The 144,179-nt window shown below is 40.1% G+C and overlaps 3 protein-coding genes across 6 annotated transcripts in view; 1 reads left to right on the top strand and 2 right to left on the bottom strand.

Annotated features, from left to right (window-relative positions):
• Positions 1–15,344, bottom strand: part of LOC113988082 (p53 apoptosis effector related to PMP-22-like) — a 16,215-nt gene extending 871 nt beyond the window's left edge. Inside the window, exons 1-3 of the mRNA XM_027721341.2 lie at positions 14,969–15,344; positions 1,316–1,459; positions 1–1,088 (exon numbers count right to left, since the gene is read on the bottom strand). The exon at positions 1–1,088 is cut by the window's left edge and continues 871 nt beyond it. Coding sequence (XP_027577142.1) covers positions 874–1,088; positions 1,316–1,459; positions 14,969–15,173 — 564 coding nt within the window. The 5' untranslated portion in view covers positions 15,174–15,344 and the 3' untranslated portion in view covers positions 1–873. The remainder of the gene's footprint in view (positions 1,089–1,315; positions 1,460–14,968) is intronic.
• A 7,401-nt stretch (positions 15,345–22,745) lies between these two features.
• LOC113988074 (p53 apoptosis effector related to PMP22) lies at positions 22,746–33,707 on the bottom strand. Its single transcript, XM_027721327.2, has 3 exons — positions 33,437–33,707; positions 25,872–26,015; positions 22,746–25,254 (listed from the first exon to the last, which is right to left on the bottom strand). The coding sequence occupies exons 1-3, from the start codon at positions 33,645–33,647 to the stop codon at positions 25,019–25,021; spliced, it is 591 nt and encodes a 196-aa protein (XP_027577128.1). The 5' UTR covers positions 33,648–33,707; the 3' UTR covers positions 22,746–25,018.
• Positions 33,708–53,463: 19,756 nt separating this feature from the next.
• On the top strand, positions 53,464–143,967 carry ARFGEF3 (ARFGEF family member 3). Of its 4 annotated transcripts, XM_027720994.2 has the most exons (36): positions 53,464–53,937; positions 55,050–55,101; positions 68,973–69,054; positions 72,362–72,493; positions 86,936–87,004; positions 90,818–90,940; positions 92,530–92,572; positions 93,585–93,663; positions 94,994–95,098; positions 97,728–98,052; positions 99,398–99,510; positions 100,268–101,178; positions 104,285–104,368; positions 105,530–105,696; positions 107,221–107,386; positions 108,762–108,869; positions 109,139–109,354; positions 109,613–109,723; positions 111,101–111,251; positions 111,840–112,154; positions 113,728–113,861; positions 115,421–115,566; positions 117,115–117,294; positions 117,676–117,820; positions 119,639–119,761; positions 122,613–122,716; positions 124,239–124,383; positions 126,654–126,782; positions 127,316–127,492; positions 128,051–128,165; positions 128,927–129,029; positions 129,665–129,796; positions 131,942–132,072; positions 133,343–133,351; positions 135,167–136,397; positions 137,151–143,967. In XM_027720994.2, exons 1-36 carry the CDS (start codon positions 53,853–53,855, stop codon positions 137,340–137,342), a joined length of 6,633 nt encoding a protein of 2,210 aa, XP_027576795.1. In that variant the 5' UTR covers positions 53,464–53,852; the 3' UTR covers positions 137,343–143,967. The 4 variants fall into 4 exon arrangements, with proteins under 4 accessions (XP_027576795.1, XP_027576804.1, XP_027576819.1 ...); XM_027721003.2 differs by lacking the exon at positions 133,343–133,351; XM_027721012.2 differs by lacking the exon at positions 104,285–104,368 and having other exon boundaries at positions 53,465–53,937.
• Positions 143,968–144,179: the final 212 nt, after the last annotated feature.

Raw genomic sequence — 144,179 nt, 5'->3', positions numbered from 1 at the left:
TGTAGGGGAATCATACCCAACCTTTCTACACTGGATAAAAAAGCTGGACCATATTACAAAGCATTTTAAAGCCATAGGTTTTTTGATACAGCAGAAAAAAGTGTCAGATGCCCAAGAAGAAAACCACACCAGGAGCTTTATCAAACCAGGTCTGTAGTTTGCAGGGGTGGCTCGAAATCCCCTCTGCCTCTACCCACTCTGTAGTGGCACCAGCAATGGCATGCCAGGATTTTTAAGGGATTACTGATGGTCCTTGCTTACTCTTGCTAATATTTAGAAATAAATACATTCCATATGGATGGGTAAAAGTGAAGATCCTGGCTTTAGTAGGTGCCTTTAATCCTCTTTTAACCTGTCCTTATAGCTTAAGTGAATGAATGAAAAATGGAAGCAAAGTTATGAAGTGCTGGCTGATTAATTTACCACTTAGTCAGTGGATTAAGGTATTTTACTTCTTGAAAAATGTGCAAAATCTTTAGATTAAAGATGATACATATAAAATGGGATTTTTTGTGAGTTGCTTTCCTTCAGGAAGGTGAAACACATTGTTCTGTTAATTGCCAGTTTAAAAAGCTTTTCTAAATTTAATTAAAAATATGACTGTATTGAAGATGCAATGGAATCCACATGCACCCCACTCATGGGAATGAATGAGGAAAACCTACATCTTTTAACATTTACAGTTTATCTAAGCAACCCACATCAGATATAAAGGTCCAAAATAGAGTAAATAACTTTATTGCAGATGCCAGTGCCATTTTTTTACATTTGAAAAGTTTCCAGCCTTTTCTACTAACATCTGATGACAATATTCTGAAAAACATAGCTAGTCTGTCAGATATCTCTGGAATATGAAAACAGTTTTCCAGGTGCTTATGGGGAAGAGTAAAAATATGTGGGCTTGACGTTACCCAAGATCTGATCTTCATAGTTAGGAAGGCAGCAGAAGAAGAATCCCAAGCATATTTCCATAATGGCGGTGGTCCAGCCAAAGCCATAAGCCCAGCTGAACATATTAATTCCTGTCATTTCCATTTCAGATGAGAACTTTACTGGATAAATGACCAGGCCCATGATGGAGAACACAGCTGAAGAAACAGGAGAGAACAAAAGATGTTTAACATCCAGCCCATTCCATAATACCTGTAGCTAAAATCACCCACATTTTGGAGGATCTAAAAATTGATCCACTGCTGTGACAGACTTCCCAGAGAGCTCAGGTGCACACAGGCAGAGACTTGAGTATAGAACTGACTGAGGGAAATAATCAGTTCTAGTATGGATATATCTGCATACTTTAAGCCTGACTCCTTACCAGCCACAAAAAGTAAGCCTCCAATCCCACGAATGAAGTTGAACCGAAGTGTGTCAATGGCAAATGCTATGATGGCCAGAGCAAAACAGATGACTAGAAGTAGAAAGCCAACCAGGTATGTCGCAGCAGCAGCTCTTCCCCAAGCTGAAATCAGAAGGAAGATACATTAGAAAGGAACAAAAACAATAAAAAAAATCCTTTGGATTGTTTTTCTGTGGTTCATAATGAAAGGTTCATTTTAAAAACTGTGAAAAGAAGGTTAGCTCCCAAAAAAAAAAGCATGGGATCTTTCTCTCCTCTTAAAGGTGAACATTTTAGTTCCACAAAAAAATCATGCATTAAGTGCAGAATGCATAAAAATGCCAGCTTTGTCCTCTCACACGGATTCCAATGGGGCTTGCATGCAAGCTTATTCTTTAGCTTTAACAACGAAGAATCTAGACAAAAATGGCTTTAAAATGTAAGAATGGACACCCTCCTTTAATAACAAATGTTACCTCAGCAGATGCCATAAAATCAGCTTCATTTTGCATGGATAAGGGGAATTAGACTGCCCTGAAATGAATTTAATTCTTCCTTTAAAATGAAAAGTTCATACAAGCACATGCAAACTTACAGGTGTGGCAGTAGCCCACAAATGTCAAAATTCAGAGATTTCTGCCTTTGTTTAGCTCTGTGTCTTAAATGGAGTTAAGGATTTGGAATCTGTTTTGTAAAGAAATTTGACCTCTAATTTTGGTACAAATTTAGAACCACTTCATTTTGACAAGTTTGTTCAGGATATTAATTCTTTAATTTTCAAATTATATAACTTTATGTTATAACATGTCAAAGCAAAGCATATTATGTTGGCATAATAACTGGAAAAATAATATTTATTTAATATTTTAAGACTTGAGGAGCAACTACCACTCAAAGAGATCAAAGTGTCTCCTCTTTTAAATGTAAAAACCCCGTTTTAACACTTTTTAAATTATGTTTTAAATTGAATAAGCAGTTGAAGTCTGCTAGGCATCTACAGACTTCATCCCCTCACCTATACACTATGCATTTGTAAAGTTTTGGCTTGTAACCAAATATATACAGCAGCAATGCCAAAAAATTACCATATCTCAAACAACTCTGATGATAATTACAATTCAACTTAAATGCAGTGCACACTGTTCAGTAAAAGTTGCATCTGAAATTGTGCAAGTTAAGATTTTTGATATCCAGTGACCTGCCAATTTGTTTGCTTTAAGCACGCAAGTAATTAAATGCAAATTGTCCTGCGTTTCCCATGACTAGAGTCAGGTATGCATGAAAGCCACTGGCCTGTTTCTAGTGAGTGACAAATCGCTCTTCCCCCAGGCCCTATACCACCACTATATTAGATGAGAAAAATGGATCAGGATTTTCCAGATATCCTTTTCTTCCCATAAGTCCATCAAAACAAATTTCCCTTTCATCTCCCCTGATTTATGATCCCTGCTTCATTCTAGCTATTGCAGTGTATTTTCAGTTTTATGTCATGTCCATTTCCTTTCTTATGCCAAAAAACTTTCTGTCTGCTTATAGGGCTTTTCAGCTGTATTTTTTTCCTGTAAACAGGCAGCTGCCTGAGAAGACTGATAGGGACAGCTAGCATATTCTTACATCTCATTTTCTAGTCCATTATCTTAGCCCAAACTCTTCTCTCTGGGAGTTTATAGTAGGCTTGAATGTGGAGGCACAGGTGGGAGGACAGCACCTCAGGCAGAGTACTAGAAGAAACACTCAGGAAGAGGAATTTATTATACTGCTCAGTATACCCTGTTGAAGACGCTCCTGCTCCCAGCCACTCTGTTACCCCTCTAAAAGGCAAAACAGTGACACCTGGCCAAAAGAGAAGTCTCTCAGCAGTTGTGACCTCACTGCCATCCAGCATACAAGAACTATAACTTTTGCCAGAAGGGTGAAGTGACAAGGACATGTAGAGGTGATGGTTTTTCTTAGGTGCACAACTGGTTCTGGTTAGGTACAAAACTCCCAGGCAAAGGAGTGTCCTTTCCTAGAGCAGACTCAACAGCTGCCTGCCCAGCAAGTTCTGAGGCACCAGGAGTCCTAGGCATTCCGTCTCGCCCACTGCCAGTCTGCCAAAGGTCAGCCTTGCTTCCCAAGAGCTGATGGAAGAGCACCAAATTCTGGGGTGGGAGCATCACCTGGGCTGGGGGCTCAGGGAGGCATGGTTGGTGTCTGCAGCCATGTGTGCTGGCACCTTGCCTATGCCAGCATCTCCCTCCTCCACCAGGCTCACCCAGGTGTTTTTCCTGAAGAAGTGTTACAAATGCTGTGACTGTATGAAAGCAGACTGGGCGCACGCCCAGCCTGCTGGGCAATGGCTCTATGACAAGAAGAGACATGTTTGTTGCAGGATACTTACATCACTTGGAGGCATTGCTTAATCACTTAACAGCCAATTTTGTGACTGTCACTTCTACAGAAGAGAAAAAAATTAACTCAACGTTGGAAGAAAAACAATATGCAGCTCCAAGTAAGGCAGTAGGATTGCATGGAAGAGTCTTTATGGGGTATTTTTGAGGAACTGACTTCATTTGTCTTTTACAAAAAGCAGCAGCTATCAGTAGTCTAAGACTACTAAGTCTGAGTGTGTAAACACCTTACCTTTCTAGGGTAAAAGGTAGCAAAAGCTTTGTGCAAGAATAATATTGTTTCTATATCCAAGATGTTTATTTTTCCTTGTGCCAGCCAGGAGCACTGAAGTAGCTTACTGCCTTTACCAATAGAACTAGAACTTAAAATTCCTTAAAAATATCAGAATTAGTACAATTAAATTGATCAAAAACCACTGACAAACAAGTGGCTAATTTGGACCAAACATTTTCTTATCTTTTAATGTTGCGGGGTTTTTTTTGTTTTAACATTGAGCAAAAGCATAAATAAATTGTTCTAACTGCAAAGCTTTTTCTTAAAAATGTGTACTCCAGGCCAAAGAATCCTCACTGGTGCGACACCAACTGAAAGTATGCTTGGCTCTGGAGAGAGGGCAGCTGAAAGCTGAAAGGATCCAGTCCAACTGTCATCAAATCAAGAAGAGAAACAGAGGGAGCAGCAGTTACAGGTTACCAAGCTGAGTCTTTGAAAATATTCAGCAATTTCTGAGATCTGTTTTCTCAGCCCCAAAAATGGTGGTGATGTTTTGGCTGTTTAAGAGTTAAAATGTGCTTGTTAGAAAAGGAATATGTGTTTATGCAAAAGTGTCCTTGAATACCAGCAGGATACTGTAACACTTTGGTACCAGTCCTATTTCTCCCTTTTTTAGTTCCTCTGTCAGCTGAAAGAACACCAATGAACACTTTGTAGGGTTTGTAGGCAGCTACATACCATCCACTCTTCAAAACTCCTTCTAACTGGTAATTTTCTGAGCAATTTTGTCTTAAAACAAGACCTTGCTAACCCAAACAGACAGAAGGAACCCATGTTTTTATGCCTATCTCAAGCAGAGCAAGGACAGTGCTTCTGATAATAGTGTTTTGTATGTCAATCACCAATGATTTGTGAAAGTCTGGGCTATCCACAGTGAATACAGTAATATGTGACTACTGGAAAATGAAAATAAATGCCTGCCTTCTAAAACTCCCTACAGTGTGAGAAGACCCCTGAGCTAATTTAGAGACCAGAAAGAGCCCGCCCAAGCCAGGACAGAACTCATGGTTTCTTATGAGCAAGATAATGAACTGAGACAGAATTCAATAATAACGCAGCTTTATTACTCTGCTATTAAAGCTAAATCAGTTTGGAGGTAGCATGACTACCTCTTGGATTGCACCATATAAACACATTCAGAATATCCTGCAGCTGGCTGCAGCCATGGGGAACCTGATGGACTTAATTAGAGATCCAGGACTGAGTGCCTGCAGTTTCCCGCCTTCCTGATTTTGCTCACTTGCTTTTACAGTTTGCAAAAGCGTAAACACTGTTTGTGCTTCACACATAAGGAAACAACCTTCCTTGGTCAGTAGCAAGTTTAGCCAAAACTTCAAACAACCAGACCTAGTATTTCCTTAGCCTGCCATCTTTCATGCTCCAAATGGTGCCCTCAAAAAAGAGCTGTGGTACCTTGAAAATAGCATGGGAAGCCGACTTCCCTCATGACAAATGCAAATGCCTGTTTTTCTGTCGTATGTGTTTCAAAACATGGGAAAATATTCACAATAAAATTCCCTTGTTTTCCTTGATCTGGCACGCCCAAACCACATAAACTATCGAGTCTCTCTTTTGGTCACATTTTCTGAAAGTCACCCCAGAGAATTCAGGAGTACTGTTCCTTGTATAATCAATAAGAATATATTTCTCCAAATTTTCTTCCTGGCTGGAAGCTAAATACACAGCTATCACTGGGAAGAAAAACAAAGGTTTGTTGCCACCTTGAAGACACCAACAATTACCTACAGGTTCTTGCTGACTGATCATTTTAACACTGCAGTGAATTGTGCGGCAATTTGAGAAAGGATATCTTTAATTCAAAAGGAACAGGGATCGAGAGGAGAAAATGTAACAGACTAATATTTTTCTCTATTATCCTTCATACTACCAAGGGAAAGAAACACAAATGCTGCAGTTCTATCTACAATCTTGCAAAACAATTCTTACAAGAACTAAAATCTGCAATGGTGGCAATTCATTTCTCTGTTGTATGTAATGAGAATGTTTCTGGGCTGAGTTTGCAAAGCTCAACCTGTTTTACATCTCTTTGATTAAAGGGAAAGAGTATTATTTTGGAAACAGAGCTGAACTCACTTGGGTTTCTCAACCTGACATTCTTCTTCAGGGTGTGGTGAACACTACAGAGCACACACTTCACTTTGAAAAGGGACTGCTTTGGCCAGGTTTTACCCATTTCCCTTTGGTTTGTACTCCTCAAGAAAGTTTCTATGTGAAAGTGCCCATGTTTACAGCAGAACATGTGATTTCTGAATCTTAAGATGGTCCATCAAACTCATTAACACACCTCTGTCAGCTGAAGGGTTACAAGCTGCTAGTGTATGTGCAAGCCACTGTCATCAGGACTCTGGATTGCCCATGTTACCTGTGCAACACTAAACAGTGCAATATCCTGTCTCCTGGAAATCCCAACTCCACAACGTGCCAACTATGGGAAATTTCTGCGCTCTTTCTGAAAATAAATGTACATTGAAATCTCTGCAAGTGTTTGCTGATCACATGAGCTGGCATTGAAATACCCATAAATCCAAAACTATTAAAAGCAGCTTATGGATAAATTGCACGTGCAGACTGAAAGCTATTGACCGAAAATAGTTTCAAAGGAAATCTGTACAAATGAGGAAAAATCATATGTTAGTCATGCATAACTTAGGAACAGAATAAAATGAGAAAAAAAATCAAAGGCATGATTGGATGTGCACTATTTTCTGAGTTTCTGTCTTCATTATATCTTGATCATTTTTGAAGCAACTTCACTTTCTGTGCATCTTTCCAACAGTAGTCAATACTGGATGATTTCCTTTGAATTTTTTTTGTGTGAGTTTATAACCTTTGGAGTGGAATACATAATTTTTAGTCCTTCTGTGTGGCTCCCTTTTTGGTAACTCCATTCTTAATTCCCCTAGCATTACTTCTTTAGAGTTCCCCCTAGCATTACTTCTTTAGAGTTCATTGGGAGTTATTATGGATTTCTCATTTAATAGCAGAGTATTATCTCATAACATGAAAGCCATTTTTATGGGACCTGGAACCAGCTTTTAGCTTGCCACTATTTAAGAGACAACCATGGAAACAGAGAATGACCTATTTAGGTTCACACTAAGATAATGTCATTGCAAAAGTTTCTTGGTGATCAGTAACAGGTCCCATACAAACAAGAAAGGATTAGGACTTTATGACAATTACCCCATAATAATGATTTTAAATGACAACATTAAGGACAAGAACCTCTATGCATATGTCATCTCTCAATAAAACACAGTACATATTAGCAGAAGGCAGTCTTGACCACAGCTGAGTGCTAAAGTGATAGTTCAGTGTGACTTGTAGGGCTTTAATTCCTTTAAAGCAAAAACCTATTAATTCCTCACTACTGACTTCACTCACAAACAAACACAGGCAAAGCCTCTATGTAATCGGCAACCCTCCCCTCTTACTGAGGTAAGCAATTAAACTGAGAAGCTATTCCAACTTGAATTTGAGGGGAGGAGTAGTTACATCTTCAGGGAGTGGCTCAAATTCATCTCATAATAAGCTCAGACATGTACAGACTTGACTTAGAAGCTGGCTTCTGCAAGTGTTCTATTAATGAGAGCTGCTTCCTGATGCTTAGCGCTAGGAAGGCAGAAGTGGCAGAGGGTGTAGAGCCATCATCAAAGTGAGCACCAAGGGAGTAAGTTAGCTATTAAAAATAATGCACACATAGTGGCTCAAAATTAAAGGTTTGCTCATGAGAGTCAGGGAGTACCCCTATCTCACATTATCTTGAGAAGCAGTTGCATACACTGAGAATATCTCAGGATTAAAACTCAGTCTCATACACTTTAATGCTATAACATTTTTTCCTTCTGTTTTTTCCTATTTATTTTAAATTAAAGCAGGATTACTTACACTTGGATGTGTATATGGGAGTTGGGAGGATCAGGTAAATGAAACAGATAAGGCATTGATTAATCAGTTCATTTACATAAGCTCAGTTAATGAGAATAGCAAGATGTACCTGCTCCCTAACTACCCCTGAGTTAAAGATGGGCTGAAATATCAAATGTGAATTAAATAGAACCAATTTTCATAATAACACAGGCTATGAACTAGGACATCTAATCAAAACAGCAGAGTGGAACTTTTCCAAAAAAGTTCTTTTAAAGTTTTATATTCCCAGAGACATTTGAGACTAAAGAACACTGAATTTACATCTTATTTCCATATGCACCAAGTATTGTTCTCACTCTTAATCTGAAGTTTTTATGCTGTGAGCAAACTTTGTTCTGGAACCTTGCTGAAAGTTGCCTTTTGCACTAGGGAATTTCCCTCTAACAGACAGCAGCTGTGAATCTGGACCTGATTTTCTCTTAGAAGCAAAATTTCACCATTTGCAAAATAAAACCCCAACATGTAGGCAGAAATGGTGCTTTGTGCCCTTAAAAATACATTAATTCTATTTACTGTTCTTACAAATTAAACAGTTTTACAATGCCTCCTGAAAATTTTCATCACTTGCTCCTTAGTGCTAATGGCATTGCTTAATGAACTGCATAGAGACTTCCTGTATTTGGGGCCTGATTTGGGCACAGTGTGCATAATAGGTGACATTACGTTGACATATGTCAACATAATAGGTGACATTAGATGTATTAAATTGCAGATTTGATGCACCTGAAGTGATCTGAAGTGTGATTTAGTACTAGTAGAAGAAAGCTAGATACCTCTGGGACACGGGCTACTGCCATCATGCCACAAACTACCTTGAGTTCCTGGGAATTTTTGACCAATGAGATATTTTGTAATGGTACTTAACCAAGAAGAAACATAGCATTACAACACTGACTGAGTCAATGTGTTTAAAATTGCTCAGAACAACACAAGCTGCCAGTGAGAAGTGATATAGAAATGTGAAAAAATGTTTTGAGAGTTTCATTTATTTTCTTACGTAACACTTTTCCACTTAAGCAATCTGACTGTTTAAACCTACAGTGAAATTGTGAGTGCATCTTGGCACCCGTATCACTGTTCAGACTATGGAGAGGTTATTACAGCTCTGCTGTATCAGATTACCTCAATAAGCCAGAGGAAGAGATGAGGTGAAGAGAATTGAGAGCTTGGCCACAAGTTTCCACATGCTTTCAGCAGAGATGACTCCTGTGTGTGTGAGTGAATGGAATCCTCTCTCAAGCATTTCAGGTCCTGAACACAGAGTGTTGAGGATCTTCACAAAGTCCTCAACACCAGCAGTTCATATTTCCTGATGGGGAGATGAGAACCCTCTACATAACTGCTATTTTTCCACCCAATCTAACTGTAATTATTAAAGGGAGGTTTGTAGAATTAATTGCTCAAGAACATAACTATTATTTAGAAAATACTCTGATTAAATGAATCTGCCACTAAAATTATAAAAGGGCAAGCTCTTAAATTACAAGGGAAAGCATGTTAGCAATTGCAGATGAGAAATGAAAAATGCCATGGTAATTAAATTCTCTAGGCTTGATTCCCTTCTCTTATAACTTTTTAGAAACAATGAAGTGTCTCCTACAAGATGGGGAAAAATAGAATTTTTTCTTTCGTTCTTGCAGCAGAGTTCCTTAAATACACTGTTGTGATATTTTCATTACTCTATATGTTTGAGACTGTATTTTCTATCATTCTGTGTTTTGAATAATTATTGAATATTCTACATTATTAAGTAACTAATCTTGTAATGTCATTTCTCACTGGTTAGTCCCAGGTAACGCTAGACTTTTAGGAGACTGATGACAGGAAATTGTGTGCTTCTCCACACATTGTCATTAAACTACAGGCAATCACTCTAGATAAATATAACCATTTCATGCTACAATACAGTAGGAACGGCAAGAGGCTTTCATTTTCAGTTCACCCTGCGTCAAAGGAGTCAAGGCTTGCCCCGTAATCTGCGCCACTTACAGGGCATAGAGCTGGGGTTCATCCTGAGCTCTCCCACAGGCTTCCTTGGACTGGTCAGAAACATCCTGAGCCTTTGTTTTCCAGCTGCAAGGACACTTTCACAAATCTACTTGGATATTACCAGATTCTGAAAGCTGTTAAATGCAGAACCTTGACTTTGGGGAAAAACTGCAATAAAGGCACTGTGACTTCAGCTGGTCCCTGCTTCAAAAGCACAGTTATTTGCTTGCTTCATTTCTGTTCCAATGTACAGACACTCTCAGATGCCAAAGAGCCACTGGGACTGCTTGCTTCTCCTCCCAAGCCCTGCTGTATTCCATTCTGTCCCTCTGGGTTTCCCCATGCCTGGAATTAGGTGCTGGCTGTCAGATGCTATGGGAACACGGGGAAAGGCAAAACAGTTTTATGTAGGTAGCGTGGCAATGGTGATACTTGGTGCCTGGTCTGTCCTGAGCCCCAGGTGTGATGAGTCACTGGTCTGACAGAGAAGGTAGTTTTCCAGAGGGAGAGAGCTGTGTGGCCAGCAGTGCAAGTCCAGTGGCAGATGTAGCACCAAGAGAGGGCCTTTGCTGCTTGGAAACTGATCCCAACCACACCATGAACCTTGCTGTTGTATCATTCCCTGATGATTGTACCTGCTGTTGCATCATTACCCTTTTATTCAGTGATTACCATTTTGTTCCTCCTCCAGAATAATAAAGAATGCTTCATCATAGCAAAAGATTCTCCAGAAATAAGAGCCTGATACAGGCAAAACAGGGGAAGCAAATCTACTCATCAAAGGGGATGCAGAATATTTCTTTCCTCAAGAGGATTATTACCTTTGCAACATTCCCTTCTTTCACTTATCTTGCAGCCATACTCATCCACTGTCATATTTGAAGTAATTTTTTCATTATAATCATACTATACTAGCCTTCATATCTTGTAGTATTGCACTAATATTCAAAGATCAAAATAAAACTGGAATTACCTAGAATACAGTTGCCAGTGATTTGCCTGGAAGACAAGCTGCAGGAAGGTGTCCTTTCCACATGACAAAATCATTCATCCCTCCACTAATCTCCATAGCCACTAAAACCTCCACACATCCTAGAAAAAGGCTATAATTGAATACTGTGATGTGAAAATAACTGAGGAACTGGATTCCACTTGCGATGTGGAAAAGCCTTTTCCTGATTTTTTTCCCCAAGATCTCTGTTTGCACTATGCAAATGAGCTGATAACTTCAATTTAAACTTCAAGCTTTAAACTTTCAGTTGTTTTGATGGCAGCATCTGCACATGGAAGAGCTGCAGGGCTGGGTGGAACATAAGATGGGACAAGTGTAATCACAAGGTTTTCACCCCATTGTGCATCACATTGAGACTAATAAAATCAGTTATTTTCCCCCAGACAAACCTACACATGTTTAAACATCTTCAAAGCCTACAGTGGAATAAAATTACATACTGAAAAAGTGTCTCAGGTCTGCAAGACACACCTTGTTCAAGAGAAGCAATATAGCAAAGATCAAGAAAAGCAAAGGAATGCTATACCAGCTTCATGGTGGGGTTTAACCTCTGCATTTTCTTTGTGAACTTAGCCATGTCCCAGACAGATATATTCCATATCATGCTCATTCTCTATCCAAATGTCTTCATCTCTCTTCATAAAGACAGAACAATGAAGAGCTACTGTTTGTATCTCTCAGCTCTTCATCCTAAACTCAATGCATTCTGTGTCCCAATGCACTAGACATTTTTACCTAGAAAGTTCTATTTATTTGAACTAAATACGCTTGAAAAGCAAAAGACTTCTGATAAAGTCTACATGAGTGTCATATGGTTAAAGCAGATGATCTGAACTCTTGGAGAAGATAACTGTATAAACTCTTCCTATCCTCACTTTTCACAGAGCTCATAAACTTTGCAAAAGATCACGGGTGAACAGATGCTTTCACAACAGACAACTGCACAAGTGGAGCTACTCTACTGGCTTTCAAAAAAAAAGTCTTCCCTGTGACCCTGTGAGGTTTTAATTCTGCCAGTTTAAGCAGCTATTTGGAGACTCCAAACTCCACTGGTGCAGCCAATGAAACATTCAACCTGCTTCCCTTCCAATCTGACCAACCTCAATGATGTTGGGTTTCTGTCTTCTGACTGTGTATAAACATATCTTAAGCCAAACAGCAGAAATTCAAGGGGAATTATAAACATTGCACGTGCAGCATTTGATTTGAATTTGCACATTATAATTAAAAACTTGCAAGAATGTTACAATTATATCTAATTATGATATGATGAAGATGTCTGAAGTGGATTAAGATAACTACACTGTCCAAGTCATGTTGACAATATTTGCTGGCAGCTGCTGGAGTACACATGCATATCACATATATCAGTGAAACCATCCCCGCAGGAATTTCAGAACCTACCCAGCTAGTGGCAGATTAGACAGGGAAGCTGAAAGTAAAGATCAGAAGAAACAAGATGGAAACTGTGGCATAGAGGGGGGAAAGAGATCTCATCTCAGGAAGGATGTAAAACACTTCTGTCATTTATGTTTACACCATGTCTTTTGTCTCTGCACTCAGGAAGGTGGATAATTACACTCTGTTTAACCAGCACTGTATTTAGCTTGGCACAAAGTTAAACATCCCACATGATGCTGACTGCTTGTTTTCCAAGGCCTTTCTGGAGTACAGTGGATAAACACAATCCCAGAATTGTTAAAACCCTATGTTTAAACACTGAGGCAGGCAGAATCAGGCTCAATACAAGACCTGGATGTCACAAGTGAGATGCTGTCTCATGGCCTTGTCTTTTGGTCAGAATCCAAGATCAGCATCAGCCACCTGTACCCTGCATAAGAAAAAGCAGGAGTCACAGAAGAAAAATCCCAATCCCACACCACTGAGCAAAGAAAAACAGAGACCAGGACTGGATCTGAGCACAACCCACCTCTGGAGAAAAGATGTCTGAGGGAAAGGTCTGGAAAGATCAGGACAGTGTCAAGAGATCGCATCTTTAAGAGTCAATCTACAGACCTCTCATGGGCTAGGAATAACTCACCCCTGTGAAGGACAAGATCTGCATTTTAACGGCATAATCTTGCAGAGGCAGAAGCCTGGCAGTGTAATCCACTGTCACCTGGCCTATGCACCCATTGTTTACATACAGGCTTTACATATTCTCCCACAGGCTAAGTGACTCCACTGTCCCAGACATATTCTTCTCTTCTACCTAGAAATTTTGTCCAGGAGCATTTTGAGGATTTGCTTATGTTTCCTGGGTATTTAGTCACTGTGAAGAGGTCAAATGATGGATGCATGCCCATTGAGAGCAGAAGGCAGTCATGCAGCTTGTGAACAGCATTTCTAATGCTTTCAGAAACATCATTAGAGTGTCCAACGTAGCTGCCATATAATATTCTGCATATGTGTACCAAGTCCAACATATCTGTGTTAAAAGTGCTGGACTTACTGTGGATATGATTCATGGCAACCCCAGACACTGTAGGATAGTCCACATAGAGGGACTGGTTTGTCTGTAGATGCTGTCCAGTGGGAAACTGCATACAGATGCAGAATTCAAGGCTATCAGAGTGAGGCGGAATAAGGAAGGAAGTGAAATGCCAAACAATTATATAGGACCTGGAAGTAAGGTGAAAATTCTCTTATATTATCAAGAGAAGCAAGGTGAAATGTCTTGGTATTTTCTCTCCAGTTAAAGCAGGCATTTGTGGCATTTTCTAGGGCCTAACCTGGAGATCAAGAGGACAGCTGACTCTTGACCGCCTAGGAGGAGAAGCTTAGGGAGAAGCCCTTTGCTAAGCATCATGTTCTCTCTCCTGCACTCTAGTGCCATGTACCAGAGGCCAATTTGCTGGCTTGACTTATACCCAGCCACACAGCTGGTGGTGGAGCCCTGAGAGCAGGACTGGGTGTGATGCTCAATAGCACTGCTCTTGCCCTGGAGCCCAGCACTCACAGAGGCCTGCTACAATTAACTCATTACAGCCAAATTTTGTGCATAGAAGGTAGAGTTTGATGATGTACAATAAACTTTCCGGAACAATTTTGAAAAGCTGTAATAAATGATCCCTGAGACTGCTTCTGCAAGTGTTTTTACACTCATTTTCAACAATAAAAGCTGAGATTCTTAGCCTTGGAGAAAATGTTCTTCCTTTTCATTTGCATTATAATAAATTTTAAGAACACTTGAACTTTCCTCCTGGCTCAGGCTAACAGCCCTTCATTCACAATTACTTATTTCAGACCATGGCCAATAGCAGATATACAGAAAGAAAAAAAAAGGAAAAAAAAAGAAACAGGGCACAGGTAGAGTGACCCTTCTCTTGGGCTCTTCTTCCAGGCTCAGTGGTTTACATCTTCTCAAGCTGAAGATTGCACCTGGGTCAACAACATGTTTAATAGCATACTTAACCAAAACTTATTACAAACAAGAAATCCTTTCATCTTTTAAAGCTTTCTTTCATAATCACAAGGAGACTTTTTCACACGACCCACCTACCGGAGCAGTTTCAGGGCAGCGTTCTGCAGCCTGACACTCCCTGGGAATATTTTCCTACCATCTTACATTTTTACCTCCTCATTTCTTGCTGGCACTCAGACTTGCTTGTCACACTAATGCCAGGCTTACCCACACAACCTGCTGTTTGGATATTTGATCAGCAGTAGCCGTTAAGTTTTGAAAAGTAGTGATTAGTGAGAAGAGGTTACCAGCTTCTTCTAAGAGAGGAAGAAAATGCTGTAATATTTTCTGCACTGATACATTACCATGTGTGGGGTTTTTTTGTATTATGTAACCCATCAGTTTTTTATTTCACAGGGGTGAGGGCATTTTATTTCTTCACCCGTTTAGCCAAAAGCCTTGATGTATTTCAGTGACAATTCCTATTGCCCATAACCTCATATATAAATGCCAGATATTAGGCGATACAGTTAGGAGAGCAGAGGGAAGATGAGTTTGGAGATGTGACCCGCTGCTTCAGAGACTGCTCCCCGCCACCCTTGCAGGCGCTTACCGTAACCCATGAGGGACTCGCAGCTCCATTCCCCACCCAGCCTCCTGCAGTTCTGCCATAACGACGCTTGCTGCACGTAGGGCAAGGTCTGCGACTCCAGCCAGCCCCTGCCCGCCAGCGCAATGATACCGAAGATGACTCCTATGCCTAGGAGCAGGGGTAGGATCCATCTGCACCGCGTGTAGTCGAGGCCGTACTTCACCATTGTTCAGGGCAGGGGTGGCTGGCGGGACGGGAACAGCTGTCTCTGCCGCAGACTCAGCAACGCAAAGCAGTGGGTACTTCTGCAAAGCTCCCGGAAAGTGAGTTCCGGTACCTACGGCCGCATGTACGGATGTTTGAGAAAAGTCAGGAGAGACACAGCAGAGAGGGAGGGAGGAATGGAGGGAAGAAAGGAGCTCCACCTAGATTCAGATGAGTAAGAGCTGCCGCTGAGCAATAACCAGTTGAGCTGGGGAGAAGCTTCGAGGCTGGGTTTATCTGTGGGATCTTCTCTGCCCTGCTGACTAGGTAACAAATTGGGTGCCGTTTACCCTCAGCATTTAACACTTTCCTTCCCGACATTCCCACCAGCAGAAGAATCTCACAGCTGTGAATACACCTTTCTATCTCCTAAGGGATTTGCTCTATGGCAGGTGAAAACAGAGACAAAACAGGGAACTATTTGCATGAGAGGGTGATTGCTTCTGCAACTTGCCACCTGCAGGTGAAAGCTGCCTTTCTTGGACTCCATTTAAAAATAAAACATGTATTACTTTTTACAATTAAAAAAATTCCCGTAGCTGCTATAAAGCTGAGACAAAAAAGAACATGGGACTGTCCTCCCTTCCCCTCTTTGGCGCATAGCTACAGTATGATCTGGATATAGCCTTAGTGGGAGAAAAAAAAATGAGTTTTGATTTGACTGAGCCTTACGAACACTCCCTGTGCATGGCTCTGGCTGTACATGCACTGCCTGGGGCCTGTCAGAGCCTGTCTGCAACATGCTGAGAGTGATGCAGAGATGAGCCCTCACCTCTCTGTGTCCCAGGAAGCCACCCAGCCTACTGCAGGGTTCTGTCTGTCAGCTCAGAATCAATATAGCTGTGCTCCCTGCACTCTCCCTTTGAACTAACAGCTGCTACAAACTGGCATTTTGGTAGGACCCAGATGCGTTTACATCTGAAAGCAGCTGCAGCCCTTACAGATCAAAGCTGGTTTGTGTGAAACACAGTTAAGCCCAGAGGATGCAAACTATCCCTTGCTCCCATGTTGAATTTTGTCAGATGAGGCTACATCCAAGTGCTGACTCCATTTAGTCACAGAAATTTGCTATTGTATTGCAGATCATGGTGCAATGTGACAGCCATACTGAACTGCAAATTCACAGCATTTTTCCAAATTGATATTCATAAATCAATAATGGCCTAAATAAAAGAAATTAGTAATTTACATTGCATTGATACACTGTACATAAAGAGGCATGGAGCTTGCACAGAACCAAACTGGAACATTCACAGTAATGAGCTACAGCATAGTGAAGGAGTAGTAACTCCATCATGAACACAATTTGAACAGATTAATATGACACTGTGCGATATCTCTCATCAGAGATATCTTACTAGCCTGGTGGTAGATTAGCAGTGGTGTGGCTGCTTTATCTCTTATTCTGTCTAGCTGAAGCATCCTGTCAGCAGCTGCCCTGTGGCTCAGACACAGTCCAATATTCCTGTGGCTGTGAGAGGTCCATCAAGGGCATCCATCAGGTCTCTGTGACAGCAGGAGACACTTTTACAGTTTTGGCTACTGAATTTTAATGTCACTAAAAGCTAAAGACAACCATGAAGACATGTCAGCTGCTATTCTGAACTGAAGTTAAGGGGCAGTCTCACATATTTTTTTGTAAAGTAAACTTTAGGGAACAGAATAAGCATTTCCTTAGAATAGAATGTAACTTTCATTGTAGTCCACATTTGTGCTATCCACAAATTCAGTTATCATTAACCTAATGTTTAAAATGCCATTTACCAGTTCTACAGCACTGCAATGTATCATTTTTATGCATGATTTAAAAAACATATTTGCATTAAAACTCATATCATTTGACGCTCACCCTTAGTGCAATATGCTGGTAGATGCAAGCTGTCCAAGTGTGTTTACACATATTCTTTCTGTTGCCACAGCTGAGGTAGAAATAGGCGCAATAGAATCCAAAAGATTGAGAGACACAGATTTGGATATGAAATGGTTTTTTAAAGATGACTTCAGAAACACTCATGAATGTGGCAGTAGAGTGTAGACAAGCCCTCACTCAGCTGTCTATATCCAATCTCATGCCAAGTTTCAATCTTCCGCAAAATTACAGCTTTCTAAGGAAATAGCCAAATCAAGTTAAAGCAATTTTGTACTGGAAATCTAGTATGAAGTCAGCACTTGTCATCACAAGACAAAACTGATGTCTTGTTTGTCATCAACAAACAAGAGCAAATATTTGTTGAGGACTAAAACGGTCTTCCCTGCATTTAGAATGCTCAGCCATGTTTCAGGTAGGCACTTATGACTGAAAGATTTGTCATCAGTTTCTGCTGTAGCTCACCTGTGGATGAATGCATACTGTCACAAATGTTAGCATTTGCGAGGTGATACCATAGAGCACATTGTCAAGCTGTGAAAGAAGGTGAGTAGTGTTCAATCATCACGGGTGTTTCTGTGTCTTGCCCATTTTTGTCATCCCTAAGTAATTTAGAACTACAAGCAATCTTGACGTTCAGTAGAAGGGTATTTTGTGATATCTGGAAGAGCAGAGAGGGTTCATCACTCAAAGGTGATGAAACGATGCATCTGTCTCTTGTAATTCTGATAGTTCTATGACAAACAGGGCAAAATGGTTGGAAACTTTAAGTGATTTGAAGTGATGACGTACCCTCACCGTGCTTTGTCTTTTGCAATGTACGAGCTGGGTGTTTACATGAAAGCAAATGCTTTTTCTCCTTCTCAGGTATCTGTGGATAGTCCCTCCCGGCATCATCTGTTGAAAATTATATATTATCAGTGTTAAAACTGCTTGTTAGATTGTAGTGCACTTTCTGCAACTAAAAATATTGCTAATGACTCTTCATTCTTATTACTTGAAATAATCATTAGAGCTAAGAGGCATTAGCACTAAAAATAAAAATATGCCTTTTTCAGCCAAGACAAATGATTTTCTTAGCAGAAGAAGAAGCTTAGAAATGATTGGCAGCACATTTTCACTCACCTTTAGTCTCTGACCTGGTCAGCTAAACTATATAAATTACTGGATTATCATAAGATGAGCAGCTGTGGTGCACGTTCATGACTTTTGCAGCAAGCATATTTTCGTTCTCTAATGCTCACACTGCTTATAAAAAACAAATTCCCAGAGTTTGTATTTTAAAAGCTTTGCTAGGTTTATTTTATTATCTGTTCTCTTGTGTGTTATCTTACATCTAACAAGTCACTCTGGGCAACTGAGAAACATATTTGTCATGAGCTATCGTAAATCTCCTAATTATTACTGTTATCTTTATTAATCCATTTACAACTATCAGCCCTTCTTTCTAATAACACCAATCTGCCATTTTCCTTCAGAAAGGGCTGCACTGCAGTTATTGTTACAACAGTGATGCAACTCAGTCAGCCAAATTATACCTTGTGGTCACTGCCCTGCATCCCCTGGGCAGTAAGGCAATAGCATTCTCAATGTGACTAATATTTCATCCAAAGTAAGCACATGTAGAAAATACCTTTAGACATCAAAAGTGTTCACAGGGTAATCCAAACTGCAATTCCTTTATGTTAATTAGAAGGATACTGAAAATGCATTTTGAATAGGACTTGATTTTACTTCTTTGCAAAATAAGAACATCCTCCTAAAAAAATGAACTCAACTGAGATCTTGTAGTTTCCCCCACACCAGCCCTTTCTGAGGCACTCTCCCGTGGTAGCCAGACATTGTGACTCCTCCATGACTCTTATGATGATGACCTGGGAGTGGTCGGTGCTCAGTCCTGCTGCTATATGTTTGGGAAGGCCTTCCTCTATCTGCCCCACGCAGCACAGGAAAGTTCTGCAGATGTTTGATATTTCCTCTATTCACTGACTGCTGAGCTTGGAGGCAAATTCCCACACGGTTTTGTTAAGATTTTTATCAAGAGTCATCCAGGACAAACTTGCTGTGGAACCTCCGAAGCCTGACCCATGTGCAGCACTGGCTGGCTCTTGTCCGTAAAGGAGGCTTGCCTCGACAGCACAAACTCTTAGGCTTGAAAGGACTTTCTTCCTTTCCTTACCAAGGCTACATGTGCAAACCAGTAAATTTAACACATGAGATGCAAAGAGGGCAGCATCCAGGATTGTCATTTATGTGAGCAATTCAAGACTGTATTAGGAAAACACAAATAAGGAAAACACAAGATTAGGAAAATACAAAGACTCTGTGTGTCTGAGCATGGATTTAATTGTCAGCTAGTTTTTGCTAAAGGACATGATAAGCTCTATACTGGAACAAGGTTTAAACACCAGGTATTTCCTACAGATGCTCTGTAGAAGTTTGATGAATTCCATCAACTTCTCCAGACAAATGGCTGAAATAAACGGGGCCCTGTAAATCCACTACACAGTTAACAGCTGAGAGGGCCTCTGGACATTTGTAACCATTGTGAGTGTCTGAATTTTCCTTGTGTGGTTGTCAGGATCACAAGCTCTCTGGTGAGCACAAAGAATCATAGAATCAAAGAATCATAGCATATTACATACAGGGATTTTATGAAGTCCTGTGTAAGCAGTTACAGCGATACAACATAGTCCTCTTCTACATATGAGATAATTTTACTTAACCTTCTTTCTTTGAGCTCCAAAACTTCTCTGTGGCATAGGTAGGCTGACTAATACTTGTCCTATTGTAATGGATCATAACAGTAATTCCTTGCAAAGCATATACCTCAGTTGCCTTAGAAGAGGAATAAAATTAGCTTTACTTAGGTAATTCCCAGGTGCCACAGCCTTGCTACTTACAATTTTCTGTCAAAGGAATGGCTTTTATTTGCTGTGCCTTATAGGTCAGTTGGGAGCAGCTACTTCTTTAAGCACTCTGAGACCTACAGTTATGACATGAACGCCAAGTATATCTTTTAAGATTTTCGGTCAGGATTTTTCACTTTGAAATTCTCCAGCCAAAAGTAGGATTTTGCTTAAGCCAATATGTTATATGGAAATGACCTCTTCAGTTTTAAATGTTTGATATGAAACTGATTTGACAAACAGGCTGAAATGAAACTGGTGGTCTCTTGGCAACATTTTCAACTTCTCCTATTGTCTTGATTCAAAATGGCAATTATGAGTTTCCAAGTTTTGTTTTGAGAGTTGTTTTTAATCAGAGAAAAAAGTTATTTTCAAATTGCTTACAAAATATTCTGTATTAACAAAAACCTCTGTTAAAAATAGTATGTGTTGTCCACATTCCCATAAATAAATGAAAAGCAGCAGTCATACCAATTCTTCTAGTGTTATCCAATCCTGCAAAGATGAACCCATGAGAAATATAATTAATTTCTATTTATTAGATATTTATTTATTTCTATTAATTATATTACACAATGAATAGTTCTTATCATACATTATTATTTATCTTGCTTATAGCTGTAACGTTAGAAAGCTCTAGGTAGGTCCACATGTTTTCTTCTAAAGTCTTTATTATAAATACAGTCTTATTAAATTTATGCATTCAAAAATCATAATAAAAAACCCCTTTGGATTATTTTGACAACTCCCAAAGTAACTTAAATATAAGTTTCTAGAGGCAAAATTTGAGGCCATTGGATTTTTGCCTGGGATTTCTAGATGTCAAATTTTGTAACTGGAGCAGCTTTGCCCACACCTTTGGACACCAGGAAATCCCAGACTAAAGGCTGCTTAGTGTGCCAGTGCAGACCTGCACCATGGATTCATTGGACCTATTTTGTAAATACACTGCTTACACACAGGAAAATCGACACATTCTTGTTCAATGGGATCTACACATAAAACTGCTGCACCTGTGCAGTAACATTAGCATATACCAGGTTCTGTGAACTATTGCACATGGATTTCACTACTCCTGTATAGACAACTGTTACAGTAATCACATTCAGAAACTTAGCATCCCTATCTTTGACAAATACATCCTCCAGATTTGATTAAACTTTATTCTGGTTGTGAGTATCATCTCCCAAGTTAATTTAAAAATCTGTGCAACTTCACCTACTGGCACAGAATAACCTGGTTTTTCAGGGGCCTGTTCCACATTGGCAGTAACCTCCACTGCTCTGAGTTGTGAGACCAGCCCTCTCAGCTGTCGTGCATCTCCTAAAGCATCTCAGTTTCCATAGATATATATGCTTAGTTCATCATTAATTCGTAAGCGTTCAATGATCTCAACAACTCTTTGTGTGTGTGTGTGTGTGTGCACAATATTTTCTTTTAGCATATGAGTGTTTTTGTTTCTAGAGTACTTATCACCATAACAACCCATCTCCTCCTAATGATCTGTTACTACACTCTTGATTTATGTATGTACTCTAGGTCCAAAAGCCCTTGTATGCAGGATGTAAAGGTCAGGTGAATACTCTTTTAGGATTCTTCCTTGACAATGAATTGTCTAAAAAATTAGTCACTTGTTGCGTCAACTAAAAATACAAAATCCCAGTGGGGTGTGGCAGCTGTTTCCCATATTCATGAGATTTAAGCATTAATCATCCCATTCAGGTCAATTAGCCTTCCCTAGCACTCAGTTATGAGTGATACAAGGGTAAAGTGTGCTCATATTCTCCCGAACTACTCTCTTTTCTCCAGGGTTGGATAAGAAGGAGTGACACTGCAACCCGAAGCTCACTGGAGCTGTTCAGGGGATTTTAGCGAGCACAGATTTAGGCTGCAGCTTAATACAGAATTTTAGATAAACAAGAGTACAAATTTTCTTCCTGTCAAAAGACAGGCACTATAGAAGCCCTCCAATTATCTTCAGAGCATTTAGTAAAATCTAAAAGGAAACAAAATATTTTCCCCATTTGTGTATTTAAAATTAAGACTAGTTAAGAGGGGGGAGGCATGGAACCAAAACCCAAAAAGAAATCCATGCAGGGCACCAGAATCCAGGGTAGTAACTGTACTTAAAAATTAAGACATTTAAGGAAGAGGACAGATTAAAAAAAACTAAACAGGGAAATAATGAGCCTGTCTTTCTAGAAATCAGAAGCCATAAGCTGGTTAAGACAGCAGTGACTGACAGATTCACTCTCTGTAAAAATGCAGAGGAAAAAAGACTTGTTCAGGATACAGAATGACACTAGCACAGGGCTATAATGTGGACCTCACATAATCTGAGGTTAGAAATGGGAAGGTTTCTAATCACAAGAGAAGTGCAGCCTTCTGCTGGAAATAGCAGCCCAGTACACCATCTTTTTCTCACTATTTAAAGTTCTTGATCAGTATAGGAAAGGCACTTGGAACAGTTTTGATAAAGAATAGACTTCCCACATCTGTTCCTCCTGTAGACTGTTGTGTACTTAAAATGTTTAGAGTTCCCCCTTAAGCTGTGATGCACTTAAGAGGTTTTGGCTTAGCAAAGAATATTCTATGCCTGGCACTTCCAAAGAAAGTGCACAGACATGTTTTGCGTTGTATACCTAAGCTTATTTGACTGGAAAATGAAGCTGCCACCTCCTGGACACAAGGTCATTAACTTCATTTTATTAACCCAACACTTTATGGATACTGATATTCACATTAAGAGACGGTAAGAATGACTACTTGTTTGAGTTTATGAAATTAACCCATGAACCACAAACACCACCAGGTTTCTACAACTGTAAGTTAAAACATTTTTAATTAAGCCACCACATTTGAAAGGAGTGTCATATACATTAGTATCACTTCAAAGTAATTAATGACTATTTGCAATAGCTTTCTCTGGAACATCTTAATTGTGTAACACGCTGGTTGTGCTTCTACCGCTCCCAGTACATTCAGAGCCAAGTTTATTTTACATCTGTGCTTTTTTGACAAGTTACGACGATGCTTATAAGAAAGCATACAAAAGACTGAAATTATGCTAAACCTGATTACCATACCATCCTCCCTCTCATTAGGAAAAGTGTCCATTTTCTTACTTTTTTTTATACCTCCTTCTCAGCTTTAGCTGTACAAGAATTTTCCAGACTTGGGATTCTCTGCTGTGTTTTGAATTTGATATAATTCCTATCATTACTTATGATACAGGTAAGTCTACACAATATTCCCCAACAGCCAGTACTGTATACAGAAAACGAAAAGAAAATAAAGGGACACATTTGTCACAGAATTCTCTTGTTCAGAAAGAATCACAAATACACTTGATTGTATACGCCACAACTGAGCTCATAACACAATTCTTAAGTCTGCAGACATTTATGCTCTGTAAAATTATAAAATACAGGCCTTGGAGGGACCTTCAGGAGTCACATGACTTTTCCAAAACAGGATCACATTCAATATATAGTATTATAAAGTTAAAAAAGGTGTTACAAAATGGAAAGCTATAAAACATATAGTACAAGAAATACTGGGCATTGTAAAATATTAGTTGTAAATTAGTTTAGCTTTACAGTATGTTGGTTAATGCTTTTTAAGTTCTATTTTGTACATGTCCATGAATACACATACCCATACACTTACCCTCCCCTAAGTACTGGGTTCATGAGAGCAAGAAGTAACAACGTAATACACAACCTTTGCTTTCCACCCTACCTGTACCCCCCTCAGTCTGTCTTTGCTAGAGCTGCTTCTCCCAAAGCTGGAGGAAAAGCTCACAAAATAAGCTTCTTCCTTCTTCCCCAGATGAAGAAAGCCCTGACAAAGATTATAGACCATAATTAAATCTGCTGTAAGATGCTGCAGGTCCATGACCAACACAGACACACCTCTGCTTTGCCAGAATACTTATTTGGAATTGCTGACTGCAGAAACACAAACTAGGAGCCAGCCAGATTACTCCGACACAGATGTCTGTATGAAGTTTGCATACATAAATTGCTCACAGAACTGCTTATCTATTTTTGCCTGTTACCCCTAGTGACTCATGCAATAGCCCCAAGTCTACTAAACTGAGGTACCTACAGTGTTAGAAACGTTTGGAGGTTTTCAGATACCTTATGCTAAGATTTCCCTCCAAAGTACACTGATAATTAAAACACTGCAGTTTTAAAAAGGTAGACAAGTAGAACAGTTTATGTTTCTACTCAAAGATATTTTCTAGACCAGCATCCCTAAAATACCATGTAAAAATATACGTAGTTTTAACATCTGAAATCTTATTGATTGTCTCTATGACAGTATATATTAAACACATATCTGTGACTCCATCACAAGTCCTGCTGTGGCCACAAACCCACCAATGTTACATTAGGCACTGTTACCCACCAGCTCCATGCTTTAGAGGAGATCTCTGTCTAACAGCATCAATTGGTGGAAAATAAATTTTAATTTAATTTTCCCCTTAATTCAAATAGCTTTTAATCAGTAACAGTACAGTAACAGAAACAAGAAAAGATTCTTAGGTGACAGGTGACCGTGACAGTCTCAGGGAAGTTCCTTCCTTGGGACTGACTTTGATGGAAGAAAAACATTCTTTGGAAGGCTGCTTTTTTTCTAGGTCCATTTAATGCAATTTTGTCAGAGATGGAAAAAAAAATATCTTGCAGGACCCACTAATAGGTTGTTTAAAATCTATCCTCTTCCTTTCTACACTTGAAACACAACCCTCTTTATTCATAAGCAAATGTTTGAATAATTAGTTGGGAGGGGAAGGAGCAAGTAAACCACCCAAACAGAATTGACATGAGAATACATAACTGAATACTTTAGGTAAAAGTTATTTGCTTAAAGATGCCAGTGTTTTTCCTAATTTATTGCCAGGGATAGTAAAAAATAGTCTGGTGAAATAAGGTGGTTTTTTTCAGTCTCCTGCAATCACATTGGATGTACATCATAGGTACTCCTCTGTTGTTTTGACAGTTGACTGTACTTGGACTTAATCTTTCAATTTAAGTATGGTGCTCTCTCTGGGGAGGAGTAGTAATAGGTAGGCTTGATGTTTCCCAGGACTTCATCTTCCCAGTTGGGGAGGCAGCAGAAGAAGAAAGCACAACCTATAACAACGACAGTGCTGGCCCAACCAAAGCCATAGGCCCAGCTGAACATATTATCTCCTGTCAGTGGAATATCTTCCGTGAATTTCACTGGGTAAATGACCAAGCCAATGATCTGGAATGCAGCTAGAGTGAGAGAAAAAGAACAGCAGGAGTAAATTACAATGAATGTATTACAGTTCCCACTAAGAAAAGGTACCTGGAGATAACTGAATATTTAAGATATGTAAGGACTAGCTTCAGTCCTGCAATCAAATCTGCATTCTTACAGAGGTATGTGACTTCTGGCCAAGGCAGATCCCCACGCCTATCTGATTGCAGCAGCTACAGCTGACATTGCCAGGTTGCTAAGGCACATATCTGCATGCCATGACCAGCCCTGTCCTACAGCAAGGCAGAGTGAACCCTGCGGAGCCAGTTACCTCCCATAGTCCCGTTGTTCCTCCTCCCATCAGAAATGTGGGAAGCACACAGGGCTCTCAGCTCCTAAGTCTTAGCATGTGGCATGTCGGGTCAAAGGTGTTGGCTGTCCCTGTACAGTGCTTTTGGGAAAGTGCAAATTGACAAAACCCACTGGATAATTTCCCTAACCATTATTCTCTGAAATCAACCTTTCCTTGTTTCCCATGAAAATGAGTCATAAATGAGACAAAGACAGCTAATTTCATAAGAGAGGCTCCATCTAGCATGTTTTTCTGCTGATGCCTGTTCTCAAATAACCTTGTCTTTGTGCCCAGCCTTACCTACAACAAAGAGCAAGCCTCCAATTCCTCGCACAAAGTTGAAGCGGAGTATCTCGATCGAGAACGCGATGACTGCAAGAGCGAAACAGATGACCAGAATCACAAAGCCAACGAGGTATGTGGCAGCTGCTGCTCTCCCCCAACCTTGAAGAGAAAACAAGAAAGATGTTATACACAGTAGTACACTGCTGTAGGTCATTTCTTTGGTTTTCTTTAATCATTTTTTATTGAAATCTTTTACTGTAAGAAGCATGTCCTTATTTCAAAGCAATACTGAATGCCTCCAAATCACACAGCTGCAGAGCAGAGAGGCATCATCATTGCTGGAGCAGCACAGAACTCCCTGTCCACTAACTTGTCTTGCTGAAAAGAGGGATATAGTGCAGCACATAATAGAGATAGCACCATCAAACTCTGTAAGACTCACAGACACCAGAGCAGATAGGGCACACAGCTGCTGACAATGCACTTTATTGTTACAGCTCCTGTTCGATATGCAAGTTTACAAAACCACTTGCATGCACAGGGAAGTGTGAAAGCAGACAAGAGGGTACCACCACAGTCAATAACTTCTGGGAAATAACAGTGCTGTGAGCATACAATTTCTTCCTGGTTTTTTATGACAAGAATAGTGCACTTGTAGGAAAATTAGCAAGACCAAAAAGAAATAAATTTGGAATAGCTGAAAAGATGACAAAAAGAAAGGTCTTGAAGATAAATATCTATTCACAGCTAAAACATAGCAGATGGAAGAGAAACAGCCAAATCTGAGTTAAAAGTTGAAGAGTCTTCTTTGAATCATTACTTGATGAAACATTACTGATGGAACAGGTTGGTGGAGATTCTTAGGATCAAGCTACTGCATGCTGGAGAGGCTCAGGCATGAAGCAAGTGGCCATATTCCAGAAGAGCAGCACTACCACCCAGAACTCACACACCATAGGCCAGGGCCAAGGCAACAATGGTAAGAAAACCTAGAAAAACAGCCAGCAGTTCCACTTTTGAAGTAACACGGACTTGCAAAGAGGACCTCACAGACCCTGTCCACTTCAGAAACCAAGTAATTGAGGTGAGCCCAATGCAAACAACTATAAGCAAAGGTGTTCCTGCCCTGGAGGCAGGATACCTGCCCACAAAGGCTAAACTATACTGGCTAGTGCTTTGTTTTCCAGTCAGCTGTCATCACAATTCAATTCCCACATCTACATAATGTGGGTTTCTACTTTCACGCAGACAGAGGTAGGGCCAGATCCTGAGCTCCCTCTAATGTAGGAATAAAGATGGCAGTGAGATCTAGGTCAGAACATTTTAAAAAAATCTCTTTCTTTAGAGCTGTCCATTCCAACACAGTTGAAGTGACTTTGGAGATATCTTGCTTTCATCGTGGCTTCCATTCTTTCTGTGCAAAAAGTAAGCAGAAGAAGGAGGTAAAATAAATTTTTCCTAAAGAATTATAATCCCCCACCTTAACTCATGTACTGTATTAGTTGCACAAATAGGGAGAAATAGTAATTTGCGACAGAGAATGCAGTAAAACTATCTCAGACACCTCCACTACATACATCAATTTGCCATCTGAAAGCAAAGCATTGTTTTACAGCTATTTTAATTAGATCAGTTTGAACTGGTTTCCTTCCCCTCTATTCCAGCAGCAAAAGTGAAATACAGCAGGTATCTGTCAGCCAAATCTCTGCCCAAAACTCCCAACCACCACCACTACCACCTGAACACAATAAAGCTGACAAGGAAAGATAAGGAAAAGGGTTTTCTCTTCCCTCTCCCTTCTTGGAGCTACTCAAGACAGCAAAAACTTTTCAAATTGGTTCTCCTTCAGCTAGCTGTGCATGTTTCATACCCTTTGCCTAAGGGAATGCTGAGGGGGAAGGAAGGAGGGAGAGGGAGGGAGGACACCTGATGAGTGTCTGGAGATTAAAACTATGTCAGCAGTCTGATAAAATCTTTTCATACAAAATATTCTCATACATACCTAACAGAGGCATTGAATATTGTCTCCACAATAGGATTTCTTCAGTGATAACTCATGTAAAGAGATATGTAACCATTACACACGGCCAGCCCAGGAAAACCGATTCAGACTAAATGATCTTGGAAAGCTACTTATCAATATTTACCATATTAAGAAAAAAAGCACAAGTAGAACACTTAGTTACCATAGCACATTCCCTTTCAGATGCATTATATATGCTGACAAGATATAGGAAGACAACTCTGGCATCTGTTTGATAAAACTTAGGCTGCAAACTCAAATACACCCACAGGTTAGACACCTTGAGGTTTGGTGCAACAAAAACACAACTAGAGAAGTACAAGCCAGAATGCCCCCAGTGCTCTCTCTGCCATTTTTGTGTCATCTGTGCTTACTTTACAAGCATAACAAGCTTTTGGATACAGGTCAGCCCCAGCTCTGCTCAAAATGATTTATTTTTTTCTCTCTGGCAATCTGAAAATGACAACACATATGGCTGCGGGAGATACCTTGTCAGGAAGATTAATATCAAGCTCAGCTTTGTTTCAGGTCTTCAGAAACAGGGCAACAGTAGGCACCATCATTATGAAATTCAGCAAGTTTTGTGCTCATGTGTGACAGAGCTCGGTGCTGGTGATCCCATAAGTTCCTCTCTTTCTCCTGCTGGATTATCTTTTCCAACAGCAGTTAACAGCAAGTTGATACTGACAAGACCTGGTAAGACTGAGACATATGTGCTGGCCACAGCACTCGATGCGTGTGCTCTGGGCTGGACTAGTGTAGTAGTCAGCCAGTGAACAACCAGGCTGCCGCTTGATCCCCTGTGAGAATCAGAAAAAGAGCAGAAAAAGGCTCTAGACTTATATATACACACACAATGTAAGAAAAATCTCAAAAATTAACTGTAAGTCTTCTAATAAGTGACTGACAAGAGAGATTGGGATGGGAGCCTGCATCTTTCCTGAGCACAGGGTGCAGCCCTGGCATGTTTCTTATCCGCAAGAACTGTTGCTACCCCCACCAACATGGAGAGCCTTCAGCAGAGGGGCTGCCGCAGGGCTCGGACTGAAATTGCTGTTTCTGCATGCAGAATTCCCCTCATCCCCATACCTATCAAGTCAGGTTTTCCCAGCAACTTGTCCCTCTAAAGACTTCGGAGAGCTGGTTGAGTCCCCACAGGCACCCAGTTCTCCTGTCTGTCTGAAAGATCTTCCCCCTACAGCTCCCAGGAGGAAAGAGTGCAAGTTTACCCTCTCACCATTTTCTACCTTAAGAACTGGAGAGATCTGCTCACGCTCAGAGAAGGACAGATCAGCCCCAGTTTCTAGCTGGTTTGTGCTCAGAAGTACTTTGTAATCAGAAGATATTTAGCCAGGATTTAAGTTTTCCATAAAAATATAAAATTTTCAGTTCCATTCATTTGGCAGAGAGAGTATTGTAGACATAAATATGATGTCTGTTTATGAAATCCACCAATAACATCACACTAATTAGGAGCTGCATAAGATGAAAGGCAGAAGAATAGGAGAGCAGAAAAGCAGAAAAATAGTTGGAGATACTAGTGTTCCCAGGTTGGCTTGGCCTCAAAGAATAATCAAGTTCTTTGCATCTAATCAGCAGAAAACTATTTATCAATTAGGTGGTGTTGAAAGAACATTAAAAAAACAACTGTTCAGGAGCTGAAGGTCTATAATTATTAGGAAAGATTAAGAGTTTTATTACATAGCACTACATTACACTAATGATTACTATGGAAAGGAACTAAGCTGCAAATGTTATCATGCAAATAACTAGGAGTGGTCAGGATTACTTAACGTAAATGATGAGCACCAGTAATATGATGAAATTAAAAGCAAGCAAGCAACAGGGCCTTAGCATTAGGTATATTTCCTGATTTCATTTGGTCATGCCTCAGCCTCACCAGGAAGAAGATGGAATCTCTACAGGCTAAAGGATTTAAATCTAGATTTCCTTTTAGAAAATAAAAGGGCTAGGAAAGTAGTCTAGCAGGGAGATGAACTTCTACAGGATTTGAATTAACAAGATTTTCTCATCTTCATTTACTTATTTCCAAAAGCAGAAGTTAGTTTATTAGCTTATGAAAAACTGGAATCTTAGGGTAGAAGTTTTTATCATGACGTGCATAGAGCTACACTGTAGCTTTAATATTTTTTTGTATATAAATGGCAGTAGCAATTCTTGTTTGGCCTTGAGAGCCCATTACATAGAATGTCAAAAAATATCTGTGTTTGTTAATGTAATAAAGGATTAGTGGACTCCAAGCAAAAGAGCACTGTCAGTCCATCTTCTTGCTCAGATAATGCGCAAACTTCCATGATAGCATGACTGGTGAAGGGAAACTATGTGCATAACCACCACAAGACAGAAGAGCCCAGGATCAGAGGTTTGCTAGGAGAGCTGATTGGAAATTAATACTGGGAATCACAACTCTGTTTTGGCTTTCAGAGTGCAGGAAAAGCAAATGCTATAACATCAAATTATTAAAAACAAGCCCTCTGGTACAAACTTGGCGTAAGTCAGTTGGCTCTGCCAGGAGCTGAGGAGAGGCACAATCCTATATGTTTCCAACTTTTAAAGTCTCCGGGTTGTTAGCAGTGGAAGTGCGTCTGCCCAGGAGCCAGCAAAGCGCACTGGCAGAGTCACAAGCCTCACCTGTTCACTGGGTTCTTTTACCAGGGAGTTGCACTAAATGTTTTCTCGGTGTAGGTAGGGACACCAACTGCTACACCTTTCCCATTAGCATTTTCCAGGTGCCTGCACTTGGATGACACTATAAATGTTGTTAGTTTGTCTTGAATACATCCTGGCATCGTAAATCAGGCAAAAGCATGCCTGAAAAGAGGTGTACTGAAAAGATAAGTGTACATCTAACATTCCTCCTTTATTTACCTGGCCCCTCAGTGAAGTCGACACATGCACTCAGCTTCACCAATAATCTGCGGTATCAAAGTCCATGCCTCTAGGGACACAGGTACAGTGGCACAGCTGCAGTGAAATATGATTCATAAAGGCTGGGCTCCCAATTCTAGGTTCCACCTTTTTTTTCCTTGCCTTTGTTGTTTTGGGTTTTTTTGTTGTGTTTGTTTTTTTTTTTGGCACCTAGTATGAGTGTTTCCCTTTTTCTTCCTTGGCTGTTGTGTACTTAATGAACACCAACTGGCTGTTAGGAATATAACAAAGAGTTAACCTAATGGGGTTACCTTTACTGCACACATACACACCCACTTTTATAGCATTAATTCAAAGCAAAGTCGCTGGGATCAGCCATTCAGAACCAGGAGGATACAGCCACCCACAAATACTGCTCCTAAACGTACAGCCTCATCACTATAGAGACAATCACCCTCTCCAAGGAACACATTGCAAATAATCCTTGTCACAGCTGATGGTTTACTGATATGTTTTAAACACCAAGCCAACAGTTTAATCCTGCAATGGTCTAGATTAAGTCATCTTGAGTCATATTCTAGTGCAGTACAACACCTCTACACTGCAACATTTTGATAATACACAGACGCTGCCAGCCAGAGTACTTCCCAGACGCAAACCAGTACAGAACTCTAAACAAAATCCCTTCCCTGCCTCCCTACCAAATGACATCCTACTCTTCTTTTTCCCTTTCACTTCTTCCCTCTCATGTGGCATTTACAAATGTGTATTAAGAAGCAATGCGTTTATGAGACACCCTTATTTGCAAATCTTTATTTGTCTGTTCTCACCCCTTTCCCCTCATTTAAAATAAGCGACTCAGCTGCTTTTTCTCTTCCTTTTCTTAGTACACATGCCACAGCTCAATTAAGAATTTGTCTAATAGAACTTTCTGTTAATGGAGATCCACTCTGAAGTCTCCATTTCATCAAGAGAGGTGGAGGATGTTTAGTGCTTAGCAGTTACTGTATGCAAAACACAAGTTATGCATCTCAATTAGTTAAGTTTAATTTTCCTTCAGCAGTGCTGTAAATGCCTGCTAGGCATTTTTTCCTTTGTAAATGCCCTCACCTACTTTGCGACTAATTACATTAGCATAGGAAAAAAGGAAACAAAATAAATCAAACCTGAACTCAGGTGTTACATCCTGTCTCTAGATGTAAATACTGTTTTAGTAGACAGTGGTACTGATGTTATGAAAATTTGAAAAGAGGCAAATTGGTATAAATGAGCCAAGGATTTAAGTAAGTTTTGGGTTAAATAAGCTAGAGCTTAAATAAGCCAAGTCCAGGATACTATTCTTCTCTGTCAGCTTGTTAACTAGAAAAAACAGCAGAACATTACTTTTGCCCCACAACACTGAGGGCTGACGCAAAGCACACACCCATCAGTACTCAGGGAAGTGAGAAGCAGTGTCACTACAGGAGAAAACAGATTTCAGCAGCTGTTCTGTGTTAGCACTTTTTCCTTTTGCAATGCAAATTTCAGCAACTCTATCACCTTTTCTTCTCTGTCTAATGGGGGAGATGGACATATTTTTCTCACTATCCAGATTTCTTCCACCTAGGTGAGGCCTGAAGTCATCACCTGGCCAAGAAACAAAGCCACTTCTCTTACAGTATATTCAGGATTTAGCTTTCAAGCACAAGTGTTGCAATTAAAAGCTTCTGGAAGTCAGTCTGCCTTGCTCAGGCAGCAAGGGATCTGCGCAGGGAAGTCCCAGCTCTCCCAGCTGAAACACACCCTTCCAGCTTCTCAGTCCCTAAAGAACCCTCATCCAGGATCTTAAGGCGGGTCTGCTTATTTGTCCAGAAATATTTTGGTTTAGGGAAAAGCAGATGTAATCAGACCCATGTGTTCTAGCAATAAAACAAGAAGTCCCCCAAAAGACCCAGAAACTGAGAGTGTGCAATAAGAATATTACGTTGTTGATGCCAGATACAGAAGCAGCTCAGCAAGTTAAAACAGAGGCGCAATTATCCCTGATTTAGGCCCCAGTGCAACAGAGAGGTATACAAAGGAAAGAGCTTTTTTTTTTCCTGCCTGCAAACCCACATCAGGCCATTTTAAGCTGCAGGTCAGGAGGCATTTTAATAGCTGCACTGTCTTGGCCAGGCAGGGTTAAATTCAGGTGCTCTCTCCCTCGAAAGACTCGAGGAAAGACCATTTTACTACTGTCCAGGTGTGGTTCTGCATAGGACACCTCCCGCGAAGGTTTGTCAGGGAGCGGTGCCGGTGGCCTCCCGTCTGACCAGGGAGGCCACCGGCACAGGGCGGGGGAGTTCACTGGTGCCAGGTAAGGCTGCTGGGACTGCAGCCTGCGGAGAGTTGAGGCTAAGCAAACTGACGAACTTGTAACCAGTTGGCTGTCTTACTTTGGCTGTAAAATAACTTTAGAAAAACCCAAAATATCAACACCCCGGTTTCTCAGTGTTGTACTGATAAAAAAGATCGCTCTGAAGCAGTCTAGACCCGTGTTTCTTTGCCGGTTTAAGCCTCAAAACAGCACGAGTACTGGTTCTGCGAAGGAAACTTCATCCCGGAAAGCAACTGCTGCACAACAGAGGTAGGAAGGGTCCATGGCCATGGCACCCACTGTCCCGGGTCCCTCGGAGGGCTTCTCACTCACCGTAGTCCATGAGGGATTCGCAGTTCCAGTTGAGGTCCTCCTCGCCCCGCGTGCAGCTCTCCCACAGCGACGCTTGCTGCACGTAGGGCTCCGACTCGGACTCCAGCCACCCCCGGCCCGCCAGGGCGATGATGCCCATGATGATGGCCAGGCCCAGCAGCAGTGGCAGAAGCCACCTGCACCTCCAGCAGGCGAGGCCGCACACCACCATCCTGCGCGGCCGGCGGGGCGCTCAGCGAGCGTCGCGGGTGGGGTGCGGCGGGGACGCTCCGCTGGGACGGGAGACTGCAGGCGCCCCGGTCCGAGCGGGGTTTTAAGGCGCCGGGGAGGAGGGAGTCCCACCCACATTCCTCTGACTAAGCCTGCCGCCGCTGGCGGGCCCCACCGGTGGGGCCGGCGGAGAGGAGCGGAGGGAAGGGGAGGGAACGCGGGGCGAGCCCGCTCCCGCTCGGCCCCGGCTCCACGCCAGCCCCGAGAATCCCTGGCCCTTGGCTCGCCCCGCGTGGGCTCACCCTTACACTTATCCTCTTGCTGTCTGCCACCCTCCCGCATCCGCATCCGCTCCTCCGTCGTGGCCCCGCCACCGCAAAGCGCAACCACAGCGAAAAAACTTTCCGTTCTCGGGGTTCCACGAACCCTGCCGTCCTCCCAGGGACTGGAGCTCATCCTCCTCCTCTCTGTTCACTGGATGGACCGACCAGCATTACCCAACATTGATAATACCGATGGTGGTAACCACTTCAGGCACAAAAAGCTTGTAGTAAGATCCTGTGCAGATGTCATATGAGGATGGGAATGTGACTACTAACAAGGAAACTATCACTTGCCTCACATCAGGCTCAGCATTAAACAAATGCACATTTCCTAATGATCATCCAGTCAATGTTCGATTGCAATTGTGCTCCAGCTTTCATGGGCACAGCCCAGCAGTGGTACTCAGGACCCATGCACCCTGACCTTTTCTCATTCCAGGTCTGGAAATGCACCCCCAGATGTAAGATGACCAAAATGAAGGCTTCCCCATCACATGGCATGAATGAACACCCAAAATTTTGGTTATGAGAGAAGTGTTTCTTTACAATAAGATCTGTGGGTTTCATGGAGGATGAGTCTTTATTGGACTGCATCAACTGGGATTTTGTCACAGCTATGTCACGTATGATCAAACTGTCAATCAAATTTGTCAGTTCCTCAAAAGGTATTGAGGGGAGGTGTCCTGCAAGGAAGGATGGTCAACCTCATTTGAGTACTAATTACTGGCAAATATCAGGGAATAGATTGTGATGCTAAAAATCAGAACAATGGTATGATATCACTATAGACAAGTTGCAAAAATCTCAGACGGGTTACCTTAAACTATGTGGTGTTTGACCAGCCCTCCCAACATCCTTATGCTCATTCCCATTCTTCAGATTTCATTCCAAATTCGTAATAAAGTAGAGCTCTATATAAATTTTGCCAGAACTACTTGCAAGTCTCAGTCATCAGCACACAGTTTTTTCATGGAGAAGTAATGGCAGAACTGGGCACCATAATCATCTCTTTGTCACTACAGCAGAACTTCATTTGCACAGTGCTAAGCAGTGATTTTCCAGCAGTCTCACTATCAGCACTCAAGTCATCTCAGCAGGAGATGCAGAAAGTACTTTCTTTAGCACAAAAAGTGTGAGCTGTTGGAAGAAGTGAGGTTAAATTTCATCCATTTTGCGAGAAGTAGAGAAGGAATGCACCACTCTGGAAAGTGCTCTCTTCATTACAAAGTCAAAAGTTAGGGAGTTCCCCCAGTTCAGACAGGAGCATAGAGCAGGGTCCCATTTTTGTAATTGCATGACTTGGTTTCCCAAGGCTGTGCCTGCACCCGGAGTGCCTCAATGCCCAGATGTTTCAGTAGCATAATGTCAAACTCTGAGATGAGTGTCCAAGCCCACTTCTGGCATTAGTGGCTTGCATGGCCTATTCTGCTTCTCCCAGTGACTCCATGAAGAGAGAAATGCCATCTTCTCCTTTCTTTTTAAATACTTGGCTTTTAAACAACTAGGAAATCCAGCTGAAGTTAAAAGATAATATACCAAACATTTCATTATGTATGACTGGGGGTCTACAACACAGTCAATGAAGTTATCTGCCTTCAGTCCCAGTGATACTTGGATTTAGTAATGAGGAAATCTAGCAAACTAATAACCCAGTGCCTCATGCAGCAAAATAGGCAGCTCCAGTAACATATGTAGTTTTTCTCACCTCTGGGCTGTATAACCCACATCTTCACAGAGACCAGATGGTAGGAGTCAGCTCTGTGGGGCTGCAATGATACACACATGAAAAACATGTAGTGCTATGATCATGAGGAAAAGATGCCCTAATATATAACAAAACAAACAGGAGGTTTGCTATAGTAAACACCAAACCCACCTGAACCTATCTGGGCATTCTGGATCAAGATGCTTTGCCAAACGTACAATATCTTCAGCCATGAACACAGCTATGTGTTCTGTAGCTATGAAAATCTAGACACTTTCCCCAATTTTTTTAACCACGGGAAAAAAGAATCATAAGCTTCTTTCACCATCACTACCCTTACCTTCATTTATTTTATTATGTGAATAATAAAATAATTTAATAATCTTTGTGGCTCTATAGAAATATTTTTCTCTCTAGTGTAATGAGGGATACGCCTCTCTGGTAGATGGTGCTTTATGTGGAGTAAATAATTTACCACTGCTGGCAATCATTCACCCAGCTATCGGAGAAAACCAAGTAGCCCTGAGTGAAGGTCAGAGATCAGCTCCAGCCCAGACGGGTATGGATGGGCTCTCACAGGCTTTGAAATGTGCCAGTGGGAATTTGCAGGCTGGTTGCCAAGAGTTCATTTTGGGGAGGAGGGGCAGAAGGGGGACACATGGTGGGTAGCACAAAGCCAAAGGCATCTCTGTGCCTTGCAGCAGGGAGTCACCTCAGGGCTGGGGTTTTGTCCCACTATATTTTCTGGCCTTTTTACCTCTCAGCTAAACCATTAGGAAAAAAACCAATGTCCAGAGACTGAATACCTGTTGTAAATCCAATTATTTTGTAATTCATGGGTGTTGTCCTTCAGCAGCGTCTTATGCTCACTTTCCTCAATGTCCAAGTGCCCCAATTCTACTTAATCTTTCTTCAGACATCACAGCCATAATACTTAATTAGCATCACCTAAACAGGGTAGTCATTCCATCCATAAAACAGGATAGGGATGAGATGTACTTAGTGTAACCTGCAACAACCACTCCATCGGTATTTCCAGATCAAACTTCAATTTCCTCGTGCGTGCTCAAAAGCTGCCATTATCTGAATTTATAAGAAAGAATTTTTTCTGACAAGGTTTTGTCAGTAGCCCTTGGTTGAACTCAGTTTACATTAGAGACTCATCTGGAGCTGGCATATATGAAATAAGCTGACTCTCTGCAATTGATGTGCTGTTGAGCCTGCTTCGAGAGCCTTGTGAAAATACTAGGGCAACAGTTTGGCCTGCAGAGGTGTGACTAACCCTTTCTCATTCCAGCAAGAGACACCTTGTGTGACTCCATCAGCCTAAGATGACCTAAAGTCTTAGAAATAAAAGGATAGTAAAGAGTCCTCATTCTGTGTACACAGTGCCTATGGTTGCCATACAGACAGTCGTAAGGCTGCACGTGGGCTAACTGACTTCAGTTTTCTACACTTAGGTTTTGCAATGGACTCTCTACTGTCCTGGAGTTGCACTGGGTGAAATTCTGTTTCTATTGAAGGAAATGGCAGAATCCCAGGTAGCAGGGATTTTACCCCAGAGCTCTCTCTAGCAGGGATTTTACCCCAGAGCAGGGATTTTACCCCAGTGGCCTCAGGCTCACTTAGATCACGCCCACACAATATCTAGGGTCTTCAGACAACTAAGGTCTATGGACTGGTTGCTGTAACTTTTCCTCCTTTACCTCATCCTCTCATTTGCATTTCCAAAATATAAAAAAGGAAAACATTAAATAAAGAACTGTGTCATCCTTGATATCCAGAGTGATTTGGGGTTTGTCCATAAGTCTTTTTCCAATGTTGACCATCTTCATGTGTGATGTTGAAAAGTGCTAGCAATTGCCTGGCTAACACTGGAACTATTCCTGCAGGAATGTGGGCTTGGTGCAGCTTACGAACATTATTTCCTAGAGTTGCTACTACTTCTTTTTGAACCTACAAGAAAACCCAAGGTACAGTGTATACTTGTTTACGAGGAGATGGAGGGTTTCACTGTTTTTTACTTTGTTTTCATTTAAGATGAACTTCTGTTTATTCAGAAGAATGGGAAAGACTTACTAATTCTTGCAGAGAGCATGCTTGTATCTATTCGGACATGTATTCACATCTGATAAATCAAGAGATGTGACTTGTAAAAATATCATATTCGTGCAATATCAAATACAAAGCTGGAAATGGTTTTTCACACCTTTCTGAGTCCGGGTGTCAAGTCTGAAACTCTCCTTGAGACCTGAGATTTCTACTCCCATGACACTTTTTACAAGCGCCGCAGGTGTCCGGGGGCGGCGGGGTGGGGCCGGGGCTGGCGGTCCCTCCGCCGCCAGAGGGCAGGAGTCACCTCGGGAAAGCTTGGAAGTGGGGGGGTTGAGATCCGGGGAGGGCAGCGGCGGCCTCCCACCAGAATCCCTTCCTCGAAGAGGGGCTTATCGTGTCCCGGGACCCTCCGCCTGGCACCGCGGAGCCTCCCGAGTGGCTTGGCCAGGTTCGGCGGGGCCCTTTCAGCTGTCCTTGTTTCTCCTCCTGTCACAACGAGAAAATGGCTTTCCGGCTGCAGTCGGCAAAAGCGTGGCCAGCAGGACTAGGGAAATGATCGCTCCCCTATACTCAGCACTGGCGAGGCCACACCTCAAATCCTATGGTCAGTTCTGGGCCCCTCACTGCAAGAAGGATATTCAGGTGCTAGAGTGGAGCATGTCCAGAGAAGAGCAACTGAACTGGTGTTATATAACTGGGGTTATATATATTTTACTCAGTATTTTTTACTCAGTACTCAATATATTACTGTAGAAGATCATCACCATTTTTGGTGATGCACAGCACAGGCAGCTCTTGTAAAACGATGTCTTGGTTCCCAGCAGTGGCATCAGGAGCTTTTGGGAAAAATTTGATCTCCAACTGCACATCCTGAAGCAGACATTTCATTGCACAGCTGCACATTAAAGCACTTGTTTAGCTTTTATAAATGACTCACCCAATAGCTCAGTCCACTGAGGCCTGATTTCTAAGAGGTAGCCTGGTACTTAAGCACATGCTCGAATGAGGGATCACAGCTCTAAATTAGCAACACATTTGGACATGACACTGGATTAACACAGCATGCATGAACGTCAATACGTTGAGTCATTATTTTCAGGGGCAAATTCAGACGCAATCTCTCCCAAGCTTTGTTCCACCAGGAGCTGCCTCCGTTTTTCTCTTTATTTTTGCACAAAAAATGCACAAAAAGCATGTCATTCTTGAACACCTACCTTGCTGTGAGAGAGAGTTGAGTGCAGAAAGATGAAAGAGGACTTTGCAGAAGATCATATTGTAAATGCCTAGAAATATGGGAGAAGAAATAATTTTAAAACTGCAGACGGAGTTAACACGAACGTGCATGACCAAGATTAAGAGCAGTAGGAAAGGGCTGAGAGAAGGAGGAGGGAGAACAGGGAAACACTGCTTGGGTGTTGACAAGGGTACTGCAGGGAAGCATTTTAGCTCATGAAGTGTTACAGTATCTACCTGTTTCCCTCAAGAGCTTGTGTGCTTATTCTGTATATACTTTTGTGCTTTATAGTAGTAAACACTGAGACAGAAACACTGGATTGGATTCATGTAGAAAAGAGTGGAGATGAGGGATTTAATTTAAACACTGTCATCGATAAGAAGTAAGCACTGAAGATATGTGCTTACACAGAAAGAGAGAGATGGTAGGCAGGGGAAAAATATCCTCATCTCTTTGCTCCTCTCTTTGTAGTTTACACATCATACAGTAGATAGCAATTAAATTGAAATATAGTCTGTGGTATAGTATGATCAGTTGGAAAAGTGAGACCACAAGAGACTTTAATTGATCACACAATAACAGATGGGGTAATAAAACCTGGGACAATAAGGAATATTTGCGGAACAAATGAAAGATCAATTCCCCTTCTGTTGTAGAAGCAAGAAAACAGCCAAGTGTTAAAGAACAATCTAAAAGGCAAATTGATGAGGAAAAGAACATATGGCAGAGATAGAAACTGCTAAATACACACAGAGGAAAATGTATGTTTTTAAACTGTCTTTACAGCACACTTGTTTCTAGTTTTTGCATGTTTGGTTTTTTTTTTTTGCTACCATTTGTGAAGAAACAATTCCTTGGATCTCAGTAGTGGAAAGCATGAAGAAACTAGGTACAAAATATGGGTTTAAAGTTTAAAGAAAAGCACAATAGGCAGAGGAAAGAGAAAAGGAGGCTTTACCATAGGTAATCTGAACAAAAATTCTACCAAGATCTTTTTTTCCACACGTATTATTGTAAAAGAGATTATGACATGTTTAGAAAATGAATGCAATTAGAAATGGATAGGAATCAGCTCTGTCTAGCCACTGACACTCTACTTTTCAGTGCAGTATCTAAACAGCAACACCGAGCGTATCCTGTACTCCATTCTGCTGGGAGCAGAAGAAGCACATTAAACATGGAAAGTATTGATAAACTACTGAAAGACTGGAATCCTTTTCAACTACTCAGAGTCTGTTTGTACAGTCTGATGAAGGGCAGGTGATATGAAGGGCCAGTGCAGAGATTCAGCCTAAAAGGGCAGCTGCAGGCATAGCCGGAACTTACTCGTTCTCTGTGGGACATGCAGGGCCTCATATGGCTGGCATCTCAGCAGCCCCAGATGGTCTTCAGTTCCTGGATGAGGCAGATGTGAGAAGGAGTGGTACCCAGGTCAGTGCTTGCTGCCATCCCCAGCCTGGAGCACTGAGAGCAGCCTGGAAGCAGACAGTGGTCCTCATCCAGCAATGGCCACTCCAGCACTGTCTGTGAGAAGCTCATCACACATGCAGCACTGAGCAGCCTCACTCCCAACATGAGCAGGAAGGTTGCCTTTAAACATGTGCTGGAACTGCAGATTTCAGGGAGAACAACGGTCCCTCTTGTTCCCTCACTCTGTTCCCAGCTCTTAGCTAGGAAAGTCCCACAGAGTTCACTGGGACTGTCCTATATTTAAAAGAAAGACCTGCCAGCTATCTGCCAGTTGCAGGGATGACAGAGGGTGACTGGGCTGTGGCTCACACATGGGCACTGCCCACTCATGTAGTGGGATACCCAGCAGAGACATATAAACCTTCCCTGGGCCCCATAGCTGGATCTAGCCGTGTGCAATTCTTTGCAAGGTCAAAAGTACAATTGAACAGAAGTGGAGTCAAAACCCTGGATTTAGAAGCAACACCTTTTTTTCTATATTTCTGTATTTGTTCTAAACAAGTATTTGTTTTTCTTTATGCTGCATTTCCTCTTTCTCGTGGTAGTATGGAAAAGACAAGAAAATTAAATGGTGAAGTCCCTACCTATCCTACCTGCAGTCCCATTTGAATACATCATAGTCAATTTTGTCATTCATGCTAATATGAGAAGGACAACATGGAGACAACAGCAACACTGATGCTTATCTCCTGCATTGTGCATTGGGATATGCTGCAGAGCAGTGAGCTATATTCTCAGCAAAGCTTTTTCTGGGTTATGACTCACGCGGAGCCCTGTTTTTCTGCTCCTCTCCCATCCACTGTAACAAACAAGAGACTTACAGATAAATAAATAACCAGCTACTATTATCAACTAAAATTCAATAAAGAAATGTAATGTACTGCTCCACCTCCTGAATACAGGCACATTGGGATCCTAAATCCAGCATCACACTTGTGCAATGACCTTTGCCCTGTCCCCTCCCACTCTGAAGCCTCAGTTGAAGCTCTCCTGTTTCAGGCCCTCTTCTCATTTGCAGTCATTTTCCTATAGCAGCAGGCCAGCAAAGAAGGGAGGTTCCTGAGGACTCTACAGCCAAGAAAGAGTAGGTGGAGATGTTGGGAGGAAGAGATGAAAAGGTCAGAGGAGGCAAACAGTAAGATAATGCAGAAGTAAGCTGGGCAGTGGGTGAGAGCCTGCTGACAGCAGCTTTGTCACCTTGTTTAAGATCTTTGCAACCGTGTAGGTAGGGTTTGGGGTTGTAAGGGTTTCACTTTTCTCTTTTTTAAGGGTAGGTACGTTTGTGTGCATCAGCTCAGTTAAAGGCAAACAGATGGAACAGTGAGCCAGTGTTTATCTGAGGTTGGTGGACAGTCCTCTTCCTCCTACCCACAGTAGCAAAGTTGAGCCTGAGATATTTCAGAGCCTGAACTTGTGGGACTAGCAAACTTCCCCCATCCAGTGACCTTTGACAAAGTGAGTTAATATAGGAGGCACCTGCATGTCTGGATGGGAGGGGATATTTGCTCTGAGCCTGCTTTGTCTACTCTGCGTTTCATCATTTTGCCAGCTTAATGAAGGGGCAAAATCTTGACATAATTGTAAACTCTTGAGTACCTGAAAGTAGGGACTGCCTTTATAAGGTTCACCAAAAAAAAAGGACAAAGGTGTCTGTTTCAGATAGCCAGGCACAACCAGAATTGAAACAGTAATGAGTGTTCACGTATGACACATTAGGATAAAATCAGGATGCAGAGCCAAGTGAGTTAATCTTCTATGAAGATATTTTTATTTGGAACCCTTTAAAAAGCTGCTATAAATTCATTCTTTTAACTGAACTGGCATAACCACCTTAAAACGTGGCAACAGCTTCTTGTGTGTTAGGCTTTGGGGCTCATCTTTTTTAAACACTTAGTTTCCTCCCATCCAGTCATTTTATGTTATTTGCTTTTTTTTGCAGGGAAGGAAGATATTTTTTGGTGTGCTAATACTGCAATAGTGAAGCTCTTCCCTCAGGCTGGTTTTATTTTGTGGACATCTGAAACATTTGGGATCAGATTACATACTGGCAAGTGGGACAATGGCATTGCCATAATGAGCTGGAGACTAATTTATAGGCTTTGCAGATGTGAATGCATTAGTATGCAAATCATGAGCAGCCCCTGCTTATAAATAAAAGAACTTACCTTGCCAAGAGATGGCTGTTCCCAAAAATATAATGAGTGTTATAAATTATAAGCAATTGTCAGATTTCAGCTTCCTTTGTATTCTTGCTTGTGCTTCTCTAAGGGAACATTTAAAGACAAAATGTGTAATACAGTGCATGGCACAGGAAGTTACAATCTTTGCTGCCCAGTGCTATTATCACACTTTGCCAACTGCCACTCCTTCATTTGTTAGAAAAACAGCCAGTCGGACTTGTCAGCAGCTTTGAATAATATGTTCCTACATGGTAGTACTCTGAAAAGGAAGGATGAACTGTGGTGAATGCACTGAACTGTGGCTCAGGAGAAGTTTTCTGTTTACAGCTCTGCCTAAGACACAGCTCTTCCTCAGACTTTGTGTGTGGCCTTTGGCAAATCTTTTAAGTAGCCCATGCCATCTCTTCTTTAGTTAAGAAATAAGCAACATTAAGGTTTGTTTTACCTGTGTTTTCTGTTCAGATAATGTTTTGGGATAAAGCCTGACTTTACTGTCTATCTGTAGAGGGTTGTATGTGTTGGCACACACTGGGCGTTCCTGGCAGCAGAAATAACAGCAGAAATAGCTTCTGAAGTTACAACTTCAGAAGATATTTAGGAATTAGCTCAAATCCAATGGGAGCAAAAATCTAAGGTTTGGATTTTTTCTTTTGGAACTGGATGAGAAGGACTCGATGAGACTGCACTTAATTATGTGATTTGCTTTATCAAGTCATGAGCTCATGCAGGGCTCTCTATGACTTTGCCAGCTTCCTACCATTCCCTACCTCCCCAAAACACCTTTTCATGACAGAAGAGCAGAAACAGCAAAAATGAAGAATTCCTACAAGTTTTGACAGAACAAATTGCCTTGTGGAGGAGAGAATCCTAAAGTATCATCTTCCACCCCTAGAGGAGAAGCTCTACACTGAGCTAAGAGAGAACATCAGAACTGTTAAATTTTGCTGTTCGCAGAGCTACTAGTTTCTCCCTGAAGTTGTATTCTTCGAGGTTCATTCCAGTGGAAGAAAAATCCTTCTTAAAGTAAAATAGGCTTGCTGGAGAGAAAGGTCACTGACAGCTTTGCTTATTTTATGGACAAGTTACAACAAGCTAAGCCTTTGCCATCTGCTCTGCCTGCGACTGTAAATGGAAAAAACCCCACACCAACCAAACAAAAAGAATAAATCACAAGAGCACCAAGGAGATAAAAGTGGTTTAACTGCCTATATATGCTCTGCCAACAATGCAGCTTGCACTGAAGATGTTGTTTCTCATGGTTGAGACACAAATCCCAAGGAAAACTGTTCACACATAATACAGTAAATTTCCTGCTGAGGTGGAGTTTTCTTGAAGCAGACCTGACTCCACCAGACTGTTCAGCTGTACTTCTATGAATTATGTGACCTTTATGTAAAGACTGTTCTAAGTAATTTTTTCATATTGTTTGCATCTCAGGCAGTAAGGTACAATGGGGTGTGAATTATTGGAGGGATAATGCCCCCGGGGGGGAATGCATGAGGCAATAAATGGCTTTTGCAGGTAGCTAAACACCACAGCAAGGCCATGAGGTATCTGAGAAGCACAGAAGCATTCATTGAAAATATTCTCCCAGTGCCATGTTAAACAAAGAAAAAGTTAAACAAACATAAATGTGAAGATTGTGGATTTCTGGCCGTGTGAGAATTTGGGAAATCTATGCAGCTAGTTTTCTAGAGAAACACCATAAGAAAACATTGAGATGAATAGATTAAAAAAATGGGGAAAATTATTAGAAGGGGGGAAAAAAGTGATGAGATTCAGCACATGCATATGTCAATAAAGACACATCATCCATGAGAAGCATATATTTTGCACTCAGTGATAAATCTGCTTATTGACATGCAGCTTGTATGGTTTCTTGCTGCATTGTTAAGCACAAAGTAAAAACACATGAACCATACATACAACGTATCATAAATCACTGTGATGCACATTTAAGGGTTTTCCCTTAAGAAATTAAACTATAACCTAATGTATTGCATTTATCTGTGGAATGTAAATTCCTGTAGAAATGGATTAATTGTGAGCATAATCAGGAAAGATCTTTAATGAAAAGATTTACAAGGTGTATATCTATTCTTTGAATTTCTCTTTAAGTTACTTAAGTTAATAAAATTGGATTGACATCCAGGCATTTGATTTTTTCCTTGGATTATGAAAAAAAGAGACTTTGAATTGTAGTGTATATATGTACTTCAGCTTAAAAAATTAGGCTTACCTCTTCTGCTGGTTCGACTCTATTGGACCATCTTCTTTGACATTGAAGGACCTGTATGAGGTCACAGTCCTGCAAATACCTACAGTAGACAGCCTTTAAGAAGGAAGGAAGAGAATACAGGAATTGCTGCTGCCCTCCTCAGAGGGTCAAGTGCATGCATATACACTGAAGTATCCAACAACTGCCTGCAATATATGAGGTATGTTAACTTATGTAACATAAGGTGTATCTTCATTCTGCGGCCAATAACAGTAAATTAGCTGACAATATTTTGCACAAGGCTGAATGGAAACAAATGGAACTTCAGAGTTCAATTAAAAATATATAATTATTTATATTCATATACTTCATATTTATAAATCCTTAAGCAACATGACTAAATCCTTTTATTTTGATATCTACATCGCTATTCATTAATGAATCAGTGATGCTCTGTTCTTTTGCACCATAAAGATCAGCTTACCCTTGGCATGAGCAATATTGGACTAATTTGTTCCCAAATGAAGAAATTATTCAAGTTAGACCCTTGGTATTTAATAAGATAATGTTTTCAAATTCCACAAAGATCAGAAAAGGCACACTAAATTAAATGAGTGATTTTCTCATTGCTAATGATGTGCTGCTACATAAAATCAATATTGTCTCTCTAATATATATATTGCTTATGAAATTGGCTGGCATGACAGGTGGGACTACATCAAGGTGACCTGGCAAATGTCACAGTACAATCTCGTTTTCACTCACTTTGCCAAATACTAACTAGGGCTGAAATCTTCCATCTGGATGGGAGCAGGGGTGGTTGCTTTGCATTTTGACCAGATTAGTTTCACTATTTGTAGACAAAAGAGAGGAGATAATGTTTTGCCAATGTTAACACAATCTGATAAACTTTCTTTGAAAATATGTACTGTCCCTGTTTGCTATCATGACGAATTAAAACAAAATGTAAGAGTGGCTTATGTATCAGAGTTATGCTTTTGGCTGCAGTGTTGAAAACTTGTCCAAGTCTGTACACACTTCAGAAAATAAGCCTACACATGTTCAGTAAGGTAACTAGTTTTTATCAGTTCTTACAGATCAGATGTGAGAAAGCAGATTGCAAAAGTAAAGGGCTATGATAGAAAAGCTGCTCTCTTTCCGTATCAGTGAGACCTGAAATCACACAGATCTGCTGCTTGCAATTGTGTCAATAAAACATGAGGAAAAAGAGTTGCATAGGACCAATCAATACCACTGAAATCAGTGAGGCTTACAGTAGTAAGCCTCACTGATTTCAGTGAGTAGAAAGCAAGAGTACTACTAGGCATATTTAACATCAAGCCAACAAAATATATTCACAGTGCATCCCTAAAAATAGTCACTGTTCTTTAAAGGACCGTAATTTTAACAATCTCCCAAAATCTTCAATCTGTTTTTTTTTTCTGTCTGCTTACCCTATAGTACACTGAAGGAGTCCGGTTTGACTACTAGAAACCAAATGGACCTTGGTTATTAGATAGCTTTTTGCCAGAGGATTTTCATTTATAGATTATGTTTGATCTGGAAGCTACTGAAATCTAAACACAGAACTCTGCAATGCCATTCTTTGAAATCTCTTTTCAAAAAACACGTTGGGAAACAGTCTTTCTCCTAGACTTTCCGTTTAATGCAAGAGCAATTTTCAAAAGACTTAAAAAACCCATGCATATGGGTAGTGATGCTCTCCCTCAGGCCTACAAGGCTCATGTGACTATTGATGTAGTAAGAGCTTTTCTGTGGTTCAATATCCACTTAGCACCGGATTTTCGGATCATGACTTAGAGGCAATTACTGTCTTCTCCTAGCAAGATGGAAGCTGAATGCTATACTCCCTCTGATTATATATCCAGAAAGTATATGCCAATAGCAATCTGAGCATTGATTGAGTGTTGATTAATACTAGTAGTGGAATATAAAAAGACATCACTCAATGTGCAAGTTCATCAGTCAGTTTATAGCAAACTGGTCTCTCAAAGAACATTCCAAGAAAGCTTCCAAGCATGTGACTATACCACAGGTCTACTTACAGGTCAAATTTACTTCTAAATTTGCAATTTAAGTGTCAAATTCAGGAACCAACTCCTGTGCCAAGTCAGATGACAGAGGGACATGTATAAGTAATTGATAGTCTTTTCCAACCTAATTGATTCTGTGATTCTGTGATACCTTTGAGATGAAAAATAGTGTCTGCGAGGACAAGAGCAAACAGGGAGTAGCAGATTCTGACTCCCTTTGGAAGAGCTTTTGGAGACTGGGACTTACTTGCCTTGAAATAAGTTCCCACTTATTATTGTGAGGAAAAGGCTACTAAATAGGAACCAAACTATGTTCTGCAGCTAACTAGCTCTCTTAATTCAGAACATTTTATCTTTTAAGTCTTCTAAGTTGGTTTTTAATGTTGGCAGAGTAAGCACCATTGAATAACAGAGTCAAACTACATGTCAGACAGTTTGTGGGCAGCATGGAGAATAAAAAGGAGGTTTTTTTCCTCTTGTGTTTAGTCTTTATATGAATGCATAAAAAGAAGGCTCTGAATTGAATGTTACCATCATTGTATTGTAAAGCCAAGAGTATTACCCTGAAACCAAGGGATTCATTTAAGATTGATCTATCAGTGGCAGAACAGAATCTACAAATTAACACTATTAAACTTCTAATTAACTTGTCTCTTTGTGTTACTCTTTACTTGGCACTATGCTTAACAAATTCAGGGATTCAGTCATACATTAAATTTTGTAATAGTCCATGAAAATCTATTTATCTATTTCAAAAAGAGCATAGTAGATTGAAAACTTAAACAGTTCTTAGCCTTTCTAGGAGTATTTCTAGTACTTCAACCCATGTATTTATATGCTTAATGCCAAACAGGCTATGCAAATCACAATTTATTTCCTGGCCAGTAGAGATGTGTTTAGTTAGACCTCGCTGACCTTTCTTGACTTTGTAACACAAGCCTCTGACAGCTGTAGATGACATGATATCATTATTTCCTCATAATGAGGCACCTTTTTCTCAGTCAAAGGCCACAGCAGATTTCAAAGCAGGTTGTGGACACAGATATGTATAATGCATTTGTAACTTTCATGATCTACATTTCATACAGCTACATGATGAGTTATTGGTTCAGTCACTTTTCAGACAGCTTCGCAGAATTTGGGTTTGTCCATTTTGCATATTCCAAATGTATGATTGCCAGATGGTACAATCCTGACTTTTGTGTTCAGCTTTTGAATGGACTGCTGTTTTCTTTCCATAGATCAAGACTAGAGGAATCCTCTGGATCACAGGGAGAAAAGTGGGACACAAGGAGTCTTCTGAAGTTTAGTTTTCTGACTGACTTAGAACTCTAGTGATATTAATCTTAACTCCACAATTACTTGTAATTTTCTTGCCCCTTGGAGCCTTGTCAATAGAATCTGATAGAAGAAAGAGAGCTTTTACAGTTCAAATCTTCAGGCTACCTTTTCCCATGTACTCAGTCTTCTTCACAAACTCTTGTATTGCAAGGTAAAGAAGAACTGGAATTAGTACAGAGAAGGGCAATCAGTATGACCAAAGGTCATTTAGGAAGAAAGATTAAATAGCATAGTCCATTGTAGACTAGAATAAAAACGGTTGAGGGAGGACACACTCAAATGTATAAAGAGTCATGAATTGCGGGGAGAAAATAGGGAATGCTTATGCAATGCTTCTCACAGCACATAAGGTAGTAGCATCAAAAACCCAAGAAAAAGAAGCTAAAACTCTACAAAAAAGTATTTTCTTCTGTTTGCATGGAACTCAGCTGTGGAACTTACTGCCACAGGATGGTTGTGCAGGTCAAAAGCATAAAAAGATTCAAAAGGAATTAGATACAATCCCAGAATAAAAATCTTTCAGGTATTACTGAATACATGAAGATAAAACCACTGTCGCAGGAAGTACATAGTCTGCAAATTAATAGAGACATGGAGAGTTTACCAGAGGAAGAGGCATTATATTTTTTCTACCTTTTCTTTAAGAATGTCCACCTAACTTCTGTCAGAAATATATTACCAGGTAAAAAGAACTTTGATCTGACACAGAATAGCTGTTCTGTGTTCTTGATACCTTCATCAACTGCCTTTGCAACTCTTCAGGGAAATGAGAAGATTATGGTAGATTGAAGGCAGTTATGGGGATTTTTTGCTTCTCATCTGTCTTTGCAGAACGTATATCTCAACAAGGCCAGAAACTCTTGTCTTGTATTTCTACCCTGACTTGGATCTCAAGACTTTGCATTTGCTTCAACTGTTCTTTACAGAATAAATGATGTGAGGCTGTATGGAAAAGACAGTTCTGAATATATGCTAGGTTTATTCAAAGCTCCCACTTCAGAGGGTTTTCTCTCTAACTCTGTAATCCCTGCACTCAGCAGCACCCATGCTCAATGTGCTTTGCAGTGCTTTGTCTTTGCTCAGAAAGGTCATGCTGTGGAGGATGCGGAAAGCAGCACCAGCTCAGGAAGGATTTCACTGAGCCCCTCAGATAGCCTCTGGTAATTCACTGTGTAGTGACTTGTGGAAACAAACCCCAAAACTCACAGACTATTGAAGCAGGTATGTTTATTTACAGAGCTGGGTGCATGGGGAGTAGCCTTGTCAAAACATGCGCACCTACTCCCCTTGTTCAGCCCTTTTTATGTGATACAATGTTACATATGCATTAGTTGTGTTACATATGCATTAGCTGTGTCAGCAAATTCCTGAAAATTGGGAGGGGAAATCATTAACATACATCACACCTCCAACTCCACCTCAGAACGCCCCTTGGGGGTCTTCATTTGGGGGTTTTTTGGATGAAGTAATAGTCTTCCTCGGCTCTGACCTTTTCCTTTGCAAGGAATGTGGTGCTGACAATGGCCACTCACCTCAAAACCGGTTTCATCTTGTCTCCTTCTCTCGAAGTCCCCCTTTATCAATCTACAAGGTCCCTCTCAAAGCTCCTTATCACAACTCCAAGGCCTCTGCTTCTGCTAGAATCCTCATTATAAAGTTAACCATATCTTGTCTGTAAGTTAGTATAAGCAAGCAAGGCCTTATTCTAATTTAACAGTATTCTATTTAAAAATTAACTCTATTAAGCATCTAAGGCTACAATCTTACAGTCTAGACAATCAAAACTGAAAACATATCCTGACAAGGGTCTTGCTTGTCTGAGTCTTGCTGCCTTCTGGGAGAGGGAAAGAAGGGTACCTCCATCTGGTATGAGGTGTCACAAAGGTGCTGATGAGCCCATCTTCCACCTACAGCCCCTTCGCTTCAAATTTTTTGAGCAATTTTTTCCTATATAAAGGGATTCAAGTGTACAGAACTTCCTGAGCAAAACTGAGCCTAAGCTTCTTCTGAAAATCTGGTCAGTCCAGCCATAGGGGTGCTTCTGGAAAGACTAATTTTGAAAAATCTGGATAAGCAATGTTTTTGAACCGTGGAATAAGGTGTTTTACCTGTCATTAGAGGGAATTTCTTAATATTTTGTAATTCAATTTGAAGGAAGTTCTCAAGGGACACGGCCCATCTCTTCAGTGCACACCTTCCAGCATCTGCAGCGTACAATGAGATCTTGCCCGAGCATATTGTTGAAATGGCCAAAGCACAGGGAATACATGAGGGAATACATAACTAATAGGAAATATATGTGATTATCTCACAGTCTAACGTGCCTTTGTCTCACACTTTTCCACTGTATATTTTAGTTCATTCTTAGGACCTCAAAGACTAGAATGATAGGGTAGGTGTGTACAATCTGTTTATATGTTATCAGAAGAGATTTAAACGAGGACCGGATTGCCTTCCTTGGCTACTGGAAGTAGCAGACACATGGTAGCATCGAGATCTCTAAGTCAAGCGAATACTGCTCACTAGCCTAGACAGAGAACTGTACTAATATAACTCTATTACTCTGGGTATTTTGAGTAGCTTGGCTTTGCTTACACACTTCTTGGCTGTGTTCAGAGCTCTGAGTGTATCCCAGGATATAATTAGCATTCACACAATGCAAAAGATCAGTAGCACTGCTAGGTGAGTTACAAAAGCACACTGCATATCTGCCACTGCATCTTAGTGATATATGACCACTACATCCTGCAGATATCAGATCTGGACAGGAGCCTTTTGACTTCCAGTTGGACAAGGCTTCAGCTGTGCAGGGAACCATCAGAACTGACTCCTAGGTAGCCTCTACCACTGTAGAAGGATGCTGGCTTTCAACAGCCAGGACAAGGTAAGGAGTACTTGTGAACTCCAAGAGTGACCATAGAAAGCTTAGTTGTCTCTTCATGGCAGAAGACAGGAGGTTTCTTCACCATCATCCCTACTCTGTACCTGGACTTCCAGATATTGTGACATTCAAGGCCACTTGCCTTGAAGGAGAGTCCAAAGCACATGATTAAACATGACCTTCTCCCTAAGCAAAACATATTCAGTGACTGACTTCCAGCAGGACATGGTTACTGTGTATTTATGTGATTACTACAGACAACAGACTCAAGGACTGATGGAGTCCTGTTCATATCGAAACGGAGGGCCTCACAGTAAAAGTGTCAACAAGCTGACTCACGGTACTCTGACATGCTCAGGAAGAGTCATCATGGCTTACCTTTTCCATCTGCATAATCTTACCAGCTCTAGAGAGCCTGAACACACCCTTTGTTTCTCTCAATCCGATGACATAACTACAGAGAAAAAGTGTTTAGCAGCACAGAACCCATTTTGCTGGAAGACACTGGACAGCAGGTGAAATACAAACAAATACAAATTTTGCTTCAGTGACATCGAGCATCTATGAAAACACTAGCTCTGGTGAAAATTCCAGCTGCAAAGGCCTTCCTGTAGAGACCACAGAGAAATTAACCAGTGAATTGATAATGCATATAGTTAGAAAATAGTCTAAAATTAAAAATTAATTAAGTTTCATCAATGGTTCCCTGAAAATAAACAATTAATTATTTACTACTTATAGATACATATTTATCTTTTAGCGTTTCAGAGGTCCAGATGAACTCTGGTACATTGTTTCTACATTAAAAATATCTCAAACACCACCACAGTCCTTTTTGGTTTTTCCCCCAAGGAAAAATAAAAACAAAACCTTGAAAAGACAGAAACCGACCCTTATGCTCATTTGCTCTAAGCACAACACAGAATAAAGAGGAAGGACATAGGTGGGGAAACAATTCATCACCACTTCAGCTTGAGCCTTGACTTATAGTATCATAGTGCCGTGACAAACTAGCTATCACCATTTTTTTCAGTCCAAGGAAGGTGGCAGACCATGGGCAGAGATAAGAAACTTTGGGAAAGTACTTTTGGTTTCTTGGAGATTGGTTTATGCCCTGAAATTGGAAGCTTAATGCTACTTCTGTTAGAGATTGTTTTTTTTTTTATTTGGGTGGGGTTTTTTGTTTGAGTTGTTTGGGTTTTTTAATCCTTACTGTTGTAGCACTAGGCATTCCCTATCCACCTCTAGACCTTTCTGGCATCATTCTAAATCATTTTCTTCAGAGAGGAGTTTTATATTCTGGCCTTAAAAGATGACTATGGATTATGCATTCATCATACTTCTGAACACAGGATGAGCCCTTGTAAGTATTTGGATAAGGGACAGCCTTTGAGAGCCCAATATCCTGTGGGAAATGCTATGGCTGATTCACCAGGTGCCAATATTCTGCCTGGTAATTCACAATTGGTACTCTTCCAATTAGCAGTAGGAGACATAACCGCTAATACTGCCAGCTGATACCTGGAATGCCCTTCTTATCTGTTTGGGTTTTTTTTTCCTTGTCTGCTTGTCCTCTTGTATCTTTTTAGAGAGATTCTGCAAGAAGACAACGACATTGTAACACTCAATTAACCGATGCAGTCACAAAAAGGGCAAGTACCGTATAAACTAGAGATACGGCAAAAGAACAGCACACTGAAGAAGGCAGGGGGTTTGGTGGGTAGGAAGCATTCCGAGCGTGAGGAGGACTGTCTGAGCTAGCAGAGTGGCTGTTTTCTCGCCTGGGGGATGGCTTGATGGGGGGCACATGGGTGTGCGTTCTTTTCAAGGCACAGACAAGTGACAAGTCGTGACCTTCTGCACTTGCCAGCTGGAGAGAGAGGCGTAGATCCCGCAGGGCACACGGCCATTTATTTGACTCTAGTCATTTCAGGGGATAACCAGAGCCGGCACACACGGCGGTGTGGAGGCCTGGCTCCTTGTGTCTGTCCCGGTGCGACAGCGCCCGCGGCTCCGCAGGACGCTGCGGGCCGGAGGGATTGCGCTGCGGCAGCGCTGCCGGGAGCGGAGAGCCAGGCTGGCATGGCTGGGGAGCAGGAATCCTGCCCTGCAGTCCCGAGCCGCGCTCAGCAGCAGGGTGGCCGGGCGAAAGCAAGAGCAGCACCTCCGCCCGACCCCGCGAGTGCCCCGTTGGACGCGCGGAGTCCGAGGTGCAGGCGGCCCCAGCGCGCCCCTCCCGCTGCCCGGGGGCGGGCAGGCCGGGCTGCCGGCGCCCCCCGCCGCCGGTCGCCATGGCGACCCGCCTGCCCGCGCCGTGCGCCTCCCGCGGGGCTGCTGCCGCCGCAGGGTCCGGCTCTGGCGGCGCCGGCCCTGCTCTAAGGGTTCTCCGCCCTCCCGCCGAGAAGGGAGTCCCTGTGCTCCCGTGGGCAGTGCCAGGCCCGGCCCCAGCCCCGCTGCGCCACCGGGGCCTGCCCGGGGTGGGAGAGGAGGAGGAGGAGGAGGAGGGACTCCGCAGCGGCAACAACTGACGTGTCCCCGCCATGGAGCTCGGCGTGATTCATCAGCAGCGGCGGGGCGGCAGCGGGATGCCGCGCTCCGCTCCCGCGTAGGCACTGCTGCGGCGGGGGCAGCCCCGGCACGGCTCTGCCGCCCGCACCGCCCTCCTCCTCCTCCTCCTCCTCCTCCTCCTGCTCGCCGCCTGCTTCTCTTCCCCCGCGGCTAGGCGAAGATCCCGAGGGAGGCAAGATGGAAGAAATCCTGCGAAAGCTGCAGAAGGAGGCGTCGGGGAGCAAGCACAGGGCCATCAAGGAGAGCTGCACCTGGGCCATCGGTACGGGGCGGGGGGCGCGGGCTGACCCCGCCGCGGCCGGGCTGCCGCGGGGAGCGGAGCGGGGCAGGAGCCGGTGATGGAGAGGTTTTGTAACAGCGGGGGCAGGGAGACCTCAGCAAACTTGTTCCGCGCCGGCCGCTGAGCCTCCGGCGAGTGGGGAGCGACCGGAGCGCCTCGGGCTCTTCAAAATGCCCGGGAGCTCCGCGCTGCTGGAAGAGGCCGTGGCACCTGCTACCGGTCCCGGAGGATATCCGTGTCCCTCGCCCTCCCCACCTCCTCGGTCTGTTTCGTGGCGCTTGCCAGGCAGATACGGGTATCAGTAGCTGTCACTTTCCCTGTATGTTTGGGGGGGGCTGTCTTTTCCTTAAATCATCCTCCTTCCCCTAAATCATCGTAAAAAAAAAATCCAGCATAGTTTTTACTGCTGGCTTGTGTTCGGGAATCTATTTTAAAAGCTAGGAGTTTTGTTTTACTGGATTCCATGAGCTCTTTTATCCTTGCTGTATAATGCAAGTGATCAGTATAACGAGTTCATTTTTTAAGGGAATACAAGCTTAGATGCATTTCAGCATCCACCCATTTTGCAAGATTGTTTGTGACTTGAAGTGTTTTTTGACGCTAGGAACCTGGAGCACTCGTCAGCAAGACTCCTAACTTACATCATCATAACTGTGATACTTTCAACTACTTCAAATTTTTATTTTTCTTCCATACATAGCTACAGCGTTCTGTGATAATTCATACCTGTTGCTGTCTTATTACTGGCCTTTCATCTTGATGTTCCATGGATTGCTTCATTAATTGTGTGTTACTCTTGCACAGAAGCCATGCAAATATCCCATATACTGTTCCAGTTTTAGTATCTGTGCTGCCGAAGTGCTGATATGTGAAAGTGGAAAAGATGGTACTCCATGCCTTTTCATTGGGCACTCAGGCTCCTGACAAATTTATGCAAAGTTTTGTGGACTTGGAGCAGCAGTGATTTTTGTTTTGTCAGCTGAAGTAGGTGTAAACTTTAGGATCATTAGTTCAGAGATTGTAGCCAGATGTATTACTGTGGTTGAACTCAGAAGTTTCTTTTAAAAGCCCTGTTGTTTCCTTTGATTATACAGAAACCTTGGATTCTCCCGATGCTGCTATCAAGATACCTCCATATCAGCTAAGGTAAGAACATTTAATGTTGAATCCTGTGGAGCTGTCAGTATTTGTAAAATTGATGCAAAAAATTGAATTAAAAGTGAGGTAAACAAGGGAGGGGGCTGAATCTTTGTGATTTCTTTAGTTTGCAGATATATGTGTCTATGCTGATAGTAGTGGATAACTTTCTGATGATCCCTTGGCCTCTGGTCATGAATGAAATGTGTTAAAATGGGTATGTATAGAGGTGACATTGATTAGAAAGGAAGGCTGCCTGACGGTCTGAAGAGTTTTCCTTCTAAATTACAGCTTTCAGTATAAATGATAATGTTTCCCAGCCTTCTCAGTGTGTTTGTTTTCTTTTAAATCTAAGTCAGTTTTTGTTTACTGAAAATAAAAATTCTGGAAACTGAAAAGTTATTATATAGCTAGGACACTAAGAACTAAAATAATGCAGTTTCTATGCCTACTTCTTCTGTTAGCCTACTAGATTATCTTGAGTAAGCCTTCTTCCTTCTTCCTGCCTCCATTTGTACACCTATAAAATGGGGGATGTGCACAAGATCTCATTTTGGAAATTCTGATTGTTATGGAGTAAGTGGATATGCAAAATTATTCATTGTCCCTTCTGACAGAACCATTGAGAATCATCAAAAGAAACTAGCAAGCACATTGTTTAAAACAAGGATGTTGTTTCACACAGCCTAATCATTCAGATGTGAAATATTTAGGCTTACCTTATTAAAGAACATAATGGATGCTAAAAAATTACATGAGTGCAAAAAGCACCTCAACAAATCCATGGAAGAAATTGATTGAAGTCTATCAGATGCAAAGGTACCCCTTTTTATTCAGAAGTACTTTAGTCAGAGATGATTGAGTTTTTATAAAAGAGTATATAGGAGTATATAGGAGTTTTGCTGGATGTGTGGCCTGTCCTGTAGTCCTCCTCGATATCTATTATGAGCTCCTGACAGAGGTGCCATTTTTTTATCACAATATTACTCTCAGTCAAGCAGTCACTAAATAGGAAAGGTATAAGAGCAGTTCTTTTGCCATTCTAAAATCCTGTCAGTTCTAGTCCACAAAAGGCCTCAATGAAGTGAGGGATGGATGTAGCACAGGTCTGACATAACCAATGCCAGACACATGCATCTCCAACATAGACTGGAAACAGCTGGATGACTAATTCCCAGTAGCTCCCTTAGAATTACGTTTACTTGTCACCGTGGCTGGAGAACACTTGGCTCTTCATCTTCCCTTTTATCAGCCTCTATCTTTATGGTCTCTCTTTTTAAGTGCTATTGTCATTCCCTGTGAATTAGTTAACTAGCTATTACCACGTTACTACCTGTTACTTCCTGTTTCACTTGCCTACTACCTCTTTATGTCTACCTTTTTCTCTTCTTCCCCCAGTGTTCTTAATGATGTATTTGTTTAGTTGGGGCGTTTTTTCTCTGTAAATCCTAATCATTTTAAATAAAGCTAAAGCCTTCACAGGTGTCCATGTGAAGTAAACTCTTAACGTTAGACTTGTCAGTAACAATGCACTCATTATTACTGAATGTTTTGCAAAATAGAAGGTACACGGGAGAATTTAAATAAAAGCTTTTGTTGTGGGGCTCTTGGTAAGTCTCTGCCACACATCCTCAGACGTCGTGGGACCTGTCGGTGAACTTACTTTTCCCTCTCTGATAATAAGCTACAGCCAGGCTCCAGATCAGCACACTGAGCCACATCTTGGGCTGGAGTTCACCTGCATGATGTGCAAAATAGATAAAAATTCTTCTTTGCTTGGTATTAGTTAAAGAGCAGCACTCTAATGGCTTGGTTCCTAACACTAGAAAACAATAGCCTTGAAAGTAAAGTGGCGGCTATGACCAGAAATACAGCCAAGATACAGGATGGAGACATTCTAACCATGCCTCTTTCCTGCTTTCGACTTATATCAGGTGCAGGTTGTATCACCTGCTGTAATGCAGGTCAGCCTCTGGCTGCTCATCCACTTGGAATCTGCATCTGTGCTTCACACTTTCTGCTATAATATTTTTGAGTGTAGTAACAGAGCATGGGAATGTGTTCTGGAATATTCTGTAATACTAGAACTAGAGTGAATCTTTCCATTAATTAACCCTAATCCACAACTCAGATCTGAGATCCATAGCAACAACGTACTGCAAGTGTTAAAGGCAGTGTGGCAAAAAGTTCAGGAAAAAATGTATTAATGAGCTGAATTTTGAGTACTGTATCTGGGGGGAGGATGTTCCAGCCTATTTAGTAGTAAAGTTTGGTGTGTCCTTAGAATATAGTAGATATAAAGAAAGGACATCAGCACTTCTTTACAGGGTATTTTGGGAAGTTCTTGATCTAGGGCACATCCATACTGCATAGGGATGGAGAACAGATTTATGAGCTTCCATGTCCAGTTGAGATAGATACTGGCTTGGTTAAAAAATAGTGAATCAAGGAAGTACTCTAGTCAGTATTGTTCTGTTTCTCCACAAAGCAGTGTCTTGCTTCCACTAGTGAGTTGTTATGTTGTTGCCATTTAACAGGTTGGCTGTGACCTTGCTTAAGTTCTTTTCCTTTTAGAACTGAAGAATGAAGACTGCTCACAAGAATGAGAGTGTGTAAACTGTATACTCACTTTTTTTTTAATTATAAAAAGAAAAGCCATTTGCTGCTTTTGACACCCCAGTTCCAGATGAGTAGAGGTTCTTCATAACGTTTTCTTGTAAGATCGTGATCCTAGTGTGAGAATGGGGAGGACAAGGTATCTTTTTGCATTTCCTCAGACTATGACCCATTTGAGTTCAAGGGTTTTTTAACGTGTATTGTATCAGCTACATACTTGTCTCCACAAATAGTGTTGAGGTAGAGTATTTCTGTGTTCTGGCTTGCTCCTGACCTATCCATAGTCTCCTCTCTTGTGTTGGACCTTTGTTACTGAACACCAGGCAGACCACATTATAGTTCTCTGATGTGTGTGCAGTTAATTAGGGGCTTTAGTTTCAGCATTTGTATGGGAGCCGTTTCTAGCACTTGTCTGGTAGCAGTTTACATAACACATGCCTGCTATGTTTGGGAGCACCTGGAGTACTTTTGCCCCAAAGGAGTCCCAGTGACTGGACATTCAGCCTGGAATGTCATTCTTTAATTAGTTTGATAGAGATCTGTTGGGTATATCTTTAGGGAACTAAATCAGACTATTTTGCTGTTCCACTTCCTTTGATGTTAATTGGACTTATGAATCCAAATCCCACTTAATGACCTTGCATATTAATTCTAGTGAGGGGCATTATTTAAATGTCTCACTTCCTAAAGAAATAGAAATCTCCAACAAATATGGAGTTTCCCACAGAGTCTTGTCAGCTCTGCCTTGAGATAGGAATATGTGTGACTTTTGGGGACTTTTAGCTTATGATCAGAGTATTGGGCAAGGTCTGGGATAGTAACAAAGATTAAAGTGGATCAAGATGGAAATTACTTGAAGTCTGTTCAAAGCTTTGTTGTAGATGTTCTGTGAATTCTTGAGGAGGGAGAGTCACATAATCTATTGGTAACTAGTCTCTTGTTACCTGCCTCGTATGATGATATTTTTCTCTGAATAGGAGTTGTAAAGATTGGATATATATTAAGTCCTTAAGGAGGCTGGATGGATGACTTAAATCATGAATTAGATAAAAGGAATTGATGTGCTCGTGTTTTAATTGGTGAATTGATCACACAGAAAATAGCTTAAGAGTTGTCTGCTGGCAAACAGTTGTTTGCTACTAAGTTGGGCTCTGTTTACTTCAGTATTTTCAAGATGACAAATTCTTCCCTAAGGCCAACAATATACACTGAATAAGGCTCTCTCCTTGGCTAATACCCGGCCAGTTCCTCTACTGTGATTTTAGAGGCTGAAATATGACCTGTTAAGGGTAACTGAACAGACACAAGAAAATAAGCTTTGAAAAAGAATTTTTGATCAGAGCAGTTTAATACTCATGAGGATTATCACCATATCAGAGAATAAAATAAGAGGCTAGACAGCGCTTGCCAGCCACATACCGCTTTGAAAAAACTTGGGTTTACTGGAGTTTCTTGAAACGCTTTATGAAGTTAAGTCATGCCTTATAGGCTATGTAAAACTTAGTGGCTTGTTACCAGCACAGACTTAGTGCTGCTAAGAGGAGGTTGGTTGGGACTTCTGAGGGAGCTTCTTTTCAGAAGGAATGCAGGTTACATCATGTGCTGTGCCAGAAAGTCTCACTTGAATCCTTCTTGTATTTCACATTGGCCCTTCAAAAATGATCAGTATTTCTGGAGAATACACCTGGAAAGTCAGAAGTCAGTGAAGAGCAGGGTCCTCTGTAATAACCAGCTTACATCCAGTTCTGTCTCTTCTGTTTGTGTCCCAGTAGTAGTTGTCTTGCCACTAGTTCTTGAGGGCAGTTTGGGAACTTCAGTAAGGCAGTGTGATGAAGAGCTGTCAGGAACAAACATATGTCTTAAACTTAGGTGAACTCTGACATATCTATCCTCCTTGCATTTTTTTTTTGTGGTCATGGGCATCTGGGAATAAAAGTGGTAGTTCTAATCTGCTGCTTATTTTTGCATCTCTATCTTTGCATTTGACATACTTCTTGAGAAATATATAGCTTATAAACTCTTAAATAAAGCAACATGCTCACTCATTTTACATTACATGTACTCAACAAATAATAAAAGCAGTAATTGTGGTGTGATCATCACCAAACCACCAATGCTATTGAGACTTACAATCCACTTAGCTTTGCAGGTAATTCATCCACTTAAAGAATCTTGAGTCTTGAGATGTGTTTTGGCTTCTCCATTGTGAAGAAATGTTTATGATTTCATCATTTTTGTATTTTCCCATTTCTTAATTTTGTTCATATTTTCTATTAGTTTCTTTCTGCTGGGAGAGAAAAGCTATACATACAGCAGATCTCTGACCAGAAATAGTGATTGTGAGGGGAGGAATGGCTTTCTCTGAGGAGTGGTTTTAGCATATCACTCTCTTTTTTGCTCTTTTGCTTTTTTAAAACACTTTCTTTCCAGCTCTTGCTCTCACAACCACCTGGCATTAAGTGCTCCTATGCTTTCCTCCTGAGTGTGACTGTTGGGTGACTCATGCTGCTCAGCCATTACATGGTCGTTGTCTGGCATTCAGCAAATGATTATGAGTTCCCTGGCAGGCGTGTGGCCAAGAAGAGGTTCTAGTTGCAGAGTGGATTGTTGAGCTTCATCTTTTGTGTTGGCAGTTTACAGCCTAAATCCAGACTTTTGGGGGCATTTATGTAGCCCGTTTTGTGTTTTGAATGGTGTATATGTACTGGTCTTGATTTAAAATATTGCATTCCCAGTTCTAGTGTTGAGGAGTAGGTGAGGGGAGGAGATCAGTGTCTAGAAAGACAATGTGGCACTGTGTAATATAGTATCTGAATCAATCTGCATGTTTAATTTGGGATATGTAAGTGGCCCTTCTGATGGTCAGGTACATAATCTCTGCAAAACTTTGCATCTGTTCTGGGACTGAAAAGACAACACTATTGAAGAGGAAAGGGATGTAGTTTCTGTAGTGCATGTCTGAACTCTTGCTGTCAAGACAAGATTTCAAAAGTGTTGGAAGGCCTCTAGATATAGAAGTCCCTAAAAACCTGCTAGTGAGGGTTATTGACTCATGAATGTATCAAGCAAGGCAAGGTTTAATGTTGTCATGGACAAAGGTGCATGATTTCTGCTACACTTACCTGTGGGTTTGTTGTGAGGGTTTTTGGTTTGGTTTTATTGTTGTGGTTTTGTTGTTTGTTTGTTTGTTTGTTTGTTTTTTAAGGGCAGTGCTTGCTGTTTCTGAAACTATCTTTCTGCCCTTCCTGACATTCTTTGTGGTAGTGAACCTTAATAGTCACCACTGCCTTGGGTCTATGTTCCTTTTATAGATTCTTCTAGAAATTCGTTCTACATTTATGACAAAAGTCCACTGTGTGCTGGTCTTTGCTGGGCTAGAGTTGATTTTCCTCATTGAGCTGGTAGGGTGGGAGTGGAGAGCATCTGAGCAGGGCTGAGGATGAGAGCAGCCGTAGTTTTAGCTGTTTGTCTAACTTCTAACAACAAATGCAACTGAAATATTGCCCTGAGGGTCTAAGGATGATAATGGGATAGCAGTGTATTTAACGTGTTTAAAGTCTTTGCTTTAAACATTTGATTACTTTTAGTGCTTGCAGAAGAGAAGAAAATGAGAACATCATGAGGCTGTTTATAATTGCCTTAGAGAATGAAATATTGTTGGGGGGCAGGCAGGAACCAGGGGATGGAAGAAAAGTGGCACTGAAACTGAAAGGACTGTTTTCCTACTGAATGATGGTTTACTCTGCCGTGGTCTTTGTAGGATGCTGTACAAGTCATGACTTTTCTTTTTTTTGAAAATAAAAGGGTTAGTGGGAATAATAAGTAATTTCTGACATTTCTTTTATTTACTTTCCATGAAAAGTAACAAAGCTGCAGGAAATTCACTACCTTTCATTTCCTTGAATGTTTGTTTGCTTAAGAAATTGAATATGCTGAGGTGCAGTGAGTATAAAATTACGTAATACATTGCAAATGTGGAGATATTTTTCAACAACCACGCCTTAGGTCTGTCAAGATTTAGCATTGAACTGCTGTGAAAGTTGAATGGTATTGCAGATTGCAGCATTGATCTTCAAAATGTAACCAGTAATGACCAGAAATGTATCTCATTCTCCCATTTCTTCATCAAACTTCTGTAACTCGCTGTAGGCCATCCAACTGTGATGGAGAAAATAAGGTGATGTGCAAGTTCTCTATGCTCTAGTATCTCTATGTCTCTTTTCTGTTCCCTCAGTTCTACCTAGTCCCAGCATTGTAAAACTTCTCTTGCTGGAATTTTAATTTTCATAAGACACTTTATTTGTTATTTTCAGGGAAAAATCCTTAACTTCCTTTCCAAGCTTACCAAGTAGAGGGAAGAGAAGTTTCATGGACTAGTTTGATAAGCTTTCAAAATTGTAGGCTGAGCCACTCCAGCATGTCCTCTACTTAAGGGCAGGAGGTGTACACTAAGGATGGATACTCTGCTTCTCACCTCATCTTCATGCTGTACTTCAAATTATAATAAAGAATATCACCTGAAGGATACAGATTGCTCTATAATTAAGATCTTGTAAGGTTTACATGTCATGAAATTCCTTAAGAGCAGAGTTACTGTGATAGCTTGTGCACAAAGGGCAAAAGTCTGTAAGGGTTGTTCTAGGGAGAGTGATGATAATGTATCAGAGAGAGGGGAGCTTTGGAGACTGGCAGCATCTGATTGTTATTTTGGCCTTGTCTATTTAATATTGTGTAGAGTCTTTTGTTGTCTCTCTTCCTCTCCTCTCAAGTAAAGGCACACCTTGTGCTGATATTTTTTGCTTTGTTCTGTTTTGTTTTCATCTTGACAACACTGTCAGGGTCCTATCTAGGAACTTTGTGTTTGTGTTGAAATCAAGATGTTATTAGCCAGTATAGCAAAGAAACAAATGACCTTAGAAGCGCTCTCCAGCTGAGTGACTGTGCTGAGCTACTTAATTACAATTGTATGAATTTTGTGGCCTTGGCTGCATGAGGTTGGCTGGAAGATTAAATTGCTCATGTTTGCTTTTCCATAAGTAGAGCTGTGCTTCTTCTGTAATGGCAAATCCATTTATCTTGGAAAGTCTGTAAATAAAAAAGATTAGAAATGCCATTATCTCACTGCTTTAATAACAAGCAGTTTTAAATTGCAGTGTCATTCAATATTCCAGGTTGAAAAAAAATTATTAAAATTCTAGCTAAGAAACTGTATCTAAAATAATTAGGCATTATTCTTCTCTTCCTTTTTGCTGTGTCGTTAAACATCCTCTGCTACGCAACTCATATACATCCCTCCAAAGGCAGGTTGGTTTAAGTGTTGAATGAAGTGATTACTTTGTGTCTTGGTATGAAAAGCAAATAGATTGAAGGGAAGAGTGAATACATAAAACAAAGAGGAAGGAAAAATTAAATACTGACTTGGAGGGAACCCCAAGAGAGAGCTGATGTCAGCAGCTGAGGTGAGAGAATCGGATATGGAAAGAAGAGTTAACCTCAAGTGAGATGAAAAGAAGCCTTCCATTGTAACTGGATAAAAGCAGAGTTTTGTACTCTGTAGGGAAGAAAAGAATGAGAATTTAAAAAAATAAGATGCAAGTGGTGAGACAGAAAAATGAAAATACTTTCAGCTAGAAATTATAATTTTAGTTATTAGTAAATGTGGAACCTCACCTGATTACATGAGAGGCAAATCTCTTACGTGGGAAACATGCACCCAAGTGCCTCTATGCTTGAGTAACTGGAGTAAAATCTTGGCTCTGGTGAAGCAAGTAAGCATTTATATCTACACAGTATGACAACAGTCTCCCAACTGTTTTTTTTTTTTTTTTTCAGGACCTGTAAACTGCAACACTGAGTGCTTGTTCATTCTTATGTAGCACTGTAACAAGTTGTCTAATGTGCATGATCATCTTGTAATGGTACAGCATCATAAAGATAATTTGTTGTTGGTTTGGTTTTTTTTTTCTTGAAAAGGAGGTTTCTAGCTGGAAGTCTTCAGATTTTGTCTTTTAGAGACCTATTAGAGCAATAGGATAAGTACTAATGACAAACTTGTACTTGCACAGAGGCACAAATTTTAGTGCTGGAGTGGTGTGTTGTCATCTAGTTTGACTTCCTGAATTGTGGAGGCAGGAGAACTTGCCCTATATTTTTGCACTGTGGACTCCAAACCTCTCTTTGAGCTTGACTTTAACACTCTTTGTACTCTTATCGTATTTCCCTAGTAGATACAATCAATCATTTCTCTAGAATATGAGCAAGGACTTAAAATTTCCCTTCTTGAAGAGCTGTTGCTTGAAAAAGGATATATTTATTTACTGTTCCTCCTCTAGATTTTAACTACTTCTATTATAAACCATAAAGTTGTTAGTGGAATCTTTTATCAGTGTTCTCTAAGCTCGCACAGGAAGTTTCTACTTTTATACGTACATGTGTTCATATATACAGCACTGGAATTTGTTTTACGTAAATTATCATCCTCTTTTGTGTAAGGACAGTGTTTGCTTCTGTTTGGTTTATTTAAGGGTAACAGCTATGGGTACCTCCAGAATTCTGAGAATTCATCTCTACCATTTATTTTTCATCATGGGCCAACCCTCCTCTTGAGTGAGGCTAATAATATTACACTGTGCTACTCTGTTCATTTTAAGCAGCCAAGATGGAGAAGCTCTTTTCAATCATAGATGTTACTCTGGCTGTGACTGTTATCCCGCCTAACAAACAGTGTATCAGAAAATGGCAACAGCACCAAATTAAATTCTTATCTGTTCTTTGACTGGGTTGTGAATTGCTCTATGGTACGCAAATTGCATGCTGATAAGGCCCTGGAGTTCTGAATTTTGCGCTTTGCCTATGTACTTTTCAGCGGGAAGATAATGCAGAGACATGTCTTATTTTTAATCTTTAATTTTCAGAAATGGGATTAAAAATAAGATGGTTATCACCATTTGCATGAAGGGAAAAATGTCTCATTTATAGTGCCCCCTTCCTAAATCAAGGAGCCGAAGCTAGATTCTGAGACTGTGTTCCGGGCACTAATAAGAAGGAGTTAAGATTGGGCCATTTCCTATTTTCATTACAGTTTTTATCATGAGAATGAATTAATGAGCCATTATTCTCTTCTCACTAAAGGCTTTCTTCACTACAATTAGAATGGAAAAAATTTTATGATCTTTCTACTTACAAATAGTAATCTGTCTTTCTCTGACCTTTTTGACAGTCTGTTTTGGCTGACATGTCATAGCACCCTGTGTTCCAGACCTGCAGGGAAAGTGGTAGGTTGATAAGCCACGGCAAACTCAGACAACTAGAAAGGTCATTGTAACCTAGTGTACTGAATATAAAGGCTATTTATTATTTATTTATTCTCATGATTCATTCTGGCGTTTGCAAAGTTGACAGTCATGGAGTGGGTAGCTCAGGAAGCACAGCCTGATCTTGGATTATGCGCTTGGTTCTATCTCTGAGCTTTTTACTTGACGCTGGGCAGGTAGCTTCCCCTTCTGTAAGTCAAAGGTTCTCCCTTATTTTCATCCTCCCTCTGTGTTGTACTTGACTCATCTCATTCAGGGTTAAGTTGGCATTTGTGCCTAAAACTGTATGTGTATGTATGTCCACACTTGTGTGCAATTTAAGAGTTCCAGTGTGCAACTAGTTTCTATACATTATGTAAATGGAAAACATTCTTAACCGTGTTTTGAAGTATATTGTTGTGCACCAGCTTAATCTGAGAACGCCACTTATGTAGAATGTCTTACGTGTAGCATTACAAAACCTCAATGAATTGTAACTTAACAGTACAGAACGGCAGACGGTGCAATAAGCAATGAGATCCAATGGTGTGGGATCACTCAAAACAGGGTGGAATTATAAAATGGCTGTAAGGTATAAGAGGAAACCTCAGTCCCTTACTTCATTGCACTCTGAGACCAAATTCTGGTCTGCATTCTCTCTTGTGTGTCCTTATTCAATCCAGTTTTTTAATGGTAGACCTTAGAAGGGACTGACTGAATTTACATCATTCTCTTCCATTCTCCTGAGAATTGTCTACCATGTGCTTCTGTATTCTTATGCTATCAGATGATGCTTTTAAATGGCAGGTTAAACTGAAGTGTGGAAGGTGCTCAAGCTAATCAAACATTCCAAGGTATCTCTGCAGGTGTTTTATAGTTCTAGCATGGAAATGCTAAAGGTTTAATTGTCTGAGTATGTAACAAGAACAGGAAATGACACAATGGCAATTCATTTTCTCCAAGAATACAGTGGGAACACAGTCTACAGCAACCTTAATTAGATTTTCAGTTAAACATTTTTAGCAAGGATGGGGAGTTCATCTAATTGAATCTGTTCTAATTTCCATTCTCCTGTTTATCATTTTTTATTCTTCATTTTGGGGCATATTTCAAGGCTCTCATTGTTCTCTGCTCATTGCAGTATGTGATGACAGATGGTAGGCAACATGCTGATGTGCAGGGTAGCTACACATAAGCCGTAGGAGCTCCCACCTGTCTTCATTATAATGAAACTGAACTGGATCCACTCCAGTAACTTTTGCCTTCCTTTCCCCCTCTCCTCCCAGTCTCCATCCACTTTAATGTGAGAATAAGTTTGTTCTGTATTAATAATGCCCAAAATGTTTATATGCTGTTGCATCAACCTGTAGAAAGCCTAAAAGAAAAGTGGTGTTCAGCCCTGAAGAAATGGAGGTCTAAGTAATCATCTGCTTTTAACATCCCTGCAGTTAGTATATTCACTGTTGCGATTTTTTTCCTTCCTTTTTTTCCCTGTCTGTGTCTGGATGATTGAGTACTGGTTAATGCAAAGGTGCCTTATTTTGTCATCTGTTGATCTACTAATTTCAAGTGTGATTCTCCCCCACAGGGTGATAGTGAACATTTTTTTAAAAGAGGAAATATGTCAAAGTCATAATGTAAAAGTTAGCATTTAAAGGTGATTTGTGGATTAGAGATGTATTGCTGTGGCACCTTGCTATCACAGTTTACCTGCAGGCTATATATGTTCTTAGGTCTAAACAAAGCTGGCATTAGATACATAGGTGGTAGCCAGCTCTGTACTGGCTAGAGGACTGCTATCTGAACTCTGGAGTAGATGTTTTGGCAGTTTTTGCAGGTCTGGATTGTATGACACTCTTACAGGAAATATCTCATAGATGTTCTATAATTCAAGCTGTCTTGGATGCTAAGCTCACAGGATTCAAGAGTCCTTCTAGTTAAATTGATTCCAGAAACATTCCAGAAAGAAGCTTCTGCAAAAACTGGGCTTTGTGCCTGCCTGTTTCTCAGAATATCTCATGGAGCAAATATTTACCTTTTAGTTAGAAACCTATTTTAAGATATACATGTAGTCTGCTTCAAGTTCTTTAGTATTCATATTTCTTTTTAGAAGATTCCCATAGCATTATGCCAAATGGCCTTTTACAAGTTGCCACAAGCTGCAAAGAAGGTAAAAATTAAGACCTGCAGATTCTCAAGAATCTTTTCCAAGTACAGAAGCTTGCTATATTGCTTAACTGAGCCGTGCTTGTGACTTTCAAGTCTTTAATTTATCATTAAAGGAAGAGGTTGCGTTTCAAAGAGCAAATAGCAGATTTGTGCCCCTTGGGGTAGCTTGTGATTTGTAGTTTTTTGGGGAAAGATGGAGACAAAGGAATAACAACTGAACAAACTGAAAATAGAGTTGGTTTTTGGAATGGAAAATCAGTCCCCTCTGAAAACCAGGATCCACTGAATGAGTTACAAGGTGGGTTCCCCAAAGGTGAAATGGCCAGTGTTTGGTAATCTCCATTTAAATGTATTTAAAAAGAAGGTTCAGGTTGTAGACTTACTGTTTTGGAGTGAGGTTAGTAGGTTACGGGCAGACTGTGCATGACTTTAGGTAGCTTTGACAATGCCTCTGAACCTCCAGTAATCCTATTGCTCTACCCTAGGGTTTCTCCTTAGCTAGTTATGAAGGAAGAATTTCCAGTTGGGTAAGAAGAGTCTCAAGGAATTGTTTTCTTCTTACCTTGCACACAATTGTCTTCATGGAGAGGAAATTAATGTGATTCCAAAAGGGCTCCTTGGGGTGCCATCACAAAATATACCAAGTTGGAAGGGACCCACAAGGATCATCAAATCCAGCTCCTGGCTCTACACAGGACCATCCCCAAGAGTCTTGTCCAAATGCTTCTTGGACTCCGTCAGGCTTAGTGCTGTGACTGCTTCTCTGGGGAGCCTGTTCCAGTACCCAACGACCTTCTGGGTGAAGAACCTTTTCTAATATCCAACCTAACGCTCCCTTAAGACAACTTCAATGCAGACAAGTACTGAGACTCTGGCACAAATAGTTTGCCATAAGCAAATATGTCTACACAAATGTGAAAAATAGACTCTATGTACAGATAAGTGCCTGTTATGATATGTAACCTAATAAAGTGCAAATCTTCAGGGAGCTGCAGTTGGACATAGGCTGAGCATCTCTGATCAGGAATGAGTTTCCTGCCAACTAGCAGGATTTGCTTAAAGGGTTTGTGGTTACTACATGTCCATCAGATGCTGCAGCTCTTCTCTGATAAGGAGCAAGGAGTAAAGAGAGAAGTCACAGTCCCAGGCAGTGTTTAAATTAATAAATTAAATAAATTTAGTATCTGAGCACAGAGTCAAAAACATCTAAAATAATATCCTAATTAATAATTTATTTTAATATTAAAATTTTGTTATTCTATAATCAAAGTATAGCTAAGTCATAGTTATAGCACATGCTAATTCAGGTGTAAACCAAGTTCGTTAGTGTCCATTTGCTTTTGTCTACGCCATTTATAGTTGAAGGGAGCTAACACAACAGGGCACACTGTACTGTAGAGCAGGCCATGGACTAAAACTCAGCTAATAGAAGGTGGATTATGAAACCACTTTTCTGGAAACTTGAATATTAAACAGAAGGTAAGTGACTGAAGTGTAATGTTCAACACACTGGGTTGAAAGACCACTAGTGAGTTGTGAATCAATGCCATCTTTATGCTTTGCACATTCATGCATGCACACAGAGGGCTAACAGTTGTGTTTTGTGAAATTTCAGTTGAAAGACCATTCTTAACAGTGTGTGAAGAAACATGCCAGCTTTTCACGGAGTTGTGAAATTATCTTTGATTACTGTATGCAAGTGTGATCTTACCGAAAGTGATACAACCTTCCTAGAATGTTAGTTGAATACCACTTTTAGTTCCATTTTTACGTCTCATTTTTTTTTTTTTTAATTTTCCTCAGGGAGAAGTGTCTTCTTCCTCTTCAACTGGCTCTGGAATCCAAGAGCATGAAGCTGGCCCAACAGGCTCTAGCAGGGATGCAGGTATGGCTTTAGAGTGGGGATGTGTTGACAGGCAGTGGGTATTAAGGAAAGCTAGGCTTTTCTCTTGAAAAATAGCACAGAAAAGTGTCTATCCTCATGTGGATCTAACAGTAATGTTCATGTTTCTGTAATGGTGTTCAGAAGTTAGGATGCAAGTAAGGGCTGAAGCTAAAAGTGTTTGCAGATAGGTAGGAGTTCCTGGATTTTAACTTTGAAATGTAGATGTACTCTTCCTTGCGTGTCCCTGTGCTAGTCTCTGCCGCTGTTAAGCATCTTAAGAAACTAAGCTGAGTCAAGACTTGCTGCTTTCTTTGATTGGAAGTGAGTATAAGGATGTAAGTGGATCGCTCAAATTCATTTAATCCAGCATATAAGGTGTCAGATATTTGGTTAGACCCTGCCCCATATTGGGGCACAAAATGGTTGTAGTGGTTCTAGAAGGCTCTGGCTAAGGAAAATGGTGGGGTTTTAAGGGTTTTGGTAATTATTGGCTTTTCCAGAAGACATATACCACCTTCTTGCAGCGTAGTACTCTAATCCCACTCTGACATCCTGTGCCCTGCGTTTCAGCTATATGAGAAGTAGGGAATGGAGGTTGCTTTTAAAGTGAAAAGTGGGACTTAAATAAAAATATATCTGTTGTTGTACTGGTGTGGGTATGCCTGCTAGAAGAGCTTTGCAAACTCATGATCAGCAAAGAATAGTGGAAGAATTACGAGTGACCCACTGTATGTTGTAGTGTAACTTCCCTGGGAATGCTCAGTGAGGATAAATTTCATCTTTTTAGTCTTCTAAATTGCTACACGTAACACTTGAGTTCTGTAAGAACTGGAATTGCAAAGTTGCAGATTTTCAGTATGGTAACAGTTAAATAAGAATGTTACCTCCTATCTAGAAACCTATAAAGGTAATCCAGGCAACAATACAGTCCTTCATCTGCATTTATGATACGTAAAGTTTTATGAAGGGCAGAAAAGCAAACCACACAACTGATGATAGGGAGATACGTTAAAAAATAGGACAAAAGACAAAAATGAGATTAAGTACAACTTAAATTTACCCAGGTAGGTCACAGGATAGTGGAAGTTAGCAGGGACCTCTGGAAGTCATCTGGTTCAATTCTGCTGCTCAGATAGGGTCACCTAGAGCTGTTGCCCAGGTTTGTGTCCACATGGCTTTTGAATGTCTCCAGGGATGGAGACTCCACAACCCTGCTGAGCAGCCTGTGCTTGATCACCCTTTTAGTAAATTGTTTCCTGATGTTTGGAGGGAACCTTCTGTGTTCCAGTTTGTGCCCATAGCTTCTTGTCCTGTCACTGGACACCACTGAGAATATCCTATTCTGTTCTCTTTGCAACCCTCCTTCAGATATTTATATATGGCGATTACATCCTCTTTGAGCCTTCTCCAGGCTAAAGAGTTCCAACTCTCAGCCTTTCCTCATAAGAGAGACACTCCAGTTCCTTTGTCATCTTAGCAACCCTTCCCTGGACTCTCTCCAATAGCTCCATATTTCCCATACTGAACTAAACATTCTCCTTTATATAAAAAACCCCATTATTTTCACTGCAGTTTGAGTTAAATCTCATGAGGCAGTACAGTGCTAAAATACTTGATGTACTGATATGTGGGAAATTCTTTAAAACATTGTTGTGGGTTAACTGTGGCTGACAGTTCCAGACCCAGCCACTCACTCTCTCCCTTGCAGGGGAATAGGAGAGAGAATCAAAAGGCAAAAAGTGAGAGAACTTGTGAGCTAAGATGAAGTTTAATAGGGAAAGCAAAGCGGCATGCACAACCAAAAGCCTATATGGAATTAATTAACTTCTTCCCATGAACCAGCAGGTGTTCAGCCATCTCCAGGAAAGCAGGGCTCCACTAAGCCTCATAGTTACTTCGTAAGACAAATGCCATAACTCTGAATGTCCCTGTCTTCTCCACTTCCTCCTTTGTTCTCCAACTGTTGTTGCTGAGCACGGTGTCATATGGTATGGGATATCCCTTTGGTCACGTTGGGGTCAGCTGTCCCAGCTGTATCCCCTGCCAAACTCTTCTGCACCCCCAGCCTACTTCCTGGGCAGCCAGTCTGAGAAACAGAAGGCCTTGATACTGTCTAAGCTCTGCTCATTAATAGCAAAACATGAGTGCGTTATCAATGCTGTTTTGGTCACATATCCAGAAGAGCACTCTGTGAGATCCTATGAAGAAAATTAACTATTCCAGCCAAAACCAGTACAAGCATAGAAAATAAGAAGGAATGAACCAGTGAAATGTGCTACAGAGTTGAAGCTGAGAAGGAGCATCAGTACAAAAGTCATGCAAAATGTACAGGGTAAAGTGGGCTGCACAAAGTCTGCACTGGGACACAGCAAGGTTGTGTTCCTGGGATCTAAGACAAGGTAGTTTTGCTCTGTCATGGGAGTTTCTAAGAACATGGGAACTGGGAAAAAACTCGAGTGGGTATGTCTACTGCAGGATGCCTGCCACTATTGAGGCACCCATGAAGGTGGTTATAGACTAAATAGAAGAAGCATTTCTAGTAGAACTCCAAGGAAGTAGTGCCACTGACCATGCTGATAGTTGCTCAGATACTGGCTTTTTCAAGGCAAAGCAAATCTGATCAGTCTAAAATATTCAGTCAGAAGTTCATTCAGTCTGTACTGAACACACTCCTGTGTATGTTTGTGTTAGTCACTTGCTCACAGTATCCTTCCTTCTGAGGACTTGATTGTATTCATTATTAATCAACTTCTGAATGATGCAAAACACATCTTGTTCATGATCAGAAGTGCCACCTTCACTGTGCTTTACCTTGTACCCTATTGGAATGATTGGGACAATAGGTGACTGTCACCTGCTGGGCAGGGGATCTGATAGCACTAGTTTGATGTCAGAATACTAGCCTGAGTGGGGCTTTTTGTTGTTTTTAGGTTTGAGGAGCTGCAAAGGTTCCACTCTCTCCCCACTTCCAAAATGTTGAGATGTTTTGCTGAGGGCATTACTTGCAGTGATTTATCAGTTACTGATGTCCACTTTCTTCTGGACGCTGGTGAAATAGGATGGGGAAAGACGATACTGGAATGGCAGCTGACTCAAAAGATGTTGGCTCCCCCCCTGCTTCATGGCACATGTCTCCCAGTTTTGCTGTATTTTTGCATTTTATATTATTGGCACCATTTAAAATTTTTACATAAAAAACCTAACCTCTGTAGTACCAAGCACTAATAAGTTAGTTGCAGTAGTTTACAGAAGAATTGGGCAGAGGCAATTTTGTCTCAACCTGTACATTGCTATTTTCTCTCTGCAGAAGCTGCTGTCTGATGAGAGGTTTGTATCCGTGGAAACAGACTCAGACGAGAAACAGTTGCTTAATCAGATGCTGAATGCCGTCAAAGTGACTCCTTCACTCAATGAAGACCTGCAAGTTGAAGTGATGAAGGTTAGTGTTTCACACACATCAGTGATTGCAACAGAGGCCGCATGAATCGATGCTGGGGTTAGCAAATAAATTAGCTGTTGCCATGGAAATCTTCATTTTATGACGGTATTTGATTCCCTTCTTCCTGGTGGCAGATGTTGGTTGGTTTCATTTCTACTTCGTTTGTGTTTCCCTGATTAAATAGGAGATAGTTTATATTAAGAGTCAGTACACTGATGGTTCCAGTTTTAGCAAACTGAAACAGGACAGTCAATCTGTTCCATGGGAGTGCACATATAAATGACTTGCAGATTTGTTAGTTTGTTATTGAGCTTTAGCGGTCATGAGGTGGGCTGTTCAGGCTTGTAATTTTGTGTTGTGTGTGCATAGGTGCTTTGTAATTAGTTAGCTATATTTTCTCTTTGTAAAATGCTAATGATGAAGCACGATTTGTTTAAGCACCAAAATGTCACTGTACCAGTGCATAAGGGAAATAATTGTTTTGTAAACTCAGGGAAAACTTCCATTTCTAGAAATGCTTTAGCATTCTCCTGTATGCATGTTAGGAAGCTCAGCTGCCAGGAGGTATTGTTTTGGATTGGAGGTGATGTCAAATTTCCCTGCTCTGTCATTGGGTTGGTTGTATGACTTGCCAGTACTGTAATAAAAAAGTGACTTCCAATTACTGTAGTATTTGTGTGAAGCAAGATGATGATGGACAGTTCTCAGATGTTTGAGTGTAAACTTTGTACTGCAAGGTTTGTTTGCTATAGCTGATCATCAGTTGAAAACCACTTTGGAACGAACCTGCTGGTCCTTTTTGCATGTTCATAATACCTAAAACTGAGTGATACATTTGGAACTACTCCTTGACCGTTCTTTACTTCTAAGTACATAGACTAGCTATTTTGTTTCTTGCATGTGACATTTTTGTTCAAATGAACATATGTTATCCACTCTGAAACTGTTCTGTACTAGTTGTACTCTTTAGCACTAGAGGTTACTACTTGGGTGGAATATGCCCACAGTGTCATAACATGCAGAAGGGTGAGCCTAGCAGCAGAAAAAAGGGAGTATTTGAGTGGACTGTTACCTGTTTTATGGAGCAGGTTTCTGTGTACAGTTTTAACTATGACACTCAGATCTACATTCCTAACCCAGCATGCCTCTTTCCTGCCTCTTTTGTCTCTGAAGTGGGAAAGGGGAAGAGTTAAGAATTAGCAGTACTGAACCAACAGGTCTCTTGCTATGCATTAATTTTTTGCAATTTGCTTTTTTTACATTCTTGAGTGTTGCAGATTTGTTATCTGCATGCATACTGTTAATTTGAAAGTACTGGCATACATCTGTCAGAAATTGCCCCTACACTAAGAATGTGAGCACTGTATTTTGCTACAGTTATGTGAACCTATCTTCTCAAATTGTCTTGATATGTGAGAAGCCAAAAAAAAGAACTGAGAAACCTTCAAAACTTTTAACCACAGAAAACCTAAGCCAAAACATTGTATTTATGTACACTTCTTTTTTCCTTTTTTTTTTTTTTTTTTCAGTTTCTGTTTGGGCACAAAAGAGAAAAGGGAACATAATTTCACTGAGCGAAATCTTGATGTACAAATGTTTTCTGGCTAAAAGCACAGTGAAATGCATGCATGGTAAAATCAGGCTACAACTTTACATCCTGAGAACAAAGCAAAATTCTATTGACTTAAATATTTGAAGAAAGCAGAGGACCAAAACATATTATAATCAGGACAATTAAAACTCAAAGACAGTGGATTTGAGCCTTGCCTGAAAGTCAAATCAGCGGACATCTCTTTACATTGTAACCTGAAGGTTACAGATGCCATTGCAACACTTGAAAATGTTGTAACTAATGCAGGCCGGATGAATGGCTAAAGCCTTCAGGGAGTTTTCTAGCAGCTGGTCTCAGCAATGTGTTTATATCCCTGGATCTGCTAAAATGTGTCCTCAAGGCACCATATGATTGTACATCAGACTGTGTTATTCCATCTGGAGGAGATTAAATATACCTTTATCTAGTGCAGATAGATATTAGACACTCCTGAGTGTGAGCAAGTTTGTGTGAAACTGGATCAGCTGTGATACTGACCTAGTTCTTTGCGACTTGCTGCACAGTTGTACCAATCTCACAGGTATTAAGAGTGCAACCATCAAAAGTTACACAGAAGACTTTATTCATGCAAAATCAATGTGAAAGTAGATGTGCAGTAGTACTTCACTGCAATTTGCTGGTAAGCTCCTGAATCACTTAAATATGTGTGTTTGGGTTTTTTTTCTAATCCTATCCAGAATATCTCCTGTTATTCCCAGTAAGAGTACACCAGAAAGTCACGCTTCACACACTATCCAAAACAAATATTTTGAATATTTATTTTAATGATTTGTTGTCACCCACGTGTATTACAGATGGAGGTGTGAAAGGATTTGATTGTCTGAGGAGAGCATTCTGTAAAGGTTTTCACATTCAGATTGCTGCAAGTTGGAATTGGCAGTGGGAGGGAGAACACAGGAGAGAGGTGTAAGTGCGATTAGTTGCCTCGCTTGACACACTTTTGGAACGTGATAAATGTTATTATAAAGGGCCAGCAGTAGACAACAATGGAATAGAGTAATTGTAAGGGTTGTTGTAAATAAATGGAGAGGAGTGCTAGCTGGACCTCTTCTGGCACTGAGAAAAGCAAACCGTTTAGGCCACTGTTGTAAAAGTGGAAGGGCACTGACTAATTTATGGCTAGGTACCAAATTCTCTTTATTTTTAAGGATGAGTGTCATGGCATGCTCAGCAGATTCCCAGATTGGAGGATCACAAAACCAGCATGCCAACAATGTTCAGACTTAAGGGCCAGGGCTGGGGACTGTGCTGGAGTGCATCCTGGGCAGCCAGGGAAGATTTATGCTGCCCAAATGCAGTTGTCAAGAACTCAAAGCCTTCCCCTCTTGCAATATCTCTCTCCACTGTGTTAGGTGAGGTACCTCTTACCGTTTTTATGAACTTTGATTTAAAGTGGAATTTTACTTTTTGTAATAAGCAAATATTAAACTAAATTCCAGGTTAGGGACTGCTGTCGGTATCTCTAGTTCTTCTAAAATACCAGTTGTGGATTGCACCTTTCTTGTAGAGATTTCGTATAGAATGGTTATGTGGGGAAATTCCCCCCTTGGATTTCCAGAGTAGAAATGATACTGTGACATCTTTGTTTATTTTTTCTTGTAGGACACTCTTGTTATTACTAGGCACTGTGTAATTCTTATGTCAACAGCACTTTTATGCCCAAAAGAAGGGAGTGGTCTTTTCAGTGGGGAAGAGGGAAAGGCTATGGTTTCTCTTCGACACGAATAGACACCTATAACAAACACAGGTGTACTAACTGGATTTGATTTGCCACACACCAGAGCAAACTGTCTGGTGTATATAAATTTTGCATTCAGACTTGCATGTTATTTAACTGCTGAGCCAAATATTTCTTTATAATACCTCAATGACTATGTGGTGTGTGTATTCTATGCCACATGTGTTTTCTCTGTACCTCTGATGTGTTTTATGGGAGAGATTTATTAGTATTTCCAGACTGGGGACTAAACTGAGGTTATTTAGTGCTTTAATTTATATTACAAGATACTGCAAAAACAGGAAATCCAGAAGGTATGACCAAAGGGAACAGTGTATCTGACACAAGGCCACTTCAGTATTCTCCTTTGCTGTTGCCATGATACTTTGCTGTCAGACTGAGGAGCCTTCTAATATATGTATTACCAGTTTGTGTTTTTACTATACTCAACTGACTGTATCAATGGAAGGGAAAATCACACAATCATACAGTACTTTGCTGATGTTCTTCTTGTAATACATCAATAGCTTAACTGCAGTTTCAAACAGAATAATCTAAATATTTATACTTGTATATTTTCATTACAATATTCATGGAGGAAGAGATATATTGATCACTAATCAAATTCAGTGTTTTATCAGTGAGATACCAAAGTGACTCACTGCTTTATTTATAGAGTTACAGATGTATAGAAAAAAATCAGGGGGACAGTAATTTAGCACTTTCCTTAGATGAACACAGTCATGCAATATGACTGGCCCAGAAGTGGGAAGAATTTCATTGTGTGACATGGTACCATGTTATAATTGAGTGAAATGCAAGGCTATATACTCATCATGTCGATGAGTAGGACATTTTGTTGACCTGAAGCACTGGACGAACAAGCAAATAGACAGTCTGCAGAGGAAAGGGGATGATTTCCAGATTGAGGATTAATATCATGCATTTGGGTTTGGCTGTGGATTCAGGGGATTCTGATTTTTTTTTTTTTCCCTGGCTTGATGCTTTTAAATTCTGGTTTCAGATGTTTTTAAAATGGCTGAAGTACTTCTGCTTCATGGTATTAGGCCTTTGCTTGCAGGAACACATATAGTATTGGCAAAAGCACAATCAGATATTGTCAGATTGGCAGTGGAAAAAGGAAACTAGGAAACTAATCTATAGCTAAGTCTCTGGATTGTAGTCCCTTCCAGCCTCAACAATTCTGTGATTTTTTTTTTTTTCTCACTGTGATTTTTTGGTAATTTTTCGTCAGTAACCCTGACCCTAAAATGCATTTCCTTCTTGAAAGGCTCCTGGAAAAACTGGAATTCAGCTTTGAATGTAACTGTGGCAGCGAAGCAGATGAAATCAAATATGAAGGAAGTGGATAGTATGGAAGGAAACCAAAACAACAGGGACTGTTTGTTTGGGGTTTTTTCTTCTTTTTTTTTTCTTTTTCCTTTATTCTCACTAATGTTATGGTCCCTTTCATTTATAAGCTGACAACTTTCTTAATAATGCCATTCTTCTCTATCCGTGAGAACATTATTCTCAAATAACAACAAAAACAAGTTTAATAAATAATTGCAAATTAGTAGATGAGTCCTCACACAGAAATAAGTTCTCCAGAGAAACCAGATACACTGTAATGTAATGGAAACTAACAGTAAACAGGTTGTTCTTAAAAAAAAGGGCATGATTGGTCATTTAAAATTTCCCTTTCTACTGCATCCTTTTGTTTTCTTCAGTCCCAGATAAAACTTTGTCATGTAGTTCAGTGCATGTCAGTTCTGTTTGCCCAGATTTCCCAAGAAATTTACTGCTTGCAAGACTGAAATTTTCAAGCATGAAAGAGAATAATGACCTTTCGTGAAAGAAACTCCAGTTTTCTAATTTGGTGGGTTTTCAAATATTTTTGCTTTATTTCACTGTTTTAATTAATGGGGTTATGATATGCTGGACATGTTATGAATATATACTATATTTCTGTCAGTGAAGCTTGCAAGTGTTGTTTCTTATTACCTCTGAGAAGACTTCACACATTTGAGTTGTAGCTACTCTACTTGTAGTGAGTTTTGAATAGACTTGAGGATTGTTTCGAATCTTCCAGAGTGGCTTGAGAGAGAGAAGACTCTTCTAGTTCTGGTTATTTATCTATTGTCCATGATGAACAGCTATTTCATTTAGTAAAGGTTAATTTATTCCCAGTGACTCCAAATTGCATTTGTTAGTGGATTAGGTGTACTTCTTGCTGATGGGCAAAATTGTAGTGATTTTTCTTCTGTAGGCTTTCAGTGAGGAGTCAGCCAGAAGTTTTTTTTAATCTATGAATGAGGTTTAATCAACCATTGTTAAATCTGCTGTGTCAAGGCAATCTTTTATCTTTGCCTCTGATCGATTAATACAGCATTTGGGAACTCTCCAATAATAATAGTAGACAGCTCTTTTTGTGATTTCAATTTTCATTTCAGATATATTCAGAACTGAAATCTGAATTAGAGTTCTGTGGTTAAACTTAGTTTGTGTAAGGACAGACTGTCTTTAGGTTGGGTATTATCAATTTCCAAGGTTGCTACCACAATGGTTTAAAGATGCAAAGTGCTGAGTCATATCCTAGTTTTTATTAATTTATTTTCTGTAGTGACTAACTGATAAGGCCCCAGTTATGGTGTCAAATTAGTAACTTGAAAAGGTCACTATTGAAGATCTACAAGGAGTTGTAGAAAGGGTTTTTGTTTGTTTGTTTTGGTGGGTTTTGTATTGGTTTTTGGGAGTTTTTTGTTCTTAGTTTTTTTAACAATTATAGTTGACCTGTTTTAGGTTCTGCACATCCACGTTGTTACAGGTTCAGGGAGGTAGTCCTGATCTGATGCAAATATTGAATTAAGTTGGATTGTGCTTGAGCAACCAAGCAAAACTTATGGTTAACTTTTTCGGAAATTTGTCAGGAACTTTGTTGCTGTTGAGCTGGTCTTTTGCCTTCCATCACAAAGAATAACTTATATTATGTATTTGAAAAGTTGTTCCAAACTGATCCAAAATGTTGGCAGAATGCAACTGCAAAATCCCAGCCTTTGTGGATGATTATATTCTGCAACTTTTTCTTGAATACTAGTAAATGAGCTGATCACTGTAATAAACTCTTGCAGATCTATATGGTCTCATTGTTTTAAGGTTAATATTTATGAAATATATCCTTCCACATACAGTTTGGTTATGCTTAGTAGAGTATAATTTACAACTGTTCTGCTTTGTCCTGAACTGTAAAATCAAATGGAGGAGGAAAATGGACTGAAACAACTTGGATTTAAAGGTATATGTAAACTATGTTGTTCCCTGTGCAACCCCTTTGAGGCATGGCATAATAGTTTTATATAGGAGTAAAGACAGTGATTTCTCTGCCCATTAAAAATAAAAATTCATTGGTGCAGCAGTAAAAATATAACTGCTAAACGGAAATGGAGAAGGAAGACTGTTAGTATCAGGATGGGAATCAGCAATCCAATTGCTGATACTTGCTGTAAATCTATGTATTTTAGTTAATATAGAATTTTGGAATAAGACACCATTTTATCCCCTCAGTATATTTTATGCACTGCACTAATGCAAACATTTTTCAACATTACTTGCAATATAAATTTCAGTCCAGTCATGTTCTAAGCAGAGATGGACTATGTTTTAAATAAAGTAAAAAATAAAAACCATTATGCAACTTTAATTGCATGCTTTAATCCTGAACTGGTTTAAAAATCTGTATTAATGAGAAAAAAAAAATTAAAATACTGAAGGTTTGTAGAACAAAGTTTCGCCTGAATGTGCATTAGTTCTTGTAACAGTAGTGCCTGATATAAGCTTTTATAAGCAATAACTGATTTTTTTTTCCAGTCCATAATTCAGAGATGTGTTAGCATCAGCTCTGTTAAAGAGAGGATTCTGTAAAGACTTGCAAAATGTCATGCAAATAAGATCCTTTTCTAAGATCAGTCCTGCTGAGGAATGCTAAATAGAGTTCTTAGTGCTTAGGCTTTTCATAAATTAAGTTGATGTAATGTGGGCCAACTACAAAACCAGATTCTCTGGGGTTTACTTCTCTCTTTTTTTCTGGTTATTTTTAAAAGTTATTTTATTCATGTGCTTAGTTATAAGTAACCAGGTTAATTCCAGTGGATTAAGTGACCTACCTTGTGTGCTTCAAGATAAGCTCATCCTTTCCCAAGTTAATTAGAACTATGATAAATACCTAGTTCTGTGATTAAAGAACTCCCTTGGTTCTTAGGTGCCTGGTCACTGTAGCAGAAACCAGTCTTAAGTTAAATAGCTGAGCTTTCTTCTAAAGGGATGCAAAAGGAAGCGGTGGATTCTCCGTCCCTGGAGGTTTTTAAGATGAGACTGGATGTGGCACTTAGTGCCATGGTCTGGTAACCATGGCGGTAGTGGATCAAGGGTTGGACTTGATGATCTCGGAGGTCCCTTCCAACCTGGTTGATTCTATGATTCTATGAAAAGAATGACAGTGGTAATGGCCTGAATGTGGCCAAATCAATACTGGATAGAAACTGCCTAAGCCAGTCAGTAGTGAATGCAGTGTCTCAAAAATCAAACCTCTCTCCAGGATCCAATTTTTTCTCAGTACCTTTCTGTGCTTGAATTTATATCCCTGAACAACCTCTGTGGGTTTGGGCAGACATGTAGCTTTAAAAATCTAAGCAAAGGGCTGGTCACGTCTCTTGAAAGATTTGCAGGATAGAAGTTAGGCTTAGTTTCTTGCCTGAAGAAATTCCAATGCAAAACTTTTAGCTGTCTCAGTACTATGAGGTTATGAAAGTGTTTTCAGATAGAGAAGGTGCTCATTCTGTCACATTGGAACTGGTGTGGCATAATCAGAACCATTGGCATCAGCACAAAAAGTAGCAAGTCCCTAGCTCTGGAAAGTGTAATTTCACACCTGTCCAGAATGGAAGTACAAGTTCTTACAGACTTCCTTTGATCTGAGACACATACCAATAACCTGGAGACCAGTTAACCATTAAGAAAGTTAACTGGAAAGACATTGTATATTCACAAACCCAAATATAGAAACTCTTTAACTTTCATATATTGCCTTTTAATCTTTTCCCTGCTGCCAGACATTAATGGTTACTGGTGGTGACAGTGCCAAGTTCTGCCAGCCAAATTGTCCACACAACAGTGACATTGAATGGTCACTTGCCGTAGCTTTTGTGTGTAATTATACACATATATTATGTGTGTATTATACACATCCAGATGTGCCACAGCTGTGCATGATGAGGGCCACTGACACTACATAGCAGTTAATCCTGTCTAGTCCTGGGGCAGCTGAGGAGAAAACTTGTGTTCTAATAAGCTGTTCTGACACTGCCAGCCAGCTCCTTGAGTCCTCTTCCCTGGAACTCCTCATGTGTGTCTTCTGTGAGAGAGGAGGAAGATACCAAAACTTCATGTGCCATAGTGGTTGGTGTTGCAACCACAAAACCAGCTTATCTGGCTTTTTAATATCACTTTTCTGGATCAGATTGGGATATGGTCTGGGATAGGGTGAAATCTTCTGGCCGGCCAAACAGCCTGTGCAGCCTCACTTCTTAGGTTGTCTTCAGGCTAACTTCTTGCCAGTTAGTCTAGTGACTTGAAACAATAAATTTAAATCCGCTGTTCTAATGTACAGTGCCACACAGAACATCTCCCTGATACAGTTTTGGTGGAACCTTCCATGTATCTGAGTGCAAGGGAGTTGTCTTCCCTCTCCCCTGCCCCAAAAATTCTCTTGTTGTCAAGAATAAATGTCAGAATTTTCCACCCAGTGGATATACCCAGTCTTTTTTTCCTTGACAGCTCTGTGTTTACTGACATCCATGTGTTGACATACTTCTGAATAATTTTGATAACAGATGCATTTTTATTATTATAATATGCATTATGCATTATTTTATTATAATAACTTCATTTTTTTTAGGGAACTCTTTAAACTTTTTGTTGGTATTTTTCAGTTTGGTATTTGTCCTTTTTCAGTTTTGTTTTACTGAGATTTGTATATTCTAATTCATAAAGTAATGTAGTATACCTAAATAGGCTGTAAAGGGGGAAATGCCATCCTAGTGCTGCTAGTCAACCTTTTCCTTAATTTTCCCTGCCTTTAGTTGCTATAATTCTAAAGATAAAAGCTCCTGTCACGTGTTGTAAAAAACTCTGAAGTATCGATTAAGCCTTAAATAATTTTTTTCCCTTCTACAACTGCACTACATGAGCAGCAGTTTCACCTGGTTTCATACCACCATGAACAGTGTTCAGCAGAAGTTCTGTTTTAGTCCAGTGAACTAAATGGGCATTGTCTTCTCAGAGCATTCAGCTTGTCACTACTGATGATATGTGAGGTGCTCCTGTACCAAATACAGTCCTTATGTCTGAAGCCCTGATGCATTCATAATGCTGAGCAGCATTTATGGGTTTACTAATTCATAGGAGACACACTCTCTCTTTATCATTAAAATCTGCTGTTTTGTACAGGGATACACGATGGCACAGTGTACATGACTTCATTAATACATTTGTTTCTCCTGCCCTTGTTTTCCTTCAAGGCCAAAGAGTGCAAAATGGGCAGGTTTCCAGTTATTCTGACAATAGGAGGACATCTCCCATCCAAACTATTTTGCAGAAATACTAGATGACTGCTTTAAATGTCAAACTACTGAATGAGATAGTAGTCCTGCTTTGTCTTCTGTTAGAGTTTTTCCCTAAGGGGCAGGATTTGGCAATCACCCCATGACACATTGTATTCAAGTTTACAAGCCTGCAAGTAAAGTAAATCAGGAAAGGCTTCTATTATGAATCCCACGAAGGGATTAGAGGTGGCTGCAAAATTGTTCTGTTTGTAAATTGTTAAGTTTTATACCTTTTCTCTCTTTCTTGGGGATACTACTTGCTTTCTTATGTACACCACAGTGTTTGTTTGACATGCCTCCTCCATAAGCTCTCCAATGCGACAATTGCTTTATACTACAAGTATGTGCAAAGCACTTGGGGAACTTGGCTAGCAACGCTTAGCAGCCTTACGATCTAAAAACATTCCCTCTTTTTCCCTTTTTGAGAGATCATAGAATCATAGAATAGTTTAAATTGGAAGGGATCTGAAAACTCATCTAGTTCCAATGACCCTGCCATGAGCAGGGACACCATCCACTAGACTAGGTTGCTCAAAGCCCTGTCCAACCTGACCTCGAACACTTAATCTCTCTTAAAATATGGGATCACGCAGAAGCACAGAATGGTTCAGGTTGGAAGGGACGACAGTGGGTCGTCTGGTCCAACCTCCCTGCTCAAGCAGGATCATCCTAGAGCACATGGTACAGGATGGATAGATATTGTAATGTCAGTTTAATTACATTGCGATTCAAATCTTGTACATTTTGTGCCAATTCACCTTCACTGTGGCATCAGAAGCAGGATTTTTTGGTTTTGTTTCTACTTATTATGAAAATTACCCATGCATATGCTTTTATACTACAGTTGGTACCCTGGGACTCCAGGGAGTAGGAATTGTATGTCTTGTTCCATGACAGTCAGAGCTTTGAAAGTAGTTAAAATAAATACTTTCATGATGGATAAACCATTTATGGAAATATGATCTCATCCAGGCATTTGCAAGATAATGCAAGCCAAGTAAAAAATACTGGGGGTTATGTGACTTTGAAACTACCTCTACAGTCATATAAATTCCTTCTTTAAAAAAAAAGAAAAAGGAACAAAATGTGGTTTAGAGTCCACACCAATCAGTAAAAGCTGATTTTCAATTTTGTTTTATACTGGAATTGCTTTGTAGTTACTAGGAATTGCTTTGTAGTTTTGTTTTTGCTTTCCCTACAAGTGGTGTCAAAACCAAAATGTCAGTGCCCAAGAAAGCCTATCTTTCTTTTCTTTATTTTTTTTTTTAAAAAAACAGACTGTTTGAATTAGTGTCATGAGTAGTTAAGCAACCTATGGGATATACTATCTGGAGACTCAGTGTTCTTAGTGGATCTGAATGATTAAGTTTGGTTTTGTTTGTTTGGTTTTAATCCCGTTTTTCATCTTGTAATTTAAAAGAGAAGCCTGCTGTCTTCCTGTTTGTTCCACATAAATGGGAAAACATGCAAGTGTCTGGATCATTGCCAAGACTGTAAATGAGCCCTGCAGCAGCGCTGATGGGAATCATAGCTGAGAGCAGTTTTGTGTGTTGGTCAGAGACCATGTTTTGGAACTTACAAATGACTTGTGAGGGAAGACCATAGCAGTGGGGCAAGCTAAGAATATACTGGCTGATAAACTTTGCTTCTGTCATTTGATTATATCAGATCATATGCCTTTTCTCTAGCTAATAGGTTCCCAGATCTTATTTTTTGCAAAAAGTAGCAATCAAAACTTAGTAGTCTTTTTGCTGAATTTCCCTTTTGTTTCATAGCAAGGTTTTGATCATCACTTCCTCACTGCACTTGATATCTGACCTTTCTATCATTCATCTGTTACTTGCAGGTTTTTGGCATTTGTGACAGAAAGGATTAGGCATATATATATATATGTGTGTGTGTGCAAACTTTTCGTAATTCAGCTCTATAAAGGAGGGGAATTAATAAAAAAAAAAAAAGGAGAGGAAGAAGAGCTTTGGAAGAGCAAGGGCTTAAAAGAACGCCTAAACTGACGTACTTCTGTGTGTTGTAGTATATTGACTTCCAGGTTTCGATCTCTGGAAAGCATTAGATAATAGCACACTCTACAAAGCCAAGATGGGACAAGAGAGCAGAAAATCCCATGAAGCAAATGAGGTTTTATAAGTAGGGAAATTCAGGACAGACAAACCACTGGATAAGATTAGTCATGCGCCTGGCTGTCCACTGCGGCTCTTAGCATGGTAAGAAGAGATTTGTCAGTGGGAGGTGAGAGTTGTCTGTCTCTCGGTTTCTGAACTGTGTTCTACACCTGTGTTTTACATAGCAGTGTCTGGAGAGTATAAATCACAGTTTTTTCCTTAAGTAATGAATATATATTTTTAGCCAGCTGTTGAGCTCTCACAACTATTAGAAACATCAATACAATTTCAGGTTAATTAACAACTGAGAAAGTGAGGCCCAACAGCTGATTTGTGAGGCTGGCCAGCAGCTTAGAATCCAGTTAATGCCAAACGAAATTGTTTGGCTTTGTAGTTTTAAATTTCGCAGGTATGTACTGAGCAGCAGATGAAAATAACAGCCCTTATAACTTATGTAGTTATTAACCAAATGAAATTATTAAGAGTTATTATAATTGACTGTTTACTTTTCTGTTATTCTGTAGAATTTACTCTGTTGACAGGAAAAGACGTATCACAGTTCCTTCTCACTGGTACCTGTCCATGTACCAGTAAATGATATGGATTGCAGAGACATTTGTGGAGTTCATATAAGAAGTACAAAGCACAGCATTCTTAACCGTTTGTAGTTAGAATTAGATTTATTTCTCTGGCAAGTTCAAGTGCTCTGTAGCTCATATCTCTCCTTGCAATACTGAGGTAGGCTGTGTAACACTTTTAAGATGAGAAAATCCATTTTGCCCATTTCAAAGAAAAGAGAAACCATGGAGAAGAAACTTGGCTCAGAAAGTTTGCTTTGCTGTAAGGGTAAATGCTAAATATCTAAAAAAGAGTTTCTAATGCAGGACTATTGTACTTCTGAAGAGTAGTATGCCTTTTTTTATTGCCATTACCTCTAGTATTTATCCACACTATTTGGTTTATTTTTATGAAAGACTGAGAGTCAAGGCAAGATAACACATACAGGCAGCTGTAAAATTGCCATTACACAATAGTTTTCTGGGAACACTTTTTATAGTAAAATCATCTTCTGCAATAATAGGATCAAGCTCCTGACTGGTATTTTATTTACAAAATGAAGCAAACAATCAAACAAAAAAACCCCCGAACAACCTTGGAGTAAGGTGTGACATCTTGTAGTGAAATATGTTTTTTTCTGATGAGAAAAATATTTGTAAAGGTGTTGTGCATTTCAGTGTGTAGAAACTTTTCAGTCTGACTCTCAAAATGCAAAGAAGGTTATATATGTCTTTTTCCAGGAACATGTCACGCTCATCCATGGACAGACTCTTCTGTACTTTGCTTGTAGCTAACAATCAGTAATGCTAACTTATCTGATGGCCCTAATTTCCTTGTGAAGCAGAGAACAGTAGTTTTTAGGGACTGAGAAGTTGTAGGGACCAAAACATTAGTGTTAATGTGATTGGTATTTGCTTGTACACTTATCCCAGGAAACTCATACTATTTCAGACCAAGCAAAACATAAATTCTGGCACTGGGTAAATTTTATGCTTTGAAGGAGAGAGAACAGTAGCTCAGACTCTCTGTCTTCTGTGAGGAAGGAAGGATTGAAAAGGAGGAAGGGAGACGGGGAGGACATCTCCAGATACTAAAGGCATCGCACTGCAGCTCTCACCACATTGCCCCACTAGACGTGGTAGATGACATCACATTCTCACTCTCCTTCTCTTTGAAGTAGGGTGTTAGATGGGGCTTTTAGTTCTTATTCCTCTTGCTGAGTTCAAGACAGGACAAGCCTCCCCTCATTAATTGGGACTTATGAATTGGTTTTTGGATGCTCATTATCAAATGACTATAATACACTTACTGGAAATATCCTATGCTGGGAAATCCTCATGTCAGGCAGTGATTAATGGCTTGTCTCACATAATGCATATCTATCTGTGACTCTTAAGTAATAACTTGTAGGCATTTTTCCTTCTTCCTTTGTTATACTAATAGAAATAAATTAAAGGCCTGATTATAAATCATGCAAAACTTGTGGTTGAAATATGAACGGATTGTGACTCAAGGCCTAGGTTGATTGTCTTTCACACTGAGTTGTCTTTGGTGGTCATATGTAGGAGATAGCAATAAGTAATCCATTGGGTGTTACCTCTGGGGCCAACAGATGTAGCATCTCAGGTGGATCTCCTCTGTCCCAGTAATACATGGTGCTAAGAAGCTTCTGATGCCTGCTCTAAAAATTGAAAGGAGCTGCGGCACATGAGTGGGAAAGGGAGGCAATAACCAATGAAACAATTTTTTTCCTTCCTCTCTCTCTTTTTTTGCAAGGTCCTGCTCTGTATAACATATACCTCTACATTTGAATTGAATGGGAGTTCAGTGTTGAAGATTGCTGAGGTAAGTGCCTCTGTCATACTGTGGCTTGTGTCTCTTAACTTTTCCCTGCTACCTACAGCATGACTTCCTTACATAACATGGAATTAAACCAGTCCAAAACATAACTACCATTCTCTAGTGTAAGAAATAGTTGCAAGTTGGGCAGGTTTGACGGGCTTGCATGGGAAGGCACTTTCGGAAATGGACCCATAATTGTATATTACAGTGTTGCACATTTACTACTCATATTTACTTTACTTTGCTTTTCTTCTTTATAAAACCGCACTGTGCTGATTTCTTACCTGCTTCAAGTCTAAAACTAATGAAGTTTCCTCAAGAGAGGTGTATAAGCCATAGTGTGTCATGTTAGCAGAAGTGCCTCAGTGTGTCGTTAGCCTTTTTCCTAAAACATCTTAGTAAAAGATTTAAGCATACCTGTAGATGTATGATGCTATTAGTCACTGCACTCCCTTTATTCCATTAGATTTTAGCCTGAATTAAATTGTGTAGGATCTTTTGTTGTAGAAAAACATACCTGCAGGTATATTAAGTAAGCTTTTATACGTGGGTGATATTTTTAGTACATTTTGTAGCAAGCCACAGTGTTGTTTGTTCAGGTTAGAGAAGATGCACAGGAACGCTTACTCCTCCTGCGCAGCACACACTGTTGTGTGCGGAACGTATTATAAAATTATATTGTTAACGTGGTATGGGCAGAGGAAATGTCCATGAAAAAAATTAAAGATTATGTATATGTCCTATATTCCAGGTGTCCGTAGACATATAGAGACTTGTTCCTTCTCAGGTTTTTGTTATTGTGGGTGGGACTTTTGTAAAAAAAGAAAAATCCCATGTGAAAGTAGCTCAATTTACCTGGATATTACAGTACTTTCCAAGTTTAAGAATATAATTGTCCTTGCATTGTTCTACGGGAAGCTGAGAATGGGTCTGTAGAGATAACCAGGAACTGAAGAAAACAGCTTCTATTTTGTAACAAATGGGCTTTAAAAGTCCACAGTTCGTGTATATGACATATACAGGAGAAAAAAAGGTAGTAATCGTTCCAGATTAGCACAGCTTTGGTTTCTCTTCGGGCTAGGTGAGACAGTAAGGTTTGCCTATGACGCTGCAGCAAGGATGAACTGAATTGGTGTTTCAAACAAGTCACAGTTCTTTAAGTTCTACTAAACCCTCTTTATCAGTGTCCCAAACTGAAGAAAACAGATTGCTTCCCCTACTGCAGTTTTTCTCAGTGGACTTTCTAACATGCAAGGCAAAAGTTGATGAATGCAGCTTAGTGCATCTCCTTGCTGTAGGTAAAGAGCTCTAGCTTAAATGAAGTACTTCCTGGGAAAAGTATTTGATGACTCTAAACCCTTCAGATTTTAATCTTTAAGAACACTGCCTAAGACTGGGGGGAAACGGTCAATCAGTTATGTTCTGTGTGCTATAAGCTGTATCAGAAATCATATTTTCTGTTCTCTGTGTAAATTTGGATAATAACAGGGCTGTTATTCATAAAAAGCATCCTGGAAAATGGCAGTTGTCTCTCACAGACATTAAACACGGCTGTTCTTGGTAGTTGCACTTCACTTTCGTTCCCAAAGGCTATCCTGGCTCTTAAAAACCTTAGCTAGTGTACTGATACAAATTAGCACAGTGATGGTTCTTTTCTGTTATGGTGAACAAGAGCTCAACAGCAGGCAGATGAGTTGTACCAGCAAAGCAAACGAAACTCATTTCCTTCAGTGAATTGGAACAAGCTGTAATACAGAGTGTTCATGTTTCTATTTGGAGTGTTTGGAGGTACAGTTATTTTCCCCACACTCCTTGAGAAAGTACTGCCTCAGTGAATGCCTAGGTCATTCTAAATAGCAAATCTTACCAGGCACATACATGCTTCTTCCTGCCCAGGTTTTAGGTAAGGCAAAGACTTTAACAGCTGGAATCACTGTGCCTTTGTATCTGAATTCTGCAATGAATAAGCAGTAGGAAACAGAAAATAATTTCTCAGTTTAGCATTTGGTTAACCTTCTGACTTGCTCTAAGGGAAAGGTGGCAAAAGGAGCTTTCTGTTCCAGTGCCCATGCTATTTGACATTTCTTTCCAAGTCAGTCCCCTAGTCCCTTTTCCTAGCCTCTGTAGCAAAGTAGTACTAGTACTCTGTAGCAAAGTGGGGCCACTGCAGAATTGGAAAGGTACTGCGTTTGTAACTGATAGTTACAACTGATAGTCCTCTGTGAGGACTATCTCTGAAAAACAAAGCTACAGTCTAGCCATTTTGCACTGCCTGATCATTTGCAATTCACATGTACAAAATAATGGCATTCCAAATCTTTCTGAACCTTATCAGCTTTAAATTAAGAAAGCATCCAACATGAAGAGTACTATCATTTGTGGCTTAAGTACTATTAGTATTGAAAATAGATTATTAGTATTAAAAATAAACTAAACCTTCCCCTGGGCACCTTCCCATGCTTGCATAGACACCTGCAAGAAAATTTAGTTCATGCTGTTTCTTGTTTTTATGTGCGTATCTGTTACTCCCCTGTACCTTTTGGAGGTTTGTTTTGTTTGACTCTGTTGTGTTTCATTAGCTAACCCTTCTGTGTTTTGCCCTTAGTTGTGTTTTGCATGCCATAGAGCTGGAAGTCCCCGAATGCATGAAATTATCAAAATGTCCATTACACGCCTCTTTGGAGCCCTGAGCTCTCGCATTTTTACTGATGCTTCTTCATCAATGACTTTTCAAAAGGTACCTTGCCCAGCCATTTAGAGCACAGGCCTTCTGTAAGATTGGAGCTCAAGTGGACAGTATTGTTGCTTACTAGCTCACGTGGGGAGGGGAGAGAAGAAGGAGATATCAACCATGTTCTTTCCAGAAAGTCAGCCTACCTTTAAGAATGGTATTTCATCAATTAATTCAGGTACTCTAGAAGAAAACTTACAGCTTGAAAGAATGATCTCAGCAGCACTGGAATGGTTTGGCCTCTGCAAAGGGCTGTACATGGTTAACGGGCTTTTAGGGTTTTTTTTGTTCATTGGAGTTCAGGTGATAGCTGAATGATGGGCAGAGTTGGTCCAGGCCTTCTTTTAACTTAGAAGACCATCTTCATCACTGACCTTAAACTAAATAAATCCTTTTAATATCTGGGGGGATCTTAGAACCTCAAAAAAGGGCAATAAGAATGAGACATTCTGTCAGTTTGGTCCCTTATATGCTGCAAATGCATACAACTAACCCATTCTACTGTGTTGTCAAAGAAGATAATCAGTCTCAGGTTCTCATTTGCATAGTATTTCTTGCATGAGATAATGAGCAACATACATACATTTGAAAACCTCTGGGATTCTCTCTCCCTGTTTAGTTGAGAAAGGGAAAATAAGGCAAGAGCTTCCATGTGTGATGTCTTGAATCACTCAAGATATAGTTTGTATTCAAGAAAAGTTGAAAAATTGGGGGATATTTACATTGCAGACATAGACTTGCAGGGGCTGGTTACAAGTAAGTATCAAGAAATGAACAATCAAATCCACATTTAATGAATTATCTACAGAGCAAGGCAAGTGCCAAAATCACTTGTATTTGACAGGAGACTTTTCCAGTTTTGCCCTACCATTCTTGCAGCTATGAGACTGATGAATTGCATGCTGCTTCTAGATACTACTTACTTGGTTTTTCATACTGCTGAAAACTTCTAATGTGCTAATAAAGCAATAGTAAGGAAGGCTGACTATCTGCATGCGAGAGACCTTGGTATCGATACCTCCTAAAATGTGTTACTGGTAAGTTACAGTTCATATCTTTGTACTACTATCTTGTTTCCTTATCAGGTTTGCATTGAGACATATGTATCTAGCTGTCACCAGCGGAGCATTAACACCGCTGTGCGGGCAACCCTCAGCCAAATGTTGAGTGACTTGACTTTACAGTTACGACAAAAGCAAGAAAACATGGTGAGCCTTCTGGCATCAACAAATGGTTCCATGTCCATGGCTGCATACCTTTTTGTTTCTCTGAATGCAGTGTGTTGTACTGGTTTGTTGTGCCTTATGGCTTTTATTTGACACTTCTGCAATTAATCCTGTTTAAAAGCTTTTTTTTGGGCTTCGACTCTGCCTGGCTCAGAGCAATCTATTGGAAACTCAGCTCTCACATTGTCAGCTCTGGTTGGCTGATTTTTATTTTTTTTAATTTTTTTTTTCCCCGTTCCATTAAACAAAAGAGGCTTTGTTCTGACATCAGACTGCCTTGGCCTTTTCCATTCTTTTGTTTTCTTTGCTTCTTTTCCTAAGATTCATTGAAATCCTTCTGCTAAAAGTTTTTGCATGACAAATATTTACATAAAGAAAAAAAATTCTCAACTAAGGAAAGTGTAATTGAGGTTTTTCTTCTACTTTTTTTTATAGAAGATAATTTTAAACTCATGAAATTCTTTGCTTGGTTGTTAGCAAAACAAAAATAATTCTATTTATTGCATTATTAGAATCCATAAGAGCTTTTTGAGTGAAATCCCAGCACATTTTTGGTGAAACTGTAAATATTCTGGGTACGCATGGATTTACATTGACTTTTTACATTCGTTAGTGCTGCTTTCCTTAATATCATATGGTCCAAAAAGTACTATTTGTAAAAGTCAGTTTCCATGTATTAGGAAATTTTAAGGACTGTAGTTGTGCAGATTATTTTCCTTACATCTGTCTTGGGTTAAGACAATCCCTTCTATTTTGGATTAGTAGACTAGATTGCTTTTATCCTACTGAGCAGCTGCAGACCAGAATTGCTCAGTTTAAGTAAACTTGTCTTCTGTTTGAGCTAAGTAGGTTCATTTTACTAGCCAAAATATTTACCAAAAACCCCACACAAACAAATACAACCAGTAGTTTTGAAACTTCAGTTTGGGTCTACAAATTTTGTTAGTTTTTGGGTCTTCAATTTGTTAGTTCTTTTCTTAGCTGAGGACTAGGTAAAAGCATATGAGAGCTGCATTTAATACCTGGCAGTTTGTTATTGATGCTTGAGAGAAGAATTTGGCTTGACCCCTTTGTGCACTAATGGGAAGAATCCTATACCACACCGCATGATGTAAGAGGTCATTTCCATTTCCTGACTGCCATTAATTCTGTTGGTACTGTAACAATAACAATGCCAATGTTCTAAACTCTCTAATTCTCAATTGATTTTGGTTTCTAAGTACTTTGTGAAGTCTAAACTATGATTTCCTCTTAGTTATTTTCAATGCGACTTACATGCCTAGTTATTACTAAGTTGTTTTAGGTGTAGAAAATCCCTTAAGAAGTTAGAAATTCTGGTTCAGCTCAGTGAGATGTGAGTTTCTTAAATCTAAATGACTGTTAAAACAGATCTTAAGGAATTTTTAAAAACATTTTACAAAAGCTTCACTTAAAAAAACCCTAACAAACAAAAAACCCAGAACAGACAGAGGACACGAATTTGTTGAGAAAGCTCTGCTGTCAAAGTATTGCTTCTATGGTATTTTTCTGCTCCTTGCACCAATTACACCACCTTTGTCTTTCCTTAACAGACAATTGAAAACCATGACACCCTGCAAAAATTCAAGAGTCAAGGTACTTGTAACACTTTTTTAGTGACTCCTTACACTCCAGCTTTTTTATTCTTAACTTTCCTTTCATCAACACAGTGCGGTTTGATGTCATGGGAATTGCACCTTCAGGTTTTTGTACCTTCTCCATAGCTTGATGTTCTTGATGTGGTAAGAACTGAGACAGCCCTGTTAGCTCCTGGTATATTCAGTTCTGTCTTCATTTGGACCATGGTAACAGCATTACATTCAACGTTGTAATAAATTATTGTTTCAAGATGCTAACTTCTGTAATTAAGGAGTTTCAGTGTTCTGGAGAAAGTTCTAGTAAGTGGCTTTACTTCCTAAATTGAAAGAGATTCATGGAGTAGGATGTGGAACCTGTAAATGATTGCGTTACTATATTTCAGGCCAAAGATACTGTTTTTATAATGCCTGCTTTTGAAAGCACATCACTATTGGAGGTGTGCTTACACTTGCCAAATAATTATTTTACAGGAGAATGTTTTTCTACTCCCATTCTGGCTTAACTTTCAACATGTTCTCTGATAGATAAAAATAATCCCTGGTTTTGACCTTCTCACAGGATTTCTACAGAACTTGTGTGAATGGAGGCTAAAATCTTTGAAGAGCACAAGCATCTTCTTTTAAGATCAGAACCTGGTCAGACACCAGAAGCTGTATAGGAGAGACAAACTGCAGGGAGAGATACAGCAATTGGCTGCCATGTAGAAATACTGGAGCCTTTTTTATTATTCAATTGTATACTTATTCTATTATCTGAATTGGATTTCAGCTAATCTTCTGTAAATGCATGTAAGCAATCAATGCTCTCTCTGGATTTAATACTGCTGCTTTTGCATTTTGTGGAGATCACTTTCTAATTTAGGACTTTTCCTACTGCATCTTCTCTGTCAATTTTGGTAGCCTTGCTCCTTGTTTGGAAGCTCTGACCAGATCTGAAAGTCCATGCAGTGAATTGAGGTTATAATCCAGTAGCTCATATGTAATGCCTCTGATCTTTATCCTTTTTGGAGGTACTTCAGTGGAGTCTCTTTGTGATGATGTTGTATCTGTCCTCACTGTGCTCTGTGAGAAGCTCCAGGCTGTCATAAAGTGAGTTATTTCAGTTTATAATTTCAATTTATTACCTGGAGTTTGAGAGTTTCATTGATACATGCGATTGTACTGTTGTAGTTCTGGAATTAGGGAGCAAAGCTGGGGTTAAACAAAGTGTTTACTAGAGGAAATATTGCTCATGATGCTTTCATTTAATCCTTGCTTGAAATAAGGAGTTAATTTGCCTTCTTTGTGCACTGTTCAGCTTTAAAAAGCTTCCAGTAAGTCTAACCTGTAAGGTACTTCCATACAGCAGCAAAATACTTATCAAAGGAGAAGTTTTCTGGCTGGAAGCAACTGTCATAGAAAGAATAACAAGAGCCATGGAAAGACCTAACAGAAACTATATTCAGAACAAATTAATATATACTTCTTAGAAAGGCACCATTTATCCAGTTGAAGTAATTTGCTTTATCAAAGAATTCCTTAAATTTAGGAATATCATACACTCTACTTACTTGGAAATGCATGAGCATAACTTTAAAATGGGGTTGTTATGGGCAGTAATAGAGTGTTATATGCTCTACAATTTTCAGGAACTTACAGAGCCAGAAACAGCACAGACATCTGTGTGCAAATTTTCTATAGACTTTCTCCCACAAGTGTCTCTAATTACAGCAAGATTTGAAAGGGAAGAGTGCCTTACTTAGCATTATTTAATCAGTATCAACATATGTGAAAATAAAATCAGGAGTGCAGGGATGCCCTATGCATGACCATGCGAGTGTCAACTGCAAGATGATGATGATGATCTGCATTAAGGCACATTGTAAGAAGTGTATCAGTTCCAGGCATCCACAGGTCCTTTAGTATGCTTTCTCATGAAGTTTCCTTTATATTTTTGGTTCTGACAGAGTAACTGGCAAGGCCCTGAAAGGTAGCTATGTTATCATGCAACTTTCTGCCTGTAGACATTGACTTCTGACAATTGTGGCTGTCACCAAGAAAAGAGGAAAAAATAACCAGAAGAGAGCAGCCTAAATGTGCTTCAGATTATCTGAAGACACTATCCAAGTTCAAAATCCTCTATTGTCTCCTTTTCCTCTAAGGCTTCCTACCTTTTCAAGTTTAGATTGAATTTGAGTCGTTACTTCTGTTTTATTCTTCCTCTTTTTTTCACTGAGATTTTTTTTAAAGTAGCAGATCACTGCATGTGGTCAGTACAAAATAAATGGGATGATGGTGATCACACCCTTATAAATGGATAGAAAGAAGCAAAATAAATAAAATACTGTAAAGTATGGTATAATTTTCAAGTGAACTTAGTTATTTTAGAAAATTAAATAATCTTTGTTTTAATATGATGTGAATGGGATCTTTTTGCCAGCGACAATCGGCAACTTCAGCTTCTTTACTTGGAGTGCATCCTTTCCATGTTAAACAGCTTCTCTCCCAGCATGCACCAGCACAAAGGATTCACTGATCTAATATGGTGAGTACATCTGAAGACTAATGCAAATACTAAGTTTGTAAATATAAGAGGACCTTCTCCCCCAGCCATGCAAACAAACCTGTAATAAGCCTCCAGATGTGAGCAGAGCTTGATGTTAACGTACTGTCAGTTCTTTGTGTGCTTCATATAAGATTGGGTAGGACCTTCTGCTTAGCGAGCACATTAAATCCTGGTAGTGAATTCCTGTAATGAAGTCCAGTGTATTTATCCAGAACAGAAAATCTATTATGCTTTCTGCACTAGTTTGGATTTGTGTGTGGCATTAAACACAAAGATATTCTGCTTGTCATAGGAGTGTCCTGTAGAGATTCTTACTGGTCTGATGCAGTAATGCAGGAAGATAAGCAAAATTAATGTCAAGTGATGGGCTGGTGACCAGAAATGCTTATGACCTGCATTGTGTAAGGGCTGAGGCTAAAGAATCTTCATGATGCTACCCCTTTAATCAAGAAATTCTCTTTTTTATATACTTCACCAGAAAGGCTTGATGTCTTCAGTGCTCATATCTACCTCTAAATTGTTTGATACCATTACCTCAGAGCACCTTAAATAATCCTTTTCCTTCTTTTTATTTGAAATAGTGGAGTTTTTATAGCCTGTGGATAATTGAGTCATAGTAATAAAGCAAGAATGTAGCTAATATGCAGTTCCTTGCAGTCCATGCCCATCTTGTGACTTTGTCAGGTGATTGTATTAAGGAAAGATATATGTGACTGTTAATGGCAAATGTGTTTCTTGTACTTTTACTGTGTAATTTTTCAAATTGAAGTGTTTGACCTGGGCCCAATTCTAAGGATGGAATATGTAATGGCACCCATAACTTCCCTTACTGTCCCAGGAACATCAGTGACTGCTGGACTGGGAGGTCTTCAGGTTGATAACACTTGGCAGTGTTGCACAGGGACCCTGTGCTGAGGCCTCTTAGAGCTCTAACGTAAGAGCAGAACTCTCTTTTTCATGAAAAATCCACTTCAGAAGTTTCTGCCTTTGAATTTCACCCAACCCTTTGTTTATGCTTATGTGACTGACTGTGGGGCCATCGTATAAGCAAGGTCACTGAAATGATCTTGGTTAAAAGAAAACACTTCCTGTTTTATTTTAAGTCTGCATCATTTTGATGATCCAGTTCATGCTGCAAATCTGCAGGTGTTTGTAACTGTGTGCCTTCAGGGCAACCCACCAGGGCTTCTTCAGGGACTTCTTAATCTGCATTGGTGCCAAGGAATATGCATCCTTCCATCCTGCTTAAAGTGGGAGGAAAAAAACCCAAAGCACTAGGAAGACATGAAACAGTTTAAACTGCAAACATCGTTTTGAATATATAGTAGTATAAGTACACACCAAACATTACCAATCTGGTGAAGTTGTGATCCTAACTGGTAGCTGTTGTTATTCTTAAATGAGCCGTTGCCTAAATGCACATACACAGCTTTCTCTCTGACTGGTGCTTTATAGTCAGTTCTCAACAGAAGATAAAGAAGGGAGCGGACAGAGAAGATTTACCTCTGTTCTTCTGACAGTGTTCTCCATAGTTTGATACAGATACACTTTGATAGGACTAAGATATTTGGGGAATATATTGGTGTTACAACCTGTGATTACACCTACTTTGAGACAGGCACATTTCTTTAAACAATAAGTGTGAATTGATGTGATTTGAAATGTTCCTGGTTGGAGAAATAAATAAGCAGACTTAAAGTCATTATCTGATTCTGATTAAAGCTGTTTTTCTTTCTGTGACTTCAGGAAGCCAAGCTGCTTCAGCAATCATGTTAAGAGAAGCAACAAAAATTCTGGACTGCATAAAAATCTTGAGAAAATAAAATGTACTTACCTGTGAGGATATATTTACAAATCGTTACCTGTCATTGGGTGCTTGCTCTAGGTGCTAGCTTGAACCTCTGAGACATGGGTGAAAACCAAGTTTGGGACTCATTCTAATGCAGCACTTGGCTTCATAAATTAAGGTCTTGCAGACTGAAGTAAAATGTCAAGTGCATGAGTGCAAAGCTGAAATAACAGCTAATGGAGGAAAGTGCTGAGTTGGCTTTGGCTCTGCCAAAGAAGAGTGATCTGCTGGTGTTGAATCACTTGAGTGCTCATGCAGAAAGACAGTTGATTATTTAGTGTATAGTGGCATATGAGTAGTTATTGTGCACACTTTGAGTTATTGCGGACAGCTTTAATTATGTTTTCAAAAGCCAGCTAAACAGAGTCTCACAGCTAAGGGTGCTTACTAAAATACATGCATGTGCAGTTCAGTGGTGGAACATTAGGTCTTCTAGTTAACATAGATTAGTACTTGTTTGGTCAGGTTTTTTAAAGCTCCTGAGTTGGACTGAAGAAGAGATACTTAGCAGTAGAAACCTGGAATTTCTACCTTGCCATCATGTTTCTAAAGCACCCAAAGGTATTTCCATATGTACTATCATGCTGATGCTTGGGAGATGAAAAAAGCCTGGCATAATTTGTTGTTCTATCTAAACACTGCTGTTGACTGATCATTAAAACAAGAGCGTGTTATCTCATTTAACCATGGGCTATTTTCAATCTGTTCTTGTGAGATTATTTTTTTCTGTTTACCATCTGCTGCTGTTCTCTTTCTCAGGAAGCAACTGTGTCCAGCCCTAGTAGTAATCTTGGGAAATCCAATCCATGACAAAACTATCACCTCTGCCCACAGCAGCATCTGTCTTGAGGCTGATTCACCTTCCTCAGGGATCTCTGATCATGGCCGAGGTTCAGGTTGTTCCTCCACAGCACCTGCTCTTAGTGGGCCCGTTGCACGGACCATATATTATATTGCAGCAGAACTGGTTCGATTGATGGGGTCAGTGGAATCCATGAAGCCTGTGCTACAGTCTCTATATCACCGGATTTTGCTTTACCCACCACCTCAACATCGAGTAGAAGCCATCAAAATTATGAAAGAGGTAGGATAATCACATGTCCAGGCAGGTAAAGCAAAATGTTTATTTAACAGTAAATGTTGCTGAAATGTGTATACCAATCCATTTCAAACCTTCCCACCTAGGGATGTTGAAATCGTCCTTTCTGAGCAGAGCTGTTACATCAACACCACGCTGACAAATATCTTTAGTTTTATGAAGCCATAATAGCTCTATTTTTCTCCATAATGCAAGTTACTGTGGCAACTCCGTCAGTGTTTGTGCTGTGGTACTGCATGGAGCAGATCCTATCGCTGCATCATGACTGCTCCTTTGGGTGAGATAGAGCATAATGAACCAGTTTGCAGCTTCTTTGGCATCTTTCCCCACTCTCTACTCTTGCTAGAAGGAAACATTCATCTTCACAATGTAGTTTCCAGGCATTAAGGTGGATATATGCTTTGATTACTTGCCATTTTTTTGAACTACAATTTCTTTGAGCATTTTTTGAATAGCCACAAGGAAGCTGCTAATGGCTTAAGCAGCCATTTCAAGACCACTCCTTTCTGGCCTCTTGCCCAGTGCCTCTGAGAGCACTAGAACTGGAGCACACTGAGACTTGTTTGAGCACCAGCTGAAATCGTGGACTCTTCCATTCCACATGGGAGCTTTCTTCTCATGTTGTGTAACACAAGGCAACTTACGTAATTTGTAGGAACAGTGGTATCTCTTAGAGAGTTTTTCTTCTAGCTTCTGCATACCTAGGCTGTTCTGTTTCTGAAGATCTCTCTTAACACCACACAGCCACCCACTCCGTTTTCTGAACTAGCAGTCATCCTTTCATTTGTCTTTCTCTGGTTTTAAGTAGTAGCAAGATGATAACTGAAGTTTTAGGAAAAGCTTAGTCTAATGTTGTTTCCTGCAGGATGTATCTGTTGCCTCTTTGGGCTTATTAATACGTGCTCGTTTGTAATGCCTTCTCATTGTATTTCATGGTGGGCATTAACAAGGTGCTACCCAGCAGGTTGAGTCTGAAGGAATGCCCATCTTTTTGGTTCTTTTTGGTATAAGCTATATGTTTATTTAGGCATAAAAATTCTCTTGAGTGCAATATCAATTGAAACATATTCAGTCAAAAATATAAAGCACCGAAGAGCATTCTGTATGTGATTTTTGCTGAATATTCTGCTCTTCTCTGTTTGCTTTTCTGCTTTTAAAAACAGGAATGGTACCTTTAATAAATAGAACATCAGTGTGCTGCTTTCCTTTGCTGTGAGAAGTTACAGCACTGCTGCCTCGGGTTTAATGCTTGATAGAATTATGACTTACTTATTGTATTTAAATAATGTTTAGATAATCCTCTACTTACTTCTGTTTCCTTTTCTTTCAGATACTTGGCAGTCCTCGTCAGCTTTGTGATTTGGCAGGGCCCTGCTCTTCTGAATCAGAATCCAAGAAGAAGTCTATTTCTAAAAGGAAGTCCCATCTGGATCTTCTCAAGCTGTATGCTTTGTTTCCTCCCGTAGCCTCTTCTCTCTTAAGCCTGTGCACGCAGGACACTTAAGCAGTTGTACCTTCAGGAGCATACCCAATATGAGCCAGGGTATCTCCCTGGTTAAATAAGCTGTGAAAATGGAAAAGGGGTAAAAGCTCTTACTGGTTTGTCATCACTCTGAGCCTATTTGTAAAGGCATAGATAACTACATTGTGGAGTTTTTAAAAATACCCAAATATGTTGGTTTACAGTTGGAAATTTTTGGCTATGAGTCCCTAAACTTGCAATGAAATAACTGTGTGTTTATTTAGAGGTACATTTCCGAGATGAAGTCAAAGGGGATCATAGAAAATGTAAACATTGTCAGATTGAGCAAGAAGGGTAGTCAGCTCTTGTAAAGATCATATCTTGTAGACAAAATAATTTTCAGGACACAGATCACTTTAAATTTAGTTCATTTGGGTGCTGAGATTTTTTTTTTACAGTTTAAGTGCTTGTCTCTAAGGGAGAACATGCTGTGCATGCTGGTATAAATGCACAGTAACTGTTTCCCTGGTTGGCACTTTGGCACTCCCTTTACAGAATGGCCATGTTTACATGAGATACTTAATAATTTGTTCTAATACTGATTGTCTTTCTTGGGAGTAGTCCTATAGGATAAGTTCACTTCATTTTTTTCCTGGTTATGGAGGGATGGTGTTGAATGACAGAGATGTGCTCCTTATAGGTGTTGCATCACTTAAATGAACTCTGTATTGATTGCAGTATCATGGATGGGATGACGGAAGCGTGCATCAAAGGTGGTATTGAAGCATGTTATGCTTCTGTGTCCTGCGTCTTTGCCCTGCTTGGAGCATTAGATGAGCTGAGCCAAGGGAGGGGTCTTAGTGAAGAGCAGATCCAGCTGCTGCTCCAGCGCTTAGAAGAATTGAAGGATGGGACTGAAACGAGCAGGGACTCCATGGAAATCAATGATGCTGACTTCAGGTGGCAGAGGCGCATCCTGTCCTCAGAAAATCCTGCCTGGGAATCAGGAAATGAGAAGAGTCCTGATATTAGCATTAGCGTTACCACAGACACTGGTCAGACTACTTTGGAAGGGGATATGGGACAGACGACTCCAGAGGATAATCCAGAAAGTCAAAAAAACTCACTGGCATCTCCAGCTGGACATGAAAGCAAAGAGATTCATTACAGAGAACCAGAGTCAGAAACCATTGACCAGCCAGATGTTGTTCAAAGAAGCCACACCATAGTCTATCCAGATATAACTAATTTCTTATCAGTTGATTGCAAGACCCGGTCCTATGGATCCAGATACAGTGAAAGTAACTTCAGTGTAGATGACCAGGACCTTTCTAGGACTGAGTTTGATTCATGTGATCAGTATTCCATGGCAGCAGAAAAGGATTCAGGCAGGTCTGATGTCTCAGACATAGGCTCTGACAATTGCTCCCTGGCTGATGAGGAGCAGACACCACGGGATTGTCCAGGTCACAGGTCCTTGCGTACTGCTGCTCTCTCTCTGAAATTGCTGAAAAGCCAAGAAGCAGACCAACACAGCGCACGGCTGTTTATCCAGTCACTTGAAGCTCTCCTTCCTCGGCTTATAGCTCTTTCCAGCATAGAAGAAGTGGATGAAGCACTGCAGAGCTTCTCTTCAACATTCTGCTCAGGTTTGCAAGCAAATACTTACTGTCTAACCAGCATGCACACTCTGACAGCGCTGTACACAGAGTCTCCTGTAGGATTTCATCTTCAGAGAATATCCAGAATAAGGAGGTTTGGGCTTTACAGAATACATTCCTTCACAGCAACACACTTCATTTAGGGCAAAGCAAATTGAATATGCAGTCACTGATTCAAAGTGAGGTCAATCCATTGACTCTTAACAGGCTCTGGATTACATCCTCGATAAAGAAATGAAATTTTCTGTAGTAAAATACCTCTTCCCATGTCTGTAAAGATCTGTTGAGAAGATTTGCGCATGCTGTTGTTAAAGAGGTTGGGGTTGCCTTTTAGCATGAAAGGGATGTGGGGAATACCATCACCTGTTTTGAATGAGATTTAAGTACCTCAGTACATCACTGCATTACTGTTAATAATGCCAACCTCACGAGAAAGGTGATAACAGCAGTAAGCTCTTGAAAGGATAGGAAAAGAGGAGAGGCACTATTCTTCACTCTTCTGTTTTTCTTAATGTTGTTGTCTAATATAACAGGAAATGCAAAGCTCAAAGCCCAGATAAAGTGAAAAATTAAGATCTTGCCTTTTAAGAGTTTAAATACCTTCAGTTCTTTCATGGTTAGAACCTTTGGGATCTTGACTTGTCAAACAAACAGAAAAAAGTCATGTAAAGGCTAGTTTGTCTTGTTGATAGTATATTTAAAGTGTGTGTAAATATATATATTTAGAAGCATTTTGTTCTCCTGACAGTGGCCAAAGTGGAAATGTTTGCTAAAATATATTTCTCTGTTTCTTTAACTTACTTTACCGCAATTGCCATTCCTATTGCTCCTTTCCTAATCATTGCTTCATTCATTTGTGCTCCCTCACATTAAACTCATACAGAGTCAGAAGGGCTGCCTCCCATCACCATACAGCAAAATTTAGATATGAAGCTGGGCAAATAAGCTGATATTCCTGATATCCTGCTTAAATACTGCCCAATTAAGCTCTAATTCAGGAAGATGACAGATGGTATTCTTAAGAAACATTAGCCATTTTATATTATAGAAAGGAAATACCCTAAAGGAGGCAATAATGTTACTTTCCTAATTGAGGCAATCAAGAGTGCCCTTTCTGTCATGAAGATTTCTTTTACCTGAAAAAGAGTGATCTTGAGTTTATACTGAAAGACCAGTGCTAGACTTCTAGCTCAAACTTTTGTGCACGTCTTCCCTCACGCATGAATGAGTATGCTGTTTCTTTTCTGTTTTGTCTGTTAAGTCTTTTTAGAGTGTTTTAAAGCACTGGAAGATGTGGACCTAGGAGACTTCCAGATTTTTAAGGCTAAACATAGGTTTTTTGTACATATCTGTTAAAAAGATACCTAGTCTTGGACTTAGACTGTTGAGAGAGACCTTTCACTTTCCTAAGAAAGCCACGCATGACTAAATCTGTACTTTAAAGATGTACACCATGTTTCCACATGGATTTGGTGAAGTACTCTTAGAAGATGCCACTCATTAAGGAGTCATGGAAAAGTAGAGCAGCAAGTTACTGTATTAAGACATCCTAGAAGAGGTATTCTTGGCTTTTCATGGAGATGTGGCTGACGCAGAGTTGTACTTTTGTGCTCTCGTAAGATCTGTGTGGTTCCTGTTTCAGTTGGATACCTGGAATGAGACTCAATCCAGCTGAAACAGTCCTTTAACTTGTATATCAGATCTTAAGTGAATGTCCATCAGTCCTCCTGAGGTGAGAACTTGTGTTCCTGTGTATGCGAGAGAACCATGAGTTTGTAGACCGGTTAGAGAGAGAGACTTACTAAAGTTGAAACAAACGTCAGGGGGTAGGAACACCCCTTGGAGAGCTTCCAAGACACCTATCTGATCTGCCTCTATAAGCAACGTTGAGGTCCTTATTTCAGGAGTCCTTTGTTAGCACCAGCAATTCAAGGCACAAATTTTAGGTGATGAAGTTAGAGGGACTGATCCTATTCATTCTATATACAACAGCTATTCATGTGTAATTCTTGAAGAATACATTAGGAAATTTGAATATTTCTTAAAATTCAAGTTGAGAAAAGAAGCAGGTGCAGTTCTGAGACCAGTCAGAACAGAAGCAATATTTTTGTGTTTCTGGGAGACCTTATTTAACTGCTTTATTTCATTTCCCAATTTCTTTACACTTCTGGGGAAAAATATGATTTAGTAGTCTTTCCTACAAACTAGGTTCTTCGATAGCACTTCAATATTAGTATGTTTTCATAGGATTGAAGAGCAATGAAAGGAGGTAGGAATTTGAGGGACTGCCATGGGACTATAAGCATTGAAAAAGTGAAGTCAGCTAAACAGAGTTATAGTGAAATTAAGATTTGCAAGTAAGCTAGTTAACTCCTAAATTAACACCTTAGGAATAAGTTCGCACCTCTTTTCAGTTTTGATTCCATAGTTTTTAGAGGCAAGGTTTCTGTTGGTAGCATCAGCTGATCTTCTGCTTTTGAGATCTCAGAATCTCTTAAATGCAGTTTATTTCCCCATATTTTAGAGGAAACTGGGGATCATATTTTTCCTAAGCACTTTTTGGTGCTACTAATATGTAGTATCCACTTTTCTGTGCAGTTCTACACCTTCCTTTTTAATTGTAGTCTTGTATTGTTGCACAATTTTTAAAATATTTTAATGCAAAATAGAGTGGGCTTTTTTGTGTTGTTTTTTTTTTTTTTCTTTTACGTACCTCTCTGCCTTGAGGTTTTTATTACTCTAGCAGATTCTAGTCTTAAAGATAAGACATCAAATCAATGAGAGTTAAGATAGCCACATCAATATCATGATCCTCCATCCAACAAAGTATTAAGATTCATCTTTGCCTTCAGCGATGAAATCACTAGAGCTACTCACAGGCTACTTTCAACCACGTGGTTGCAGTTTTGGTTAAAGATTCTCTGTTAATGTTCACCATGAGAAATCTACCCCAAGTACATGCCAGCCTGTGTGGGTATGGTTTGTAGCCAGCCCTATCACTCCTCTTCCACAAAGGTTGCTCCCTTGAACAGTTATTCATCTTTTAGACCCACCCTGGAACAGTTACTCTCTTTCTAAATCCACCCTCAAACAGTTACTCACCTTATCCACGCCCCCAAAGTGACGACAGTGGAAAGTCCGAGAAGGCAGCAGCACAGAGCTTTCAAACCCTCACGAGGCAAGAAAAACATTTGCTTCTTTTCTGTGTGTGGATTTTTTTTTTTAATGTTAATAGTTTGTTGTATTTTGTCTAAGAAGAGATGTGAGCTTTATGGTGGGAGGAGTATATTCACGGTAAACCACTGCAGCAGTTAACAAATGACACAGCTTTGCTACATCATGTAACTAACCTTGGAAGCTGTTTTTTGTTTCATTTCAAATGTTCCTCTAGGATAAAGCTTACTCCTTGATCTTCACTAATTGACATTATATGAATGGATTTTACAGTTGATGTGAAAACCATGAAATACTGTGAGTCATGTGGAGGGATCTAATATTTCTTGTTTTTTCATGGCTCAAACTATAGATCATGGAGATTCAATTAGGTGTTGCTCATACTTGATTTATGTTTTTCTACCAGTAGGTCAGCTAACTCAGAGGAAAATGTATGTGCCATCCATGGGAAGAAGGGATTGTGCCACATGGTTGTAGGCTGTCATTTCATTCCAGTAGTGTTTTCAGTGCTTATAGGTGTCTTCTTGGTCTGACAGAACTGAAAGTGCTCAGCCATTTACAAAGTAGGTCTTGTATGAACTAAGTAGGGCTTGGAGTTGTAACAAGTTCCAGCCAGCTTGGCCCCAGGTATCTGTCCACATACCTCTAGACCATGGAGAGAATGATGATTACAGCCTGATTGCAAGGTGCTGAGCACTCCAGTCCCCATCCAACAACTGATTTAGCCAGAACGGATTTACTGGCGGGTTAAAAGGGCTATTAACCTCATTAGCACCATTTGGTAAAATATTCTCAGTTAAATACACAGGCCTTGTGTCTGCCCCTTCACACCTCACCTTTCCAGTTGGCATTGCAGATGTATCCTGCCCTTTGCTTTGTACCTGGCAGTCATCCCAATGAATGGTGCTGCTCCTTGAGTATTTCAAATTTAGCATGTTGCTTTGCTGGACTGTGACTGAAGTGTTCAGTTTGTCTTGTAGCACTGCATTCTAGATGAACCACTTATTTTTCTGTTCCCTGTTCTAGTACATTTAGTAATTTTTACTGATGACTCATTAACTATTCTAGCAATCTATTGCTGCCAAAATGCTAGGAATAGTTTCTGATATTTTTTTCCAGGAAAAATCTGTGTAAAATGTGAGAGCTCACATGGTGTTTTTGTTAGGTATGATGCACTCACCAGGATTTGAGGGAAACCTAAATTTCAACTTCCAAACTCTGATGAATGCAGACAGTCTCTACGTGGTATCACATTACACTCTGCTGCTTAACCTAAAATTGGCCAACTCAGATTACTACAGGAAGAAGCCTGCCCAAGCCCCTGTGCTGCTGGTGAGTTGGGGAATATGGGAAATCTGTTTAAAAAAAAATGAAGATTTATTTTGCTTCCCTTCACATAAGCCAGCCCACACATAAAGCCTTCAGGCTGCTCGCTAAGTGGAGAAATAGTAATTGCAAATGAAGCGTTCTCCAGACTGCTTATGAATCTTGCATGATAAATGTCATGCATTTGAATTACACAGCTTCTCTGTAATGTGGAGGAATGAATGCTGCTTACTGATTGTCATTAAAGTTGCAGTCGTTTTGATGGATCAACTGTTTTCCTTGGCATCATGTGATATAGCAAGTATTGTCTCTTGATAATGGGCATAAACATACCTTCATCTTGCAACTACTTTTGAGCCTGATGGGCCCAATTGCTGGACAGGCAGAGTTAGGTACCACAACCTCTTTTTGTTGGATTTGAGATCCTACTCCTACCTTGTGAAAATAGTGAGAGATCAGCATGTCCTATTGTCACTGTGCAAGAACTGTCATTCTGGTTTGCATTAACTGCAATAGGAAAAGGGAGAGCTCCTTGTTCGTGCCATTCTCCACTGTAGAGACACATACAGGAGGATCTGGACAGGCTGGATCAATGAACCAAGACCAATTGTGTGAGGTTCAATAAAGCAAAGTGCCAGATGCTGCCCTTGGGTCACAACAACCCTGTGCAGCACTACAGGCTTGGGGAAGAGTGGCTGGAAAACTCCCTGGCAGAAAAGGACCTGGGGGTGCTGGTTCACAGCTGGCTGATCATGAACCAGCAGTGTGCCCAGGTGGCCAAGAAGGCCAATGGCATCCTGGCCTGTATCAGAAACAGTGGGGCCAGCAGGACCAGGGAAGTGATTCTTCCCCTGTACTCGGCACTGGTGAGGCTGCACCTCAAGTGATGTGTTCAGTTTTGGGCCTCGCACTTCAGGAAAGACATTGGGGTGCTGGTGCATGTCTGGAGAAGGACAGTGCAGCTGGTGAAGGGTCCAGAGAGTAATTTGTATGAGGAGTGGCTGAGGGAGCTGGAGTCGTTTAGTCTGGGGAAAAGGAGGCTCAGGGGGACCTTATTGTTCTCTACAGCTACCTGAAAGGAGGTTGTAGTGGGGTGGGGATCAGTTTCTTCTCCCAGGTAACAAGTAACAGGACAAGAGGAAATGGCCTCAAGTTGTGGCAGAGGAGGGTTAGACTAGATACTAGGAAAATTTTTGCATGGAAAGGGTTTCAAAACACTGGAAAAGACTGCCCAGGGAAGTGGTAAATTCACCATCCCTGAAAGTGTTCCAAAAGCGTGTGTGTATGGCACTTGAGGATATGGTTTAGTGGTGAACATGGCGATGGTGCTGTTCACTGCTGTTTGACTTGATGATATTAAAGATATTTTCCAACCTTAACAATTATATTATTTCAATCCTCAGTTAATTCTTATCTTTGCATAACTTCATTTCTACTTCTGCAGTCCCTTACTCAGAGTAAATTTGGCAACTGAGGCTCATGTGTGGGGCTTACTGTTGTCTTACATCTGGCTTTTATGGTTCTCTGCAGAAGGAGTTCATGAAGCAGGTCCAGTCCAGTGGAGTGTTGATGGTATTTTCCCAGGCCTGGATTGAAGAACTGTACCACCAGGTGCTAGAAAGGAACATGCTGGGGGAAGCTGGATACTGGGGAAGCCCTGAGGAGCACAGTCTTCCACTTATCAGCATGCTGACTGGTCAGTACTATATTATGGTGGCAAGGCTAACTTCAAAACACGTCTAAAACAAACTGCAATGACACACTGCTTCATTGCATTACATACAAAATGTGGTGTTTCAGGAAGTTGTCAGTAGAGAAGGAACCAGACTTAGCTGTGGCAAGTACTTAAATGTTTGGTTTGGATCATCAGAATGCTTTTGAAGTGTGGGTTTAAAAAAATCAAGCCTGTCTGTGGGAGACAGGGAGAGTAGTTTTGTTCATTGAATCAAAACATCTCTTATTTCTGTCAGCTTCAGTTCTGGTAGACTTAATGATAAGCAATAAGGCTGCTGTTTTCTTGATGTCATAGCAAAGCCATTTCAGTGTGTCTGTGGTGCAGTACCGATATAGTGACATCTGATCCTGAAAGCCTTCCACAGATTGGACTCCCCTTGGTTCAGATTTGTTCTATGCCAGCGATATGCCAAATGGCACTACAGAGAAACTGAAAACCTGGAGCACCTCTAACAAATGCTTAAAAACAATCCTTAGCTTCATTTGAAGGAAAAAAATCAAATTGTATCAGTTGAAAGACAGCAGGATGGCTATGATATTTTATTGATATAAAATGCACTGTGTACTTTAATGTGTAGGTAATTAAACCAGTATATGTAGGGAGAACCCTGGCTTCAACTGAGCCATTAACTGGTAATCAAAGGGCATTGCTCTGAAAGTTTTTTGCTGATTGTACTGAGCTCAGTGTTATTTTAGCTATTGAGCTAAAAAGCTGAAAGAAACACTTTGGAAAAACAATAACCGTGAAGTGTGTGGAAAAGGGACTGCTAGAAATCAGCCTGGTGTCCCTAACATTAAACTCTCTGTGAAAAGCTGATCTTTTATTGTGTTGGAGAAAGGGTTGTATTTCTGTTGTCGAAATTAAACCTACACAGGTCTCCTAAAAATTGCTTTTAAGACATAGATTCCAGTGCATCTTGAGGACTCAGACTGAGGTCTGGGAACATCTAGATACAGGATTTAGCAAGATTTAAAATTTTATACTAAGAAATGCATAGATTTAAGTGTGTGGTAAGTTCTCAACTGTAAGAAATATCATTATATCTTTACTGGGAGTTCCGTTCATTGTGTAACTTGGGGAGCAGGGTGGTGAGGGCCAGCTTTTGAGAGTGGGATATTTCCCCTCTTCAACAAAACACTGGTTATTATGGGCAAAGCATAAAATGCCACAGCTCATGTTTATGCCAAGGCTTCAGTAAGCTGCCAGAAAGAGTAATTAAAAAGCCTGAGAAGACAGGAGTGATAGCACTTACTTGAACAAAGAGCCAGTAGGAGATACTTTCCTTGTACCATCTGTGTGTCAAATAGTAATCTGATGTTTTTTAATGTTCTGGCAGACATCGATGGCTTGGGAAGCAGTGCAATTGGTGGCCAATTGATGGCATCTGCTTCAGCTCAATCTCCTCTTTCCCAAAACCGGAAGACAGATGATTCTGTTGTTGCAGGTATTAAGACTGTACTATAAGTGCAAGTGTGTCTACCAGCAGTGGGTTGTTATATACCAAAAATATATTTGGATAAATTGTGTAGAATAACAATTTAAGGGCTGAGGAAAGTATATCAGTACATTGTACATGAACTACTCGTTCAGTGTGCAAAAGACAAATGTGACTTGGTTTTTTACCACTGATGATAAAGCTGCTGTTATGTGCAGTTGTAGTAGTTACTACTACTACATTTTCCAGTAGTAGTAGTAATGTTTTTCCCACTCCAGGAGTTGCTTTTGCCCGATACCTTTTAATCGGCTGTTGGAAGAACTTGATTGACACTTTGTCCACCCCACTGACCGGCCGCATGGCAGGCAGCTCCAAGGGGCTGGCTTTCATCCTGGGAGCAGAAGGAGCCAAGGAGCAGAACCAAAAGGAGAAGGACTCCATCTGCATGAGCCTGGATGGATTGAGGAGGGCAGCCCGGCTGAGCTGTGCTCTAGGTACTGTTGCATGTGGGATGCCCTGATAGACTCATAAAATAGGATGGTAACTTTCCTAGAAGGATTTGGGGAGAGAAAAATGCAGCATGCAGTTCCAGTTTTGGATAGGAACATGGATTGTGGCAATCCACATAGAGTGCATCTGCCCTACAGCATAGATATAGCCACCCAACTTTCCTTAACACTGTCTCTTGTTGAGTTTGCATGGGACTGGAGAGGAAATGTTGGTCAAACAGTAATTGTGTTGTTGCTTTACAGGAGTTGCTGCTAATTGTGCATCTGCTCTTGCCCAAATGGCTGCTGCCTCCTGTGTCCAAGAAGAGAAAGAGGAAAAAGAAATCCAAGAACCCAGTGATACTATAGCTCAAGGTAACTATGTGATTAAATTGCCTAACTAATATTGCCTGCAAAAGTGCAACTGGAAAGCACTTTGCCACACATAGTGGCATTCCCCTCTGTCGTTCTTCTACTGAGCACCACTCACTTGTAGGCATATGGGATGTATATCTTCAGTACATGTTCTGCTGTCCTAGGTTCTTAACATTATGCCCCACTAATTATATTTAAAATGCAGCTGAAATCAGTGGAACAACAGATAAGTCAACAACATCTTTAATGTGTGCTTTTTAAGCCTTGTGATAGTAGTACAACTAGAGGGCATCAAAAGACCAAATTATTTGGGGTTTTTTATGTGTTGGGTAGTAATATAAGCTGAGTTTGTCTCCTTCTCCCTGTCCTGTGTATACATCCTTGGTTGTCTTTCATCAGATTGTCAGATATTTAAAACTGTTTCTGAATCATGTTAAATGAAAACAGAATAAAAAATATATCTTTATAACATCTAAAAAGTTCTCCATCTCTATACCACCACCTCAAACTCAGTGGAAGTCAGTAAAGTCAATTGTTGTCTCCAATGACTGTTTGGAGAAGTACATAAAGTTTGCCTGATTACACTTGATTTATAATGGCAAGAAGCCCGTAAGAAAACACAGTGTTGCATGAATGACCCTGCTTGGCCCTTAAATTTGGTGTTTCAGTAGAGAAAACAAAACTGAAAAAGCCTGAACTAAAACAAGCTTTTGATCGCTCTGCTAGATATGGCTGCAGTGCCTTGACCAGGCCACGCTGAAGCAAAGAGGAGGCAGCAGCAGTGGCCAGAGGCCAACAGATCTGTTCTGTGTAAGCTTGCAAAGCTTCAAAATTTGATCCTTTCTGATGCAGCATGAAAACTAAGCTTTTCAAGGATTCTCAGGAAAAAAATGGGTCCAAACGCTTGTAGTTCAGATCAAGATTAGTTTTGCTTTGAAAAGAGTATCCATTAACAAAAACTCTTTGGTGAAACTCTTGTATGGGAATGGATATGAAATCCCCAAATGCTTTTTTTTCCATAGCAAAGAAGATTTTGTTAAAAATAAGTAAATAGCCAGCCAGCTGTCTCTTAAGAGAAATATGTAATATCACTGGCTGTCTGCAACTGTTCTGTGGGCAACAAGATGTGAATTTGGGGGTGGCGAGTGTCAATCTAGCATTGTTTTTTTTTTTTCTTGTATATAGGATCAGTCAAAAGGGATTTTAATTTTAAAACTACCTTAAATTTATTAGGAAGAAATTTGTTTCTCTGGTTTGCTTTTTGTCTAAATCCATGGTTTTTATAGCTTTCAGTTTGTAATACTTTGCCATCACTCTATATACACACCAGTGTTTGTTTAAAAACTGGAGAAATTAATTTTTTTCCCTGTGCTGCAGTGAAACAGAAAGTGGAGCAGAAACTGGAGCAGATGGGAAAAATGCAGGGAGTCTGCTTGCACACTGCTCATGTTTTGTGTATGGATGCAGTCCTTAATGTGGGTCTGGAGATGGGAAGCCACAATCAAGACTGTTGGCCTCATGTATTCAGGTACTTACCAGCTTTCACAAAATAACCAGAATTTATACTATGTTGCCTGAAAGTAACGGACTGAGAAAAAGGGCTTTACAGACTCTGTGGATGTTGTGTGTAAACGGTGTTTGAATTAACTGCCAGCACCTCTAAAAGATAAGACGGGGCAGTTTTCCACCGCTATTCAGAGACAAAAATCAATAGTTAGAAACTTCAAAACTATCAGAAAGCTGTACCAGACCCAGGAACCTAAATGGGCTTTTAAGGCACCTCCACCAAACTGTTTGCTATCTAGGCACATGGGAGGTCAAAGGATGTAAAAAGAAAGGTTATCTGTGTGTGGTCTGAGAGTTAGAGATTGTCTGTTTATGGTTTGAGGAAAATGTCCTGTGCATTGTATCTGATTCAAATGTAGAAATCAGTGCCTGTGAATTGGCAGCAGGTTTCCATGTCAGTTGGCTTCTTCCACTTATGAGGCTGTGTGGTAGCCAAGAGTACTCTGGAGTACAGACCCAAGTGTTTCTTCAGTGAGCCTGTGATTAGTGGGGGGAGGAGTTGGTGCTTTGGGGTGTTTATTCATCTTTTGCTTCTCCTGTTTGTTCTCAGGGTGTGCGAGTACATCAGCACTCTGGAGCACAGTCACTTCAGTGATGGTGCTTCCCAGCCCTCCCTTACCATCACCCAGTCACAGCAGGCACCTGGAGGGCTACACCCAGCCTCTGAGCCTGGTGACTCTCCTCAGGCACTCACCCCCGAGCAGGAGACCACCCTCAGCAGCCATCCTGTCATTCAGCCTGTTTCTATCCAGGATCTCATCAAGGACAACAGTAAGGGCAGAGCTTTCGAATTCCGTGGAGGCAGTCTGCTGTGTGGGACCAGTGCTGCCAAGGCTGTTCTCACACTCTCCACGCAAGCTGACAGGTAAAAGCAGTGCTGTCTGGAACCAGGATCCTTGTTCCCAAAACAGTACCAAAATGGCCCTTTTTGTGCTGCAGTGGGTCTAATCTTTGTTCATTGCAGCCACTTGCTTCAGTTGAATTTCTCAAAGGACTGCATGTTTGTCACAACCAGCAGTTTCTAAAAGACCTGTTTTTTTCATCTCTGTGGTACCTGCCCTGCAATTACTGAGCTGAGTATGTCTGTGCACAACAGTGAATATGCCACATAAATCAAATGCATCCTGAGAGCGATGGATTTATTTCTTGCATGTAAATTAATCTGTTGTATTCAGTAAAGCAAACAAAATAAGTGGGTGTCTTGTCCTGACAGGGAGGGACTGAGTGACAAGACTGTGTCAGAAAGCAACTGCTTCTGTCAGGACTGTTTGTCAGATGTCCCCAGTGTGTCCAGAGGAGGAAGGGCCGCCAAGTGGCTAGGTTAAGTGTCCCTTCATCATGGTCTACTGACTAATATGTGTCTCAGACTTTTACGTTATTTCTGCTATTTTTTAAGCAGCCCAGGCTAGAGTTGAAAATTTGCTGGGTTTGCAGGCTTGTAGTTATCTTTTTTCTTCAGCTGACATTTTACATCTTGATCTCTGCCCATAGAAAGCCATTATTTGTAAATTCAGAGCCAAAAGTAATGCGTAAACTGCTTGTAGAAGTTTGACCGTGGGCATAGAAAGTATCTTTTATTTAGGAAGTTCACAATACAACTTGGTTCTGAGGATTAGAGAATAGCAGTACTGTAATCTTAATGAAGCAGGTTTGATTTCCACACTTTTACTTCAGTGTGAACATTTATTAGGACTCAATCCCCAGTTTCCTGGGACTATAGAAAGTTTTTCATGAAAAGCAATGTCAGAAGATCATATTTTTGTCAATTTCTGGCTGCACCATGTGAAATTTCACTGTAGTCTCTGTGGAACCCACCTCCTGTGTAAACATGTTTACTCTTTAAGTGTACAGATTTTAACGGGTAAATCTTATGGGCTCACTGCAGCTGAAAATAAGGACTCTGGCTTATATTTGTTATAGTTTAATGAAAACATAGCCCCATACTAGGCATGGTGAGAAAATTAACTCTACCCCAGCCAAAACCAGCACAGTGTTCCAAAATAACCATTCAGGTACAGTAACTTTAGGTCTAAGACTTGAATTAGTTTTTCATGTAAGGCTCTGTGACTTCAGATGGAGCAAGCTGGTGTAACTCTAAAGTCAGTGAAGCTATGATGATCTATGTTGTGAGGACTGGGCATGTTTTAACTGTTTGGGCTTTTTATTAGTGGTTCATGAACTGCTTTGAAAAAGTGACTTTTTGTTGCAGTACCATAGTTGAATCTCAAAAGATTCTGGTTGGTCCCATAGCAACCCTCCAATTAATAAAGCTTCTGGATCAAAGTCTTTCTGTAGCACTGTATAAATGAAAAAGCCTCAATAACCCAATGTGTCACCAAAGGCAACACAGGCATAACAGATAAGAGTTTTCCTCTTACATACCCATTTAAGTCTGCATCTCATGAATTTTTCAGTTAGATTCTGTTCTTTACTTATAGGCTCTTTGAAGATGCTGCTGACAAGTTAAACTTGACGGCATTGGCAGGCTTCCTTTACCAGCTCAAGAAGGCTTCTCAGGCCCAGCTTTTCCATTCAGTCACAGATACAGTTGATTACTCACTAGCAATGCCAGGTAAGTGACCTGAAGATCCCTTACAAACTGTTTCATATACAACTGTACTGCTTACAGGACTACTTTGTATTCTTACAGTTCTGATTATTCCATTTGAAATTTCAAGATATAAATAAAACACAGAATTTAGTCTAATAAGATCTTTCTGTAGGAACAATTCGAAGTCTTTAGAAAAGGCTGAGCACTTTTTTGGGGCAGGGATCACATCCACACCTGCTTTGAAACACTTCAGAGGACATTAATTTCATTCTTGGGGGTGTTAATTATCTGCAGATACTTAATCACAACTCCACTTTGGAGCCTAGTCCAGTATAAAACTTGGGTGAATGCGGACCTAAGAGAGTGGATTTAGGTTAGACCTTTGACAGTGGGGTAACTTCAGAAGTGTTCAGAAAATGGGTAATAGCAAACAAAGCACATAAATGAAGAATGTTAAATAAAGCAGTGGGATTTGCCCTGCTTGCTCTTCCCCAACAGAGTGGATGGGGCATGTATCTTACAGTATAAAACCTGTAAATGTTTGTTTCCATCACTGTCTCAAATAGATCAGAAGGACTGAGCACAAAGGAAGATCTTTCACTAAAATTTATACTGTGCCTGTAGAAGCTACATTAGTCATACAGGTTTTGTTCTGTCCTGTAGCAAACATGGATTTTATCTGATATATGTCTCCAGTTTAATCGGTTTCCCCTTTCCCTGAAGTGCTATTTGTCATTTGCCAATATGACACTTCAAGTTGATTGGTTTTTTGCTCTTGCTTTGTCTTCAGACCTCAACATTCATAACTAGTTTTAATAAATAGCTATCCTCTTGTCATGTATGTAGTAGTCAATCCACAGTAGTTAGTAATAATAAAATTGAAATTAGGATAGAGCAATTAAGTGCTATATTTTATGTTAAAAATTTTTTTTTGTTTTAAGGTATGCCCCCTGATTATATCTTTCATTAGAGATAAAAGCACCAGTATATTTTTAATGAGGGGATGAAATATCTCTCCAAATGTTGTAAGAGCAATGGAAGATGAATCCCTTTCAACAGCAAATAACAAATATTAGTGACTGGGGAACAAAAAAGCTTTTTCTCACATTCTGTTCTTTGTATCCTTTGCTTGATAAGAAATACAAAATTAAATACTCAAACTAAATAATTTGCAGTTTATATTCTTTCCTGTAGATGTCACCAAAGGCTTTTTTAACTACCATTTTGGGTCTTATTATCAATTATTTAACTACTTGCTTGACTTTCCTGCAGTATTTCTCCAAGACTTTGTCTTTTGCAAAAAAAAAGGGAGTGATCACTTAAGTCCAAATAAAGTATGTTTAATACTTTAAGTTGTTCTTAAAACTTGGATCCATCTCATGTTCTTTTACTTACACAGGTATAGGCTGTGTTTTACATTGGAGGGTTTTTTTGTTTTTTTTCTTTTTCTCATCCCCCCTTAAACCTCCCCCTGACTTAATAAATAATTTTCAACCTGATTTCAATTCCAATTTAGATGTTTAGAGATGGAGAAGTAGCTGATGCTTAGCTTCCATTTATTTTCTTATACTTTCTTGTAGGTGAAGTAAAATCTACCCAGGACAGGAGGAGTGCACTTCACTTGTTCCGACTTGGTGATGCCATGCTCAGAATTGTAAGGAGTAAATCTCGCCCATTGCTCCACCTCATGCGCTGCTGGAGCCTGGTGGCACCTCACCTTGTAGAGGTAGGAATGGGGGACAAAAATGTGCATGTGTTCAAGAGATGGCAAAGCTGAAAAACATGCAGAAGTCTTGATAGCTCTTAAAATGTATAACAACTCTCAACATTGTGAAATCTGCTAGGTATTGTATAAACTGTGTCATATACTGCGATACTGCCACAAAGGAATGTGCTTTTAAGTAACTGAAATGGGCAGGACCAGGGACAGGGTGTTGGATTTTTGCAATATGATGCAAAATGCGTCTGGTGAAAAACTGAAACCACACCAAGAGGCTATAAGTAACTCCTCCATCTACCTGTTTTCCCAGTCAAGATCTGCAGCCTTGCAAGTCTTCCCATAAAAGGATGCAGGTTTCTTTTCCTACATAAAGCCAGCTGGAAGGATTATAACATTTTCCCCTTTCCTTCTGCTTCCTTGTGAACACTGCTCAGTGGCATGCCAGCAGCAGCCACAAAATGGATTTCAGTCATAACAAATGACATTTCCTCAGTCAAATTTTCAGTCCTTTCTGATGAAATCCTGGTGTCTTGACTTCTCAGAGCTTTTTGATTTGTATCATTGGTATGAATAAATGTGCTGTACTTCCTTTCTTTCTGTTGGTGAGGTATGTGGTGTCATTTGCCCAGGTCTGTTGGGAGCATGCTTATCTGAAGTCTTAAGATGAGTTGTTCAGTAAATTGCCATAGCACTTTCTTTCATTGACTTGAGAAAATATGTGGACCATCTTACAGTAGAGATCAGACATCAGGAAGTCTCAATGGAATCCCTCTAAGTGAAGTAGAAATAACAAAGAATGCTTTTGTTGTGTGCTTTACAGCCCTTTATCTTGAAAACCAGTGTCCTACTTGCCTTTGTATAACAGCCTGAGATCTCTTTAAATACTTTGCATGTTTTGAACACTTTAAGGTCTTTTAAGATCCCACACCACTTTAAATTCAAGTGCCACCCATGTTTTTAGATGCAGGAGTGGTCAGACTTTTGGGTTGACTGCAGCGAAGATGAGGACATTATCAGTAAAAAGTAACATCACAGAAAGGATAACCTGCATAGTTGCTCAAAATGGTAACTTTATATTCAGATTCACTGCTCTTTAATTTTTCAACAGTTCTTCCAAAAGTGTCAAGAAACTCTAAGTTCCATAAATAGCCAAATAAGTGGCACTTTTTCATGCCTAAATAGGTATGGTGAATATTTGCAGAAACTAACTTTTTGAAGGGAAAAATGGTCACACAGTAGAAACAAAGGACAATGTTTCACATGAGCTTTGTTCTGTGGGTTTTAGTATTTAATTTATTTATTTTTAACTCTGTAATTTTTGAATTGTTAATAAACCTTTATGCATCTGTGGAACTCCCAGCAGCTCAGAGTCTCAGTGATCTGTTTCCATGGCAGTACTCTCTCATTTTCATTGTAGTGGGGTCCCTAGTAACATCAGTGGTGAAGCCACTTTTAGGGTTCAGCAACATGAAGTGCTTACCACCCTTAAAAATGTCTCACTAAAACCAAATGTTTTCTCTTGCACATACTCTAATTCTTCTCCTTTCCCTGCAGGCTGCCTGTCATAAGGAGAGGCATGTGTCTCGAAAGGCTGTCTCCTTCATCCACGACATCCTCACTGAAGTGCTGATGGACTGGAATGAGCCTTCTCACTTCCACTTTAATGAGGCACTTTTCCGCCCCTTTGAGCGCATCATGCAGCTAGAGCTGTGTGATGAGGATGTTCAGGACCAGGCAAGTCAGTTCTGATTGGGGTATCTGTATGTGGCCTACCATGCCTGTAAGAAGAATGGTTTCCAGAGTGCACTTGGTCCACCTGAGTGTTTCCCAAATTCCCTTCAAATGCTGTCCCTTAATCATCTTCAAGGAATTAAGAGTGCTCTGCCTACCTAAGCCAGCATTGTGGTAGAGCACAGAGACAGTACACCTGGCTTTAAAGCAATTAAATAAAGCTTTTCTATTATCTAAAGAAATTTAAATAATAAGTTAATCTAGACTGCCATAGTAAAATCTAGGAATCTGTTTGAAGGCATTGGCATTCCTTCTGAAGATTCATCTATATATCAGTTCTATTTTTTGGTTTTGTTCTTTTAACCCCTCCTACACTGTCTACAGGTGGTCACCTCTATAGGAGAGTTGGTGGAAATGTGTTCTACCCAGATCCAGTCGGGATGGAGACCCCTGTTCAGTGCCCTGGAAACAGTGCACAGCAGCAACAAGTCAGAGGTTAAAGAGTACCTTGTAGGAGAATACTCTATGGGTAAGGACTTACTGCACTGACTGCTCCATAAGTGTTTTAGATTCCCTGGGGGACACAGTAACTAACTCAATATATTTCAATGCTCTAACTGAACAGTGGGCACTGCAATACTCCAGAACTGTACTCAAGTATCTGAATTATTAGTTGGAGTGGGAGGGGAAAGCAGAGATATTGTTCTGACTTTTTGTCCTCTAGATTCTGACAGATGAGTAGAATGAGAAAGAAATGCTTCATAGAATCATAGAATCAGTTGGGTTGAAAGGGACCTCCTAGATCATCAAGTCCAAACCTTGATCCACTACCACTGTAGTTGCTAGACCATGGCACTAAGTGCCACATCCAGTCTTGTCTTAAAAACCTCCAGGGACAGAGAATCCACCACTTCCCTGGGCAGCCCATTCCAATGCCTGATTACCCTCTCTGTAAAGAATTTCTTCCTAATATCCAACCTAAACCTCCCCTGGCACACCTTAAGACCATGCCCTCTTGTCTTACTGATAGTTGCCAGGGAGAAGAGACCAACCCTCCCCTGGCTACAACCTCCTTTCAGGTAGTTGTAGAGAGTGATGAGGTCTCCCCTGAGCCTCCTCTTCTCCAGGCTGAACAACCCCAGCTCCCTCAGCCTCTCCTCATAGGACTTGTGCTCAAGTCCCTTCACCAGCCCTGTTGCTCTTCTCTGGACCTGCTCCAGCACCTCAATATCCTTCCTGAACTGAGGGGCCCAGAACTGGACACAGTACTCCAGGTGTGGCCTCACCAGCGCTGAGTACAGGGGAAGAATCACTTCCCTGGACCTGTTGGCCACACTGTTCCTGATGCAGGCCAGGATGCCATTGGCCTTCTTGGCCACCTGGGCACACTGCTGGCTCATGTTCAGCTTCCTGTCAATCCAAACTCCCAGGTCTCTTTCTGCCTGGCTGCTCCCGGCACTTGGCCTTGTTGAACCTCATCAAACCTACGTGAATAATTTTGAGCAGTCGTGCAGGCATACTGAGCTTGGCTGAGCCCTGGTCACTGTCCTACTAGAGAAAGGAAAGCGGACTCTATACAACTGGCATGTCTCATGTGGACTGTCTTCCTTATTGTGTGAACTCTAGTGCTCTCAAACATTAGGGAGGGTAACTTAGTGTGATAATCTAGGCAAGTGCTTGTCCAGGCAGTTAATCACAAGGTTTTCAGATTGCTAGTGCTGCAAGAATGTGCACCCTTCTCAGAGATGTTCGCTTGTATAGAAACAGAGTAATATGGGAAAATAATTTCATTCTGTTCTTTTGCCCCATTCAAATGCATTTTAAATGTTACAAGTCATGTGTAAGGGACGTGAGTTTCTTCCTAAACTTTGTCTTTGAGATCTATTATAATTGATGGCTGAATGCAGGTGTACACAGCTTTTGAAGACTGATCATCTACTTGGGAAAAACAAGGCTATTTTGTTACTGTATAGCCTGAATAGTTTTCTGCGTGATTGATGTCACCTTGGCAGTTATCAAAAACTAAACTAGAAACTAAACATAAACCTCCACCAAACAGAAGTATTAGCTACTGAGCTGAGTTCAAGAGCTCAGACCTGCTCTTACCGTTTGGACAGGCATATGCTAGTATTTGTCATAGACTAGGCGAAGGAGGGAATCTGTATCACTTCCTATGAAAGGCTACATGAGTTGCCTCAGGAGCAACAGAAGGTTTTACTTTTAAGATCATTTCTGTCTCTGCTCAGAATAGAAAAGATTCTACAGATTCAATTTATTTGTTGAAAAATGGTTGGAAAATCATTTTTATGGGGATTGGGGAAGAGTTTTCATCTTGTTATTTCCACAGGAAAACGCCAGGCTCCAGTGTTTGATGTCTTCGAAGCATTTCTAAACACAGACAGCATCCAGGTCTTTGCCAATGCTGCCACCAGTTATATTATGTGCCTTATGAAGTTTGTCAAAGGACTGGGTAAATATTTTCCTTTCCTATTAAGTCATGATATGTCAAATTTGATCCTGCAGAAGAGGATAATTCAGTTGTATAATACATAGTATGGTAGAAAAGAGAGAGACAATGAAGAATGTGAGTCCACAATGCTTAAAAAAAAAAGAATCAAAACCAAGGGATTATTTGGTAAACATTTTTAATACTCTCAGTTCTTCAAGTTTTTATAGCAGCAAAGATGCATCTCACAATTAAGTGTCTGCTTTGTCTGATCTTAATTTGCAGCAGAACTTGCTTACATTCATTTAAATAATAAAATAACAACTAAACTCAAAACCTAGAATATTGCAGAAATGGCCTGGCATTGTGAAGAGACACCAGGGAGTGTCTGCAACAGAATAGAGTATGTTTTACGGAATAGGGTATGTTCGGAGGTGAAAGGCACGTCTCCTTTCTACCCTTGCCCACCTCAGCAGCAGTAGTTTGGTATATGCACTGCTGAAAACCTGCCAAACCTTCTGTGAGGTCCCGAGCACTGCAACTAACTCCACTGTCCCTGTGTTTTGTATTGTGTTACTGAGGGCAGCAGAGACCAGAACATCGTGTCAAGGTGACCCTACAGAGTAATTGTGGTGCTTTGCCAAAATTCAGAACAAAGGGAAATGCTGGGTGGTTCTGCCCCCACACTCACCCTGATCATTAGAATTTGACACTATTCATTGAACTGTGACAATGATGGGGTATTTTGGTTATTTAAATTACAGAACTTTTGATGAGTGGTAAAATGGGGCTTTTGGTTTCTATATGTATATTGATTCACAGAGGGTTTTATGTCTGTAAATAACTCCTTTTGATTTAAATGAAGCACCTAACTGCAGCAAATCTAGTCTTTAATGTTACTCTTGTCTTATTAAGCTATTTCACCATCGATTTCGATGGGGGCAGAATTCAGCTTGTGATGACAAACCATAATTACTACAAAAGAGAAATAAACTTGCATGTTCAATACCAATAGAGGGAACTCATGTGACTTCTGGAGAGTTCAAAATCCTGTCTTATATTTCTTTAGGTTTCTTAGTTACATGAGATAATTTTGACCCTGAAACAGGAGGCCAGGCCCAAAAGAGTTAACTAAGAAATTTGCGCCTGCTAACAAGTTACTAACATCCAAAATGATCTGTGCTTGTTCTGTTCTACTTACTGGACCAAAATTTAAGAGAATGGTAAAAGAACATGTAATAGGCCTAGAGGTAATAAATTAAGATGCAGTAGGATAAGGTAGACATTTGAATAGAAGAAACAGGCTGGGAGCCAAAGCTTTTTCCAAGCTTCAGTGAGTGGGTTGAGAACAATGGAAAAGAAGAGAGGTCAGGCTGAGGAAGATGAGTTTAAGCCCCCAGACCCATGGGAGGAAGGACAGAACTACCCCCAAGGTTGAAGGCCAAGAGAAGCACCGCCTCAAGCCCCGCCTGAGCTCCACCTATACTCCACCTGTTATTAATATGCATAGATAGATGTTGTAATTACTTGAATATGCATTTAATCATGTACGAAAATTGTATAAAAACTGCTGATTTTGTGTGAAGCGGTTGAGCAAGTTTTTCCAGCAATAGTTGGCTTGCTCCCAGCGCTGCTAATAAATACCTTTGCTGCTCAAAAGATCAAAGTCTCTGGGCAGTTCATGATACCGGATATTTCGGATTCATTCCCTTTGTGGTCACATGTCAAAAGCAGGAATTTTATTTTTTTTTGTATTAAAGGTAGTAGGACTATGGGATACTTCAGCAAGGAAAATACTGTACTATGTGCATTTTAATGTAAAAGTAAAGGATTCAAACTTCACTGGCTGACTTGGCTGATCTCAATAGTGGACAAAACTTTAAAATATGTTATGGAGGGATTGTTAAGGGCATAGAAAAAGCAAATAAATATAGTGAAAGGAGAATAAAGTAGGACTTAATAAAAGCATTTCATATTTATCTTGTGGTTTTTCTGAGAGGAATACCTCAAGACAACAGAATGTTTACATGTATAGGCATTTAGTAAAGTTTCAAATTTGGCACTGAATTGAAAGTATTTGGCTAAAACATAAAAATAGTTATAAGCCAAGTATTCTAAGGTGGGCAGAACACTGACTGACAGGGGAGGAAAACAGACTGTGCAGACAGGAAAAATGGCAAAATGAATGGAGTTGTCCAGAGAGGAGCTCTGCAGCAGGATGCCTTGGAACTGCTCTGCTTATGGAATTCACTTAATGAAGCTGACCTGAAAGAAAGAGTCTGATGATGTCATAGAGTTGGTAATACTAGCAATATTGAGGCACTACAGTCTGAGGATATATATCATACAGTTGAAACTGTGAGACTTTGACGCCTGACTTAGATAGCAGAAGGAAATATAGTAGCACAAAATATAAAATGGTGTATTTAAGCAGTAAATAAACTAAAAGGAAGAACTTGTGGTATAAAAGTTTTCCTGGGCACTGGGATGCAAATGAATAGAAAAAAATGAGTATAGTAATTGAGCAAATTATAAGAATATAATATGAGCAAGTAATTACAACACTCATGGAAGAAAGTGGAGTCAATATAGCAGATAATATAATGTATGAAGCCCAAGGGCTTCACTAAAGAGTTATTAAATACGCATATGGTTATTAAAACATTTATTCATATACAAGTTTGTGGACAAACTGTGACCAGTATTACTGTATTGTTTGTGTGGGGATCACATGCTTGTTATCTAAGATGATCAAACAAAGGATGTTTTCTGGCTTCTATTCAGACATTAAGGCATAACTAATGAAAAAGAAAAAAGAATTCTATGTTTATTTATATTCTTCTGTCCTTCCCAATGCTGCCTTTCCTGTCCCCAGGGGAAGTAGATTGTAAGGAGGTGGGTGACTGTATGCCAGGATCAGGATCTGCATCTACAGACTTGTGCCTTCCTGCGCTTGATTACCTCAGGAGATGTTCTCAGGTATGACGAACAATCTTAAATAGGCATTAACCTCGCCTAGGAAACAGTTCTAACCTGCAGGCTTTGCATCAGTCATGAGATGGTTTGCATGAACCCAAAAAAGTCTGTGATGACTCTGATGGTAATATCCTGCACTGCCAAATGGAGAGTGGCTATATCTGAAGGAATATTATACCTTGTAGGCCAATTAGTGGTGAGAAAACTGATGATATAAAAACACACCCAGGAAGCATGTGGGAAAATGTGAACAATCAAAACCTAATAGTGACATATTTAAAGCTAAATTCATTCTTACTTAAACAGTAACAGTATTGGGAATGAAAGACCAAAAACAAAACAAAAAAAACCACAAACAAAAAAACCCAAACTAAACAAAACCAAAATCCCCCCAAAAACCCAAACAACAACTTGAGAATTCTCAGATCTTAAGAGCAACAGGTTACACCCTCTGAAACACAGAAGCATTTTATCTGTACCATCAAAACTTATCTGAAGCTTGGGGCAAATCTGTAACAACTGGAATGCTAGGGTGTTTCCTCTAATCTCCTTGCACACAGCAATATTATTATCCTGGGTTACCTGGACAATTTTTATCTGACTTTATAAAGTTGTTTGTATTTCTGTAGTACCTGCAGGTCTTTTTGTTGGACCCCAGACATTTTTCTGGGTACAATACAAAGGCACAAAAATGGATATTACCATTGCTAAAAGGACTTATATCTAAATTGAGATATAATGGGTGGGTTCACTACACAGACTGAGAAGGGAAGAATAAGGCACTTCAGGATAATAAACAGCAGACATCAAATTCTATTTGCTATCTTGTTCACTGAAAAATTAGTGAATATCTATGCGTATGTCTAATATATGTTCTGTCTATACACTGTTTGCACCACATCACTATTCCTCATCCTTACAAACCTCAGCCTACAGTGAGAAGAAAATATTTTCTCCTCTTCGAAAGAAGCAGCCATTTATATCTTTTAACTTGCCAGTAGAAGAAGAACAGGAATGACTGAAAAAAAATCTTGTTTATATATTGCAAATACATTATTTACTTTAGAAAGACCTGATAAAATGCTGGTAGAGTCCCAGCAAAATTCAGCAGTTTGTATTTGTTTTGTGATGGACAACCCAGGCAATGAAGCTCTGAAGTAAACCTGTACAGGTCCTTTTATCAGTATTTACTTAGTCCTTCAGAGCTTAAACATATTTTGTGTACAGCTAATGGAGCTTCATAGGTCATAGGTGCAATCAGTGAGTCGTAACATTTGCCCTTTACAAGTGAGAAGAGAGCACACTTCCTTCTCAGAAATGTGTTATTTAAATTGCTGCTTTCCCTCTCTTTCACCCTCAACCCTTTACTTGTCAATGAACAGAAGACTTCTGGACTCTAATTGTGCTTTCGTAGCTTTTATTTTATTTTACATACTTGTGTTGTATGTGATAGCTTTTACAAACTTTCCTATATATACTTACCTTCTCTTTTTTTCGCTGTCTCCTCTCCACTACCCTCCCCAAGTTGTTAGCCAAAATCTATAAAATGCCCTTGAAACCCATCTTCCTCAGTGGTCGGCTGGTTAACTTGCCCCGAAGAGCGCAGGAACAGTCAGCCAGCAGTGAGGATGGTATTGAATGCATCCTTTCTGACTTTGATGACGATACTGGTAAGTGTATTGAAAGCAGTAAGTGCAGAATTAATCAATTACTTCTTCCACATGTTGCTGTAAATTTTGCCAACTGCTGAAAGCAAAAACTTCAATCCTTTGTCTCCCTGTTGTCTACACATACACGTGTGCACACGCAGAGCTTGGAAGTTCAGATCACATCACCTTCTTTATGTAAAGATATAGTTTGTATATAAGAAAAATACAACCCGTCTGCTAGGGCAAGACAACAATATTTTAACAAATAATTATTTTTATTATCCTGATATTCATAATATAACCAGTGTATATTTCTGAGACCTAACACAAAAAGAACTTTCTAGATCACAGCTGAAGTAAAGGAGTGAAAACCTTTTAAGGTTGGTATTGGCAGGCCTGCCTTAACAGAAAAAAAATATCAGTATTTAGTTACAGTCTAGAAATATAAGGAATAATGGTTTAAATGTTTTCAAACTTATATCCTGTGGTCTGTTGAAATAAACAGTGAATTTCTGAAGTCCATATAAAGCTCCATGACCTCCAGAAAAAACAAGCAACGTTTGTCTCCTGATTATTTTTGTGGTTTATATAGGTTGTGGATTAATCAGGTGTTTGATGAAATAGATCTGTGCAGAGCCAAGTGGTAGAGGAATGCAACCTCACGACTTCTGAACTCAGGAGGCTTTCACAGCAATACAGTCACTTTTGAATATCTGAACTACTGAGCTGTTCCAAAGAGACTGTTTCTGTGAAGAATCAACTCCAACCTGTCAGAAAGCAGGCTAACTCCAATGCATGTCATTCATGTGCCTCACCAGACTGGCCCTTGGTACCTACTTTTATCTAGACTCTTCCATCACATGGATTGTCCTGTTCCACTGCTACCCTCAATAAAGGAGAGAAAAGGTGCTCTCTGAAAACAGAAAATCACAAGTCCTATTTTTTCACAAAACAACCTTTTACTTTCTTCTTTCTCTGTTTGGGTTTGGCTTTGGTTTGCTTTTTTCCACTCTAGGAATTTCAGAATATTTAACTGGGATGTGGGAGACCCAAGTCATTGAAGCCTCTACTTTGAGTCAGATTTGGGACTCGGCCTAGGGTCTCCCCACCTCAGGTGAACACGCTTTGCCTACTGTTCTGGAGTGGTTCTGTCTGTCAGTGTCTTCCTGTGAATAGAAAGGCCATCCCACAGCAAAGAAACCTTCTGATTTGATTTTTGTCACAGTTAAGCACTAAACCTGTCACCCAATTTGTTATTTAGATGGTAATGGTGTTAGAACATTGCTAGGCAAACTGACTTTACAAAGACAGGAGGCAGTGCTTCATCTGGCGCTCTAGTGTTCAAAGTCACTACCAGGATGGGGCAAAATGTCTTAGCCTACTTTGCCATATTTGCAGTGTATTTTCATAGTGTATTTGATACCAGCAAGTGTCATGCAGACACAGACTACATCAGCATAGCTACCGGTGGCAGACAATGTGGGCTTATTAGTGAACCAAGGTAAAATCCCTTTTAACCTAATAAACTCATAGCCTTCTTGACTTAAGAATAACAGCATACATTAGCAGGAGTGTAATATGCAAGATCCTTCTAGTCATTCGTGATATGACGGGGAACTAGCAAGTACTTAAGTGGTCTGTGAAAAATTAAAGGGCAGCAGTTCCTAGCCATCTTCAAAATTGTATTGAAAATTAGTTGTATCCCATAATCTTTTAGGGAATACGTTTGCCAACTCACCTGTATCCTAATTACTGTTCTGGCAATTGTCCAGCTCTGTGATCTCTTAAGATCTAAAGATAATGTGAGGCAGCCTGATGATACCTTATGAGACATTTTACTGTTCAATTTTGGGTACCAAATAGAGACAGTTAAATTATGGCTAGTCACCTCAGGAGCCTTACTTAAAAGCATAACCTAAATGAGTACAATCTCCTCTGGGCAGCATTTGCAATGATAATGAGATATGGTTTTACTTACATACTTTTTATGAGACATTTTACACAAGGTTAAAGAGGCTGGAGTATAGGGAGAAGTAAACTAAGACCAGAATAAGGTGTATGTGGAGGAGGAAGGATGGCACAAAACACAAACTTAAAAAAAGAGTGGGAAAAGGAGACTATAATTTCAAAAATGGCTATTACCTACAGCCATTACACAGGAACAATGAACACGCAAGAACCCACAATCTTTAAGTTAATTAATTTGTTTCCATCACTTTGAGGGCAAGTTTCACCTGTAGTCAATGCAGTATCTCACTCATGGTTTTTAATCTTCCTTTCTTTACTTGTAGGCCTTATCAATGTCTGGATTATTCTGCTGGAAGAATTAACAACTGCCATATCCAACTGTCCCCGTCAACACCAGCCTCCTACTTTGGATCTGCTCTTTGAACTGCTGAGGGACATTGCCAAGACACCTGGTAATGAAAGGGCTTGACAAAACGTGAGCTAGTGGAGTCCTGACACAAACCTTTTAGAATCCTAAACCTCTTCTGTAAAGTGTGCTACTCATGCTAAAGCTACATAGAGACATTCTCTCATAGAAAGGGATTTTTTTAGAGTGGATTTGTTGTTCCAGTTACTGCATTGTTTTGTTGACAAAAGTCGTCTTGTAAGAATATATTGAGCATATTCTTAAATTCATTGCACAAATAGAGAGGTGCGGTACTCTACTGATGTCCTAGCTACAGAAAGTGTTTGCTTGGTGTCTAGGAAATGGAAAGAGAAAATTACATAATCCTGCAGACCTTCTGGGAGAGACTGTTGGCTAAATGTTCATGTAGTACCTCTCAACTAGATCCAAAACTCTTACCACTCTCATTCCACAAAAAAGTTTCAGAACTTCCTTTCTTTAGCATTACCTCAGGTCTCAGCTTGGAACAACTTAGCAAATTTACTGAGCATGGAGGCTTTGTAAGCAAAAATATACAACCATCATTATGTTTATTTTAAGGACCAGGATTTGGCATTTACGCGGTTGTACATCTTCTTCTTCCTACGATGTCTCTTTGGCTCCATCGCAGTCATGGTGATCATTCTTACTGGGATGTAGCATCTGCTAATTTCAAGCATGCCATTGGCCTTTCCTGTGAACTTGTAGTGGAGCACATTCAAAATTTCATACATTCAGGTATGTCATTGTACTGTCACATCTGTCATCAGTGACATGTTACTGATAGCTACTTGTGGAGATGGTTTCTTTGCTTTTTTGGTTGCTCAAGCATAAAATAAGAGAAGGAGGAGGGTTAAAATTTTCTGTTTAGGATTTTTTATTTTTCATTCTTTATAGGATTATGGGAAATTACAGGGGAAAAAATTGTAAGGGACTTATGGAAGTTTATGGAAGCTTCCTGCTCAGAGCAGGGCTATCTTCAAAATTAAATCATTATAGTCTTTAGTATACTTTCCAAAAGAAGATATAAATACTTTGATCATGAAGAACTAGAACATCAGAAACAGGATCTAAGAGAATTTCTCCTGTACCACATAAGTCCAGATATTTTATATTGTTAACATCAAAAGGAATTGTCTTATGTCAACTTGATGCAATGCATGTTTCAAGAGCTGCATAAAAAGAATTTGTTTTTGCAAATTCTCTGAATAGCATTTAAGTGTAGCAAGACTGTGTATCTCTAATTATAATGAAAAGGCAATGATGTTAAAAACAGCCTGTGTCTTTTCCTTATAGATATTGGTTATGAAAATATGATCAATACTATGCTGAAAGATCTTTTCAAGTTGCTGGTAGCCTGTGTAGCAGAACCAACAGAAATTATTTCCAGAGTTGGCTGCTCTTGTATCAGGTAACCCCATCTGTTCACTCTTAGCATATTCAAAAAAAGATGTCTATGTCTTTGAAGGACTTGTGGACTGATTAAGTTGGTCAGCATCTCAAAAGATGTCCACAATATATCTAACTTCTTGTTATTTGAATAATGAATTTTAGACTTACTAGCCTGTTCTTGCTGTTTTCAGTGTGCTTCAGAACCTGTGATTTTAGGCATTACTGTATGTATGATTCCCATAAAATACTCTTGGACATTATATCTAGTTAGTCAATAATTGATCCTTAACAAAAATACTCAAGGGTTTTTCCATTGGAATTCACACATCTTTAGAGGTAATTAATATCTTTCACAATCTTCAGGTTATTACAGTCATAATCAAAATAAGCACTGCATTTATGTACTTACACAATGTGTGGTTCTTGTGGCAAGATGAATACTTAAAGACAAAAAACAAAGGAGAAAAAAAGTCAAAACTACAGTGTAATTACAAAAATAGGTCAGGGTAACAACTGAGGAGATTGGATTACTAAATGAGCATGTTGTTCTGTTTTCATAGAATCGTAGAATGGTCTGGGTTGGAAGGGACCTTAAAGATCATTTAGTTTCAAGACCCTTGCCATTGGCAGGGACACCTTCCACTAGACCAGGTTGCTCAAAACCCCATCCAACCTGCCTTGAACTCTTCCAGAGATGGGGATTTTCAACCTTCTCCCTTTACAAGTAAGAATTGTCTAGTTCCTTCTTGAACATGGTAACATTTTTCTGTGTTCTTGCAGGTATGTGTTAGTGACAGCAGGGCCTGTTTTTACGGAAGAGATGTGGAGGCTTGCCTGTTGTGCCTTGCAGGATGCCTTCTCTGCCACTCTGGAGCCAGTAAAGGTAAAACTGCCTTTTTGCCAACAGTCAAAATGTAATCACACTATAGACTCACTAATTTTTGACAAGTATTTTTTAATTCTCCAGGCAAGTTTTTGTGTATAGAGCCAGGAAAAGAAGCTTAAAGATTGTGTCATAGCTTTTTTTTAATTTGTCAATTCACAATGAGGCATGTTGCACCAACAATGGAGATTGAAACCAGTTTTTCTAAACACAGAACAGACAACACTAGTAGCTAACAGACTTATTTTAAATTGCCTTGCCAACATGAAATCAGAAGAGTTCAGTAGGTGAAAACTTCCCTTTTGATCCATTTCTTCCTCTGGATTGACTAAAACTAGAGAGAAGACAATGTTGCTTACTTAACCCTGCAGCTGCATGCTTCATATAGATTAGTTTTCGGCTCACTGGCTGTCTTGTAAACAAAACATCCTGTTAAGTCATCGCAGGCCAGAGTACATAAGAAGCTGTAGTGCCTTTACATTGGATGTATTAAATTGCTAAATAGCAGGTGACCAGTTGATGGTAATGGGACAGGTCACTCTGAATCTTGTATTTCACACAAACAGGCTGGACATCGCTACAGCCACTGATTTCTTTAACGCACAGTGAAAGTCTGATGTTGTGTCTCTCTATAGAACCTGTTGGGCTATTTCCACAGTGGTTCTGAAAGCTTTAGTGGAGATGCCTGTGAAGTGAAGGTGGCAGCCCCCTCCCTCTCGCCAAGTGCTGAAGCGGAATACTGGAGAATCAGAGCCATGGCACAACAGGTACTGATGGATGTTTCAGGGCAAGTCAGAGAACCTTTTAAAGTTGGAGGTTTACTTTATGAAAGTAAATTTTTGCCACCACCTTCCTCACAAACCCTACAGGCAAAGACTTCCTCATCACCAGACTAACATTTATTTATTTAACAGCAGTATTCAGAAAAAATAATAAAAACCAGGAAAATAAAACTTAAAAACTGTCCCCCTGTAAATAGGGATTAGGAATGCCTAGAGTGGGGAAAGATGCATGAATACCTGAGGAAAACTGATGATGAGATTATTGTGTAATTAGCAGCATTAGGGTACATCAGTGGAAACCTTTCTGATAGAGGAACAGAACGTTACCGTGAATCCCCATCTAGAATGTCAATTCATTTCTGTTTACTCTGTTAAAGAACGATAAAGTCAAAGGACAAAAAATGTGCTAAAACAGAGATGGGGATATGAAACTAGGAAAACAAGATTTGTTTAACCTATCAAAGCAGAGTTTATAGAGAAATGCAGATTTTTTTTCTCTATAAATATCTAGATATAGGTTGCAGAGAAGAAAAAGAGTTGCTGGGAATTAGAGGATAATGGTGATATTTAAAAATTATTTAAAACTCACAACTAACTCCTCATTAGCAAAGCAGACTTTGAGACAACTTTCTTAGGGTCCTTTTGACTACAGTGGAGGTTATTCATTTTATGAAAGTAGTTATATGAAACAAGTTCTTTGAAATACAGAAGACTGAACTTAATGACCTGTGGGGAACCATAAAACTGTAAATACTGTATGACAACTTCAGCATGGGAAAGCACCTTGATTAAAACAGCTAACAGATGTTTGGTATCAATTTCTGACTTAAAAAATCATACCCTGATGCTGCTTGAAAATCTGAAACACACAGACCAGGATTGGTGATCACAAATAATGTGGCAGTGGCAGACATTTTTCGAATAGAAAAAAATGTTTTAAATTAAGTTTTAAAGATGCAGAACTTAAGAAAGCAGGGAATGTGACATTTATACTTTTCTTGTAGACACTATCAGTGGCACTCCCCAAGTCCTTCTCAGAGGGAATTTACTGCAACTATGAAGCTACAAAACAAAGCTACAGCAACTGAGAGTTGTCTCCCCATTTCCCACTGTCCTGGTGTTGGCTGGGATGGAGTTAATTTTCTTCCTAGTAGCTGGTAGAGTGCTGTGGTTTGAATTTAGTGTGAGAATAATGTTGATAACACACTGATGTTTTACTTGTTGCTAAGCAGTGGTTAAGTCAAGGACTCTTCAGATTCCCATGCTCTGCCAATGAGGAGATGCACAAGAAGCTCAGGGGGACAGCTGATGGAAACCAACCTAAGGGATATTCCATACCATAGATTGTCATGCTTAGCATGTAAATGGGGGGAGTTGGCAGGAAGGGGCTGATCACTGCTCAGGAACAGACTGAGCTTTGGTCAGTGGGTGATGAGCAACTGTACTATGCAAGTTCATTTCTCTCTCTTTTTTTTTTGTTGCCTCTCTTTTTGTGGTGGTGGTGGTTGTTGTTATTACTATATTTTATTTAAATTATTAAACCGTTTTTATTTCAACCTGTGGGTTTTACCTTTTCTTTTCCCTGATTCTCCTCCCCATCCTTGAGAGGGATAGGTGTGGGGTGTGGTAAGGAGTGGCTGTGTGTCAGTTGCTGACTATGGTTAAACCACGACACACCCCCACAGAATTGCATATTAGATTTCTGTATCTTAATGGCTGAAAATAATCCTTCTGACAACCAGCCTTTCTAGGTGCAACAGGGCTAACTATGCAAACAGGTCCTTGTCTCCACTATACTTGATATTTTCTATAGTAGTGTACAGGCAGCAGAAAGCTTGTTTTGGCTTTTGGTACTATGCCTTATACAAGTTCAAAGGAAAATATGTCTGTCCTTTGCCCTGTGCTCTATGGATTTCTGGAGGTAGCCCATTGCTCTTAGGCTGTTTTACCAAACCAGCACGCTCCAGGGAAGGAAGGTCTGCCTTGGGGGATACCTTGCATTCTCTCTATCACTATAAAATAATTCAGTATGACAGATTTTTGCAATGAAGGGAATCCTATTTTCGAGTGCCCCCAAGGACCCAGTGCAAGTGCTAAACTGACTGTTTTATGTAACTTGTTGTTTTCTAGGTCTTCATGCTGGAGACTCAGTGCTCCCCAAAGACTCCTAGCAACAAGGAAGGGTTTGAACATGCCCAGTCATGTGTGCTCATCATTGACCTGCCACCAGATAAGAAACCAAATGGGCATAGCCAGAGAAGGTAAAGTATCTTCTCAGGAAAATACTATGTCATTAAAAGTAAGATAAAAATATTTCCACACAGAGATGTGAACTGAGCCTGGCAAACTATACCTCTCCCTAGAGCTCATAAAAAGAAATGAATACTCTGATCAAATTAGGTTTTGTGACACTGTTATGTTTGTAATGATACCTTGCAAATGCAATGTCTGCTTCACTAATGGTCTTTTAAATTCAGTATTACTCAATTAAGAAGGTGAAAAAAGTTAATGGATAAGCTGGAACAGTATAAATTGAAGAGACCACATCCAAAGCTGTGAAAAACTGTCAACATATTGAGCTAGGGAATATTGATTTTGCTTGGCACTTTATTTTTGTGGAAGTCCTTCCATTATGTTACCGCCTCAGAAATTCATGCATTTGCATGACAATCTGATCCCGTCAAAGAATATTTCTTTTTGCTTGCACTCGGTTCTTTAAACAACTGCTGTAACATCAGTAGAGCCAAGAATCAGAATTCTGCATTCAGGGTTTGTGTTTGTATTGCGAGGTATAAAATACATGGCATGAAATTGTCTTTTACAAAATACCAAACCTACTTCTGTACCACTTCAGGCAGTCTCATTCAAATCTAAACTATTGCTTGCAACAAGGAGGCAGAATGTGATGGTTCTTCTTTGGCTGAACTGGAAGATGTCTCTGTTCTTACACAGCTGTATAGAAGTTTCCCCTGAGAGCACGTGCTCTTTCTCCTTGCCTTCAGAGCACAGGGCCCTGTGCAGAGACAAAGAAAGCTTAAGATCACAGTCTAAACCCTTCCTTTGTGGTGGGAAAATATCTGCTTTATTCAAAGGTTAGCAGATTATTCATCTTGTTATAATGAAAGCAAAGCGAAAGACTGGAATACTCACCTCTCACAGCGCACAAGGCCATGCAATCTAACAGGCTCTGTTTGTAAAGGTAGTGTGGGTCTTGCTTATCTTTAGATAAATAAATGTATAAAGCTTGCAATTACTACAAACTCTGAATGCTCTCACACTGCGCTTTGTCTAAACAACTGCAAAAAGTATATATGCCAGTAAGCGTTACCCCAGCAATACTAATTTTTTCACCAAAACATAGCTCAAAAGTTGACTGTGCCACTGTTTTTCTTATTATTTGCTACAGCAGTGCAGTAATATGCCAGTCATGCATGCTAGTAACTGTGGCCTTTCAAAAGTTTTACTTTAACCTTAGCAGGGTTTCTCTTCTCCCTTTTGCTTTTGTTTCCTTAATGCTGCATCGTTTCACAGGAAGCTGGGGTAAGGGAGCTTTTCTTCTTCCTAAAAAATAATCATATATTTCATTTTGAAACTTTGGAGAATAAGAAAATACTATCCTTAACCAGCTTTGACACTGTGTTTTCACCTATATTGCTGTACTAGTTTGTTTTGGGATTGAGCAGTACTTTACACTGTCCTTGTAAATTGCTTTTTTGGCTATTACAAGGAAAGCAGATCTCCTTCATTACTGACCATGCTTTTGAAACAGGATTAGTTGCTTGAAATCACTGCAAGCTCTCATTTAACTTTATACGTGCTCTTAAGAGCTTTTCTGAGTCAGAGCCTCTAATGATTTTTACAGCAGAAAACTACTTCCCCATAAAGAGCACCATTATATGTGTTAATCATCAAGATTTTAGCACTGTGAGATAAATTTTACCCACATATCAGCACTGACAGCTGTGTCATAGTAAGCGAACTGACATGAGTAACTTAAACTGAGAAGAACAGTCTGAACTTTTTTTTCAATGTTTCATTCTCAAAGCCGAGTTTTGATATGATTTCTTAAAAAAAAAAAAAATTAAAATTAGACTTCTTGTTTTGGTGTTCCCAAACACTTTTGAAAGCTGTTTAATGAAAGGGGAATAATTTTTGCAACAAAAAATATTAAAGGTCTACGACTGAACTTCCCATGTTACATGAAGATTTGCTTTAACTTAGACCTAAAACTTCAATATTGCAAGCAAACTGAAAAATCTTTTCCTCACTCGATAGCCATGCAAATTAAAACACAACCCATCATACATCAAAACAAGTATTGCTGTATGTATCTGCTCCATTTAAAACATAGCCACTGCAGTCTTATGCAAAGACTTTTATTTAAAGGCCTTAAGATAGGTTCCATACTTTATAATTTTAAATCCATGAGATACCAAACAACAATCGTGTCCACCCTTTCTTCCAAGCCTTACTTGCCTGTAAGCCTCTCAGTATTATTTACTGGTGAATGACCTGAAAACTTCTGTTGGAGGAATTTGCCATTCCTGGGTCCCCTGTGCAAATCAAATATGAGTGAGGGCTAGAACAACTCCCAGCATGTCTGTAACAGGAGTACAGCTAAGAATATTATATGTGAGAAACAGGGTTAGGAGTAGATATTTCCATGCTAGCTTCTCAGTGTTCAAGTTGGTCTTAAGAGCAAACATGTGCCTTCAGCCAGACTTCAGCTTGTTTGCATGCTGCATTGCACTGCTGCTGTTTCTGTACATGTTTATTTATTGGTTGGTTGGCTCTTTGAGGTTTATTTTAAGAAATACTCTTGGCATTAGTGGAAATGGAAACCAAATAGTAAACTAGTTTTGGCTTCAATTTATCATGGCAAGGTTAAGGTTGTCTGACATGTTGGTGGAAGGGTAACTTTTGTGTTGACGAGTCCTTCAGTTATAGCAGGCTGAAATATTGAGCACACTTGCAGCTGCCAGAAAACTAAAACCCAGAATATTTAATCCCTCAGTGTCAGACACTGGAGAAAAGGACAAAAATCATAATAGAGTTTTGTTTTAATACCATCTCTACACAAGTGCCATTAGCGTGCTTGCTGTGGACAATTTTTGCTTAAACCAATCCAAGAGTCTTCCCTTTTAGGAAAATATTTGAAAGAGTAGCTGAAAGACCATTCTAGACCGCTTTATCTTTCTCCACTTCTTTTGTAACAAGGCTGTGAAAATTTGGCCTTTCATTTGCACTTTTTGTTTTAGATTCTACAATATAAAGTAGTTCTGTACTCCTAGTGAAAGCACAATGCACCGCTTTAATATTCTGTGATTTTTTCCTTCCTATGCTTGGTTTACCAAGTATTCCTTTCAGGACGATAGTGGTGAGCTTGCTGTCCCACCAAGTACTGCTCCAGAATTTATATGACATCTTACTGGAAGAATTCGTGAAAGCCCCTTCTAACTTGGAGGAGAAAATGACAATACAAGTACCAGAAAACAAGTTGGCTGGTTTTCTCAGGTACATCTCCATGCAAAACCTGGCTGTCATCTTTGACTTACTGCTGGACTCCTACAGAACAGCCAGAGAGTTTGACACGAGACCTGGTTTGAAGTGTTTGCTGAAAAAAGTATCTGGCATAAGTGGAGCTGCCAACTTGTATCGACAGTCGGCAATGAGCTTCAACATCTACTTCCATGCCTTGGTCTGTGCAATCCTGACAAACCAGGAGAACATCACTGCAGAGCAAGTGAAAAAGATCCTCTTTGAAGATGATGAGAGAAGCACAGACTCATCACAACAGTGTTCTTCAGAAGATGAAGACATTTTTGAAGAGACTGCCCAGGTCAGTCCCCCCCGAGGGAAGGAGAAGAGGCAGTGGAGGGCTCGTATACCATCTCTGAGCGTGCAACCCGTCAGCAATGCAGACTGGGGGTGGCTAATCAAGCGGCTTCATAAGCTCTGCATGGAACTGTGCAACAACTATATCCAGATGCATCTGGACCTGGAGAATAATGTAGAGGAGCCTCCAGTATTCAAAGGTGACTCCTTCTTCATTTTACCATCTTTTTACTCAGAAACCTCCACCCCATCGACTGGAGGGCTATCTGGAAAGGACACACCATCAGAAGATGACCGCAGTCAAATCAGGGACCAACTGGGAGACAGCCTGACACCTCGAGGAGGAAGTGGAGAAATGTTGCTGCTCCCCCCACCCTTAAGTCCTAAACCAGAGAAAAAAGAGCAAACCAAGAAAAAAGAATGGTGGGAGAGTGCTGGCAACAAGATCTACACTATAGCCACTGACAAAACCATCTCCAAGCTCATGACAGAATACAAGAAGAGAAAGCAGCAACAGGCCATGACATCCTTCACCAAAGAGATCAAAGTGGAGAAGAAAGGGGAGCTCCTGGGTTCAAGAGGGCCAGATTCACCCGTACTCCAGCGGCCACAACATCTTATAGATCAAGGTCAAATGAGGCATTCATTCAGTGCTGGTCCAGAGATCCTGAGACAAGAGAAGAGACCACGCTCAGGATCTACAGTCAGCTCCTTGAATATATCTGTTAGGGATGCTGAGGCCCAGATACAGGTAGGACATTCTTGTGGAATGCTAATAATAATAACAATAAATAAAAATATACCTATACATATTTTTAATTGATTTTATTATAATCTTTTCATTAAATGCCTTTTTATATAAAGAAGTCCTCATGATGAGCACTGAATCTTGCAGCAGCTGGTACTGATAAAAACCTGATTCTGTCCTATTAAAATAAAGTTGGTCTTTAGGGAAGTGTTATCAGGCATATATATACTAGTTCAACTTTCAAGAGTGTTTCTGTGACTTGGGTCAAAGCTGCACTTAATCTTAAGAACTAGTAACCTACAGCAAACTCATTGCTTACTGCTGAGGGCTCTAGCCCCCTTAAAGCTTTTGAAAACAGCATGCTCCTTGTCACAATGTTTTTGTACTTGAGGTTTTTTTGTTAATTCCAGAGCCGAAATAGTGGGCTCTGTTGCTAAACAGAAACTTGCTGCTTGCATGTCCAAGTGAACAAATCAGTGAAAGCATCAAACTTGACAGACTTTGTTCACTGTGGGACAAAAAAAAAAGTGATGAAGGCTGAGCATGATACTTGCAATACAAAGTCAAACAATTACTTATGGTACTGAATGTGAATTAGGAATACACAGTGAACATTAAATGAATATGCTGGCATTACTCAGTCCTCTTCATGAGGCTGTAGCCACTAGATATCTTATTTTGTGCCTCAACCAATGGGCTCATCTGTTTAGAAAGGTCTTCTAAAGAGTCTTTTCTTTCTGTCCAACTTATTTATAGGCATGGACCAACATGGTGCTGACAGTTCTCAACCAGATTCAGGCCCTGCCAGACCAAACTTTCACAGCCCTGCAGCCAGCAGTGTTCCCCTGTATCAGCCAGCTGACTTGCCATGTGACAGATATCCGTGTCCGCCAGGCAGTACGGGAATGGCTGGGAAGAGTGGGGCGAGTTTACGATATCATCATTTAAACCAAGCAGTGCTCTGTTGCAAAGGGCAAAAGGCATTCAAGGTATACAGCAAAGAAGTATTTGGGGTTCATTAGTTGCCTATTTGTTGGTCGTAAATTAAGAAACAACGAGCTTGTTGATTTATGTCATCCACTTGAGATTGTGTGTTCCTCGCTCACACTAGCAAAGGAGGCAAAACATGAGTCTGTCCAAGTGTCTGGCATGGCCCCAGAACCCAGAAACTACCAGTAAGTCAGGCTGGTACCTGAAGGGGTGATAGATTTCAGTACCCTTCATTTTAATTCAAATTTGCGACAGTGGGAGCCACAAGAAACTGCAGCAGAACTTCCACACTTGCAATTAGCTGTGAATGCAACTGTCATGTGGATGTCAAACCAGGTCAGTAAGCCTATGTAACTTAAATAAATAAATAAATGCAAGTCAGGAAAAAGATGGAGCTGTATGACAAGCAAAAACATGACACTTTTTAGGATAACATTTTCCCTTCAAAAATTAGCATGAGAGAGGATAGGCAACTAAAGACTATTATAGTACCCATATACATCACTTACTAAAGAAAGTGGAAATTGATTTTGCTCCAAGAAGAGCCTTTGAAGTCTGGTCACATTTGGAGTAGCTAAAGTATTCCAGGTCTAAAACTGGTGAACCAAGCACAGACTATTGATCCTTTTCATTGCTCTTGTGGAGTATTGCTTGAAGAGAAATGGCACTGTCGAGCTGCCCTCTCTCCAGTGCTACCCTGGCTGCCTCTTCAGCTATGCCTACAGCTGACCACTTTTTCACAGGTCAAATTCCCCCTAAGGGCAAAAGGGAAGTTTGTTTTGTGTTTCCTGTGAAGCTGTGGGGAAGACACAACACAGAGTAAATACCAGCATGTGCCGGTATGCAACATTCAACGAAGCAGAATAGGGATAAAGTGTTCCAGTTTAAGCAACACTGTGGCTATGATTCTACTGGAAATTTGTTTGCTTATATAGAGCTGCTGTAACCAGGAACACCCTTATCACCTTTGTTAAATGTAGCCTATCATTTCACATTGAGCTGAAGCAAGATGGAAAATAGTCTGAAAGTCTTTCCTGTTTCTCTTCCATTTCTTACCTGCTGCTCCTCGTGGAGGTTCATCCCCCTCTGTGCAGCACTCCTATAGGGACTACTGCAATTTGCTGTTATTAGGAAGAGGGAGGAGAAGGGGAAGGATTGACTTGTGTTGTCAAATGCATATGTGATGCTCTTCGCACTAGACACAGCAAAGGGTTACCTTGCAGCACAAGTTATGTCACGGCCCCTGGGACATTCCATCTGGAACTCCCATGCCACATAATTTGTTGATCAGAGTTGAAATAACTTGTTGAAAATAAGTTGATTTTTAATCTTTGGTGACCCCCTTAATGCTGTTCTCCCAAGATTTTAAAATGTGCATACCAACTAAATATACAGCTTCAGTCCCCACTCCAAAGCATTCTAAAAATGTCATCTCTTTATATCAGGCCTGGATTTTGCACAACTAACTGCTTTTAGCATCTTAAACCTAGAAAACCCAAGGGAGCCAAGAGGCTTCACTGAACAGCCATCACCCAAACTGCTGTGTTTACAAAGAATCTGCCACTATCCTCCTGCCTTTTCCCTCTGTTGCCTACTTTCCATTTGTCACCTGTTAGACTTGTGCAGGGAATATTTGTCCCATAAATTTCTGTAGTGTCAGTCATGCTGTTTCCCTTTCTTTCGAAACTTCTCTTTGCTAAACTGTTTAAAGGACATAAAAGTTCCATAAAAACAACTCTTTCGTACCACCTAAACTGAATTTTTAAATGACCAAGAATTTTTTCAATTGTCAGTTTTCTCCCAACAGTTTAAATACTTCCTCGGGGACGGTTAGATTAGCCTTTGGTATCTGGGAGAGTTGTAGCACAGTTTGAGTTCTGTTGCCATGTCCTTCTTATACATCTTTAGGTAGAGTAAAAGAGTGGTTATATTTTTTGTGCAAGTTTTTACTGGGCATCTATATAGAACTGGTTTTAAAGCAGTACATTAGTTAGGCAACAACAGAAATCAGAATAATAAACCATATGCAAAACAGGTTTTGATTATTTAAAGAAACCCAGGTTTTCATTATAAATTATATGAATGGATGCAGATCCTTGTGGTACTGATCTAAAACTAAAAAAAATCGCTAGATTACGTTGGGGTACTAAAATTGGTAGCAGTACTGGTGAAATCACCCAGGACTACAGAAGAGACCCTAGTATCTAGGAAACACTATGGTTATATGTTCTGGTTGCAATACAAAATCCTTCTGCAAAACAGAAAAAAAGCTCTAGGAGTGACAATACCACTACCACCTCTCTCAAGTCATGAATAGTATAACCTAGTATTATCTGATTAGCCACCATCTTGACCTAAAATATAATTTAATTTCAACTATTTACACTAGAACTACCATACTGGAAAATGAGGAGTAGATTTGCTATACTGCTGTTGCCCTGTTTTAAACATTGTCCTTCAAATTGTGCACCAAGTGCCCATTGTCACCCTCAGTGCCTCTTCTTATTAGCACCCCTCCATAAGAGGTCATGAGTAACTTTGAGTAATTCCAGAAACGTGATTTAAAAGGAGGGGTGTGGGGTTTGAAGCAGCAAGCTTTACATAGCAAAATTCAGCATGTGCTGCTCTTCCTTTTCTTTATGTGTTAAATGATAAGCAGGTGAGGAGAGCAGCCCAGGGCCACTTCAGTAACCATTTATCTGAGATGTAGAAGCCTTCTGATGCACCTTCAAATTATAAACAAATAAAAAAATTGAGTTAGTTCATTGGATTCTCAGCAATTTTTTTGCTAGTTTAGCCATAGACATCAGCGAGCCCCAAAGAAGTAGAACAATAAACGCGTGAAGTCACTATTTCATAGGTCTGTGCAATCTGTTTCATGCCTCATGGCTGCCAGCGTGATACCTTTCAACCTCAAGCTTTTAGCCCAAAGGAGGAGTCTGCCAGGACAGTCCCAGGAAAAGGTGACTGGCATCAGCCTGTCATAAGCTTCAGGAGGGGATTCCCAAACATCCCAGTCATGTCCAGCTACCTGTCCATGCTACAGCAGCTTTTCTGCTTTCCACTTGTGAGTGGGGAAGCACCTCAGTCAGCAGCACAAAGTAGCCCTTGTACACATGTAAGTCTTTCTCACACATATAACCCATTCAAATCCTCACTTATAGCTCTATAACCTAATGCATGAGCTAACAGCAGCATCTTGGCAGCTTTACTCTGGTGGCTTGACATCCTTCTCAGGTACCAGAGCTGCACCTCTGCTGCCTTTGCCTAATTCACACTGCCCTCCTCAGGGTCACTGCAGCAAGCAGAGGCAAGGACACTCGTTTTCAAATCTTGTAGGCAACCACTAACAGAGAAAGTTGCTGTTGTCCATCATCAACTACCTTTAAGCACATGAAATAGCTCATCACTGTGCAAATATTTAAAGTGGACAAAAGCAGAGCACTCATCAAGAAAGTGATCCTTCTCTTACGTACCAGAAGCAAGGTTTGACCCCAGCTTACATGATCTCAGGCCATTGCATGTGTTTGCACTTTATTCCGTACTGTGAACACATGCAGACATATGAGATGATTGATGCGTGTATCTACAGATACCTGTAGCTCCAGTCGCTGTCATATTCTGAGCATTCAGCAGATTTACAGAGAGCCAATCCACGTTAGTAATATGTTTATCATGCTGTCCAAGTGCTTATATCACACCAGCACTGGTTAACGCGGTTACTCTGGTACATTTTCTAAACATTCATCAGCCATAGAATTACCACCACTACCTTTTGGTTAACATACTTTCATGTCCTTAAGATGTTAAGATACGGATTTAATATTTTCCTGGGGATAAACACTCATGTGAGAATAACTGACTTAATTTAGCATCTGGAAAGAATTGCTAGGAAAAGATTTAGGCAAAACTTTCCTTGTACAACTTCAAGCACAGGCAACAGTTTTTTGCCTTATCACAGATAAAAAATTCATGTCCTCAGCACTATGGCTGGCTCATGCCAAGGCCAAGCACAGTTTACACCTGTGACTTGTAAGGTGCTTTGCCTTTCAGGTTGAGCTTCAAGTTTTTTTAAAACCTAAACATTAACCTAAATTCACTGACAAATTCTCGCTCGCCAAAGATATAACCCCCACCTCTAAGTACCTTACGTTACTGTGTGTAATCATCATCTGTACTTGATACAGCAGCATTTCAATGTTGGTATTGACACTTCAGAGCTTGGCACAGCACTGGCGTGAAACCGAGCAGCAAACAAACTAGCAAGTAGAGAGGTCCAGCTCCATGTGCTGCCTGCACTTTGAATGTGGGCCTAACCTGTGAAGAAAGGTACAAAGTGCCAAAGCTGTTGAAATCAATGGAAGTTAAGTACCTAGACATCTTCACTACTCAGGACTCGGTCCTTGAATCCTTTAGTCTCTACATACGGGTTTACAAATTCTCAGGAAAGGGTAAGTCCTGTACAGTTCCTCGCATCACCCATTCTGCTGCTGTCCCCTATACAGCTCCTACTTGAAGAATCCACAGGAACCAGCACATAGTCCCATGCATCCCGGTGCTGCAAAATTGGAACCTTTGCTTTTGCACAGATCCAGTAGGAGGCTGACCCAAACAAGCTGAAGTGTTTTATTTTTTACCTACCTCCTCATCTGTGTAGAAGCCAATTGAGAAACTGAGCGTGTGGTTTGGCTATTGTCACCTTTAGCAATCCATTCTAGACATGCCATTTCTCAGTGATAAATTGTTTTTAATTCACAAAAAAAGGGAATTGCTCTCTTTTTTTTTCCCGCTTTTGTACTAAGATCATGTTTAAGCAGGCTACTTACTCATTACTCCAGTTACAGTCATTTATGAAAAGACCTGTGTACATGACAAAAAAAAACCCTAACTGTATTTTGTAAGTATAGAAGGACCAAGTTACCATAGCACAGAAGCACAAATGTTGGATTTTATGCAATATAGATAACAGCATCTGGCAGCTAGTGATCCCTCTTCACTGAAACTCCCTATTTTGAGTGGAGCTTCTATAGGGATATGACTAAAGGGTCTCTTAGTGGCCCTCACCAGCAACACACCTGGGACTCCAGGAAGTTGTACAGCTGCAAGGAAGAAGTCGTATATCCTCTTTCTGTTGTTTCCACTAATACCCCTCAGAACATATACTTAATATGTAACACTAATATACTAAACAGACAGATTTTGCCAAACATGCAGTGCTGGATATTTAAAAATAAAAAATGAAAACACACATGGCCTAAGTATGCACCAGTCTTTTCACTTAGTGGTCAGAGATCTCCCAGCTGAAAACTAAAACCAGAGGGAAGAAGAAATGCCCTAATTCTGTGGTTATTAGTGGAGCTGCACTGTATGATCCTGGATTAATGCAGTACTGAGCTTGCCTGTGGAACCAGATCCCTCAAATTCCAGTTTTTGGCAAAATCACAGGTTGAGGTTTGCATAGTCTCCACTGCCACATTGAATCAGGGTTTATGGAAAGCATTTTTGGTTAAGAAACATGGCAACAGGATCTATTTCAATCCTTTTACCCCAACATCCCACTTTTCAAAAGGTAGTTTATGTACTTCCATAAATTTCATCTAAATACCATGGAGCACCAAGGCTGTTTCCTATCCATGCATTTGGTTCATCTGGGCTGCACTGAAGTGCCATGCTTTCACAAGAAGCAAGCTGCAGTGAGAGAACTGAGCTAGCTGAGAGGCACAGGTACACAGGTGAAAGCAAGGGACAAATACCACCTCCATAAGCAGGCTGTGGCTCCTGAGCCACCTACTCTGCAGGGGAAGGCAGGATTCAATACCAAAGGGGAAACAGCCAGGAATGGCAGAGCATGGTGGTGACAGAGCCCTGTACTGCGTGTTGTTTGCTGGCGCAGATGGGAGCAAGAGATTGAAAAGTACACAATGACAGTAGCAAGCACCTTCTTTCAGTTCCTCCTACTTTCTGTTCTCTGCCTCTTTTCTCTCCCCACTTTTGGTCGTTATTTATGAGACTGCAAACATACTTCTATGGGCCCTTCAACCAGAACTGAAGGCAAGCCAAAGGGAGTGAACACTCCATTTCACCAAAGATCTAAGCTTTTCCTGTTTGAAAATTAAAAAAATAAAATTTTATTTCCATGATGATGGCTGCCACAGGAAGCATTTTACCACAAAACATGATTCCCAGGACTTAATCTCTCTAGCTGTATATTCAGGAGGAGCCAATAATATTTTTTAAGAGAGACTATAAATCACCTTGTCAAGCAAGTGCTTACATGGGGTTTACCTTCTGCTAATTTGATACCTAGCTGCAATTCCTTGGTCTCATCCATGTTTCCTCCCTCTACCTTTCTGCTCTTCTTTAGAAAAACACCTTCCTATGTCCGCTGCGTCCTGTTGTGCCGCTAGCTTTGTATGGTCCTTGGGTGTCCAGTGGTCGGGCAGTCACTGTCAGCTGGCTTGCAAATTGTATTTTGTGTATATTTTATTCTGACTGAATTCTGAAATGGAAATATTTTAAAACAAAAAGTATAAACTATTTATGTTGTTTGTGTTGTAGAATAAAGACTCAAATGCAAAATAAATTATGCTTTGGTTTTGTCTAACAAAAATTATTTTACAGTTCCTGATGAAGCAAAGGAACAGAACTGAGAAAGGGCCTGAAATATGTGGTATGTACCAGCAGGGACTGCTGTTTTTATGGATGACCTGCGGAATTTAGTCACTATGAACTGCTGGGGTTTTTTGATGGCAGGTGAGATCTAAGCACTGTAACAAATGAGTCCTGCAGCACTCC

This window comes from Pipra filicauda, unplaced genomic scaffold (genome assembly GCF_003945595.2).
Source record: "Pipra filicauda isolate LSUMZ 115617 unplaced genomic scaffold, ASM394559v2 scaffold376_size704792_pilon, whole genome shotgun sequence".
Classification (NCBI taxonomy): domain Eukaryota; kingdom Metazoa; phylum Chordata; class Aves; order Passeriformes; family Pipridae; genus Pipra; species Pipra filicauda.
Note: the sequence above shows the minus strand (reverse complement) of the source record. Positions and strands in the feature narration are given on the sequence as shown.

What these genes read in the sequence shown, in the direction of transcription:
- LOC113988074 (XM_027721327.2), bottom strand. Translation starts at nt 33,647, where the DNA reads ATGGTGGTGTGCGGCCTCGCCTGCTGGAGGTGCAGGTGGCTTCTGCCA. An exon ending in CGAATCCCTCATGGACTACG is followed by an intron (nt 26,016 to 33,436) that starts GTGAGTGAGAAG and finishes TTTCTCTTCAAG; the next exon opens with GTTGGGGGAGAGCAGCAGCT. An exon ending in AGGCTTGCTCTTTGTTGTAG is followed by an intron (nt 25,255 to 25,871) that starts GTAAGGCTGGGC and finishes CTCTCACTCTAG; the next exon opens with CTGCATTCCAGATCATTGGC.
- ARFGEF3 (XM_027720994.2), top strand. Translation starts at nt 53,853, where the DNA reads ATGGAAGAAATCCTGCGAAAGCTGCAGAAGGAGGCGTCGGGGAGCAAG. An exon ending in TGTAGGAGAATACTCTATGG is followed by an intron (nt 117,821 to 119,638) that starts GTAAGGACTTAC and finishes TTATTTCCACAG; the next exon opens with GAAAACGCCAGGCTCCAGTG. An exon ending in TGACTTTGATGACGATACTG is followed by an intron (nt 124,384 to 126,653) that starts GTAAGTGTATTG and finishes CTTTACTTGTAG; the next exon opens with GCCTTATCAATGTCTGGATT.